The following is a 144,179-nucleotide window of genomic DNA, read 5'->3' as shown; positions in this document are numbered from 1 at the left end:
AGTTTTGTCAACTTTTTGTTTCTAACATCTTAACAGTATTCGTCCAAATGTAAACAATTTTTTACGTAGCTCTTCCTCTTACTAATTTTCCTCGTTGTTGAAAGCTTCACCTTAGAAGCTAATATATTTTTAAAAATTTTCTGAAACACCACTTCAGAAATAATTAATTCAAAGCTTACCTTGTTATTACTAAAAAAACTTATTGGGGGTTCTAAATTTGCAAAACATTCTGTACCAGTTCTTAAGGCTGGACATTTTCCTTAATTGGAGGATTCCTGCTGTCCGGAGATTCTGCCTCCTCATTACAGTAGCTTAATCGAGAATTGCTCACAGCGAAATTCGTGTCAGCGAACTACCACTCAAGTGGTTGCTCTCACGATCAGTTAGGTCGCGCTTGACAATTCTTGATGCTGATCCATATTGTTAGGCACTGTCCTCACTATCTTGTTCCCTTCTTAACTAATTTTATCTGGGTCAAAACACAGGGACCGCTCCCTCACCAAGCTCCCTGTTTCCATGCTTCCCTTTCTATGCAGGTCTGAAAAATAGTTTCAATCTTAATCCTTGGGATTAATTCCCTAGTTGTCAACACTTTTTATGTCATAGTCAAGGAAACGGTCGTATGTCTGTCCCAGCTAACAAAATATGGATAAGGACCCATGTTGGTCTTCTCATCCGTTGGTGAGAAGACGCTGATAAACGCTTCCTTGTTAAACATCGATTGATGTCGAAGCGAGACGCTCGTTCATAGCCGACATTAATTGAGGCTGAAGTCGCTTTCCTATCAGTAAACCCACACCGTTACTACGTCTTTTGCATTGTGGTAGATGCCCCAATGCTCGATTGCCTTCATGCTCAGTATCGTTCATCATTAAGCCTTAACATATAATAATATCGTGTGGCCATTCGCACAGGTACATACTTACGACGTAAGTGAGGACATATTGTAAATCAGGACATATGTACTTAAGTGAGTGTTAACGTGTAAGACTATAAATATAAGAAGTAAGGAAGGCTAAGTTCGCGTGTAACATTACATACTAAGTTGAGAGCTTTGGAGACAAAATAAGGGAAAATCACCATGTAGGAAAATGAACCTAGGGTACCCTGGAATGTGTTTGTATGACCTGGATATCAAATGGAAGGTATTAAAGAGTATTTTAAAAGGGAGTGGGCCATAGTTCTATAGGTGGACGCCATTTCGGGATATCGCCATAAAGGTGGACTAGGGGTGACTCAAGAATGTGCTTGTACGATATGGGTATCAAATTAAAGGTATTAATGAGGGTTTTAGAGTGGTGGTAGTTGTCGGATACCGCTAATTTATTTATAAATGTAATACCACGAATAGTATTCCTGCCAAGATTCCAAAGGATTTTGATTTCGCCCTGCAGAACTTTTTCATTTTATTCTACTTAATATGGAAGGTGTCACACCCTTTTTACAAAGTTTTTCGAAAGTTACATTTTGCGTCAATAAACCAATCCAATTACAATGTTTTATCCCTTTTTTCATATTGGGTATAGAATTATGGAATCTTTTTTAATTTTTCGTAATTCTCGATATCGAAAAAGTGGGCGTGGTCATAGTCGGATTTCGGGCATTTTTTGTACCAAAATTAAGTGAGTTCAGATAAGTGCGTGAACTAAGTTTAATAAAGATATATCGACTTTTGCTCAAGTTATCATGCTAGCGGCCGAGCGGAAGGACAGACGGTTGACTGTGTATAAAAACTGGGCGTGGCTTCAACCGATTTCGCCTATTTTCACAGGAAAAAGTTATCGTCATAGAATATATGCCCCTACCAAATCTCACAAGGATTGGTTAATTTTTGTTCGACTTATGGCATTAAAAATAATCTAGACAAATTAAATGAAAATGGGCGGAGCCACGCCCATTTTGAAAATTTCTTTTATTTTTGTATTTTGTTGCACCATATCATTACTGGAGTTGAATGTTGACATAATTTACTTATATGCTGTAAATATATTCAATTATTTGTTATAATTTGACTTAATATTTTTTTTTTTAAAGTGGCCGTGCTCGTCATTCGATTTTGGTAATTTTTATTTAGCACACATACAGGAATAGGAGTAACGCTCTTGACAAATTTCATCATGATATCTTCAACGACTGCCAAATTACGGCTTGCAACTTTCAAAATTGCCCTCTTTCAAAAGTGGGCGGTGCCACGCCCATTGTCCAAACTTTTACTAATTTTCTATTCTACGTTATAAGGTCAACCCATCTACCAAATTTTATCGCTTTATCCGTCTTTGGTAATAAATTATCGCACTTTTTCGTAAAGGCATAGCAATTCGAAAGACACCCAACACTGGCAATTAGCAAAATGCTGAATCAGTATTCGTTTAATTTCGTGAGTAAAATGGGATTAAGGGTGTTGAATGACGTTATTTCACCCCCACAGCGCTATTTAACTGAAGTTGTGCGTTGTGAAGGTTTGACGAATAATATAGTAGGGCGACTTTAGGGGTCACCAGAAGGAACGCTTGCTTTTCTATGCGGTTTTTCAAAAATACTTTCTTTTGTGTTGTTCCCCTCTTTTTAAAGCTTCATATACATTTATAAATTTATACAGAACTGCGTAAGCGTGTGCAGTACTTAACTGTATAAAAATATTGCGTATGTATTCTATGCACTTAGAACTTAATAAGTATTACGGTAATGTTCGTGTGGGACTATTTGGAAAGAAGCAAACAATTTTCAGCATTTATAAAAAAATATAACATTTTGTTTGAGTTGCAAGACTTTTGTTACTTAAATTCGAAGAAGTCTATGTATGTTGGTATTTTTAAATTAATTAAGTGCAAACAAATCCCGTTTAGTACATGCATTTTTATACTCAGCTGAGCAGAGCTCACAGAGTATATTGACTTTGTTCGCATAACGGTAATCCGTAATGGCATAAACTAATCGAGATAGATATAGACTTCTATATATCAAAATGATCTGGGCGAAAAAGAAATTTATTTAGGCATGTCCGTCCGTCCGTCCGTAAACACGATAACTTGAGTAAATTTTGAGGTATCTTAATGAAATTTGGTATGTAGGTTTCTGGGTACTCATCTCAGATCGCTATTTAAAATGAATGAAATCGGACTATAACGACGCCCACTTTTTCGATATCGAAAATTTCGAAAAACCCAAAAAGTGCGATAATTCATTACCAAAGACGTATAAAGCGATGAAACTTGGTACGTGGGTTGAACGTGACGTAGAATAGAAAATTAGTAAAATTTGGGACAATGGGCGCGACACCGCCCACTTTTGAAGAAGGTAATTTGCAAGTTTTGCAACCGGTAATTTGGCAGTCGTTGAAGATATCATGATGAAATTTGGCAAGAGCGTTACTCCTATTCCTGTATGTGTGCTAAATAAAAATTAGCAAAATCGAATGACGAGGACGCCCACTTTAAAAAAAAAAAAAATGTTTAAGTCAAATTATAACAAATAATTGAATATCTTTACAGTATATAAGTAAATTATTTCAGCATTCAACTCCAGTAATGATATGGTGCAACAAAATACAAAAATAAAAGAAAATTTCAAAATGGGCGTGGCTCCGCCCTTTTTCATTTAATTTGTCTAGAATACTTTTAATGCAATAAGTCGAGCAAAAATTAACCAATCCTTGTGAAATTTGGTAGGGGCATAGACTCTATGACGATAACTGTTTTCTGTGAAAACGGGCGAAATCGGTTGAAGCCACGTCCAGTTTTTATACACAGTCGACCGTCTGTCCTTTCGCTCGGCCGTTAACACGATAACTTGAGCAAAAATCGATATATCTTTACTAAACTTAGTTCACGTACTTTTCTGAACTCACTTTATCTTGGTATAAAAAACGGCCGAAATCCTACTACGATCACGCCCTCTTTTTCGATATCGAAAATTACGAAAAATGAAAAAAATGCTATAATTCTATACCAAATGTGAAAAAAGTAATGAAACAATGTAATTGGAATGGTTTATTGACGCAAAATATAACTTTAGAAAAAACTTTGTAAGTAGAAGAAAATGAAAAGTTCTGCAGGGCGAAATCAAAAGCCTTTGTTATCATGGCAGGAATACTGTTCGTGGTATTACATATATAAATAAATTAGCGGTACCCGACAGATAAGGTTCTGGGTCACCCTGGTCCACATTTTGGTCGATATCTCGAAAACGCCTTCACACACAACTAAGGGCCTCTCGCTTTTAAAACCCTCATTAATACCTTTAATTCGATATCCGTATGGTACAAACACATTATAGTCACCCCTGGTCCGCCTTTATGGCGATATCTCGAAAAGGCGTCCACCTATAGAACTAATGCCTATAGAACACTCCCTTTTAAAATACTCTTTAATACCTTCCATTTGATACACATGTCATACAAACACATTCCAGGGTTACCCTAGGTTAATTTTCCTACATGGTGATTTTCTCTTATATTGTCTCCAAAGCCCTCAGCTGAGTATGTAATGTTCGGTTACACCCGAACTTAGCCTTCCTTACTTGTTAATAATGTCTTGTGGGCTTGATATCAACGGTTTGCAGGTGGTCATTAATTTTTTATGAAGTTTTATCGGTATCTGTTACATAACAATCCGATAAGTCATCTATAATATGCCGGCAACAAACTGGTAGCACGTCAATGAGTTTTCGATAACTTTTTGATAACATAAAAGTTTCGATAAATAATCGATATATTTTCGATAATGAATCGAAAATTTTCCAACATCACATCGCTAAATGTTTGATAACAAATCGATAATATAGTAGGGTTATTTATGTATATACTTGTAATAAATATAATTTGTTATATTTTAAATTTGATATTATTAGATTGTTTATCGTTAAATATCAAAAAAATTAAAATATTTTCAGTTAATAAAATATCTTTTATAATTTAAGTTTAATAAAATAAATTTCAAGTGAATTAAATATGAAATATTTTTTTAAATAAAATAGTTTTAATTAAACTATAATGGCGATGCCGCTTCGAATCATGAAATTAATTCATTTTCTGCAAACTGGCCAGTTAGTCAATGTGGACAATTACTCCGTTTATACAATTACAAGTATACTCAAAAAACAATTTTCTACGTACAATACCTAATGCAATTTTTGGACGCTCTAATTATTTACATCACTGCCGAAATACACTCAACGTTTATTAGTTTTACTCTTTGGTACATTCCATTTTATTACCAGCAATGCAACACAAACCAATACCAAATTTACAACAACAGACATATACACTCAATTTCATATTTAACCAATCTCATTTCCAATTCAAAACAACAAACAACTTAAAATCTTTAAGATCGCGGGTTCGAATCGAGCTCAAGGCCTAACAATAATTTTTTATCAATATTATTGTTATGATAAATTTTTTCTTAATTGAAAAAATTTTTAAATTAGAATAGAAGAAAGGAAAAATTAGACAACTGCCAAAGCTCGTTGTATAGATCCATTTCGGGAACTGCTAAATTCCTTCATCGGCAACGTTTAGGCGCCGCTGCTATAACCATTCAGCCATCACAGCGGTTTTATGTTTGTCTTCATTAATCCCACTTCTATTCTGGTTCGTGCCAATTGATTAAGAAAAAATTTATCATAACAATAATAATGATAAAAAATTATTGTTAGGCCTTGAGCTCGATTCGAACCCGCGATCTTAAAATCAGTAGGCCGATATAACAACAAAAATTGTTAAAATCTTTAATATAAAAATAATTAGATAAGTTTGCCGGGGATTGCCCGTATCGCTTTAAATGTATGAAAACATTTATTTCAAGCAATTTTTAATTTTATAATTTATTTAATAATTTGGGAAAAATTTAAACAACGTGACATCAGTATGGACAAGGCGACAGCTGTTTCGATTATACCTTGTTAATCTCTTCAAAGCCTTTTCTCTCGGGAGTGGGAGTCGAACCCGCCCTCCTACGATAGTTGAAATGGTTATAAACGCATTCAGCTACGTCATGCCTTAGTTGTTGTAAAGTTTTTCCCAATTGCCTTCTATCGCATATATTATCTTCCACACATCACATAATTCGTATGTAGTTATGTGTTAAAGTTATGCATGTTTGTAAGGCGGTTTTCAGAGAACTTGGTATGTGTTGTTGTTTTTCTTCTATTTATAGAACTACAACGAATTAACCAAATGTTGTCTACTTATATGAGTTAACCGGGGATTGCCCGTATCGCTTTAAATGTATGAAAACATTTATTTCAAGCAATTTTTAATTTTATAATTTATTTAATAATTTGGGAAAAATTTAAACAACGTGACATCAGTATGGACAAGGCGACAGCTGTTTCGATTATACCTTGTTAATCTCTTCAAAGCCTTTTCTCTCGGGAGTGGGAGTCGAACCCGCACTCCTACGATAGTTGAAATGGTTATAAACGCATTCAGCTATGTCATGCCTTAGTTGTTGTAAGGTTTTTCCCAATTGCCTTCTATCGCATATATTATCTTCCACACATCACTTAATTCGTATGTAGTTATGTGTTAAAGTTATGCATGTTTGTAAGGCGGTTTTCAGAGAAACTTGGAATTTTGTTGTTGTTTTTGTTCTATTTATAGAACTACAACCAATTAACCAAATGTTGTCTACAATATTTCTACATTTCAACTATCGTAGGAGTGCGGGTTTGACTCCCACTCCCGGGAGAAGAGGTTTTGAAGAGATTTACAAGGTACAATCGAAACAGCTGTCGCCATGTCCGTCCTAATGTCACGTTGTTTAAATTTTTTCCAAATCATTAAATAAATTATAAAATTAATTAGTACAATCAATTTTAAAAAATACCAAAAGATTTCTTAAAATTATTTTTATTGACATATATCAATTACACTTGACCACGAATTTCAACTTTTTTTTCTTTACCAGAAACGCCGGTATGAAATTCGAATGTAAAATCACCCCCTCATTTCGAAAATTGAGTTCATTTTTGATTCTATGGTACCGTTTTTGAGATATTTGCAATTTACCGTTATTCGAAAAAACCAAAAAGATGGCTCCCTTTAATTACGTATATCTCACGAACGGGTTAAGCAATTGCAAATAAGTTTACAGAATCGGAAAGACAATAAAATTTGCTATAATCGCATTATACATTGTTTTTTGCTCAAGCATACAGTTTTCGAGATATTAGCTCATCATTTCAGATTTTTGTTTTTTTTTATGAAAAAATATGAAAAAAAATAATTTTTGCAAGGGCAGCATTTCAAAACCACAACTTTTTTCCAAATATTTTTTGTTTACGTAAAGCTCTGTTTAATTAGAAAAAAGATAAGCTATCAGCGAAGAAAATCGATGCAAAACTACGTAAGTTATAAGCGATCAAATAAAAATACCCAGGTTGCGCAATTTCAACGTATACCTCAAAACGTATGTATGGTATAAAGAAGACTGAAATATCTAGCTATGCTCTGTTTCTATTTAGTTAGAAGTTCAATTTATGAATGAAATTACCCATATTTTTTACTTTTTTTTTTTTAATTTATTTATGTTTGTACTATATTCTAACAATCTTTATCTTAATTTTATTTTACTATGTAGTCGAAATAATTATGTGTTCGACTTTGACGCTTATTCAGTTTAGGATCGGTTTCTCTTATGAGAAACCAGCAGTAATCACCCATCATTGCGACGTCCCAGAATCCTTGATATCGATTTTCAATTAATTTCATTTGCTGATGAAACCTTTCTCCATGTTCGTCACTTTCGTCGCCAAGATTTGCAGGAAAGAAGCTCAAATGTGAGTGCAGAAAGTGAATTTTTAACGACATATTTACGCCTGGAAAGAAAATATTAGTTAGGTAAACAAGTTATAGAATTTTGGGAAATTAATTTTAATAAGCCCTTAATATTTACCCATTTTCGCATAATTATTGATTAAGTCGTTCACTATCTGCTCGTAGTTAGGGCTTTTGTGTCTACCGAGAAAAGAAGCAACGACGTTTTCAAAGGATTCCCACGCTGCTGTCTCAACTGATGAGAGTAGTCCTTTGAATTGATTATTGTTGATCAACTTTTTTATTTGTGTCCGACAAAAATACCTTCCTTTATCTTGGCTTGAGAAATATCTGGAAAAATTGTTTTCAAATAGTCGAATGCTTCGCCTTCTTTGTCCAAAGCCTTAACAATGTTTTTAATGAGACCGAGCTTGATGTGTAAGGGTGGAAGTATGATTTTCTTTTTCTTGACAAGAGGGGTGTATTTGATGTTATCCACACCAACGGTAAACTCGACTCTTTCCGGCCAATCCTTTCTGACGTAGTGGTCCTTACGAGCTCGGCTATCCCACTTGCAGAGGAAGCAGCAGTGCTTGGTGTAGCCACTTTGTAGACCGCATAGCATTGCAACGACTTTGAGATCAGAACATATTTTCCAATCATGCTCTTCATATTTGATAAATTTGAGTAGTTTTTGCATTTCCTCGTAGGCTTCCTTTGTATTTACTGCATGTGCTAGCGGGATAGAAGGCTTTTTGTTACCAATATGCAATAATACAGCCTTTAAACTCAGTTTATTGCTGTCTATGAACAATCGCCACTCTTTTGAATCATATGTTTGACCAAACTCTTTGAATAAACCAGGAATGTCGTTGCAGTAGCATATACTGTCTTTCTTGGTATAGTGTTTGGAAAATGGTTCGTGACGAGTTCTACAATATATCACCTTAACATGGGATGATACAAATTTAAATTGTTGCATACGAGAAGTGTGCATCTCGGCCTTTTCCTTGGATAGTTCCAAATCTCTTATCCAATCATTAAGTTGTGCTTGTGATAGAACGTTTCTCTCCTTTCCCATGCGAAATTCAGTACAACTTGATTCCCCGCACTCAGATGTTACTGTTGACAATGGAACTGGATCCGCAACTGCCGTTGAATGTAGTACTGGTAATGTCACTGTAGGTACGCTGGCATAGGTTACTCTTCTTGATCTTCCAACGCCAAGTACTTTTGTTTGACAAATATAACACTCTATTGAATGGCAAGTAGGTTCTCTCCATATCATTGGTGTATCAAATTTTATTTGTTGTCCGGATTCCTACTGAATCAATTCTACTCGACATGATGTACACAAAGTGCTCGGTGTCCATGGTTTTTCAACATTTGTAGGCTCAATGCCAAAATACTTGGAGTATAAAGTTTTGATATGATCTGAGAACACTCGTCGTCGCCTTATGATAGTATATTGGCCACACATGAAACAGAACATATCTGGATCGTTATTACACTCAAATTCTCGCGTCCTTTTACTCATTTTATTTTTTTTACTTAATCACGGTTTTGAAATTTGACTTATGAACTGAACTATCTCCGGCGAGCCTTGCAGATATTATGAAGCTTCAAGGCGCATTAACTCATATTTATACTCGGAACAAGAATAAAATTAAAAAAATCAAATCTTACCTAGACAGAAAGGCTCCTTTTTATACGAAGCCGGGAAAAGAAAATACTACCTGCTTTAGATGTAGGCTTTAAAAATTTTCTGTGTCTTATAATTTTGAAAATCTACCTGCATACTTACCCATAAGTGACGGAAATACATGTTTATAACTACATACCTACAGCAGCTTTCGAACCCAACCACTCTTCCTTTTGATGCAACCACTCTACCTATTAAAAAACAATTCGAGTATTAAAAGTACTATTTGATTTATTTAAAGAAAAATTATTTTTATACCTTTAATATATGTATGTATACATACATTGAAGTTGCGCAACCTGGGTATTTTTATTTGATCGCTTATAACTTACGTAGTTTTGCATCGATTTTCTTCGATAATAGCTTATCTTTTTTCTAATTAAACAGAGCTTTACGTAAATAAAAAATATTTGGAAAAAAGTTGTGGTTTTGGAATGCTGCCCTCGCAAAATTTAATTTTTTTCATATTTTTTCATAAAAAAAAAAAACAAAAATCTGAAATGATGAGCTAATATCTCGAAAACTGTATGGTTGAGCAAAAAACAATGTATAATGCATTTATAGCAAATTTTATCGTGTTTCCGATTCTGTAAATTATTTGCAATTGCTTGACCCGTTCGTGAGATATACGTAATTAAAGGGAGCCATCTTTTTGGTTTTTTCGAATAACGGTAAATTGCAAATATCTCAAAAACGGTACCATAGAATCAAAAACGAACTCGATTTTCGAAATCAGGGGGTGGTTCTACATACGAATTTCATAACGGCGTCTCTGGTAAATTTTGGCCGTCGACCAGTGTTATTTTATATTGAAATTAAAATCATATTAAAAACTCAATATTATACTCATTAACATGATACGAATCAATAACAATTTCATATCACCCTCAAACGAATAAAAGAATCAACTTTTCATTCCTTATCAACAACTTGGACATAAATTATGCAGAGTACAATTATATATTGAACATATATTCTGCATAATACAAGTTTTTAATTTTTTAATGATTGTGCACACAAAGTTGCAATCTATCAACCTCATTCTAGGTTCTTCAATCGCATTATTATACATAACAACATATATATATATATTATATTATAATTAACTAATATTAATTCACATAAAACTACTGCAACAAATAAACACTAACAACAACAACAACTTATAGTAATCAACATATACTGTAAATTAACATTTAAAAAATACAATTTTCAGGTCACTGGAGGGGGAGTAGATGTAGGGTTATTTATGTATATACTTGTAATAAGTATACTCTGTTATATTTTAAATTTATTATTATTAGATTGTTTATTGTTAAGTATCAAAAAAATTAAAATATTGCCAGTTAATAAAATATCTTTTATAATTTAAGTTTATTAAAATAAATTTCAAGTGAATTAAATATAAAATATTTTTTTAAATGAAATAGTTTTAATTAAACTATACTATATAGATGAATTTTCGCTAATACATCGACAACTTTACAAAAACAAAAGCCAAATCGCGGATTGATATACCTCCGAAAAAACTTATGTCGAGCATATTTTCGAATATATGTACTTCCTGTTACTTTTCATGGCAGAAATACAATCGTAGTGTTTTCCAAACCTTTGTTGTTGATAGCAAATTTATAACACTTCCATAAAAAATCGATAACTCGCCCATAAGATTTGAATAACACAGCCATCGATAATAAATCATTAACTCATCGAGATCCAACCGTTAGCACTCTGATATCAAGCCATCCTGTTTCGGTTCCGTTTCGGTTTTGGCTTTGGTATTGACTTCTCATCTTTCCTTTTATCTCTCCTCCTTTTATATTTTCCTTTTCTTTTCTTACATTTCCTTTCCTTTCCTTTCCGTTTCTTTTTTTCATTTCCTTTCCTTTCTTTTCCATTTATTTCTTTTCTTCCTTTTCCTTTCCTTTCCTTTCATTTACTTTCCTTTCATTTCCTTTCTTTTCCTTTCCTTTCCTTTCCTTTCCTTTCCTTTCCTTTCCTTTCCTTTCCTTTCCTTTCCTTTTCTTTCCTTTCCTTTCCTTTCCTTTCCTTTCCTTTCCCTTCTTTTCAGTTCCTTTTATTCCCTTTCCTTTCCATTTCTTTTCTTTCTTCCCTTTCCTTTCCTTTCCTTTCCTTTCTTTTCTTTTCCATTTATTTCTTTTCTTCCCTTTCCTTTCCTTTCCTTTCCTTTCCTTTTCTTTACTTTCTTTTCTTTCGTTTCATTTCCTTTCCTTTCCTTTCTTTCCTTTCCTTTTTTTACTCTCCTTTCCTTTCCTCTCCTTTCCTTTCCTTTTCTTTCCTTTACTTTCCGTTACTTTTATTTCCTTTCCTTTCCTTTCCTTTCCTTTCCTTTCCTTTCCTTTCCTTTCCTTTCCTTTCCATTCCATTCCTTTCCTTTCCTTTCCTTTCCTTTCCTTTCCTTTCCTTTCCTTTCCTTTCCTTTCCTTTCCTTTCCTTTCCCTTCCTTTCCTTTCCTTTCCTTTCCATTCCTTTCCATTCCATTCCTTTCCTTTCATTCCTCTTCCTCTCGTTTTAGAGTGTATTGACTACACGCTTACACCTCCTATTCCCCATACGGTATACCATTTCCAAATACTATTTTCACAATATTTTATTCAATTTTGACCAGGGATACCATTTAGTTGAATAATTATTGGCGCCACTTCACACGTATTATTATGCTCTTTCGTCTGTATTCGTATTTAGTTGTCGCTGAACAAGCAGAGTAGCAACATCGGTTAAGGCTGTTGTTTATTTGCGCATTTGCGAAAAGATATTTTGCAAACAAGCGGTCATGCGCAGAATGTTGTCATGGTGTAATGTTAGCAATTTATTTTGTTTAAATTTTTCCTTAGACTCAAGCAATAAAGTGGTATTTATAAGGCATATTTACGAACTACTTTTTGTGTATTAACAAACATGCGCGCATACGTCCTACCTCATTGATTTTTCATCAACAACTAACCCCCCACCAATAATATAATTTTAGGTTTACTCACAGAGCCACACAAATTGAAATGGTTATCTCTGATTTAGACACTTAAATGGCATTCCTCCTATACCGTTATTTGAACATGGGTAGGTTTGCTCACCATTTGATTAAACATTTTTATACTCAGTTGAGCAGAGCTCACAGAGTATATTAACTTTGATTGGATAACGGTTGGTTGTACAGGTATAAAGGAATCGAGATAGATATAGACCATATATCAAAATCATCAGTATCGAAAAAAATTTGATTGAGCCATGTCCGTCCGTCCGTCCGTCTGTCCGTTAACACGATAACTTGAGTAAATTTTGAGGTATCTTGATGAAATTTAGTATGTAGATTCCTGGGCATTCATCTCAGATCGCTATTTAAAATTAACGATATCGGACTATAACTACGCCCACTTTTTCGATATCGAAAATTTCGAAAAACCGAAAAAATTCGATAATTCATTGCAAAAGGCGGTTAAAGCGATGAAACTTGGTAGATGGGTTGACGTTATGACGCAGAATAGAAAATTAGTAAGATTTTGGACAATGGGCGTGGTACCGCCCACTTTTACAAGAAGGTAATTTAAAAGTAGGTGGCCACCGTGGTGTGATGGTAGCGTACTCCGCCTATCACACCGTATGCCCTGGGTTCAACTCCCGGGCAAATCAACATCAAAATTTTAGAAATAAGATTTTTCAATTAAAAGAAAATTTTTCTAAACGGGGTCGCCCCTCGGCAGTGTCTGGCAAGCGCTCCGATTGTATTTCTGCCATGAAAAGCTCTCAGTGAAAACTCATCTGCCTTGCAGATGCCGTTCGGAGTCGGCATAAAACATGTAGGTCCCGTCCGGCCAATTTGTAGGGAAAAATCAAGAGGAGCACGACGCAAATTGGAAGAGAAGCTCGGCTTTAGATCTCTTCGGAGGTTATCGCGCCTTACATTTATTTATTTATAATTTAAAAGTTTTGCAAGCTGTAATTTGGCAGTCGTTGAAGATATCATGATGAAATTTGGCAGGAACGTTACAAATATTACTATACTATGTGCTAAATAAAAATTATCAAAATTGGATGAAAAACACGCCCACTTTTAAAAAAAACAATTTTTTTAATTCAAATTTTAACAAAAAATTTAATATCTTTACTGTATATAAGTAAATTAAGTCAAAATTCAACTCCAGTAATGATGTGATGCAACAAAATACAAAAATAAAAGAAAATTTCAAAATGGGCGTGGCTCCGCCCATTTTCATTTAGTTTGTCTAGAATACTTTTAATGCCATAAGTCGAACAAAAATTTACCAATCCTTCTCAAATTTGGTAGGGGCGTAGATTCTATGACGGTAACTGTTCTCTGTGAAAACGGGCGAAATCGGTGCAAGCCACGTCCAGTTTTTATACACAGTCCACCGTCTGTCCTTCCGCTCGGCCGTTAACACAATAACTTGAGCAAAAACCGATATATCTTTACTAAACTTAGCCCACGTACTTATCTGAACTCACTTAACGTGGTATAAAAAATGGCCGAAATCCGACCATAACCACGCCCACTTTATCAATATCGAAAATTACGAAAATTATGAAAAATGAAAAAAATGCCATAATTCTATACCAAATACAAAAAAAGGGATGAAACATGGTAACTGGATTGGTTTATTGATGCAAAATATAACTTTGGAAAAAACTTTGTAAAATGGGTGTGACACCTACCATATTAAGTAGAAGAAAATAAAAAAGTTCTATAAGGCGAAATCAACAGCCCTTGGAATCTCGGCAGGAATACTGTTAGTGGTATTGCATATATAAATAAATTAGCAGTACCCGACAGATGATTTTCTGGATCACTTGGTCCACATTTTGGTCGATATCGCGAGAACGCCGTCACATATACATCTAAGGGCCACTCGCTTTTAAACTCCTCATTAATACCTTTAATTTGATATCCATATCAAACAAACACATTCTAGAGTCCCCCCTGGCCCACCCTAATGGCGATATCTCGAAAAGGCGTCCACCTATAGACCTAATGACCACTCCCTCTTAAAATGCTTAGTAACACCTTTCGTTTGATACCCATATCGTACAAACATTCTAGAGTCAACCCTGGCCCACCCTAATGGCGATATCTCGAAAAGGCGTCCACCTATAGACCTAATGTCCACTCCCTCTTAAAATGCTCAGTAATACCTTTCGTTTGATACCCATATCGTACAAACATTCTAGAGTCACCCCTAGCCCACCCTAATGGCGATATCTCGAAAAGGCGTCCACCCATAGACCTAATGCCCACTCCCTCTTAAAATGCTCAGTAACACCTTTCGTTTGATACCAAATCGTACAAACATTCTAGAGTCACCCCTGGCCCACCCTAATGGCGATATCTCGAAAAGGCGTCCACCTATAGTCCTAATGCCCACTCCATCTTAAAATGCTCAGTAACACCTTTCGTTTGATGCCCATATCGTACAAATATTCTAGAGCCACCCTTGGTCCACCTTTATGGCGATATCTCGAAAAGGCGTCCACCTGTAGAACTAAGGATTACTCCCTTTTAAAATACTCATTACCACCTTTCATTTGATACCCATATCGTACAAACACATTCTAGAGTCACCCTGGCCCACCCTAATGGCGATATCTGCCCCAGCGGGTTAGGGGATCAGAATATACCCGCGGTAGGTATGCCTGTCGTAAGAGGCGACTAAAATACCAGATTCAAGGGGTTGTGTAACGCAACCCTTCAGGTTGCCAGCGCAATATATAGCTTCTCCGAACCCAATTGTCAACCTCGCCTATCCGCGGCGAATCCTGTTTCACTAACAGACTAGGCTCTGGCGACCACAAGCTCCTCATGGAACTTGGGGGTGGGGAGGGGGGAATGGCCTGAAGGTTTAATGTGACCACATAAATCGTTCCCGAGATGGTCGGGCTAGCACCTTAATGGTGCTGTGGTACCGGAGCGTACCGGATCTTTATCCGGCAAAGGACCATCACATCGATAACACTCCCCAAAGCCTTCGGGGGCAACCTTATCGCTACAACAACAACAACAACAACAAATGGCGATATCTCGAAAAAGCGTCCACCTATAGACCTAATGCCCACTCCCTCTTAAAATGCTCAGTAACACCTTTCGTTTGATACCCATATCGTACAAACACATTCTAGAGTCACCCCTGGCCCACCCTAATGACGATATCTCGAAAAGGCGTCCACCTATAGACCTCATGCCCACTCCCTCTTAAAATGCTCAGTCACACCTTTCGTTTGATACCCATATCGTACAAACATTTTAGAGTCACCCTTGGTCCACCTTTATGGCGATATCTCGAGAAGGCGTCCACCTATAGAACTAAGGATTACTCCCTTTTAAAATACTCATTACCATCTTTCATTTGATACCCATATCATACAAACACATTCTAGAGTCACCCCTGGCCCACCCTAATGGCGACATTTCGAAAAGGCGTCCACCTATAGACCTAATGCCCACTCCCTCTTAAAATGCTCAGTAACACTTTTCGTTTGATACCCATATCGTACAAACATTCTAGAGTCACCCCTGGCCCACCCTAATGGCGATATCTCGAAAAGGCGTCCACCTATAGACCTAATGCCCACTTCCTCTTAAAATGCTCAGTAACACCTTTCCCGTATCGTACGAACACATTATAGAGACACCCCTGGTCCACCTTTATGGCGATATCTCGAAACGGCGTCCACCTGTGGAACTAAGGATCACTCCTTTTCAAAATACTCATTAGCAGCTTTCATTTGATACCCATATCGAACAAACATATTCTAGAGTCACCCCTGGTCCACCTTTATGGCGATTTCTCGAAAAGGAGTTCACCTATAGAACTAAAGCCCATTCCCTTTTAAAATACTCATTACCACCTTTCATTTGATACCCATATCGTACAAACAAATTCTAGAGTCAGCCCTGGTCCACCTTTATGGCGATATCCCTAAATGGCGTCCATCCATAGAACTATGGCCTTCTCTCTCTTAAAATACTCTTCAATACCTTCCATTTGATACACATGTCATACAACCACATTCCAGGGTTACCCTAGGTTCATTTTCCTAAATGGTGATTTTCCTTATTTTGTCTCCATAGCTCTCAACTGAGTATGTAATGTTCGGTTACACCCGAACTTAGCCTTCCTTACTTGTTCAGGAATGCTTTTCACAGATGTTAACATATTTCCATTAAAATATCTCCATAATCGTTCGAGGTAGTTTCTGAATACTAATTGCTTAATTGGAATGCGAGGCTAACATTTCAATTTCCTGGAATATTGGTCAGAAATATATTTCTTAATTCTCTACCTCCATCAATTTGGTGCTGCAATATTATCATCATTACTAAGCTTATGTTCTTGAGAATTTCTAACATACGTTTTCATTGTGTTTTCTATGCATTCAGAAATATTAATGATTTCCTAGTATTTTATTAAATTCAAAACGGCTGCTAAGAGTTTTAAAACTTTACCCGCACCAATAACAGCAATAATGACACTTCCTGCTTAACAATACAAATAGGCAAATAGGCATCATTGGTTGTTTCTATGTATTTCTGTAAATAGAATAAAGCATAAGCAGTTCCAGTGAACGATCAATAAAGAGCATAGCTTTGGTACACACTTATGTACAAAGTATTTGCTGTGAAATTGGTAAAAGTTACACAACAACAAAGGCATGCCCTGAGCTGAACGTGCTTGTAACAGTTCAACCATCATAGAAGTGCGGGTTTGAATCCCCCTTCCGGGAGAGAAGTTAGTAAAGCTATTTTCAAGGTATACTCGAAACAGCTGTCACTTGGTACCGTTCTGATACCACATTGTTAAAATGTTTCCCAAATTATTAAAAAAAAATAAAAAAACTTAATAAAAATTAATTAAAAATAAGGTTAACATATACATATTTACTAAAAATTTATAAAAATTGTTTCCTTTCATCGGAGAAATCTTTTATACAAAGAACCCTGTAGGGAAGTCAGTAACTAGTGATACAAATTTTTTTTTCAGAACACGACCTGATGTACAGGTACCAAATAAGTACTATATCTTTTTTAGTTTTAGTGAGGGTAATTTAAACTGAAGTTCAAAAGTTTCATTGGAAATTCAGAAAATTACAATTGAAGTTCAGAAAAATAGAATTGTAGCTAGAAACAGTTTAATTGAAGTTCTATTGAAAATTCTGAACTTGAATTTTAATTTTCTGAACTTCAATTGAAAATTCTGAGCTTCAATTGCAAATTTTTGAACTTTAACTGAAAAAGGGCGTAGTTCGATAGTTTCTAGATTTAAATAAATTTAAGGCGCGATAACCTCCTCTTGATTTTCCCTACAAATCGGCCGGACGGGACCTACATGTTTTATGTCGACTCCGAACGGCATCTGCAAGGCAGATGAGTTTTCACTGAGAGCTTTTTATGGCAGAAATACGCCCGGAGCGCTTGCCAAACACTGCCGAGGGGCGACCCCGCTTAGAAAAATTGTCTTCTAATTGAAAAATTTTATTTCTAAAATATTGATGTTGCTTTGCCCGGGGTGTGAACCCAAGGCATACAGTGTGGTAGGCGGAGCACGCTACCATCACACTACCAAAAATTCGATGATGTGAGTTTTTGTATTGTACATATGATTGATAAAAGGGCTATCTACAAAAAAAAAATAAAAATGAAAAGGACGTGTGGCACTCGGGGAGCTACTGCATACTATCAACTTATGCAATTATAATATTTATGTAACATTTTATTTTCTTTGATATTAATTCAAGTTTTGTCTTTGATATTAATTCAAGTTAACCTTTTTAAGCGTGGTGACCGATAAGAAAACAAATTTTTTACTTTTATTGAGTAAATGAGAAGTTAATATTTAACTTTCACTTTAACTTTAACTTTATTTTTAACTTTAACCTTAACTTTCACTTTAACTTTAACATTCACTTTAACTTTAACTTTAATTTTAACTTTATTTTTAACTTTAACTTTAACTTTAACATTCACTTTAACTTTAACTTTAACCTTAACTTTAACTTTAACTTTAACTTTAACTTTAACTTTAACCTTAACTTTAATTTTAACTTTAACTTTGACTTTAACTTTAACTTTAACTTTAACTTTGTATAAGTTTAGCACTAACACAGCACTGTGCACTTTATCAAAAGAAAAAGGGATTTAAAATGTAAGGTAATGTATTTATTATTTTCACTTTGAAAACAATATCGTAAACGGAAATTACAAATTTTAGAAAGATATTAAATAAAAATATTAGATATTTGCGTGACGGCGGGCATGCGATGAAAAGGAAAAGAGCGATTGCGGTTCGGCGATGCATGCTATCGGGCACGAAAGATACGTGTTGGTGGACAGTTTTAGATAAACTAACATTTATGGTTGAGAGCGCGGTGAGTGTCGCACAATTGAAATGCCCTGTTTGCGCTTGGCCGCACTGACCGGGTGTTGCCAGACGGAGGGGGCGGGCTTAGTCCGAAAATTGGATCATGTCTTCAACATTAGAAAACTACGTTGGTGAGGATAGCTTAGATAACTTTCCAGATTGCAAGGGGCATGAAGCAGAGGGTACCAGAGGTAGGGTTGGCACTACTAGGCAGTTGGTAGCACGCACAGTTTGGCATCATTACGGGTTATTAGTCCATTTTGGGTTTTGAGTTCCACAACTCGAACATGGTTATCCGATCCAGGGTGTAAAGTGATTACCCGTCCCAAACGCCATTCGTTCGGGGGTAGTAAATCATCCTTTACAACCACTAAATCTCCAACTTGAATATTGCGTTGAGGGCATTTCCATTTGTACCGCTTATGCAGCTCCTTGAGATACTCGCTCTTCCATCGTGTGCTGAATTGGTGGTGAAGCACTTTCAGTTTCTGCCATTTGTTGACCAAGGGAGATGCTCTGCAGTTGGCTCCGGTAACGACAAGAGCGGCGCGCCATGTAGGAAATGCCCTGGGGTTAGGAATAGGGGATCTATTTGATCTTCGGACATAGGGGAGAACGGTCGGGAGTTGAGGACCGCCTCTATGCGTACTAAGAGGGTAGTAAGCTCTTCGAAGGAGAACTTATGGTTTCCTGCTACTTTCGTAAAGTGTATCTTGAAACTTTTCACGGCCGCTTCCCATAGACCACCCATGTGGGGAGCGTAAGGTGGGATGAATTTCCATGAGAATCAGTGAGTTGCATACTTTTCGGCGACGTCTGTAGCGACTTCCTTGAGAAATGTGGTGAATTCTCGATGTGCGCCGACGAACGTCTTTCCGTTGTCAGAATATATCTGGTGAGGTAGGCCACGGCGGACAGTGAATCGGGCAAAGGCTGCGTTGAAGGCGTTCGTGGTGAGATCAGAGCACACTTCTAAATGAACAGCCTTTGTGGAAAAACAGACGAACATACACACGTAAGCTTTCACATACGAAGCTCGGCGAAGGGAAGAAGTTTTTACCAAAAAAGGGCAAAGTCGACTCCTCTTGTATGGAAGGGTAGAGAATATGTTGACCTCGCAGGTGGCAAGAGTGCCATTATCTGCGTTTTCATCTGCTGTTTGTAGATGGTGCAGGTTTTGCAGTGGAGGATGAGCTTTTTGACATTTTGCTTCAAACGTGGAATGTAGTACTGTTGCTGTACCATTCGGATCATAAGCTGTTTGTCGGCGTGCAGCAGTTTCGAATGGAGAAAGTCCAACAGAAGAGAACAAAATCGAGAGTTTCCGGGTAGGATGATTGGGTGCCGCTCATTAAAGCTACCTGTGGCATAGGCTAATCTTCCGGAAACTCGCGTGATTCCTGAATCATCTAGCACAGGGTTTAATGTCCGAAGGGTGTTCTTCTTGGGTAAGGCTCCTGCTGTTTGAAGCAGCTCTATCGTATCTCCGTAATAATTTCGTTGAGTTTGAGTGATGATTTTGATTTTGGGGTCATTAACTTCGGCATGGGTGAGGTTGAGCGTGGCTGGAACTTCTAGTTTTCTTGATTTTCGGATAAACCGCAACATATAGGCCACGACTCTAAGCGCTCGAGAAAATGACGAAAAACGGTCGAGTATGTCTATATTTTCTTCCTGCAGGGTGTGGAATACTTCCACATGTCGTTGTTCGGGGGAGTTGGCTGGTGAGATATATCCTTTGGCCATGAAGTTGCTGGTCCTTCCCACCATAATGGACATTGGACTAAATCCTGAGGCTTGCAGCCTTGAGTGCCCAAATCCGCTGGGATATCCTTACTAAAAACGTGCCTCCTAGTGGCGTTGTCGATGTTCTTAAGAATTTCAGAGGTTCTGTTGGCGACATACGTTTTCCAGGGATGGGGTGGTTTTTCTAACCAGGCCAGTACGACGGCAGAATCGCACCAGAGAATGAGTTCGTGTGGAGGTAGATTTAGCTCATTTCGCAGCTGTTTCACTAACTTAGAGAGTAAAACTGCTCCACAGAGTTCCAACTATGGAAGACTCACGGTTTGGAGGGGTGCTACTTTGCTTTTATCAGCTAGCAAATGGGATGAAACATTATTTTCATGGGTTTGTACTCGTAAATATATACAGGCACAAAATGCTTTTTCTGAAGCATCTGAGAATTCATGCAGCTGGATTAGTTTATAGGGGGAATACTGTACCCACCTAGGGACTTTAATGTCTCTAATATGAGGTAAATTTTCATAAATTGAGGTTCATTTTTGGAGAGCTCCGGGCTTCACGTCTTCGTCCCAATCCGTTCCTTCCATCCAGAGTTGTTGCAGCAACATTTTTGCAAGAATCATTATTGGTGAAAGCCATCCTGCGGGGTCAAACAGTTTTGCAACTGCTGATAAAATCTGCCTTTTTGTAGTCGTGTTTTCTGCTGATGGTGGATCATACGTGTAGGTGAAGGTGTTGGTTAGCGCGTTCCACTGAATTCCAAGGGTTTTTGTGGAGCTCGTATCATGGAATTTAAGGAAGTCGGCGTCTAGCAAATCAGGGACGGGAACGGGTTTTAAAATTTCAGGTTGATTTGCCGGCATCTTCAAGGGGAACCCTGCCGATTTTAAGGCTTTGATAACTTGAGTCATAGAGTTCAAAGTGGACTGTATATTATGACCGCCGGACAAAATATAGTCAACATAAGTTTCATTCAATAAAATATTTTTAGCGAGCGGATATTCGTCTTGACAGTCGTGGGCGAGTTGGTGTAGGGTTCGAATCGCCAAATATGGCGCGCAATTTACACCAAGGTAACTGTTTTTAGTCGAAAATCTTGTATCGGCAGAGTTGGGTGTTTCCGAAAAACGATTCAATAAAAATCTTTATCTTCTTCATGGATGAGTATTTGGCTATACATTTTCTCAATATTGCCGTTGAAAACAAACTTATAAAGTCGCCATTTAAGTATGACGAGCATTAAGTCATTTTGTAGAATGGGGCCTGTATGTAGCACGTCGTTCAACGAGTTGCCAGAAAGCGACATTTTTGATGCGTTGAAGACGACTCGCACTTTTGTGGTTTTGCTGTCGGGTTTAATGACAGCATGATGGGGTAGATAAAATGATAGATATTTACCATTTCTAATTATCTCTTGTTGGGAGGCGGGTTCCATTTGATCCATGGTTAAATATTCATTAAGGACTTCAAAATATTTGTCTCTTAATTCTGGTTTTCTTTCGGGGGTGCGTTCGATGCTGATGTACTGCTGTTGTGTTGCGGGTCGTAAATGACCGAGTGCCATATTGGCTGGAAATTCCGATTTGAATGGTAGTTTGACTCTGTAGCGTCCATCTTCCTCACGAATTGTGGTTGCCCGGTAGAGTGCCTCGCAGTATTCATCATCTGCTGATCGTTGTTGGGTTTGGTGAACTTCTTCCTGTTCCCAAAATTATCTCAAAAGTTGATTGATGGGGTCGTCGGTGCATTCCGTGACATGAGTGCTGAAGGTTGATACCTTTTCAGCTACAGGGCCGCTTAATATCCATCCGTATATTGTGTTTTGGGCAAGTAATGTTCCACTCACATTTCGTAGAAGCCCTTCGGGGGCTGCGGGGTGATATCGCTGCCGATTACCACATCGATTTTCAATGGTATCGAATACTGTGGATCGGCCAACGGTAAATGGGACAGTTCTTCGAGATCGATGCTTGAAACTCTGACTGTGGGCAAGAACTTAGTTAGCTTCGGCAAAATTTTTGCTTGTGCGTCTATCATTTGGGTTAAGTCTGCTGAACAGAATGTTATCTGGCAGATATTATTGGCATTTTTCACAACCATTCCACCCATTCCAGATATCTGGTGGAGAGACTCTTTTGTGGGTAGACCAAGAACCTTTTGTATACGGGATGATACAAAAGTTTTTTGTGAACCTTGGTCTATTAGGGCACGGATTTTATGAAATTCGCCAGCAAAGTATACTGATACTACTGCTGTGGGTAGCAGGGTGGTTCCATGATTACTCGAAAAGAGTGTAGAAACCGGGGTTTTGTCCTGAGACTGTTGGGAGGAGGTGGCTCTTGCGGCGGCTTTCGATGTTGGGGCTCGCTCGTCGTCCGTTCTAGGGGTGCCGGCTTAGGCATTTTGAGCTCTGGGGTTTGGTTGTGATTGTTGGGGTTTGGGCTGCAAATGCAGTAGCGAATGATGACACTTTTGGCAATAAACGCACGTGAAACTACTTTTACATTCGTTCTTGGGGTGTGACATTGATAAACAGTTTTCACAGTAACTATTTTCTCTCACAAATTTTATTCGGTCTGGTACCGATAAATTCCTAAACCTGACGCAAGATTTGACTGCGTGGTATTGGTCGCATAATCTACACGAAGCTGTTTTATTGAACTCCGTATGATATGCATGGCTTCTATTATTGTTAGATTGGGTCGAGTTTTGACTCACCGTTCGTGGTGTAAAACTCGGAAAATTGGGTTTCGCCTTGCCTGGTCTTTAGGTACTTATTCTCTCTACTACCTCGTATCTGCTGGCCAAAAATTTATCCATATCATCCCAAAGTGGGAGTTCTTTTCGGGAGCTGAGGGGTTGTTCCCATAGTGAAAGGCTTTCACTTGGCAGCTTGGATGAGCAGAGATAAACGAGGATTGGGTCCCAGTCCGTTGTCGGGATTCCTTGGGTGTTAAGGGTTGATATGCAGCTGTTGATTGTTGTCTGCATCTTCTGTGAACATATCAATGAAGGATGGCCAGTCTTCGTATCCACCATGAAAGACTTCGGTGTCACATACTGGTACTTTCAAATAACAACCATTTGAGTTTGAGTCATTTATTGGGTGCGAGGGTATTTGTTGTTGGTTGGTGCTAGCAGTGTTGAAAGTTTGTAAGGCCTCCATAATTTCAGATTTGCATGTTTGATAGGTTTCCATTCATTTAGCGAATTTTTGCTCAACCGAGCCGCTAACATCTGTGTAATTATCTGAGAAACTTACTTCTCGATGGGACTCTAGCACCTTTGCCCATATTTTATCAAGGACTTCTAATTTGACTTTAAGCATACACTCTGATAAATCGGTAGCTTTGGAGGGTGACCATCTTGAGCAGTAAACCTCTAATTGGTTACCGTCATATATAAATTCCTGCAGGCATTGGTCTGCAGTTGTCAATTTTTGGGTTTCGTTTGTTTTTGGCTTTATAATTTAATGTAGTTTACCAAGAAATGGGAGCTTTTATTAGGCTGTGAAGGTCGAAAAAAATTTTGTCATAAGGGCAAAAAAAAATTTTTTTTGAAACCAGCCTAATGTACGCTTGGTTTTTAATACGGGCTTGTCTCAGCGCTTCTGAGTACAAGTAATGTGAGTATATAAATGGGTGGGGTTTTTTTTTTTGATACCCGCCTAATGTATGCTGGGTTTTTTGTTATATGTACTTGTCTCAGCACTCCTGAGTACAAGTAATATGGGTATATATGTATGTATATATATATATATATATGGGTAAAATATATTTGCCGGTTAACTGTGGTGTACCAACAATACTTTTAGGTTGCAAATGCCAATGTACTTCATCTGTATTGACAAAGAAAATGTATGCAAAATATTGTCACGGATATTAACATCACTAAGTTATACCATCACTAAGGCGATGCCAAGGCCACGATAAGCAGTATTTACGTCAATAATCAAATCATGTATACACATATATAAGGCAGCCGAAAGATGTCACACACAGATGCATTTACTTATACGCCTATGTATGCGCGAGAGACTGTAAACTACAAACATTCACATTAATAATTCAGTCATTATGTATCTACATAAACGAATAAATAATTGCGTCTACACATATGTACGTATACGAGCAGCGGAGCGGCAATGCACAAACACATGCATATAACTTATCTGAGTTGTCACAAGAGAGATCAATAATTTGTGCACGTTGTTGTGGCTGGCGATTTTGTAGCCGAAAATAACTAGTAAGTTCTGGAAATCGAAGAGCCTAGAAGTATGCAGCGTAAACTATAAAAGCGGGGCAGGCGAGTAAGAAGTAATTCAGTTTGAGTTGAGCAATCAATCAGTTATTGATTAAGCACGCGATCTGGCGGCCAATAGTAGAGTTCAATTTGAGTTATCAATCAGTTTGGTTATTAAGCCTGCGAGTAGCAAAGTATAAGTGTCATTGTGAAGTACTTTAATAAAGGCTATTTTTCCATTATTCAATATTGGAGTTATTTATTCAACAGTTTAGTGATTCGAACTTAGCAGAGGATTGCAAATAAGAGGATTTGCAAGCAAATTCGTTACAATTGGTGTCAGAAGAGGAATTGTTGAATAAATTCCAGAGGACAACAAGGACATGGCAAAGTTCAGTTAATTGAAGATCCAGCAACTAAAGAAGGAGTTGGAAGCCCGTGGATTGAATACAAGCGGCGTTAAACTCGAACTTCAGGCACGGCTAAGAGAGGCAATGGAAGCAGAAGGAATTGATGTGGACGAGTATGTTTTTTATCTTGATGAGGACGAGACAACAACAAAAATTGAAGAGAAAAATGAAACACCGCAGACAATGGCGAACACAGACCTGAACATGATATTGGTTGCAATATCGGCACAAATGTCCGAAATGTCATCACAAATATCTACCAACATGTCATCACAATTGGAAGAACAGAAAACGTATATGTCATCACAAATGGAAGCACAAGAAACGCGTATTTCAGAAATGTCGTCGCAAATGTCATCTCAACTGGAAGAACAGAAGACATATATGGCATCGCAACTGGAAGAACAGAAGACATATATGATATCTCAGTTGGCTCAGCAGTTGAAAGCGCAAGAGGATCGCATATCATCGCAGTTGGAGGGTTTTAGTGAACGACAAGATAAAATGGAAGCTGAGGTGGATGCTTTGAAAGATCGGATTCAGCAGTTACAATTAAATCGTCAAGAAGTTTCAGCGAGTAATCCAAAGGTAAAAACACCATCCTTTGACGGTTCTGTTCCTTTCCAGGTTTTTAAGCTACAGTCTGAGAAGACCGCAGCAGTGAACAACTGGAATGTGGAAGATAAAGTTGCCGCACTCTTAGTATCATTGAAAGGACCAGCTGCTGAAATCTTACAGACTATTCCAGAGTACGAACGGAACAGTTATGACGCTTTTATGGCTGCTTTAGAACGACGATACGGAAGCGAACACAGGAAACAGATATTTCAAATAGAATTGCAAAACCGCTACCAAAAAGCTAACGAGACTTTGCAGGAGTTTGCTTCGGACATTGAAAGATTGGCTCATCTTGCAAATGCGGATGCACCCGTGGAATACACGGAAAGAGTGAAGATTTAGAGCTTTATAAATGGCATACGGGACGTCGAAACGAAGCGAGCCACATACGCGAACCCAAAGCAAACATTTTCTGAAACGGTATCCCATGCATTGACTCAGGAAACGGCGTCATTATTGAGTAAACCAGCATACAAAGCTCATCGTGTGGAAGTAGAAAGGCCGGAGTGGGTAGATACAATTTTGGAAGCTCTGAAGGGATCACAACAGAAAAATGCCGGAGTTATGAAATGTTTCAAGTGCGGTAACCCAGGTCACATTGCATGTCATTGCAGTAGCAATTCCAATAGTTCCAACAATGTGGGTGGCCGTAAACGCAAAGCTGAAGGAGACGAGCAAATCTCCAAATCCACTCAATCGTTAAACTAAAGCGAGTCAGCCGCAAGGGGCGACAGCTGGCTCCCTCAATTGAATGCCCCATAATCTCTATCTCGCAAATTGGAAGAAGGTCAAGCAATCTTACTGTCGGAGGACATGTGGATGGAAAGGAACGTTTACTAACTGTAGATACGGGTGCATCCCTTTCTATCATTCGATCAGATTTAGTCAACAAGGAGATAAGATCATTGCTTGCAGCAAGATTACGTACAGCCACGGGAGAGGACACCCAGGTAATTGGAGAAGTAGAATGTGAAGTAGCAATTGGGAACGTCACGGTACTTCACAATTTTATAGTGGCAGGTATTGTTGATGAAATCATAATTGGAGTGGACTTCTTAATCAACCAAGGCATCAAGATCGATATGCAAAGCAAGACGATGCGATATAAGAACATGGATGTGCCACTTAATTTCGGCTACGAGAGAGGCTACAGCAGTAAACGAGTGCTGGTGGAAGAGAGTCAGCAAATACCACCAAAATCAGAAGCAGTCATCTGGGCGAAGGTAGATGGAGATTGTGGGACAAACAAATTGTGGGTTGTCGAAGCAGCAAATAAATCAGCACTGAACATACTTGTAGGAAAAACCCTGGCTATGACAAAACAAGATGGACGTATTCCGGTAAGAGTACTCAATGAGTTCAATTCACCATTCAATTTGACCAAAGGAGCTATTTTGGGAAGATGCCAAGAGCCCGAAGTAGTTATTAACTGTGAACAGCTCCAGGAATACGTTTCATCTAGTAATACTGATCTTTCAAATGATATCACGGCATGGACGCATGGGCTAGAGGAAGCCTATCAGAGTAAGGCAAAACAACTGCTCCTAAAGTACGCGAACATATTTGACCAGGATGATTCTAAACCAGGCCGCACCAACGTTGTCAAACACCAAATTGACACTGGAGATGCGAGGCCGATCTGTCAAGCTCCACGTAGTATTCCACTGGCGAAGCGGGAAGTTGTGAGTCAAATCATTCAAGAAATGAGCGACAGCGGCGTCATCGAACCATCAGCTAGTCCATGGAGCCTCGCCGGTAGTACTTGTAAAAAAGAAGGATGGAAAAATGAGGTTTTGGGTGGACTACCGGAAGTTGAATGACGTAACGAAAAAGGATAGCTACCCATTGCCAAGAATTGACGACACTCGGGACTAGCTATCTGGTACGAAATGGTTTTCCACGCTGGACTTGAAAAGCGGCTACTGGAAAGTGGAGGTGAAGGAGGAAGATAAAGAGAAAACAGCCTTCAGTGTCGGTGATGGTCTTTGGCAATTTACAGTGATGCCTTTTGGACTTTGTAATGCACCAGCTACTTTTGAGAGACTCATGGACCAGGTACTGAAAGGACTACATTGGAAAACATGCTTGGTGTACCTGGACGACATCATCGTATTGGGCAAGAACTTTGATGAACATCTTAAGAACTTGGAAGAAGTTTTCCAGAGAATAGCTGGCGCTGGTCTGAAGTTAAGTCCCAAAAAGTGTGCGCTGTTTAAAAAGGAAGTCAATTATTTGGGTCACAAGGTAATGACAGAGGGCATCTGCACTGCGAACGAAAAAATAGAGGCTGTAAAGGATTGGCCAAGACCACAGAACCTACATGAATTGAGAAGTTTTCTTGGGCTGTGCACATATTACCGCCGATTTGTACCAAATTTTTCCAGCGTAGCCCATAGCCTCCATGAGCTTACAAGAAAAAACAAAGCTTTTGAATGAAAGAAGGAGCAAGAAGTGGCTTTCCAAACATTGAAGGAGCGTTTGTGCACTGCCCCAATGTTGGCATATCCGATTCCAGGAGCAACATTTATTCTAGATACAGATGCGAGTGGATATGCTATAGGAGGCGTTTTATCACAACTGGTCGATGGACAGGAGAAGGTAGTTGCATAATACAGCCGTTCGATTGGAAAACCAGAGAGGAACTACTGTGTTACGCGGAGAGAGCTGTTGGCATTGGTAGAGTGCATTAAACATTTTCACAAATACCTCTACGGCCAGCGATTCCGTGTCAGGACAGATCACGCAGCGTTGAAATGGCTTCTGCAGTTCCGTAATCCGGAAGGACAATTGGCACGGTGGATCGAGCGACTACAAAGCTACGACTTTTCCATTGAGCATCGAAAAGGTAGTACCCATGGAAATGCTGATGCAATGTCACGAAGACCATGTAGTTTGGAATGCAAGCACTGTTTAAAAGCCGAGGCTAAAGAAGACATTATAGATGTCCGGCTAATGATTATAACATGTACAGATGAATGGGACAAGGAACAACTAAGAAAGTGTCAGCTATAAGATACAGATCTGTCACATGTTAAGCAAGGGCTCGAACGAAACGAAAGACCAAGCAGAGAGGAGATGTCAGCAGAGAGTCCCATTGCGAAGTCATATTGGGCACAATGGAACAGTTTAGAATTGATATCCGGTTGCTTGCATCGAGTATGGGAGAGTGAGGATAGTCAATGCAAGAAGAAACTGATAGTTGTTCCCAGAAAGAGGATTCCTGACGTGCTCAGCGAGCTGCACAATGGTCCAAGTGGAGGTCATCTTGGAATCACCAAGACACTCGAGAAAATTAAGCACAGATTCTATTGGGTTGGTTGCCGTCAGTCGGTCACCGAGTGGATTGCCAATTGCGAGGTATGCAACAGAGCGAAAGGGCCCAAAACCCGAAGTCATGGCCAGATGAAGCAGTATATTTCAGGTGCACCATTTGAAAGGATCGCCATGGATATCGCAGGTCCATTTCCTACTAGCAACCGCGGAAACAAATACGTACTGGTGGTTATGGATTATTTCAGTAAATGGCCAGAGGTATACCCAATCCCAAACCAAGAAGCAGAAACAGTAGCAGAAGTGGTTAAAAACGATTGTGTTGCAAGGTATGGTGTACCAATGGAGTTACATTCTGACCAAGGCAGGAATTTTGAATCAGCTGTGTTCCAAGGAATGTGCAAGAAGTTGGGCATTCGGAAAACACGGACAACTGCATTGCATCCTCAGTCCGATGGTATGGTGGAACGTTTCAATAGAACATTGGAGGAGCATTTAAGGAAAGTAGTAGACAAGTACCATAAGGACTGGGATACACACATATCATTATTCTTGATGACCTACCGATCGGCAGTACATGACACAACGGACCAAACTCCCGCAAAGGTAATTTTTGGCAATGACCTTCGACTGCCAGCTGATTTGAAGTATGGGATAGATGTCGATGCGGAGAGGATTGTCAAGAAATCCACTGGTGTCTTGGAAGAAGAGCTGAGAGAGATACACAATCAGCTAAGGCAACGAGCAAAGATTATGAGTGACAAGATGAAAGCAAGGTACGATAAAGCAATTAATTCGGAAGGGTTTCAGGAAGGAGATTTGGTGCTGCTATACAACCCACAACGAAAAAAAGGTTTGTCCCCAAAATTGCAGTGTTACTGGGAAGGTCCATACAAAGTTGTAAAACGGATCAACGATGTAGTGTACCGCATACAAACCACTACCAAACCACGAACCAAAATGAAAGTGGTTCATTTGGAGAGATTAGCAGCGTTTACATCGAGAGATTTGTCTGATCGGGACGATCAGACTTAGGTGGAGGGCAGTGTCACGGATATTAACATCACTAAGTTATACCATCACTAAGGCGATGCCAAGGCCACGATAAGCAGTATTTACGTCAATAATCAAATCATGTATACACATATATAAGGCAGCCGAAAGATGTCACACACAGATGCATTTACTTATACGCCTATGTATGCGCGAGAGACTGTAAACTACAAACAGTCATATCAATAATTCAGTCATTATGTATCTACATAAACGAATAAATAATTGCGTCTACAAATATGTACGTATACGAGCAGCGGAGCGGCAATGCACAAACACATGCATATATCTTATCTGAGTTGTCACAAAAAATAAAAAAAAAAAAAATGTAAGGCGCGATAACCTCCGAAGAGATCTAAGGCCGAGCTTCTCTTCCAATTTGCGTCGTGCTCCTCTTGATTTTCCTTACAAATTGGCCGGACGGGACCTACATGTTTTATGCCGACTCCGAACGGCATCTGCAAGGCAGATGAGTTTTCACTGAGAGCTTTTCATGGCAGAAATACACCCGGAGCGCTTGCCAAACACTGCCGAGGGGCGACCCCGCTTAGAAAAATTTTCTTCTAATTTAAAAGCCTTATTTCTAAAATTTTGATGTTGCTTTGCCCGGGGTGCGAACCCAGGGCATACGGTGTGGTAGGCGGAGCACGCTACCATCACACCACGGTGGCCGCCACAGTTGTCACAAGAGAGAGCAATAATTTGTGCACGTTGTTGTGGCTGGCGATTTTGTAGCCGAAAATAACTAGTAAGTTCTGGAAATCGAAGAGCCTAGAAGTATGCAGCGTAAACTATAAAAGCGGGGCAGGCGAGTAAGAAGTAATTCAGTTTGAGTTGAGCAATCAATCAGTTATTGATTAAGCACGCGATCTGGCGGCCAATAGTAGAGTTCAATTTGAGTTATCAATCAGTTTGGTTATTAAGCCTGCGAGTAGCAATTGATAAGTGTCATTGTGAAGTACTTTAATAAAGGCTATTTTTCCATTATTCAATATTGGAGTTATTTATTCAACAGTTTGGTGATTCGAACTTAGCAGAGGATTGCAAATAAGAGGATTTGCAAGCAAATTCGTTACAATATGTAACCGATGATCTTTTTTGTTGCTTCCTTCTATTATGGCGTTACATATGGTCATGCAATTACTTTGTTGAGGGTGGGTTTTTGGCTTATGCAGAAAGATATACAAGTGCGTGTGGGTATTATGGGTGCATATAGTTGTAGGTTTTTATGCAAAATTAATCTTGGGTGCACCGGTAAAATAAAATTTAGGAAAAGTGACAAAAATTTGGCAAAGTTTGTTGTTGAATTTCACGCCGGAAAAATATGTAGCTCGGGTGATATTACCGAACTAAGTGGGTATATACATATATTACATATATACGTATATATTTTTATAATTAAGTCGATAATTAGCGCAACGAACTTCTTGGGTATATAGAACCGGACAGTGGATTCTCCGTTGATACGGGAATGCAAATTTATTTGTTTAAAAATTTATGTGGGTTTTTTGAAGGGACTGTACCTGTTGGTAACAGTGAGTAAGCAAATGAAATATTTTGCCGTTTAGGCTTTTGATGTGGGTTGTATACCCAGGGGCCGGATCTTTAGATCGGAGGGGTATATAAATTTGGGGATTTTATATTTGGGGTCCGTACTTTAGACGGAGGGAATATATATGGGAATATATTGGGTAAACGGTGTACTCACTCTGACATTTTTCGTTGGTTTTATGTGTGACTTGTGATATGCTGTGTTGTTCCTCCTTGATGTTGTGTGTTTTTGGTGTAATGGTGATGTTCTTTTGATGTATGTATGTGTTTTTTCCAATTATGTTTTTTCAACTTTTATTTTATTTTAAAAATTTGCATTTTTCCTTAAATTTTTTTTTTTTTTTTTATAAAACGAGAATTTTTCTTTTTTTTCCTCAAAAAAAAAAACCCTTTTGTTCAAATACTTAAATTTTTTCTCAAATAATTTAAATTTTTCAACGTATTTTTCTTTTTCTTAAAAAAATTCTTTTCTGTTTCCACCAAACTCCTTTTTTTCACTTTACTCTCACTTTTTTTTTTTGTATTAATATTTTTATATTTTCCATGTTCTGTGTTTTTGTGCAAAATTTTTATATATTTTTCCGAAAATTTTATTTCTATCTTTTCTTTTGCTATTTTTTTTTTGAAACATCCCCACTTTTTCCTCCTTTGTGTTTTTGCAAGGGTTTTATTTTCTTTTCCTCAAAATTTTCTTTTCTTTTGCTATTTTTTTTGAAACATCCCCACTTTTTCCTCCTTTGTATTTTTGCAAGGATTTTATATTCTTTTCCTCAAAATTATGTATATATATATTTTTTTTTTTTCACCCTAATGTGTCTTTCTTCTCTTGTGATTGAATCATGTATGTGCGTATTTGTTTTTTATTTAAATAATTTTCGTTTTAATACTTTTGTTGCTTGTTCAAATTAAGTATTTTTTTTCACAAATTTCTTTCGTGTTTCAGATTTTGTTTTCACTTTTTTGTATATGTATATTTAAGTACATAGTTTTATGTTTAAATTTAAGCACTTTATTTTTTTTGTAGTTACGGTGTCCGTACCGGCCCGCGTTTTTATTTATTTTTATGTAAAATTTGTTATTTTTCTTTTTGTCTTATTAAATTTTTTGATTTCTCAGTTTATTTTATTTTTTTTTCTCACACCTTAATGTTTTTTTTTGCATGCACATATATGTACGTATATTTTGTCTAATTTATTTTAAATGATTTTTGTTTTTAGCATTTGTTTTTAGCATTTGTTCTCACTTTGTGTTTTTATTGCCGATCGCGTTTTTTTCGTTTTTATATACAAATTTGTGTTTGTTTGTTTTGAATTTTAATTAAATCTTTTCTTTTAACTTTTAATTTTTGGTCGCTGGTGAACTTTGGCCGCGAAAGGACCATGTATAAGTTTAGCACTAACACAGCACTGTGCACTTTGTCAAAAGAAAAAGGGATTTAAAATTTAAGGTAATGTATTTATTATTTTCACTTTGAAAACAATATCGTAAACGGAAATTGCAAATTTTAGAAAGATATTAAATAAAAATATTAGATATTTGCGCGACGACGGGCATGCGATGAAAAGAAAAAGAGCGATTGCGGTTCGGCGATGCATGCTATCGGGCACGAACGATACGTGTTGGTGGGCAGTTTTCGATAAACTAACATTTATGGTTGAGAGCGCGGTGAGTGTCGCACAGTTGAAATGCCCTGTTTGCGCTTGGCCGCACTGGCCGGGTGTTGCCAGACGGAGGGGGGCGGACTTAGTCCGAAAATTGGATCATGTCTTCAACAAACTTTAACTTTAGCTTTAACCTTAACTTTAACTTTAACTTTGAATTTAACTTTAACTTTCATTTTAACTTTAACTTTATCTTTATTTTTAACTTTAATTTTAACCTTAACTTTCACTTTAACTTTAAATTTAACTTTAACTTTACCTTAAACTTTCGCTTTAACTTTAACTTTAACTTTAATTTTAACTTTAACTTTAACTTTAACTTTAACTTTAACTTTAACTTCAACTTTAACTTTAATTTTAACCTTAACCTTAACTTTAACTTTTACTTTAACTTTAACTTTAACTTTCGCTTTAACTTTAACATTCACTTTAACTTTAACTTTAACCTTAACCTTAACTTTAACTTTAACTTTAACTTTGACTTTAAATTTAACTTTAACTTTAACTTTAACCTTAACCTTAACTTTAACTTTAACTTTAACTTTATTTTTAACTTTCACTTTATTTTTAACTTTAACTTTCGCTTTAACTTTAACTTTAACTTTAACTTCAACTTTAACTTTAACTTTAGCTTTAACCTAAACTTTAACTTTTACTTTAACTTATGCTTTAACTTTAACTTTAACTTTTACTTTAACTTTAACTTTAACTTAACTTTAACTTTAACTTTAACTTTCGCTTTAACTTTAACTTTAACTTTAACTTTTGCTTTAACTTTAACTTTTACTTTTACTTTAACTTTAACTTAACTTTAACTTTAACTTTAACTTTAACTTTAACTTTAACTTTCGCTTTAACTTTAACTTTAACTTTATTTTTAACTTTAACTTTAACTTTCGCTTTAACTTTTACATTCACTTTAACTTTAACTTTCACTTTAACTTTATTTTTAACTTTAACTTTAACTTTCGCTTTAACTTTTACATTCACTTTAACTTTAACTTTAACTTCAACTTTAACTTTAACTTTAACTTTAACTTTAACTTTAACTTTAACTTTAACTTTAACTTTAACTTTAACTTCAACTTCAACTTTAACTTTAATTTTAACCTTAACCTTAACTTTAACTTTTACTTTAACTTTAACTTTCGCTTTAACTTTGACATTCACTTTAACTTTAACTTTAACTTTAACTTTAACCTTAACCTTAACTTTAACTTTAACTTTGACTTTAAATTTAACTTTAACTTTAACTTTAACCTTAACCTTAACTTTAACTTTATTTTTAACTTTAACTTTAATTTTATTTTTAACTTTAACTTTAACTTTCGTTTTAACTTTAACATTCACTTTAACTTTAACTTTAACTTTAACATTCACTTTAACTTTAACTTTAACTTTAACTTTAACTTTAACTTTAACTTTAACTTTAACTTTAACTTGAACTTTAACTTTAACTTTAACCTTAACCTTAACTTTAACTTTAACTTTAACTTTAACTTTCACTTTAACTTTAACTTTATTTTTAACTTTAACTTTAACTTTCGCTTTAACTTTTACATTCACTTTAACTTTAACTTTAACTTTCACTTTAACTTTAACTTTATTTTTAACTTTATCTTTAACTTTCGCTTTAACTTTTACATTCACTTTAACTTTAACTTTAACTTTAACTTCAACTTTACCTTAACTTTAACCTTAACCTTAACCTTAATTTTAACTTTAATTTTAACTTTAACTTTAACTTTATTTTTAACTTTAACTTTCGCTTTAACTTTAACATTCACTTTAACTTTAACTTTAACTTTATGATCCGGGGTCGGCGTGAGCTTAGCACCTGCTAACAAGCCAACCTAATATAAACGCACGCAAATTATTTTCTGTCAAAAATGTCTCATGCACATACAACTTGTATGAGAGCAACTCAAATTGAATTTGCTGCGTGAAAACCTAACTCGATTTCCAATTCTGTTCTGCGTGACATTTAGATTTGACGTTTGCACACATGCTTTACATTGTCGCAACGCATGCTTAAGCTGGAGACATTGGTGCTTTATCGGTAACCGTATCGGTAACCTTTTAACAGCTGATTCGACCAACCTTATGAGAATCAATGCAATCGATTATTGGTGCCGCTAAGGTCGTAACCGTATCGTAGCCAACCAATTGGGTTTTGGTTAACCGTCGTAACGATAAACAGCTGATTACGTTAGGGATACGGATACAGCGATACGACATACGGCACCAATGACTCCGGCTTTATTTGGGTTAGGGCAAAAAACGCGGGTTGTTTTCGTGCGCTAAAAAAACGCAGTGCGGTTTTATTAGGTTGGTTTGTAAGCGACCATATATGTATACGATAAGCGATAGCACAATGGCTATTTCGTGAAAATCAACGACAGCTCTTTAATTTGATTTCGATGGTCGTACGGTGAGGAAGTGTCGCACGCGTACCAAAGAGTGCGTGTGACACTTGTTCACCGTTCAAGCATTGGAATCAAACTAAACATATAATTTTTAATTAAACGCACTGAAATTTGGAAGTGAAGTTTAAACGCATCAATTATATGAGCAGCATTCACGAAAAAAGCCACTTATGCAGATAACATTGCTAGCCCGTGTTAGCCAGCGCGAGTCAAGTAAATGTGCTGCTACAGCAACAACCACTAAGCCATTGCGTCAGCAATACAATTCAAAATTGGAATTTGAGTTGCAAAGCATGCTGTGATAATTTATAGCGGAATTCTAGCGAAATCTATTTTTTTGTGAAAGCTAAACCAAGTTAAATTGTAATTGCGGGTCGTAGAGAGTCATTGTGTTGCGATTTTATTTGCGTTATGGGTTTTGTACTGTGAAAATTAATTATTTAGGAACAATTCCTGTAAACAAAAGAGACTATAATGGTAAGTATAGTTTTTCGTATAAACTAATTTTTTTTTGAATATTCGCCGATATCTAATTGTGTGACTTTTGGCAATTGATTAAAATAATACTTAATTTATTGATACTTCCCATTTCTGTTACTGAGGAAGTTTAACAATTTCCCTAGAGAAAATTAAAAGTATTTAGTGCAAAAGCCCAGTTTGAATGTGAAGTGCTTCGTAATTTTGAGAAGAATATTTATTTTTCTTAAGAAAAGTAGAATAGTTTAAACTTATGCCAGAGATTAGTTGGGCAAAGCAGCTGAAAACAAACATGAACTTACAAGTTATAGTTTGAAATTCCATTTCCAAATGACATTCCCATTAAAATTTCCAATCATAAGAGCTTTATAAACCTATTTATTTTTTTTATGAATAAGGGGTTTAATTTTTGAAGAGGAGTAAAAATATTGTTAGTGCTTTGCCCACGCTTTGGCTGCAACAATTTATAAACTCTTCGTGATAAGCTGTGGAATACCCGAATGAAATTCTTATTTAAGTACATACATGCTTTACAGACAGACCGCCCGAAGTCCATTTTGTCGTACTCTCCAACTGCAAAAAAAGAGTAAGAAAGATGCCGATAACTCAAATGCTCAACTCGAATTGATGTCTCATGAGAAACCCGCAAGTTCTGTCACTGAAGCAGACAATTCTAGATGTGAAATGGAGAGTTCGCACGCTAGCATACCATATACCCCAAAAGCTGCACAACTTCAGCAAATTCTTTATGATCCAGTAAAAGTTTCGAACGACGTAGGTGATTATATAGGACAAAGAATCGACGATTACACAAAGAAATCTTTGCTTGAAAATCCTTGGGTTCCTCCAGAAAATTATACTTTTCCATTTTCAACGAGAATGGTTTCTGGTAAAGAGATTACAAATTATATAACCCATAAACATTTAAATGCTTACATAGAATGGCTTGTACTATCCAATGTGAAAAAGGGCCTCTTCTGCAAATATTGCCCATGGTTCACGCCCCTAGATGGTGGCAAAATTTCTTTGGGAGCTCTCGTAGCTAAGCCATTAACAAATTTCAAGAACATAGTTGGAACCAGAAACGATTTAGAAGTACACGCACAAAATATTTACCACAAAAATGCAATGGCTCGGGAAAGGACTTCTTGAGAAACCATCATAACCCTCAAAATGAAGTAATAAGTCTTCTCGACAATAATTATCTTAGAGCGAAACAAGAGAATAGAGAAAAACTTGTACGAATTACGAAGGCTATTATTTTTTTAGGAAGGCAGAACATTGCACTCCGTGGTCACAGAGATTATGGGCCGTTGCTATTGGATCAAACTTGTAAGCAGAATGAGTGAAACTTTAGGGCAGTGCTCAGGTTGTTAGTTTATTCAGGTGACAAACTTCTGGAATCTCATCTCAATAGCACGTCTTCGAGAGAAACATATATAAGTAAAGACATGCAAAATCAACTAATTGAGTGTTGCAGGGCTGAAATATTACAGACAATTTTGATGAGAGTGACTCGAGCTGAATACTACTGGCTTGTTTTTGATGAATCTCCAGATCTTTCAGGAAAAGCTCAGGTAATACATATTTTTACGTTATAATTAGAGAAAACCTGTGTCGTAATTTTGAAAAATAGTTTGCCGAAATGTATTTTTTAAACAAGTAATCGTCTTGCATACATTGCGGTTATTTCAAAACGCTTTTTAAATTTACTTTGTCATTAATTCGTTTCATATAGAGTTATTAGGAAGAAATATCCATTCCAATTTCACACTGCATTTTGCGTGATAATTTGAATAGTAGCATGTTTGGTTTCAGCTCAATTTTTGACATTCCGATGTCCAGTTTAATTTTCTTTTTGAATTTTAAAAAATACTTAATACTTATTAATATAATTTTTTTTGGTTTTGGGTGGTTACAGGTTAGTATAGTACTTCTATATATTGATTTTTCTGAAGAAAGACCCAGCATTACAGAGGACTTCTGCACGTTGTTGGATGCTTTTGATGAGCTATCCAAGAATACTACTGCATATGCTTATGACTCCGAAGTGGAAGATGAAAATTCATCGCCTACGACTGCTAAAGAAGACAACCAAACTGACAGATCATTATCTTTAACGGGAGTCGGTCTCGGGCAAATGGTTTTGAAGGAAATGAAGAAAATGGGACTTAACATTAAATTGTGTGCATCAATAGGAACCAATGCGTGTGCCGCCATGCTCTCAGATTGCGGAGCCGTCAACGAAATCCGAAAAGAAGCAGAAAATGCTGTAGTAAGTCCCTGTTTCTCTCATAAACTCAACAGCAGCATATCCAAATCTGTAAAAGTACGAGTAATCGAGATGGTTTGCAGTACCATACGAGAGGTCGACAAGTTCTTTAAAAAGTCGTATCCTAAGCGTGCCACAGCGTTATATAATTTACTTGAGGAACAACCTGTTCAATTATGTGAAACACGATGGGTGCAACGTCATGATGCAGTGATTCAGTTTGCTGCGAAAATCCCACTGATTGTGGATGCTTTGACAAAAATAAGTGAGTGGAGGAACAGAGAAACAGCTGGTAAAGGAACGGTTCTTATCGCAGCTGTGTGCAAATTTTAATTCATTGTCGGGCTCTTTTGACTGTGTGATGTATTGTCGCTCACTCATTCACTCAGCGTCATACTCAAAAGGAGGATATCGATTTGGTTAAAGCATCGATGATGATTGATATGCTGATTGTGTCGTTTCAAAATCGTAGAAAGACAGCAGATCAAACCTTCAAGGTTATTTATTCAGATGCAAACAAATTGGCGGAAGAACTAGATGTCAACGAGGGAAAACCAAAAACATCTAGCAGACAAACAGGACGCAACAATTACAGCATGCCAACTTGTGAAGATTACTACAGGGTCTCTGTGTATATTCCTCTGTTGGACAGTATCAGTGAAAATTTGAAAACTCGTTTTTCAAAAGAAGTTTTGGATGGATTCCAGTTATGTTCGCTGCTTCCTGAGAAAGTGTGTACTCTTAAGGCAAATGAAATTGAAAATCTGATCAGCTGCTTGATTACAAGATTCAACGGTCTTCTGAGTTATGACAACGTCGTTCAACGTTTAAGGCTAAAGGGCGACTTGAATCAGTGGCAAATTCAATGGCAGCTCCAGCAAAATTTGAAAACGAATAAGTTGCCGACCTCTGCATGGGAAACGTTAAAGTAATGCTATGTCGATATATATCCAATAATTAACGTTTTTCTTCGCATATTCTGCACATTTCCTGTGACAAACGCGAGCTCTGAACGCTCTTTTTCCGCCCTTCGCCGTTTGAAAACATGGCTCAGAACTACTATGCTACAAGAAAGATTGATTGGTTTGGCACTACTACATACGTATTTCGACATTGAAGTAACACCTGAGAATGTCATTGACAGATTTGCGAAAATAGGATCACGTCGATAACATACAGTGTAAATATTGACTAATGAAATATTAATCTACATAGTAGTTTCTTATCACAAAACGGTTTTTTACTAATTTCTAATTTTTCTTGCTTGGTCTACTATTTTACGTTATCACTATATATATTTAACCCCCCCCCCCCCCCCCCCCCCCCTCCCCCCCTTAACTTAAAGTTATTTATAAAATATAAAATTATTAAGTATAGCTTTAGGTATATCAAAATATTAAGAAATTATCTAAGATACTAAATTGTTCAGAGGCCAAACTGTCATAATACATATGTACATTAGGTTGAGAGGTTTTTTTTAATGTCATATATCAGTTATGGAGTGCTCGTATACATTTTTAATACTCCAAAGTACTTCCCAAATTATTCTCAAGGAATATACTAGTACTTACCAACTTATACCCATTAATATAAACATAACAAAATTTTCAACTCAAAAAATGTAAACACTGTACAAAATTATAGCGTTTTGCTATAAGAGATATTTTTCAGAATGTTCCAGAATGGCTTAAGTGGCTGCTTTTTACTTCTCATAAATATTATTACATCGATTTTAGAAAGTAAAGTTAAATCACATCGATAACTCAAAACAAATAAGAACGGTACTGTCTTCGGCTGTGCCGAAGACTTCATACCTTTCATGAATGGGGCTGAACAATAATCTTATCCCGTTCGTAATATCCAAATAATCGGCTTTATAAGATAAGAAATATATAGTGAATAGATACAATACCTAAGCAAATTTTAAGATAAATATAAAATAAAATAAAAAGAACTTCCTTTATATAAATGAACAAAAATCAGCGAAAAACGTCTCCTTATATAAACACATTTTTGCTAAGCTTCGATTTTTAAATTTTGACATAGAAATTGCAAAAATATTTATGAGAATTAAAAATATAAAAGTGGAGCGCACATTATTTGGATTGGAAAGTTGGTAGGAAAGGAGATATTATTAGTCAATCAATTGCGCTCCACCTTTATATTTTTACTTCTCATAAATATTTTTGCAATTTCTATGTCAAAATTTAAAAATCAAAGTTTAGCACGAATATGTCTTTATATAAGGAGACATTTTTCGCTGTTTTTGTCCATTTATATAAAGGAAGTCCTTAAAATTTTATTATTTTATTTTTATTTTCTCCCTTTCTTACATTTTCTCGTTGTCTTAATCAATCTCTTAATTTTTACGCTTGTAGCTCAATGAGAACTTACATAAAAATCAACCCCAAAATTCCCTCCGCACCGGTTTCAAATTTCCAAATTATTACCTAATTATTGCCATCCGTGCGCCACCTAATGGAATTTTTTTCTCCTTTTGTTCCTTTGCCTCGGTGTCTTAACCTGTCTCTGAGGTTTCATGTTTGTAGCTCAATGAGAAGTTACATTAAAATCGATCTCAAAAGATCAAATTTCCAAATTCTTATTTTGCTCACCCTTTCTTAAATTTTCTCAGCATCTTATCCTATCTGTGAAGTTTTACAGTCGTAGTTAAATGAGAAATTTCGTAAAAATCAATCCCAAAATTCCCTCAGTTTCGTACGATTTTTCTAAATATCTCATCCCGTGCGCCCCTAGCGAACCTTTTTGTATCGTGTCATCGGCTGTCATCGACCTCTGAATTAAGTTTGAAATTTGAAGTCTCTAGCTCATCGAGAAGTTACTTAAAAACTGGTTTTAAATTTCTCATCTAATTATTTCGATCCGTGCGTCACCTAACGGATTTTTTTATTTTGTTGCATTGTCACGGTGTTCTAACCTATGTGCAAAGTTTCACGTTTCTAACTCAATGAGAAGTTACTTAAAAATCGATTGAAAGATTTGTATGAAAAGCGGACAAACATTCAACCGACCTAATATAAAGGAAGTAATAACAATAGGTAGGTACTTTGTGTGAGGATGCAAAGTTTCACGTTTTTCATGGTCTTCATATAAAAACTATGACCACGAATCACTTATTTCAACAATATATGACGTAAGCGTAAGTAATTGATGAAATCTGATGAAATTTGATGTTTCTAGCCGTAAAAAAGGAGGCAGAAATGACAATTTATATGGGGTATATACTAGGCCGGGTCGATTTGTGGGGAGGCAACAAAATTGCCCATTGCTCTGCGAAAATCATATCCTAGGGATCAAAATAAGAAACTTTGCCGAAGGAACCATACCTCTAAAACGAATTCTGATGTCCCCCCTTTGGGTCGTAGGGGCAAATTTTGAAAAATCCCACTTTGAAATGCCTATGTTTTTTCTTTTTGGAGTTTATTTTTCTCTTTAGAAATTTATTTAGTCAGAACATATGTAAATGAAAAAATGAATTTAACTTAGTAATAGAAAAGAAATTAAAAAAATTATTAGAAATTAGCGTTTTTACAACCCCCTTTTAAAACCAAGGCATCACTGTGATGCATTTGCATGTCGTAAACATAGTTGTGTGGGTTTTTTGTTCAACCGTTTTAAAAAATGAAGGTATTACTGTGACACAATTGCAGATCGTAAAATTGCTTGTGTTGTTTTTTTTAAGCCACCACAAGACACAGCAGGTAGAATTGAAATTGCCCCTACCCAAAAGTTCGACCCAAAGAGGGGGACGTCAGAATTCGTTTTAGAGGTATGGTTCCTTCGGCAAAATTTCTTATTTTGATCCCTAGAATACGATTTTCACAGAGCAATGAGCGATTTTTAAATTGAACCGCCCTAGTATATACTATATAAACCGCCGATCTCTATAATTTTTTCAGTCAACAATATATGCTATATACGTAAGCATTTGGTGAAATTTGAAGCTTCTAGCTGTTAAAATGGTGCAGAAATAGCGAAAAGTGTCTTATCTGAACAATCGGTTGTATGAGATATACACTATTTATTTTACTGATCTATACAATTTTTTCAGAAAACAGTGAATGCTTTATACGTAAGAATTGGGTGAAAATTGAAGCCTCTAGCTATTAAACTGGGGCAGTAATTACGAAACGTTTCTTATCTGAACAATCGGTTGTGGGGGATATTTGCTATGTATACGACCGATCTCATCAATAGGAAAGAATTTTGTGAAGTTTGAATCTGGTAAATTGAGTAAGATATGACAAAAATCCTCTTTTCTGAAAAATCGGTTATATGGGGGATATATGCTATAGCGCTCCGATCCGACCGATTCCGACAAATGTCTGATCGGACACAAAAATATACCCACCCATAAAGTTTTATCAAGTAATATCTCAAAAACTGAGGGACTAGTGAACATACAAACAAACAGACGGACCGACGGTCATGGCTAAATCAACTCAGCTCTTCATCCTGAAGATTTCGGTATATTTAATGGTGGGCCTATCTATTTTCCTTTAAGGACTTACAATTTTAAGATTCGTGACGAAGTTAACATACATTTCGTTGGTTTGGAACTTCTCATGTAACCTGTACTATATATTTGAAGTAACTGAGAAAAAAATAAATAAATAAATAAAAATAAACAACAGCGCCTAAGTTTTCAAAAGCTACCAAATTATCAATTCTAAGTCAATTAAGTGCTCAGATCCTGTTAAAAAAACACCACCTGTCATAATTTTTCATTTGTTATTATTACTAGTCGACGGTGTATTGGCTTAGCCGAACTCCATAGCTGCCGACTATGTGGCTAAGAGCTTTAAGGTCAATCCAGCTAAGCCGTTCTGCCTCATAGGAGAGCGAGAGAGTGACCAATAACTTTATTTATCCGATAACTTGCAGCCTGAGGGTACACTCGGTTGTATTTATATTCAAAATTTCCGATATCTTGTATTGATAACAAAGCGAACAGAGGTAGAATAGCGTCAAAAACGAGAGAATTCAAAAGCGCTACAAGGTATGCGTCGGACTTGGAAATAAAAATTAGGAGAAATTCAACGAGCTCCGTGATAGAACGGCAATCAGAGAAGAAGAATGGAGCACTATACGGATCATAGGAAGGAAAAGAGCCCTCACATAGTACCGTGCAGCATTAAGAATTGTGTAGCGCTTAGAAGCAGTGGTCGATCCAAAATACATTGAGAGTGAATGCTTGGCATTCGCTACGAGGCAGTGAAGTACGCCGAAGGCAGCTCAGGAATATTGCTGCGAGAAACCCTCAGTACACCAATCAGTACGAGAAGAAAGAAAGGTTTAAAATAGCGCTTAATCAATCCATTTCTGTGACTTCTGGTGTTTCCAACAAGAAACAACCAACTCATCCTGTACGTTGTTCCTTGTGTGAGCTGTTTGAGTTAACTCGAGCTGAACTCAATTTGGGTGCTTTTGCTAAGAGGAGAAGTAAGAAAGCTCAGTAGCTAAAATGGCGAGGTTAATTTAGAGCTCACCTTTGTCTGTAGTTTAAACTCGCACGGAAAACTATGCCCTCAATTTTTAAATAAAAACGTTAGTTTTATACATCCAGAAATAAAACTATTTACGTACAAGTATTTTTTTCTCGAACAGCATCTTAAGGGCTTAAAATTTTTCAAATCTAAAACTTCTCAGTTTCGAATTCGAGCTTAAGGTCTATTTTTTATGGTAATTAAAGTTTTTTTATTTTATCTGTACTTGAACATTTTTTTTAAATTTGGAATAGAAGATGGATAAATTTTCAGACACCTGCCATAGCTGCGCAGATGAAACCATTTCGAAGGTTGCTAAGCCTACTGCGCTAAGTATATACGTATTAAGCTTTATAGCGCTGGTAAAAAAAAAAATCTTGTTATAGGCTTTGAGCTCGAATTAGAACCTGAACTTCTTAGGCCAATAGGCGGATAGAACAAAAACCATTACATAAACTTTTCGATAAAAACTGATAACTCGTCGATGGAAAATCGATAACTCGTCAACAAATCAATGAATCGTCTACACTTCGTCGTTCTGAAGTGGATAACACCCCCGCATCTCTTCAATAACAAACCGATAACTCACTGATTCGACACTTGGGAAACAAAAACATAACACGATTTCTAACATTTGAAATAATACTTGGCGAGGTTTACCTCCGAGGTGATTTAGGTTGAGCTTCTCTCAATGTTTGGGATATCTTAACAAAATATGGCGTCCGAAGATACATTTGTTGGAACGGACCGGAGAGGACTATTAAAACATATATTCCCCATATATATATGGCGCATATTATTGTATTGATATATGTATATAGAAAACTTCCCTCAAATATGTACATCTATATATTACATATCTTGTACCTTATACCGGATTTCCTCGAGATGGCCGCGCTTGTACCTTAATGGTGCCTGTTACCAGAAGGTATCGAATCTATATCCGACGAAGGACCAGCATTGATAACATTCTCCAAAACCTTCGGGAAGTATTTTTATAGCTACAACAACATTTCTTCCGATTATTCGGATATTACGAATGGTATAAGATTATTGCTTAGCTCCATTCATGAAAGGTATGAGATCCCGTACTTGCGACAATAACCATAAGTATCATAACTACACTCAAAAAAAAAAGTTATCATCAAGGCGATGCAATTTTTGCTTATCTTTTTTCGTCATCAATGATCTTGTGTTATTGACATTTTCGAAATATTAGTTTGATACTTGTATTTGTCAAGTTAATAAACTACATACAAATGTAATGCGTTTTATAATCAATCTAGTGTTAAATGTTATCATAATGAAACTAGGAAATTTATACAGTTATCATTTTGATACATTTTAAGGGCGAAACAAATATTTTCCATGAGCAAATCAATAGTCAAGATACATACTTGACACTTTTAATTATACTTTTTATAATATTTATCGTTGCATTGATACCACGAAAATGATACCGTTTATAGTTTCATTTTTGCACATCGTGTATTAAAATGATAGCGATACATTTTTTTGAGTTTATCATCTACATTATTATCTATGTTGTTATTACACTGCCCATTTTCTTCCCCTTCTTCTTCTTCTTTTTCTTCATCTTCTCGTTCTGTATCATTGATCTCGCATTACGTGTTAATATGTATTGCCCCATACAGCATACCAATACCACTTACTACGACTACGCTTACATTATATATTTCCTCATGTGCTATACCACTTTCAAATACTACGCTTATATTTATCTTATGTTTACAGTATGGATCCCCTTGTACCGTGAGCAAAGCTGTTTACACATCGAAACAATTTTATTTTATTTTTTTTCAAATTGTCTCACCCTAATGGATATACTGGCTCACACTCCTTTTTAAACTTATGACAGGTGTTGTGTTTCTTTTTCATATCTCAACATAGAGTTTAGAGAGAGATATTTAAAATATTTGCTTATCTCTTTCGTTGGTGTATCAAGTTACTGAAAGTGATTGAAGTACTTCATTAAAACTCTGGCACTTACATAAATACCTAGTTCAAAGTGAGAATGCAAAGTTGATTGTAAATTTTTGTGAAAATTGCGCGTCACCCGTAGAGAGATATATTTTTTAGATTTTTTTATGAAGAAAAAAAATGTTGTATTGATTTACCTAGAACGAATTACAGCGCATAATGCAATATGTACTAAATACCCTCCAAAAGGGTATCGAAAATATGCTCGTCTATTACTAGCATTGTTAATTCTATATGCCTTTAAGGCATCTAAGCTAACATCAAATTAATATAGAATTTTTAGTTTGAAATTGTTCTTCATAGAAAATATTGTTTTAGCAGCTTAAATAGATTTTTAGTTTTATTTAACAATAAAATCCCAGATTAAAAAAACTTTACTGTTGCAAACAAGCAAATCTTTTGCTTCGTTCGCATTCATTTATAGAATTATATTCTAAATATTTATGGGCACACCCCCCTTCAACTAATGGTATGTGTAAATCCATGGACCACTTTTTTCGCCTTAATCATCTGTAATACTGTTTGGTTGAGTTTTGTTGCTGTTGTTATTTTTGTTGCTTAAACGACTTTGTTTTTGGGAATTGAATGCCATTGAACTTAAATTGACCTTAGCATTTTTAAACCGGCTACTACTATTTGTAGTGGTCACAGCATTATATTGATTGTTGGTGTTTTGTGTGCTATTTGCATTCGGAATTGTATTTGTTATACAAACAGCTTTCATTGCTATCGCCTCACCACAAGAAACCACTCCACATGTAGAGTTATTAAAATTATTATTACGTATACGTATAGATGAATTGGGACCACTACTGGAACGTATCGAACTGACGCGTGTATGCATAGAAAATGTACGTTCTGTAGCATCGAGTAGCGTATGAGTTTTACAAAAGCAAAATGCAAAACGTTTATTGAATTCTCGTTTGAATTTTTCCTGCAAAGGGAAATAGAAATAATAAATTATGCATGTGGGTAGGTAAATATAGCATTTCGATTATATATTGATGGTTTCAAGCTAACAATTGTATTATAGACGCATGTACATCATATGTGTTATGTTATGATTGTACGTGAGAGCATCGTGTTTGTTTTTCATTGTGTTATTGATTTGAGGATGGGCGGATACACAGAAATTCACATTAAATTTAAATATATTAAATGCGGAACAAAGGCCTTTGTCATTTCCATATATCCTAAAATTTTGTGAATTGATATATTTAGTTGTGTGGCAGAAAGGGGAGGGGCAGCGTGAAAAAAAATTTATGTGGCTGTCATTTCATGTCATATTTACCCTTTATTTGATTTTATGCCATGTAGTGATATTTTCCCAGCGTGTACTTGTAAACAAGGGATTGCAATTTAATGGGATAACGGTTGTTTGTAATGGTGTGAGGAGATCAAGATAAATTTAGCCTTGCTTGGTTCAAAGCTATCAGTATCGAAAAGGATTTTGATTGGGCCATGTTCATCATTCGGTCCTTTAAGACAATATAGGGCGATGGTCTAAGCGATTTTGGCCATTTCGTAACAAGTTACGCCAGCTATACCTGTTTCGCACAACTGATACCACGAATAACTTGGAGTGTTTTCGTGAGATGAAACAAGTAAGGAAGGCTAAGTTCGGGTGTAACCGAACATTGCATACTCAGCTACCAAATTACAGCTTGCAAACAAAAGGTATTTTACCTTCTTTCAAAAGTGGCCGGTGCCATGCCCATTGTCCAAAATTTTATTAGTTTTCCATTCTGCGTCATAAGGGCAACCCACCTACCAAGTTTTATCGCTTATCCGTCTTTGGTAATGAATTTTCGCACTTTTTCGATTTTTCGATATCGAAAAAGTGGGCGTGGTTATAGTCCGATTTCGTTCATTTTAAACGAAGATCTGAGATTAGTGCCCAGGAACCTACATACCAAATTTCATCAAGATACTTCAAAATTTACTCAAGTTATCGTGTTTAAGGACAGACGGACGGACGGAATTAGCTAAATGAATTTATTTTTTCGTCCAAATCATTTTGATATATAGAAGTCTATATCTATATCGATTAGTTTATGACGTTAGGGGGTACCGTTTTGCTAACAAAATGAATATAGTCTGTGAGCTCTGCTCAGCCAAATATAAAAGAAGAAATGCCTATTTAGAAGAAAAAAAAAACGTGAGTTCCATGGGGCGGCGTAAGTGCGAGGAGTCTTAGATGCCGCATCAAAAAAAATTATGCCCGAAAGCTCTACCAGAAAATAAACTTCCTAAACAGGGATTGTTTCCTGCAGAAATTATAATGGCGACTTGATAAGTGACGTACAGATTCTGCGGAACACTTCTCATCAACGCGACCCGATACTCTAGTTGCCGATGATAGAAAACACGTTCCGCCACCCGATTTTGACGAAATAAGAAAAAAAATATCCCAGTTGAAAAATCACAAGGCGGCAGAGAATATCGGGTTAACCAATGAGCTATGTAAATACCGAAGGGAAGAATTGGTAAATAGCAGGCAGCACCTCCTATGCAATATATGGTCGGATGGGTTGCAGGCCTCCAGCGTGGAATTTAAGCTTCTCAGCACAGTCCACAAGAAAGCTTATCTCTCAAACCGCGCTAGTTACAGTGGAGTTATTATTATCCATATTTTATCGAAAAGTTATTGTGTTTTTTTATTACTAAGCGGCAAGTACCTTTTATTTCTTTGAAAGTATGATAATACAAATAAACATTAATTGGTCAAATCTGTGTATTTCTATATAGAGAACACTCTAAAACAAGCTCATAAACCGAACTTGCCAACAGCAAAGCATAGTTTTGGTACAAGCAAACTTACAAAAGTATGTATTGTCCAAAGCGAAAAAAGCTATTAGGAAAAGTTGCACAGCAACAAAAATATAGCTTTGGATGAAAGAGTTTTTTACAACAACAAAGGCAACCCTTTAGATGAGTGAGTAGGTTACATCTCACTCCCGGGAGAAAAAACTTTGAAGAGGTTAACAAAGTATTGTCGAAACAGCTGTCACCTTGTCGATCCTGGTGTCACGTTTTTTATAATTTTTCCAAATTTATTTTATAAAAGAAAAGTTATCGATTTGATATAAGAAATGTATCAGTTTGTTATCAAAAAGTGATCGATGTTTTATCGAAAAGATATCCAATTACTCCCGAAAAGTTATCGATATATTAACAAAAAAATCGATAATATTTTCTAATTGAAAAACTTTTTCTTAATTTAATTACTTTGCCCGGGATTTGAGCCCAGGACCCTCGGTGTCGTAGGCGGAGCACGCTACCATCACATCACGGCGGCCGCTTGATAGTGAAAAGTTAACGATTGGTTGCAGAGAGAAATGGATTGTTCGTCAAGAACTTATTGAATTTATAGGAGAAAGTTATGTTTTTTTATGGAGGTGTGACTATTTTGTTATCGACATGTTATCGATTTGTTATCGACGACTCATCGGTTTTTTATAAAACAGACACCAATTCAACTCTACTATAGGCTCGATATGCTATTGTTTATAAATTTATATAAAAGTAAAAGCAATAACGAACATTTCAAAGAAAAAATCAAGAGAATCGGTTAATTTTTGACAAGGTTATTGACAGTTGAAAAAATAGGTGAATAAAATATCGATTGCATTTTATCGAAATCAATTACCGATAAATCCGAAAAAAAAATTTTGTTTGAGGCAAAAAAAAAAACACGTGTTTCATTATTTTGACCAAAGAACAACATACTAAAATTTGATCGAAATCAAAAATCATTACCTGCGCGGACCGAGTGTCTTGAAATGGAATGAGCCTATATAAAATCGATGATATATCTGTAACATCGAAAGAATTATTTTAAAGGTTACCATTTTTATACTCAGTTGAGCAGAGCTCACAGAGTATATTATTTTTGATTGGATAACGGTTGGTTGTACAGGTATAAAGGAATCGAGATAGATATAGACTTCCATATATCAAAATCATCAGTATCGAAAAAAAATTTGATTGAGCCATGTCCGTCCGTCTGTCCGTTAACACGATAACTTGGGTAAATTTCGAGGTATCTTGATGAAATTTGGTACGTAGATTCCTGGGCACTCATCTCAGATCGCTATTTAAAATGACCGATATCGGAATATAACCACGCCCACTTTTTCGATATCGAAAATTTCGAAAAACCGAAAAAATGCGATAATTCATTGCCAAAGGCCGATAAAGCGATGAAACTTGATAGATGGGTTGACGTTATGACACAGAATGGAAAATTAGTAAGATTTTGGACAATGGGCGTGGCACCGCCCACTTTTACAAGAAGGTAATTTAAAAGTTTTGCAAGCTATAATTTGGCAGTCGTTGAAGATATCATGATGAAGTTTGGCAGGAACGTTACTACTATTACTATATATGTGCTAAATAAAAATTAGCAAAATTGGATGAAGAACACGCCCAGTTTTTTAAAAAAAAATTTAAAATCCAAATTTTAACAAAAAATTTAATATCTTTACTGTATATAAGTAAATTAAGTCAAAATTTAACTCCAGTAATGACATGATGCAACAAAATACAAAAATAAAAGAAAATTTCAAAATGGGCGTGGCTCCACCCATTTTCATTTAGTTTGTCTAGAATACTTTTAATGCCAAAAGTCGAACAAAAATTTACCAATCCTTCTCAAATTTGGTAGGGGCATAGACTCTATGACGGTAACTGTTCTCTGTGAAAACGGGCGAAATCGGTGCAAGCCACGCCCAGTTTTTATACACAGTCCACCGTCTGTCCTTCCGCTCGGCCGTTAACACAATAACTTGAGCAAAAACCGATATATCTTTACTAAACTTAGCCCACGTACTTATCTGAACTCACTTTATCTTGGTATAAAAAATGGCCGAAATCCGACCATAACCACGCCCACTTTATCGATATCGAAAATTACGACAAATGAAAAAAAAATGCCATAATTCTATACCAAATACGAAAAAAGGGATGAAACATGGTAACTGGATTGGTTTATTGACGCCAAATACAACTTTGGAAAAAACTTTGTAAAATGGGTGTGACACCTACCATATTAAGTAGAAGAAAATGAAAAAGTTCTACAAGGCGAAATCAACAGCCCTTGGAATCTTGGCAGGAATACTGTTAGTGGTATTGCATATATAAATAAATTAGCAGTACCCGACAGATGATTTTCTGGATCACCTGGTCCACATTGTGGTCGATATCGCGAGAACGCCTTCACATATACATCTAAGGGCCACTCGCTTTTAAAACCCTCATTAATACCTTTAATTTGATATCCATATCGTACAAACACATTCTAGAGTCACCCCTGGCCCACCCTAATGGCGATATCTCGAAAAGGCGTCTACCTATATACCTAATGTCCACTCCCTCTTAAAATGCTCAGTAACACCTTTCGTTTGATACCCATATCGTACAAACATTCTAGAGTCACCCCTGGCCCACCCTAATGGCGATATCTCGAAAAGGCGTCCACCTATAGACCTAATGCACACTCCCTCTTAAAATGCTCAGTAACACCTTTCGTTTGATACCCATATCGTACAAACATTCTAGAGTCACCCCTGGCCCGCCCTAATGGCGATATCTCGAAAAGGGATCCACCTATAGACCTAATGCCCACTCCCTCTTAAAATGCTCAGTAACACCTTTCGTTTGATACCCATATCGTACAAACATTCTAGAGTCACCCTTGGTCCACCTTTATGGCGATATCTCGAAAAGGCGTCCATCTATAGAAATAAGGATTACTCCCTTTTAAAATACTCATTACCACCTTTCATTTGATACCCATACCGTACAAACACATTCTAGAGTCACCCCTGGCCCACCCTAATGGCGATATCTCGAAAAGGCGTCCACCTATAGACCTAATGCCCACTCCCTCTTAAAATGCTCAGTAACACCTTTCATTTGATTCCCATATCGTACAAACACATTCTAGAGACACCCCTGGTCCACCTTTATGGCGATATCTCGAAACGGCGTCCACCTATGGAACTAAGGATCACTCCTTTTCAAAATACTCATTAACAGCTTTCATTTGATACCCATATCGTACAAACATATTCTAGAGTCACCCTGGTCCACCTTTATGGCGATTTCTCGAAAAGGCGTTCACCTATAGAACTAAAGCCCATTCCCTTTTAAAATAATCATTACCACCATTCATTTCATACCCATATCGTACAAACACATTCCAGAGTCACCCCTGGTCCACCTTAATGGCGATATCTCGAAAAGGCGTCCACCGATACACCTAAGGCCCACTCCCTCTAAAAATGCTCAGTAACACCTTTCATTTGATACCCTATCGTACAAACAAATTCTAGAGTCAGCCCTGGTCCACCTTTATGGCGATATCCCTAAATGGCGTCCATCCATAGAACTATGGCCTACTCTCTCTTAAAATACTCTTTAATACCTTCCATTTGATACACATGTCATACAACCACGTTCCAGGGTTACCCTAGGTTCATTTTCCTACATGGTGATTTTCCTTATTTTGTCTCCATAGCTCTCAACTGAGTATGTTATGTTCGGTTACACCCGAACTTAGCCTTCCTTACTTCTTTGTATTAAAAAAAGTATTAGTCACCGCTATAGGGGTGTCACAGGAAATATCAAATGTCTGCCAAAATTAAAGAATTATAGGTGGGACAAACATGAACTTGTGATCGTTTCCGTGTTTCGTTTGGAGAAGTTCCTTTCGGGATTGTTGTAGTAATTAGTTTCGTTAAAGCCTTAGTGGTATTTTTTTTAATTATTGCGAAGCTTTTTCGGGATTACTCCTGTACCATTTAGGGACTTTTTTATGATTTTTGTTTGTTAACACGAAATCATTCACAACAATTTTGTGATTGTTTCAAGATATTTAAAAATAGTTTCAGAATATTTGATAATAATTTGGTATTGTTTTCGGGATCAGTTTGGCACTATTTCAGAATGATTTACGAATTATTTTCGGAACTATTTGTTGACCATTTCACAGCCATTACGTGGGGAGCATATTGGGAGTGTTTGGACTATATTTCGGAAATTTTTCGACATAATTTGGAAATATTTTCGATACCATTTTTATATTTTGATTATTACTTTCAGGATTCCACTTTTTCTAGCTCTCCTATATTAGTATACAAGATTGTCTATTTACATTTTATAAAATTCACAAAAATATTTCAAAATCCGATTCATTTTATTCGGAATTATTTTGAGTTAACACGAGATATTTCAAGACTATTTTGAGATTGTAGCACGATCTTTTGTTAATAATTTCAGCATATTTAGAAAGAATTTAGAATTATTTTCGCGTTCGATTCGGGACTATTACAAAATAATTCTGGGATTGATTTTGGAACAATTTAATGATCATTTGATGACCGTGATGTTGGGAACATATTGCGACTGTTGCGAGCACATGTTGTCGTAGTATTTTCGGCATGATTTCGGAGCATTTTCGCTAACAATTATATATTTAAATTATTTCCTTAAGAATAATCTTTTCAAGCTCCTATTTCTTTCTTGAACATGAAACTATTTATTGAACATTTCGTGATTGTTATGTTGAGAATATATTGGGATTGGTTTTAAAGGTCCTGGATTCGCGTCCCAGGTAAAGCTACATGAACATTTTAGAAAACTAGTTTTTTCAATTAGAAGAATATTTTTCTAAGCGGGGTCACCCCTCACGAGTGTTTGGCAAGCGCTACGAATGTATTCCTGCCATGAAAAGCGTTTCAGTGAAAACTCATCTGCTTTGAAGATGCAGCCCGGTGTCGGCATTAAACAAGTCCCCCAATTTATAGAAAAAAATAAAAGGAGCACGTAGTAAAATTTTTAATTGTATCCTGGGAGTGCTTTCGGTATAATTTCAGGACATTTTTGGTACCACTTACATATTATTATCATTTTTTGCAATGCATTGGGACACCTTGTGCGCAGATCATACGGCCATAATAGTAAAGCATCATCAAATATTGGACGAACATACTACATAATTCCGTACCTAACCTTCGATGGGTCTCCTAGAGCAACGATAGAGGTAAAAGTATTGTGCAAGGGCATTGAAATTACAGACGTGACAATACCGTGTACGTATCGGTTCAGTGTATACAGAAACTAACATCTATATTGGGTTCTTGAAACAATGAGAATAGATGGAAATGAAAAAGCGGATGATCCAGCTAAACAGGGCTGATCCCTCAAAACTTGTAACGTAGTTGTTCAATTTTATAAAATTCAAAATGACATTCCAAAACCTGACTTCATTTTTATAACACCAACATGATACAACGTTCTGTTTATAAAGTGATAAATAGGTTTTAAGCAAAATAAGAGACTTATATCCGTTTTAAAAAAGTACACAGGAAAATTGATGGAAAAACAAAACGAATGTTCTCTGTTATTACAAAAAACATGTACACAATTCTGTATATAAATTTAAATATACTTATTTATTTTTTATACATCTGTAATTGAAGCTTAATACATCGATTTTTCTACTTACATTGTAAATGCCGTAAATGAATGGATTATAACAGCTATTACTCATAGCTAACCAATCACAGCTAAACCATATAATATTTATGAAATGATATTCATTAATTTCTGGAAATGTTACATATAAAATATTATATAACTGCAAAGGTAACCAGCAGAAACCAAATACGACCACAACAATAATAAGCATTTTGATTACCTGTCAAAATCAATTAAAAAGAAAATGCAACTGAAATCAAAAAAATAATTTTAGACCATGATTCAATCAAAAGAGATTTGCTCGGCTGACACATTTTTTGACAATTGCAGCCATTTCACTCCCAAATCGAATTGACATTCATTAACTGTGTTGTTTCTCTGCGATTTTTCGAAAAATAGTAGTAGTACAAATAGGAAGCAATCAGTTTATAAATACCCTATAAGTACTGAACTGCATAACTCCTTAGAGCATTTTTTTAAATTTTGTGATGAATTTATTAACTATGCCATGATCTATTAGTGTGGCTGAAAATCGGTAATTTTATGAAAAGTACGCAAGGAATCCTGCATTATCCTAAACCTATGAACATGCGAAACCCAAACCAATTCAAAATTCATCGTTCAACGTCAAAAACTCGACTTTTATGTATTCATTGAGCATGTTAACTTATTCATTCCGTATGTTCAGAACATTCGTCTCCATTTAAGAATTTGGAGAATCGGTTTATATTTGGAATATTCGGGCCTGTTCTGGATTTCGATTGCGACCAACTTATTCGGAATCGAAATGGATTGGCGTTCTGAATATCGATTCCGACTAGATTTGGTCGATTTGAAAAGTTTTGGCTCTGAGCAGACGGAATCGAAATTAATTAGCCTAATAAGCCCAGATAATTACATTATTTTTCCCACAATACGTTTTATTAAATTGTTCATTTTATTTGGATGATTTATAACAACTTTTTGCTGGACTATTTGTTTATTTAATATAACAAATCTTAATTTGAAAATTCCTATCAACAATTTTCCAAGCTAAACAAAGCGATTCTGGTCGAAAGAAAACCGACGTGTTCTCAATTTCGATCGATCGATTTTTGCGATTTTTATGCACAATTGCACGCCTGCTTGCGTCTGCATTTCCGAAAACCATTGGTGCTGGCATTTTTTCAAATTTTTGCGCAATTTTAATTTAACTAAAACCAAAATAAATAAAAACAGCTGTTTCGTTTCATTATCGACTCCAAATGAAAACGATTCGAAATCGACATCGAATGGATTTGTTTCAATCGGAATTGAGAACACCAAAAAGAAATCGACTCGGAATCAGCCTCGTTTCAGAACAGGCCTGATTATGTATATACTTATTAGATATATTCGGACCTCGTGAGGTAGTATCAATGGGACGTATTCCGAACATTCTAAATCAACGGTTTATCTATTAACGGAAAATAGCTTTCCGAAATTTCAGAATAAAAAGGTGAATACACCCTGTGTCCCCTACACCGCAAAAAAGCTTAACTCTTCTGTCAAAGTCGAGGGCGGATTATAAAGTTCTAAAACAATAAGCCATTTTCTTTTATTTTTTTGTCAGTTCAATGCGGCTTCTGAGTAGAATATCACCCCACGTCGGCTTCCTGTACAAAATTGTCCTATCTCAAAATATTTTTCAAAAATGTCCTATTTGATGGTTTGTCACAAAAACTCCCTATGTGAGAATTATATTGAAGAACGCCTTATCTCAGAATGCTTTTCATTAACTCCCTCTTATGTCAAAATGCATTGAACTTATGCTCAGATAGGGAGTTTTTGAAACAAATTTTGAGATAATCTATTTTTGAATAAAATTCTAACGTACTTCATTCTTCAAACAAATTCTGAAAGAATGACGAAACCAAAATAACTCTTCATAAATTCACGAAATATTTAGTAGAAAATTAATTAAATATAAATAAATGAAAGGTGCGATAACCTCCGAAGAGATTTAAGACCGGGCTTCCTTTCCAATTTGCGTCGTGCTCCTTTTAATTTTTCCTACAAATTGGCGGGACTGAACCTACTTGTTTTATGCCGACTCCGAACGGCATCTGCAAGGCCGATGAGTTTTCACTGAAATGAATTATTTCCCCCAAAACCTGTTGGCATTTACAAATTTATTATATCTACTAATATACTACTAAAGGTACTTTTTATACTCAGTTGAGCAGAGCTCACAGAGTATATTAAGTTTGATTGGATAACGGTTGGTTGTACATATATAAAGGAATCGAGATAGATATAGACTTCCATATATCAAAATAATCAGGATCGAAAAAAAATTTGATTGAGCCATGTCCGTCCGTCCGTCCGTTAACACGATAACTTGAGTAAATTTTGAGGTATCTTGATGAAATTTGGTATGTAGGTTCCTGAGCACTCATCTCAGATCGCTATTTAAAGTGAACGATATCAGACTATAACCACGCCCACTTTTTCGATATCGAAAATTTCGAAAAACAGAAAAAGTGCGATAATTCATTACAAAAGACCGATAAAGCGACGAAACTTGGTAGATGAGTTGAACTTATAACGCGAATAGAAAAGTAGTAAAATTTTGGACAATGGGCGTGGCACCGCCCACTTTTAAAAGAAGGTAATTTAAAATTTTGCAAGCTGTAATTTGGCAGTCGTTGAAGATATCATGATGAAATTTGGCAGGAACGTTACTCTTATTACTATATGTACGCTTAATAAAAATTAGTAAAATCGGAGAAGGACCACGCCCACTTTAAAAAAAAATTTTTTTTAAAAGTAAAATTTTAACAAAAAATTTAATATCTTTACAGTATATAAGTAAATTATGTCAAGATTCAACTCCAGTAATGATATGGTGCAACAAAATACAAAAATAAAAGAAAATTTAAAAATGGGCGTGGCTCCGCCCTTTTTAATTTAATTTGTCTAGGATACTTTTAACGCCATAAGTCGAACAAAAATTAATCAATCCTTTTGAAATTTGGTAGTAGCATAGATTTTATGGCGTTAACTGTTTTCTGTGAAAATGGGCGAAATCGGTAGATGCCACGCCCAGTTTTATACGCAGTCGTCCGTCTGTCCTTCCGCATGGCCGTTAACACGATAACTTGAGCAAAAATCGATATATCTTTACTAAACTCAGTTCACGTACTTATCTGAACTCACTTTATCTTGGTATGAAAAATGAACGAAATCCGACTATGACCACGCCCACTTTTTCCATATCGAAAATTACGAAAAATGAAAAAAATGCCATAATTCTATACCAAATACGAAAAAAGGGATGAAATATGGTAAGGTAATTAGATTGTTTTATTGACGCGAAATATAACTTTAGAAAAAACTTTATAAAATGGTTGTGACACCTACCATATTAAGTAGAAGAAAATGAAAAAGTTCTGCAGGGCGAAATAAAAAACCCTTAAAATCTTGGCAGATATTACATATATAAATAAATTAGCGGTATCCAACAGATGATGTTCTGAGTCACCCTGGTCCACATTTTGGTCGATATCTGGAAAACGCCTTCACATATACAACTACCACCACTCCCTTTTAACACTCTCATTAATACCTTTAATTTGATACCCATATCGTACAAACAAAGTCTAGAGTCACCCCTGGTCCAGAAAGGCCCACTCCCTCTTAAAATACTCATTAACTCCTTTCGTTTGATACCCATATTGCACAAACGAATTCTAGGGTAACCCCTGGTCCACCTTTATGGCGATATCTCGAAACGGCGTCCACCTATGGAATTAAGGATTACTCCCTTTTAAAATACTCATTAACACCTTTCATTTGTTACCCGTATCGTACAAACGCATTCTAGAGTCACACCTGGTCCATCTTTATGGCGATATCTCGAAAAGGCGTCCACCTATAGAACTAAGGCCCACTCCCTCTTAAAATACTCATTAACTCCTTTCGTTTGATACCCATATTGCACAAACGAATTCTAGAGTCTCCCCTGGTCCACCTTTATGGCGATATCTCGAAAAGGGGTCCACCTATAGAACTAAGCCCCACGCCCTTTTAAAATAATCATTAACACCTTTCATTTGATACCCATATCGTACAAACAAATTCTAAAGTCACCCCTGGTCCACCTTTATGGCGATATCTCGAAAAGGTGAACACCTATAAAACGAAGGCCCACTCCCTTTTAAAAATACTCATTAACACTTTTCATTTGATACCCATATCGTACAAACAAAGTCTAGAGTCACCCCTGGTCCACCTTTATTGCGATACCTCGAAAATGCGTCCACCTGTAGAACTAAGGCCCACTCCCTCTTAAAATACTCATTAACTCCTTTCGTTTGATACCCATATTGCACAAACGAATTCTAGAGTCACCCCTGGCCCACCTTTATGGCGATATCTCGAAACGGCGTCCACCTATAGAACTAAGGCCCACTCCCTTTTAAAATACTCATTAAGACCTTTCGTTTGATGCCCATATTGTGCAAACAAATTCTAGGGTCACCCCTGGTCCACCTTTATGGCGATATCTCGAAACGGCGTCCACCTATGGAACTAAGGATTACACCCTTTTAAAATGCTCATTAACACCTTTCATTTGATACCCATATCATACAAACGCATTCTAGAGTCACCCCTTGTCCATCTTTACGGCGATATCTCGAAAAGGCGTCCATCTATAGTACTTAGGTCCACGCCCTTTTAAAATACTCATTAATACCTTTCATTTGATACCCATACCGTACAAACGCATTCTAGAGTCAACCCTGATCCACCTTTATGGCTATATCCCTAAATGGCGTCTACCTATAGAACTATGGCCCACTCCCTCATAAAATACTCTTTAATGCCTTTAATTTGATACACATGTCATACAAACACATTCCAGGGTTTCCCTCGGTTCATTTTCCTACATGGTTATTTTCCCTTATGTTGTCACCATAGCTCTCAACTGAGTATGTAATGTTCGGTTACACCCGAACTTAACCTTCCTTACTTGTTAACACTATTCTCGCTGAAGGGGATGGAATTACTCCCCGTTTTCCCTACTCCGTAAAAGTAACCCGTCCACATTTTTCAACTTGGGAGAGTCAAAGCTCTGTTATCATTGGAGAACAAACCTCTAATAATTGAATCATAATTTAAGGCTAAATTTGATAATAAATTTGCTGTCATAAGAAAAGAACTGTACGTATGTTACATCCTCGCTAAGGTGAGAAAAGCTACATGTATCTCTATGTAAAAATATTCTGTTTTGTTAAAAAATATTGCTAAAGGTTTAAAGAGCTAATGTTCGTTTCACACAAATTCAGTAAGTATGAGGCCAACCAGTTTGATCTTATGTTTGTTTAATGGTTCCTGAGAAATAGTCACGAATGTGATTCGACATTTCTTGACTCTGTGATAATGGCAGATATTCGCGTTTAAGATGGAGATGATTGGTTTTTTTTGTTGCGTTCCCACTTCTGCCTGATCGAAATCAAATCGAACCATCAAAGAATTGCCATGAGAATCTCCCCATTGAACTTTAAGTAAACAAGCAGTTTCAAAAAGCTATGCTTTGTATCATATGGAGTCAGCTTACAGACAAGCACTGCATTGGGTACGTCGCTGTTTGGTAAAGAAAAATGTCAATTTAAAATTTAATTGTGTCCAGATCGAAGCTATGCAAAATTCACACACGCTTGCCTTATAAGACTGATGTCTTTTCTTTTTTGAAATATTCGGGAGTTTGGTTGCAGTAACGAAGTTCAGCAAGCATGTTTTGACAAAGAAATTTATTGATGTGATATGAATGTGGTTACGAGCCTACTCACGTTCTTCCGCCATGTAGACACTTTCCGAAGAAGTAAAGTAGTTTTTTCGATGATGGTGGCCTTTTTAATCCAATTTGTTCCGAAAATAAGCACCATCAAGGTATTAAGCCGACCATATCGGGAACGAAGACCACCTCGAACATTCTATCCTATTCATGTTAGTCGCCTCTCACGACAGGCATTCTTACCGAGAAAATATCACTTGGGCCAAAAGTCATTATATGTTCTGAGTTCGGTGCTGGTAAATAATCTCTCGATGACGGTGATCCCTTGCCGAATATTTTTCCGAGAAGAAAAGAGAGTAGAAAAAAGGCAACAAAAAAGAAAAAGCAAAGCAAAAATAAGAAAAAGAAATATAAGAGAAAGAAAAAAAAGAGAATTTATAACAGGAAGAAAAAGTATAGGAAAAATAAAAAGAAAAAAGAAAATATAAGGAAGAGAAATAAGAAGGCAAGAGAAAGGTAAAATAAGAACAGGAAAAGGTAGCAGTAAAAAAAGAAAAACGACAAGAAGAGGAAGGGTATGAATGAGATATTAGAAAAATAGTAAAATTATTGAAGGAAGATGTTGTTGTTGTTGTTGTAGCGATAAAGATACTCCCCGAAGGCCTTGGGGAATGTTATCGATGTTGATGGTCCTTGCCGGATGCAGATGGGGTCCGTCCCGGTAACAAGCACCATTAAGGCACCAGCCCGATCACCTCGGGACGATTTAGTATGACCACATGAAACGTTCAAAGCCATACCGCCCTCCCTCGACAGAGCCTCGACTGTGAAAGTAACAGGATTCGCCACGGGTAGGTGAGGTTGACAATTGTATTGGAGAAGCTATATTAAAAAGAAAAACAAAGCGACGGAGAGGAAGAAAAAGATTAAAAAGCAGTGGAGAAAGGAGATCTATAAAAAATAAGAAACTTTAAGATTATGAAAGAGGAAGAAGAAAAAGACGGAGTAGGAGGAGAATAAGAAGTGGAAGAAGGAGAAGATGAAGAAGAAGAAGAATAATAACAACAACAAGAAAATGAACACAAAGAAAACGAACCCGAAGGTTTAAATAAGCAAAAGGAAGAAGAAAAAAGAAGAAAATGACAAAAAAAAGAAGACGAGAGCAAAGGAAAAATTAAAAATAGGAAGAGGAAGAAAGAGAAGAAGAAAGGAGAATGGCGACGGAGTTCACAATATAAATTGATTGCCCTGAGCTAGGCTACATGCAAAAGTCCAGGAACATGTTAAAGGTAACCGACCAAACCGTTTCTTGCTATTTCTGCTGAAAACATGACTCACCACCATGGTAAAATAGAACGGGTTCATAGCGTGGAGGCATAAATCCCCTGCTTTTATGACTTCCTTCATAGAGAGGAACTATTTAAGTTAAGAAAGTCTTCTGGAAGTTCAAGCTGAAGGAAAGGGCTGGAAAATGTCGGTTCCTTTGTATTATTGTAAATAAATCTTCTCATCTTCATCATTTTTGTCTATTACATATTCTTACCCGATAACTTCCTCCTATGCAAGTTCCAAGTCACCTGGAGCAGTGTACTAGTTAGCTGTATCATGCACAGTTTTAAGCTGGAATGTAGGGTTAATGTAAGTTTTTTTTGACAAGAGAACGATGTAAGCTGCAATTTCAAAAATGGAATGTAATCCTGTACTACTATGGTCATGTTGACTTTAAAGCCAACATTGAAATAATTGAAAATAATGTAGAGTGCTGTAAAGCATTCAGAGCACAGCTAGTCACGTGTGCTCTGACTCTGTACAGATATGCCTCGAGTCAGCTAAGAAAAAGCTGCGCGGACATACTTATTGCAGAACAGAGAGATCTTTAGGACAAAAAAATGGATGGAAGGTGGAAGTTATAGAACTCACTAAGATTTATCAATCACAAATGATTTTGCCATAACTATCAGAAATTATTTCGTTCACAGCTCCCATATGTGTCAATGAATGATAAAAAAAATATCTAACATACTACACTAAGCACTTAGTGAAATGAAATACAATATTCAAATAGCTGAAAAAAAAAAAACAAAATATATTAAATTTTTCTTAAAAGCGAACATACTTACTTTCTTTTTATTGCGCATCAATGTGATATCACGCGTACTTTGTGCATTGCCTGGGGCATGAGTGCCCCACAATTTAACAGCCATTTGTATGTAAACAAAACTTATGACGCAAAACGGTACAAAATACTGCATAAACACCAACATATAACGGTATGTTTGTAATTGTTGCTCAGTGAGATTTTTATTCATGCAAAATGGTCGTGTTACATTGAAAATTGTATCATTTTCTGGAGAAAAGAGTGAACAAATCAAGAAATATACGAGTAGAAAAGTGTAAATTTAAAATAATTAAAACGGTTAGTTGGAAATCTGAACGTAAATAAACAAATGGTGTTATTATTCATGTACCTCTGTAACGTTCATACTGCACTTCAACACGAAAAGCGATGGCGCATGGTGTTGCAAAAATGAATGCCACGAACCAAATACCAATTAGTATTAATTTGGACATTAATTTTGTTGGGCGCGCTCTTAAAATGATGGAAAATAAATTAATGTGGAAATGGTAGAGAGAAAATTAAAGCAAACATAATTTCAACTCAGCGCATTGGTTGTATAAAACCCGAATTCTTTTGTCAATCACGTTGCAAAAAATCAACGGAAGTGAACAGTTTTTCTCTCTTTAAGAACCTAGGCTTGCATATTCTACTCAACTACTGGCCTACATTTAGCATTTTCAGAAATTGTTCAAATTCGGTGGCGAATGACATAATATCAAATACCAAAAGGTCAGTTGACGTTATACCGACTTTGAGTTGTCATATGATCAATTGGACTTAAGTCCTTTTCCAATATTCATAAGGTTAATTGACTTTATGGCCTTTCCTAGTTCGCCTTTATAGGCATTCATAAAATTTCCATTTGATCTTATGAACATTTCGAGATAAATGGCCATAATCATTGCAACAATTTAAGATCAGCACAAAAGCAAAAGACTTTTTTTTCGTTCGACTGAACAATAAAACGTAATTGCAATTCAACACTTGTTAGCATATTAAGGCTCGGTTTGTCAGTAGTTGGTAAAGCTAAGCTTAAACTAAGTTCGCTTACTATGAAACAAAAAACAACTGAAATGATTTCTTGAATGATTTAAAACTTATATCAAAAACATGCCGTGATGATAAGAAGACAGTTTCGAAATGATCCCAGACCAGTTTCGATATGAGTAAATCCAATTTCGAAATTGTCCAGAACTAGTCACAATGTCATCCCGCTTACAATCCCGAAAAATTGCGGATATAATACCATACATAATTCTAAATAATCTCAAAAATATGCGAAAAGCAGTTCCTGTCTGGTACACAGACAGTCCATAATAATCCCGAAAGGGTGCCGAAGGCAATCCCGATATGCTCCAAAGATGGCACAGAAAAAATAAAAAAAGTACAGAAAAAATCCCAAACTTCTTCAAATAATTTCGAAAGTACGCTGGTATAAATCCGAAATAATCACGAAAATGATAACCTTACCTGAGTGGATTAATAATGGCACGATGTCTATCTATTGCAATGGCAGTTAGCGTGAATACGGACACATTTACCGTTAAAGCTTGCACAAAAGGGCAAAAGCCACACATAAACCATGGCAAATTCCAACGTTGCAGAAGGGCAGCCTGAAACTGAAACACAAATTAAATGACAATAAGATGCATTAAGTCAAGAAATCGATTAATGGAAACAACTATGTTATGCATTCTTGGGTCCTAAGTAAAAATAAAAAGAAGTAAGGACGGGACATACCTTCATACCTTTCATGAATGGGGATGAACAATAAACTTATCCCATTCCTAACCTCCAAATAATCAGCTGTATAAGATAAAAGATATACAGTGAACAGATGTGCATACCTAAGCGATTTTTAAGATAAATATAAAATAAACAAAATAGGTAGGTACTTTGTGTGAGGATGCAAAGTTTCACGTTTTTTGTGGTCTGCATGTCAAAACTAAGACTACGAATTGCGCACTTTAACAATGTATGTCGTAAGCGTAAGTATTTGATGAAATTTGTTGAAATTTGAAGCTTCTAGACGTAAAAAAGGGGCAAAAATTACAGTTTATATGGGGTATATAATATATATACCACCGATCTCTATGATTTTTGTAGACAAAAATACATGCTATATACGTAAGCATTTGGTAAAATTTGAAGCTTCTAGATGTTAAAATGGGGTTAAAATTGCGAAAATATATATATATACTAGCAGACCCGCAGTCATTGTTCTGCCCTAAATTTGGTCTATCTGCATACATTTTAATAAGCTTTTTCCTTCTAACTCTGCCCTACCCCTCTTCACTTTTTCGTAATCCTTTTATCCACTCAACCCTCCGTCTTTTTCGTTTCATATATCTCTATCTTCGTCTCACTCTATCTTTTTCTCAGTCTCCTTCTCCTTCCCTCTTTTCTCTTCTCTCAAGTTCTTCTCATTCTTTTTCATCCCTTATTCCCAGTCCTAGAGGGTGGTATCTATTTTGTTCCAGTCCCATTCCGAGTCCCAGTACCACTCCGAGTCTCAGTCCCAGTCCTAGTCCTAATTCCAGTCCCAGTCCGTCTCTGGTCTACTTCCCAGACAGACGGACAGACGGCCATGGCTAAATCAACTCAGCTCTTCATCCTGATTATTTCGGTTTACATAATGGTGGGTCTATCCATTTTCCTTTAAGGAATTATAATTTTGAGATTCGTGCCAAAGTTAATATACCAATTAATTTTCATGAATGGCATAATAAATGTAAGGCGGGATAACCTCCGACGAGGTTTTAGGCCGAGCTTCTCTTCCAATTTTTAGTTTTTCCTACAAATTGGCGGGACGGGACCTACTTGTTTAATGCCGACTCCGAAGGGCATATGCAAAGCAGATAAGTTGTTACTGAAAAGCTTTTCATACCAGAAACATACTCGAAGTGCTTGCCAAACACTGCCGAGGGGTGCCCCGCTTAGAAAAATGTTATTCTAATTGAAAAATTTGTTTCTAAAATTTTGATGTTGCTTTGCCCGGGGCGTGAACCGAGGATCTTCGGTGTGGTAGGTGGAGCACGCTACCGCCTCGGCTCGCTTCATTCCCGCCGGTGGAATTGCCAAAATTTGGCCTCACTTTCCGGCGGAGGTACCAAATTTAGCGAAAGAACGTGAGCTTATAAGGCAGCTCTATCCCGGCGACCCCCAAATAAGGGATATAAACCAACGCATCAGATTGCTTGTGGATGAACACAAGCGGGCGAAATGGGACAAGTGCCTAAGCGGTTGTAACCACTCTGCCGGTGTAGGTCAGCTTTGGTCCACCGTAAAGCCCCTATCGAATCCGTCTAAGCACAATGACAAAATTTCCATCGCCTTTGGCGATAAAGTGCTGTCGGATACGAAAAAATGCGAGAGCGCTTTCTGCCGACAATATATAATGCATTCCACGGTCGACAAAAATAGCCGGAGGGTCAACAGATACGCATATAAATACAAATTCAGCGCGCCTCCAATTACCATAACCGCCAAAGAGGATGCCATCGGATGCCATCGGCCATGCTAAACCATTCAAAGAGGTGGGCCCAGACGGCATAGCCATACCGATGCTTAAACGGAAAGAGGGTTTCAAATATTTATAGCATGTCCTCAGCCTGTCTCTTTCCACCTTTGTTATTCCCGAAATATAGAAAATGGCCAAGGTTGTCCCGCCTGAAGCCCGGGAAACCAGCTAACATAGGAGAGTCATATCGCCCGCTATCTCTCCTATCGCCAGTAGTCAAGACGCCTGAAGCAATTTTGCTCCCCTACTTCAAAGCAAATTTGCAGCTAGCCTGTCATCAGCATGCCTTTAGAAGACTCCATAGCACCATCACCGCGCTAAACGCCATTAGCACTCAGATAAAGTGAGGTTGAAATCAAAACCCCCACCATAGAACAGCACTCGTTGAGCTAGACCTACCAAAAGCCTTTGATACGGTCAATCATGGAAGACCTGTAAGAGTCTACCCTTCCCCCATGTCTTAAAAGGTGGACCGCTAATTATCTTGGTGGTCGGCAGGCATCGGTGCAATTTAGAAACGAACCTTCAAAACCAAGAAGAATTAAACAAGGTGTGTCACAGGATGGTTTCCTATGCCCACTCTTCTTTAGCTTCTACATATCAAAGCTACCTTCGCCACCAGAAGGAGTTACTATCGTTTTCTACGCCAATGACTGCACAATAACGGCCACAGGCCCAGACCCACAGATGAATGGGCTTTGCAACAGAATAAACGGCTACCTCCCTGATCTCTCCAGATTTTTTGACTCGCGAAACCTGGCATTATCACCGACTAAATCCTCCGCGACCTTTTTTACAAGATGGACGCCCCAAATGTCCACCCTTTTGAACGTCCACGTCGATGGCCCTTCGCTGCCGACACCCCAAAATGTTGGGTGTGACGTTTGATCAGGATTACATTTTGGTGAGCCTGCAGCAGCAATTGTGCCGAAAATCCAGAGCCGTAAAAAATCCTCAAATCTCTTGCTGGCAGTACTTAGGGAAAAGACAAAGAAACCCTCATTACCACTTACAAAGCAATTGGCCAGCCGACTGCATGTTACGCGTCCCCTATATGGTCGCCAAGCCTAAAAACTACTCACTGGAAGAAACTACAGGCGTGCCAAAATACTGCTCACAGAACCGCCACCTGCTGTCTTCTTGTGTCCCCAGAACACCATCTTTATAATGAGGCGAGAATACTCCCCATCAGGGAGAGAAATGAGATGCTAACCAAACAGTTCCTGTTGAATACCCAGAAACCTGTGCATCCCAACAGACATCTGATTGATGAGCCAGCACCGCCCAGGGGCTTAAGGAGTCATCCCCGTAAGCATTATGAGGAAATACAGCACCTAACAACTCAGCCGTATGAAGCAAAAAACACACAAGCAGGTCCTCAGTGAACTCCACAAACAGGGGTCGGACCTTTATGCCAGGACTTTCCCGGTGAATCCAGTACTTAAAGAACAGTTCCCAAAACTTGTGGAAGGGGAAAGCATACTCCCCGTGGAAACGCAAGTCACTCTAGCGCAACTTCGATCTGGAAACTATAACAGGTTAAACTCTTACGTATCCAGAATCAACCCCGATATACAAAATGTATGCCCTGCTTGCAATGTTTCCCCACATGACATCAACCATCTCTTCGATTGTAATGTGGAACCAACGCCTGTACCACCCCTCACATTATGGTCCACCCCTGTTGAAACAGCAAGTTTCCTTGGACTTCCGTTAGAGGATATTGATGAAAATTTGTGATGGGTCGCACCTATTGGACGTGGCGAAGCACTGCTACAACAACAACAACAACAAAAACAACAACCACCACACCACGGCGGCTGCCAAGTCCTAAGTGCTGACAGATTACTCGTTGGCTTATTGGTGTAAAAAAGAATAGTCTGCAATAAATCTAAATAAATTTGTTTGGTGATTGGCGAACATTTTTTTGATAACTTTCGTCGTTTTGCAAGCAATGAGGACCTACATTTTTTATTGCAATAATTAATTCCGATAAGGAATTCAAAATAAATTCAAGTCCCAAATCGTCTCTTTTCTCTTGGCTCGAGCATTTCCTTACTCTGTCAAACGAATAATCACATACGTTAACTGATGTGCTTAACCCTTCGATTAGCGGTGAATAAATTCAACACATCTTAGCGTTGTCGTCTGACCAAACGAAATTTTACACTTTGAACTTTATCCAGAAATATTTAAATTTTTATTTTAATTTTGAAGAAAGCTCGGCGCACACTGTGATATGTTTGAATTTTTATTGATAAATTTTGCAATGAATTCGATCTATGAGGTTTTATAGGCATAAAAATATGTTCGTCTATCCAGACGACAACGCTAAAATGTGGCATAATCTACTTTGGTACAAAGAAACAGAAAAAATAAAAAGAAACAAATATCGATTTCGGAATTATTATAAAGACTTAACCTAAATAAAATTAAAGAAAAAAAACTTTTTTAAAAATAAGCTTTTATTATTGGTTAATAAAATTAACTAAAAAGTAAACAATAAATTGACTCTAAAGAAATATAACACTTTATAAGTTCATTGTAAGCTTTAACGATAATTAGGCTTTTTCGTCTGCGACAAAAGAATTCTATATTGTACATAATTATATATTTTTAACATTAAAACGTTACACCTAAATTATTAAAAACGTGTTGAATTTTGATGGTATAATTAAGAACATTTAGGATCTCCTTTTCTTGCTATCGCAATGTAACACGCTTTTATTAGAACAATTAGGACTGTGATATAAACTGTAAGGTTTAATAATTTAGGTGTAAAGTTTTAATGTTAAAAATATATAATTATGTACAATATAGAATTCTTTTGTCGCAGACGAAAAAGCCTAATTATCGTTAAAGCTTACAATGAACTTGTAAAGTGTTATATTTCTTTAGAGTCAATTTATTGTTTACTTTTTAGTTAATTTTATTAGCCAATAATAAAAGCTTATTTTTAAAAAAGTTTTTTTTCTTTAATTTTATTTTTTTCTTTAATTTTATTATATCATAATCCGAATATATTGGGGCATATTCATAATCGAAATAAAATGTGACTTAGTTAGTTGAAGCATTTTTGACAGAGAGCACATATAAAATTATGTCAAACAGTGTTAAATAACTTAACTTTGCCTATGCCGCGTTCAGTTTACAACTACTTATTGCAGATCTCTCATCTGTGGGTTAAATCTGTTTTAAAATAAAATTCTACTTTCGCTTAGCTAAAATTCCATCGCCAAAAATCTGTAAAACAAAATCAAGTGCGCAGAAAAGTATGCAACACTTACCGATAACAGCCTAACAGCGTTAGCGTATGTTGTATCACAGAATTTTTACACTTTGAAAATGGCGGCTGTTGTTTGCAAGGTTGCATTCCTTTGAGTCTTCGTTTTCACCATCTGGATTAACAAAGTCATGAGCCTGGACATTCGTGCAATTTTAGTGATGTAAATTGCATGGCGCCAGCGCCAATGCGGTGCCAGCTCAATGGTAGCTCATTGACGAAATGACTCCAATCGAATATTTGACGTTACTTAGTAGTGAGTGCGTAGTACATTTCACTTGCGCTATTGAGTGAAACGACTTTTGTGTGTCAGGCACGTGTTTGGTGTTATTGGCGCTACTGGCAATGATGACACTGAGCTAATGGCGGTAGCGCTGGTAGTTCAGCTTTTGAATCAGAGAAAGAATTGATGACCCGTGCAAATTATTATGGCTTTGGCCGTGTAAATTATTATGTTGTATTTGCACCAAATAAATGCTGCGGACATAACAACCGGAGTCATTTTTGAGTTGTATATTTTAAATTTAATGCACAATTAATATGGGTGTGTTTGAGGGGCCAAATAATAACAGTAGTATTGCTAAAGTGCTGCTAAGTTGATGGAATGTCGCTAATTTCCTAGCGATTATCAATAGATTGTCAATATTTCGTTCAACGTGCACGTGTAATTGCCACATCTGCTCAAATTTTCCAAGTTTTTTCATTCTTGATTTAACTTAAGCTGTTATGCCAATATTTTTCTGCCAGTTTTTTTCAAATAGGTAATTTTTCCAAAAGCAAAATAAATTACAGAAAAGATTACAGAGTTAAACAGCCTTAAAAATTCAGCTATGTTGGTTATACACAGAAATACAACAGAGGGTTGTGTCTCCGTTTTTCGCAAGCGTTGAGATTCGCCACGCGTGATACGCGTGATTCACCACGTCCAAATATCACAATCCACGGATAGGTACCGGCGGGTTTGTATGGGACTTAGGCTGTTATGCCAAAGTAAACACAAATCTTTACCGATAACTCTGTTATCGATTAATTTATCGAATTCTAACAAAGTGATATTGCATTGTCATCGGAGTTGTACATGTGTGCAAAATTTCAGCTCAATCGGACACCGGGAAGTGTATCAAATTTAACTTGCAAGATTCCATTACAGACAACAAAAGTGAAACTAAATAAAAGCTTATAAAAAAGACTAAGCTTAAAAAGTCACTAAAGCTTTTCATGATCGGGTGGTTCAAGAAAATAAAGCCTTCCCGTCTGGCCAGACGCCACAACCTATCGGAGGGTTAATCGTAACCCCATCTACAAAAATCTTACAACGCTCAGCATTGAATTACCTTCAGTATGCTCCGTTGGTGTAAGAAAAGACCCAGAAATCCGGCAGGGATATATTCTATCAAATGTTTCAAGTATAGTTTCAACCGAAAAGATGGACGAGGTAAAATGAATAAGGAGAAGAAAAATAAAATATTTATAGAGAGCGAGTTTTTTATCTTGAAGAGTTTTTTACTTATCAACTGTAAGCAAGGGCCTCCCAAATAAAGAACTTAGTGCTTTTCGCAAGTGCATTGATAGCACACCTGCTAGATTAAATGCGGAGTACATATGACAGTGTACACCAAAATTGAAGCTGTGTCTGCACTTGTTAGAGTATAGTCATCGTTGAGATAGTGAGCTAGTCGTTTCTTAACAAGCAACGGGGCAAGACGTGTACATGCATATTTGCATATACTCTAAAAGTAATGCGCAGATAGATTAGGTCAGGTTAGGTAAGGTTGAACTGGTTGAAAAAGCCTATCAAAAACCATGACCTTATAAAATAACTACGTTCTCTTGGAAAATACTAAAAACTTTCTAGGACCTATGCCACTTGTAACAGGCTCGATTGTTTCCTTCTGCAAACCGCAATTCCTACATCTGCTATCACAAGCTTTATTTAAAGGCGTGTGACGCTAGAAGGCAGTGTCCAAACAGAAAAACCATCATTAGTCTAAATTTCTTTCTTTGTAATAATAGAAGCAACTTTTTTTGCAAGACCTTTACAGCCCTTGCTTGTGCCCACGCCTTCCTGTTTGGTCGATCATGTGGAACTCTCAGCTTTTCTTAATCTCAGTCAATCTAACTGCGACGTCTATGGAACAAGCTTTGAGGGATCCGCCCTTTTTAGTTAGTTCATCCGCTTTTTCACTCCCATGTATTCCCATATGTGTTGGCACCCAATATAGTTGTATGTTTCTCGCTATCTCGATTTTTTTCATGGACTGTTTATACTATGTTATGCGATGTTATGTTACTTCGTGAAAATGCTTCCATGACAAACAAGAATGTATGTATCTACATGTTTACTGAAACTGACATAGTGAACTGTTTGTAATATTCCAATATATAATGTTTTTTTTTGTTACTTAAGATAAGTATTTTGGACTCATTTGGATTTGATCTTAACGAATTTAACGCCATTTTAAGTGACTTAGGGTACAGTACTGCTTTGACTGCTGCTTGGTTGTCAATTAAAAAGCTGACGCCGTTGCAGTTTAAGCCATTTAAATCATCCAGTTCCATTGTGGCTCCATGAGATCCTTTGAAGCGCAGATGCGAAATCAGGTGGTCTGTTCGTCCTATAATTGATGACACTATACTACTATGGCCATACACTCAGCGCTCAAGGTGACCCGAGGCATTGAACCTCGTTTCAGCTGTTAACGCTATGCACCAGGTCTATATGTGGAATGTGCAGAATCGCCTACAGTGTCGGCAAAAGCGACTCTCCAATTGATAAAGAGCAAAACTCAAATTTAAGAGCGCTATATTGACCACCAACTATCGTTATCGAAAATGTATCGATTTGTTTTCGGAGTATTACCAATTAGTTATCGACAAGTTAAAGATGTGTTATCAACCACCAAGCATTGTTATCGAAAAGTTATCGATTTGTTATCAGAGTGTGACCGATTTGTTAGCGACAAGGTATCGGCATGTTATCGGCCACCAGCTCTCTAAAATCTTTCGATTTGATATTGGAGTGTTGCTGATTTGTTATCGAAGAGTTAGTGGCTGGTTTGTAATCAACACCTTATTGACTTGTTATCGATTCAATATCGACGAGTTATCGGTTTGTCGATTTGTTATCGGTGAGTTATCGAAACATTTTCTGTTATTGAAGTGTTATAGGTGTGTTATCTACAAGTTATAAATTATTTTGCCTGGATGTACACTTTAATATTGTTTATATTTTTCAGGATTTAACTTTAACTAATGAGCGAGTTATAGTTAATTGCAAAATGTAATTTTTCATACTTAGATCGGCATGTTTATACATCGAACTTCAAGGGTAATTGGTTCTTATACCTTTCTTGTTTAAAAATGTTACTTGAAAAGTGAAACTATAAGCGAGAGTGAAAGAGATAGGGATAACGATTATTGTTTTATATGAGCCTTCTTTTATCTTTTTCGAATATTCGAAAATTTCGATTATTTATTACTGGCCTGGAAGATAATCTTTAAATACACAATTGGGGAGTTTAGGATTTTGTGCAAATGGTCTAGCATCATTGCATTGAAAATTGTACGGCATCCCTGCAGTCAAAAGCCAAAGTCAGCAAATAATCTAGTTCATTGAAATTTTTGGTGCTATTCATAATAGTTAGTATTTAAATAATTTATTCGAGTAGAATTTCGTCTGTTGGACTCGAGAAAATGCGCGAGGGCTTCCTGTAGCCAACTTGCAATGCATACTTCAGTTCACAATGCTAGATATCGTCCAAATTAACGGGCACATAAGCACAAGCATTTCGCGTCGCACCTCATCGTTACTCCAACAGAGGTTAAAAAAGCCATTGAAAAGGCCAAGCCTTCAATATCAATAGTTCCAGGTGGAAAATCTATCCGATGCCAAAACACCTTGGCCATGAGGGCATCAACAGCCTAGCACATTTTTTGTACTTGTAGTTAAAAGCCTTTGCGATTTCAGAATAACAAAGAAAGACCGGAAACCCAGCCATTTTTCATTTTTGAATAGAAAATCAATAACTGTCAAAACAAAACAAAATATGCAGAGAGAAAATTAAAAATGAAATAAAATTAAAGAAAAAAAACTTTTTTAAAAATAAGCTTTTATTATTGGTTAATAAAATTAACTAAAAAGTAAACAATAAATTGACTCTAAAGAAATATAACACTTTATAAGTTCATTGTAAGCTTTAACGATAATTAGGCTTTTTCGTCTGCGACAAAAGAATTCTATATTGTACATAATTATATATTTTTAACATTAAAACGTTACACCTAAATTATTAAAAACGTGTTGAATTTTGATGGTATAATTAAGAACATTTAGGATCTCCTTTTCTTGCTATCGCAATGTAACACGCTTTTATTAGAACAATTAGGACTGTGATATAAACTGTAAGGTTTAATAATTTAGGTGTAAAGTTTTAATGTTAAAAATATATAATTATGTACAATATAGAATTATTTTGTCGCAGACGAAAAAGCCTAATTATCGTTAAAGCTTACAATGAACTTGTAAAGTGTTATATTTCTTTAGAGTCAATTTATTGTTTACTTTTTAGTTAATTTTATTAACCAATAATAAAAGCTTATTTTTAAAAAAGTTTTTTTTCTTTAATTTTATTTTTTACTTTTTAGTTCGTTTTATTAACAAGTAATAGAAGTTTGTTCTTAGAAAAGCCTTTTTCTTAAATTTAATTTAAATAGGAATTTTTTTAAATTTTTAGTAGGGTAAAATATTGTTTAAATTAGTTACGTAATCTTTACTTAGTTATTTTTAACGTTTCTCATTCTATCCATTTCTTTTAATGCACCAACTTACTTTTTAGTTAATTTTATTAGCCAATAATAAAAGCTTATTTTTAAAAAAGTTTTTTTTCTTTAATTTTATTTTTTTCTTTAATTTTATTATATCATAATCCGAATATATTGGGGCATATTCATAATCGAAATAAAATGTGACTTAGTTAGTTGAAGCATTTTTGACAGAGAGCACATATAAAATTATGTCAAACAGTGTTAAATAACTTAACTTTGCCTATGCCGCGTTCAGTTTACAACTACTTATTGCAGATCTCTCATCTGTGGGTTAAATCTGTTTTAAAATAAAATTCCACTTTCGCTTAGCTAAAATTCCATCGCCAAAAATCTGTAAAACAAAATCAAGTGCGCAGAAAAGTATGCAACACTTACCGATGACAGCCTAACAACGTTAGCGTATGTTGTATCACAGAATTTTTACACTTTGAAAATGGCGGCTGTTGTTTGCAAGGTTGCATTCCTTTGAGTCTTCGTTTTCACCATCTGGATTAAAAAAGTCATGAGCCTGGACATTCGTGCAATTTTAGTGATGTAAATTGCATGGCGCCAGCGCCAATGCGGTGCCAGCTCAATGGTAGCTCATTGACGAAATGACTCCAATCGAATATTTGACGTTACTTAGTAGTGAGTGCGTAGTACATTTCACTTGCGCTATTGAGTGAAACGACTTTTGTGTGTCAGGCACGAGTTTGGTGTTATTGGAGCTACTGGCAATGATGACACTGAGCTAATGGCGGTAGCGCTGGTAGTTCAGCTTTTGAATCAGAGAAAGAATTGATGACCCGTGCAAATTATTATGGCTTTGGCCGTGTAAATTATTATGTTGTATTTGCACCAAATAAATGCTGCGGACATAACAACCGGAGTCATTTTTGAGTTGTATATTTTAAATTTAATGCACAATTAATATGGGTGTGTTTGAGCGGCCAAATAATAACAGTAGTATTGCTAAAGTGCTGCTAAGTTGATGAAATGTCGCTAATTTCCTAGCGATTATCAACAGATTGTCAATATTTCGTTCAACGGGCACGCGTAATTGCCACATCTGCTCAAATTTTCCAAGTTTTTCCATTCTTGATTTAACTTAAGCTGTTATGCCAATATTTTTCTGCCAGTTTTTTTCAAATAGGTAATTTTTCCAAAAGCAAAATAAATTACAGAAAAGATTACAGAGTTAAACAGCCTTAAAAATTCAGCTATGTTGGTTATACACAGAAATACAACAGAGGTTTGTGTCTCCGTTTTTCGTAAGCGTTGAGATTCACCACGCGTGATACGCGTGATTTACCACGTCCAAATATCACAATCCACGGATAGGTACCAGCGGGTTTGTATGGGACTTAGGCTGTTATGCCAAAGTAAATACAAATCTTTACCGATAACTCTGTTATCGATTAATTTATCGAATTCTAACAAAGTTATATTGCATTGTCATCGGAGTTATACATGTGTGCAAAATTTCAGCTCAATCGGACACCGGAAAGTGTATCAAATTTAACTTGCAAGATTCCATTACAGACAACAAAAGTGAAACTAAATAAAAGCTTATAAAAAGTTGTTCACGATGCATAGCTTTCATTTGCTATAATAATGTTTCCAACATAACATACACAAAATTCTGAACTCACTAATGTTAAATGAACCAAATTTGGTTACCGAAATTTCGTTTGGTTACGTGGTTACCGCTCGTCTATTTTGGTTACCGTTTAAACTGTCCACTTTGATACTTATAAATTATATTTTCGAGCTTTATTTTGCAACAAGTAACATGTAGGATGATTTTGATATATTAAGGGAAATTTGATTTAAAATTCAATGGTGTAGCCTCTATGTAAAGCGGCGACACTGCCATCTATAGATATTCGTTATCGCAAATATTTAAATATCTATTTTGACGAATTCTTGTCATCGCTAGTTATTATAGGTTTGTTTGGGAAAAAGTTGCATGTTAAAAGAACGGGATTGGGAGAGACCTGTTTAATCTTACGCAATTTTTAATGAAGTTATTGTCATCGCCACATAGTTCAGCGGTGGCAGAAAGAAAGTTTTCCGACTTAGCTTTAATTAAAACGAAGCTAAGAAACAATTTAGATTTTAAAACTATAAACAGCATAATGCCAACAAAAGAGTTGTGTTCAAAAGGAAATGAAAAGGATTACGTATGGTCGGCTTAAAATTATTTTTAATCGAATGTATTTTTTATACTCAGTTGAGCAGAGCTCACAGAGTATATTAACTTTGATTAGATAACGGTTGGTTGTACAGGTGTAAAGAAATCGAGATAGATATAGACTTCCATATATCAAAATCATCAGTATCGAAAAAAAATTCGATTGAGCCATGTCCGTCGGTCCGGTCCGGACGGTCCGTCCGTTAACACGATAACTTGAGTAAATTTTGAGGTATCTTGATGAAATTTGGTATGTAGGTTCCCGGGCGCTCATCTCAGATCGCTATTTAAAATGAACGATATCGGACAATAACCACGCCCACTTTTTCGATTTCGAAAATTTCGAAAAATTGAAAAAGTGCGATAATTCATTACCAGATACGGATTGAGGGATGAAACTTGGTAGGTGAGTTTAACTTATGACGCAGAATAGAAAACTAGTAAAATTTTGGACAATGGGCGTGGCACCTCCCCCTTTTAAAAGAAGGTAATTTAGAAGTTTTGCAAGCTGTAATTTGGCAGGCGTTGAAGATATCATGATGAAATTTGGCAGGAACGTTACTCTTATTACTATATATCTGCTTAATAAAAATTAGCAAAATCGGAGAACGATCACGCCCACTTTTTAAAAAAAATTTTTTTAATTCAAATTTTAAAAGAAAAGTTAATATCTTTACAGTATATAAGTAAATTATGTCAACATTCAACTCCAGTAATGACATGTTGCAACAAAATACAAAAATAAAAGAAAATTTCAAAATGGGCGTGGCTCCGCCCTTTTTCATTTAATTTGTCTAGGATACTTTTAATGCCATAAGTCGAACAAAAATTTACCAATCCTTGTGAAATTTGGTAGAGGCTTAGATTCTAGGACGATAACTGTTTTCTGTGAAAATGGGCGAAATCGGTTGAAGCCACGACCAGTTTTTATACACAGTCGGCCGTCTGTCCTACCGCTCTGCCGTTAACACGATAACTTGAGCAAAAATCGATATATCTTTACTAAATTCAGTTCACGTACTTATCTGAACTCACTTTGTATTGGTGTAAAAAATGGTCGAAATCCGACTATGACCACGCCCACTTTTTAGATATCGAAAATTAGGAAAAATGAAAAAAATGCTATAATTATATACCAAATACGAAAAAGGGATAAAACATGGTAATTGTATTGGTCTATTGACGCAAAATATAACTTTAGAAAAAAACTTGGTAAAATGGGTGTGACACCTATCATATTAAGTAGAAGAAAATGAAAAACTTTTGCAGGGTGAAATCAAAAGCCCTTGGAATCTTGAAAGGAATACTGTTCGTGGTATTACATATATAAATAAATTAGCGGTACCCGACAGATGATGTTCTGGATCACCCTGGTCCACATTTTGGTCGATATCTCGAAAACGCCTTCACATTTACAACTACCACCACTACCTTTTAAAACAAATTCTAGAGTCACCCCTGATCCACCTTTATGGCGATATCTTGAAAAGGCGTCCACCTATAGAACTAAGGCCCACTCCCTTTTAAAATACTCATTAACCCATTAAGCCCGGCACGTTGCGTCTGCGCAACGTTTGCGGCTTCGCATATATTACACAGATTTTGAGAAAATTTTACGAAAAAACGACTAAAATTTAATAAAATTGAACTTATGTAAAATGTGTTATACTTATATTTGAATCTAGTAAATATTTATACACATTTATTTTCGTTTGAATTCCCGCAATTTTTTGGGTGCTTTTTGTTAAATTATTAAAAAATACTTTCGATTTAAAAGTAAAAAAAATCGCCTTGTTAACAGTATTTTGGCTAAGCAAATTACGTGAAAATTAATTTTGCAAAATTTTATATTGCAAAAGTTTACGTTGCGCAAATGCAACGTTAGGACTTAACGCTATGCATTTTTCAACCGGCAGCACTCAGCCTTGTGAGCAGCTGATATTGTTTATTTACATTTTCTGTTAAGAAAAATTTGACGTTCTTTCTTTGCAAAATGTTTTCTAGAAAATATTTATCTAAAAGAGATATAGAAAATATTGTTAATGAATGGGACGAGGAGGATGAAGTCGTAAATAATATAAAAAACGCGGTTTCGGTTCATATGATTTTATTGCCGCCTGAGACTGTAGATGCAGTTAGTGACACAGAAGATGTGGATGAGAAGCTCGGCCCTCTTCCAATTTCGTCGTGCTCTTTTTTAACCTTTTTTTTTACCTGTTTTATGCCGACTCCGAACGGAATCTGCAAGGCAGATGAGTTTTCACTGCTTGCTAAACACTGCCGAAGGACGACCTCGCTTAGTAAACTTTTCTCCTAATTGAAGTAACTTGTTCCTAAGATTTTGATATTGCTTTTCCAGGGGTGTGAACCCAGGATCTTAGGCGAATCACGCTACCATCACACCACTACGGTGGTGGTGCAATATGTAACCGCTTAAATTTTAGAAACACTAAACCCTTACGAGCTTAGATGAACAAATGATAGCATAATTCGCCAGGCATTCATGTAAAATGTTTTTGAAATCCAAACCAAATATTTGTCTATGTTTTGCTTTTATACCCTATTCCAGGGCTTAATTTATCAGAGATACAAACTTATGTCTTGGCCAATCTATTGTGTTACAATTTCTTGAAAACATTGACACGTGTAAGCGAAACCAAACCTTTTTTACATCTTTTAAGTTTATGTCTCAACTAACTACAATGGGTTACTGGAATTGAAAATCGAGCGGTTGGTGCAGAACTTACAGATATTAAAAAGTTCAAGAAAATTCGTCGCGGATGCATTCGATAAAAATAATAAAATAAGTGCGGTATGATGGAATGATAATTCTGTGGTGTCTATTCTTTCCAATCATTTGGAGAAAAGCGCTACTAATAATGTATATCGATATGATAGAATGGTGAAAAAACACGGCAATATCGATCCCATTTCCCATACATGAGTGTAATAGAAACATGTGTGGTGTGGACCTTTTTGACAACGCAATGAGCAATTACAGAATTCGTATTCGTGGAAAAAAAAAAACGGTATTGGCCACTTATAACAAATGCACTAAACTCAGCTATGGTGAATGCCAGGAAAATACACTGTCTGTTGAAAAAACTGGAAAACGCTCCTATTATGGGACAGCTATGTTTCGAGTTTTTGTTGCCGAAACTTTGCTTGAAGCTCCTGTAAGGAAGCTTAAACACAAACAAGCTGACAGCACTGCTCCAAAAAACCTCGCTTGGTTCACCTACCTGTTTTTACAGATCTTGCACAAATCAAACCAAATATGTATGCAATATATGCGAAATCGGGCTACATCCAAAATTTTTTGAGAAATATCACAATTAAAACATATTTTTATGAATTAAATAGGGACTGACCTCATTGCTTTTAAATGTATGAAAACATTTATTTGAAGCAATTTTTAATTTATAATTTTTATTTAATAATTTGGGAAAAATTTAAACAACGGGACTTCAGGATGGACAAGGCGACAGCTGTTTCGATTATAACTTGTAAATCTCTTCAAAGTGTTACAAACGCATTCAGGCACGTCATGCTTTAGTTGTTGTAAACTTTATCCCAAAACGTAGCTGAATGCGTTTGTAACAATTCAACCATCGTAGGAGTGCGGATTCAAATCCCACTCCCGGGAGAAAAGGCTGTGAAGATATTTACAAGGTTTAATCGAAACAGCTGTCGCCTTGTCCGTTCTGATGTCACGTTGTTTAAAATTTTCCCAAATTTTTAAAACATATTTTATTTACTTTCAACATAAACATATTTTATTTACTTACAATTAAAAATTTGTATATCATTAAGGCCTAACGTTGCGTGTACGCAACGTGCTCCACCACCCCAATGGGTTAGGACCGCAAATTGTTTTGATTTTTTATTCTTAATTGGACCAATTTATATGACCACTGAAAATTTCATTGAAATTGCTCCAGCCTTTCTATGCTCAGGACTTGATGGGTTAACACATTTCACTTGATACCCATATTGTACAAACAAATTCTAGAGTCACCCCTGATCCACCTTTATGGCGATATCTTGAAAAGGCGTCCACCTATAGAACTAAGGCCCACGCCCTTTTAAAATACTCATTAACACCTTTCATTTGATACCCATATCGTACAAACAAATTCTAGAGTCACCCCTGGTCCACCTTTATGGCGATATCTCGAAAAGGCGTTCACCTATAGAACTAAGGCCCACGCCCTTTTAAAATACTCATTAACACCTTTCATTTGATACCCATATCGTACAATATAAATTCTAGAATCACCCCTGGTCCCCCTTTATGCCGATATCTCGAAAAGGCTTCCATATATAGAACTAAAGCCCACGCTCTCTTAAAATACTCATCAACACCTTTCATTTGATACTCATATCGTACAAACAAATTCTAGAGTCTCCCCTGGCCCTTCTTTATGGCGATATCTTGAAAAGGCGTCCATCTATAGAACTTAGGCCCACGCCCTTTTAAAATACTCATTAACACCTTTCATTTGATACCCATATCGTACAATATAAATTCTAGAATCACCCCTGGTCCACCTTTATGGCGATATCTAGAAAAAGCGTCCACATATAGAACTAAGGCCCACGCTCTCTTAAAATACTCATCAACACCTTTCATTTGATACTCATATCGTACAAACAAATTCTAGAGTCTCCCCTGGTCCTTCTTTATGGCGATATCATGAAAAGGCGTCCATCTATAGAACTTAGGCCCACGCCCTTTTAAAATACTCATTAACACCTTTCATTTGATACCCATATCGTGCAATATAAATTCTAGAATCACCCCTGGTCCACCTTTATGGCGATATCTCGAAAAGGCGTCCACATATAGAACTAAGGCCCACGCTCTCTTAAAATACTCATCAACACCTTTCATTTGATACTCATATCGTACAAACAAATTCTAGAGTCTCCCCTGGTCCTTCTTTATGGCGATATCTTGAAAAGGCGTCCATCTGTAGAACTTAGGCCCATACCCTCTTAAAATACTCATTAACACCTTTCGTTTGATAGCCATATCGTACAATATAAATTCTAGAATCACCCCTGGTCCACCTTTATGGCGATATCTCGAAAAGGCGTCCACATATAGAACTAAGGCCCACGCTCTCTTAAAACACTCATCAACACCTTTCATTTGATACTCATATCGTACAAACAAATTCTAGAGTCTCCCCTGGTCCTGCTTTATGGCGATATCTTGAAAAGGCGTCCATCTATAGAACTTAGGCCCACGCCCTCTTAAAATACTCATTAACACCTTTCATTTGATAGCCATATCGTACAATATAAATTCTAGAATCACTCCTGGTCCACCTTTATGGCGATATCTCGAAAAGGCGTCCACATATAGAACTAAGGCCCACGCTCTCTTAAAACACTCATCAACACCTTTCATTTGATACTCATATCGTACAAACAAATTCTAGAGTCTCCCCTGGTCCTTCTTTATGGCGATATCTTGAAAAGGCGTCCATCTATAGAACTTAGGCCCACACCCTCTTAAAATACTCATTAACACCTTTCGTTTGATAGCCATATCGTACAATATAAATTCTAGAATCACCCCTGGTCCACCTTCATCGCGATATCTCGAAAAGGCGTCCACCTATAGAACTTAGGCCCACGCCCTTTTAAAATACTCATTAACACCTTTCATTTGATAGCCATATCGTACAATATAAATTCTAGAATCACCCCTGGTCCACCTTTATGGCGATATCTCGAAAAGGAGTCCACATATAGAACTAAGGCCCACGCTCTCTTAAAATACTCATCAACACCTTTCATTTGATACTCATATCGTACAAACAAATTCTAGAGTCTCCCCTGGCCCTTCTTTATGGCGATATCTTGAAAAGGCGTCCATCTATAGAACTTAGGCCCACGCCCTTTTAAAATACTCATTAACACCTTTCATTTGATACCCATATCGTACAATATAAATTCTAGAACCACCCCTGGTCCACCTTCATCGCGATATCTCGAAAAGGCGTCCACCTATAGAACTTAGGCCCACGCCCTTTTAAAATACTCATTAACACCTTTCATTTGATAGCCATATCGTACAATATAAATTCTAGAATCACCCCTGGTCCACCTTTATGGCGATATCTCGAAAAGGAGTCTACATATAGAACTAAGGCCCACGCTCTCTTAAAACACTCATCAACACCTTTCATTTGATACTCATATCGTACAAACAAATTCTAGAGTCTCCCCTGGCCCTTCTTTATGGCGATATCTTGAAAAGGCGTCCATCTATAGAACTTAGGCCCACGCCCTTTTAAAATACTCATCAACACCTTTCATTTGATACTCATATCGTACAAACAAATTCTAGAGTCTCCCCTGGCCCTTCTTTATGGCGATATCTTGAAAAGGCGTCCATCTATAGAACTTAGGCCCACGCCCTTTTAAAATACTCATTAACACCTTTCATTTGATACCCACATCGTACAATATAAATTCTAGAATCACCCCTGGTCCACCTTTATGGCGATATCTAGAAAAAGCGTCCACATATAGAACTAAGGCCCACGCTCTCTTAAAATACTCATCAACACCTTTCATTTGATACTCATATCGTACAAACAAATTCTAGAGTCTCCCCTGGTCCTTCTTTATGGCGATATCATGAAAAGGCGTCCATCTATAGAACTTAGGCCCACGCCCTTTTAAAATACTCATTAACACCTTTCATTTGATACCCATATCGTGCAATATAAATTCTAGAATCACCCCTGGTCCACCTTTATGGCGATATCTCGAAAAGGCGTCCACATATAGAACTAAGGCCGACGCTCTCTTAAAATACTCATCAACACCTTTCATTTGATACTCATATCGTACAAACAAATTCTAGAGTCTCCCCTGGTCCTTCTTTATGGCGATATCTTGAAAAGGCGTCCATCTATAGAACTTAGGCCCACACCCTCTTAAAATACTCATTAACACCTTTCGTTTGATAGCCATATCGTACAATATAAATTCTAGAATCACCCCTGGTCCACCTTTATGGCGATATCTCGAAAAGGCGTCCACATATAGAACTAAGGCCCACGCTCTCTTAAAACACTCATCAACACCTTTCATTTGATACTCATATCGTACAAACAAATTCTAGAGTCTCCCCTGGTCCTTCTTTATGGCGATATCTTGAAAAGGCGTCCATCTATAGAACTTAGGCCCACACCCTCTTAAAATACTCATTAACACCTTTCGTTTGATAGCCATATCGTACAATATAAATTCTAGAATCACCCCTGGTCCACCTTCATCGCGATATCTCGAAAAGGCGTCCACCTATAGAACTTAGGCCCACGCCCTTTTAAAATACTCATTAACACCTTTCATTTGATAGCCATATCGTACAATATAAATTCTAGAATCACCCCTGGTCCACCTTTATGGCGATATCTCGAAAAGGAGTCCACATATAGAACTAAGGCCCACGCTCTCTTAAAACACTCATCAACACCTTTCATTTGATACTCATATCGTACAAACAAATTCTAGAGTCTCCCCTGGTCCTTCTTTATGGCGATATCTTGAAAAGGCGTCCATCTGTAGAACTTAGGCCCACGCCCTCTTAAAATACTCATTAATACCTTTCATTTGATAGCCATATCGTACAATATAAATTCTAGAATCACCCCTGGTCCACCTTTATGGCGATATCTCGAAAAGGCGTCCACATATAGAACTAAGGCCCACGCTCTCTTAAAATACTCATCAACACCTTTCATTTGATACTCATATCGTACAAACAAATTCTAGAGTCTCCCCTGGTCCTTCTTTATGGCGATATCTTGAAAAGGCGTCCATCTATAGAACTTAGGCCCACACCCTCTTAAAATACTCATTAACACCTTTCGTTTGATAGCCATATCGTACAATATAAATTCTAGAATCACCCCTGGTCCACCTTTATGGCGATATCTCGAAAAGGCGTCCACATATAGAACTAAGGCCCACGCTCTCTTAAAACACTCATCAACACCTTTCATTTGATACTCATATCGTACAAACAAATTCTAGAGTCTCCCCTGGTCCTTCTTTATGGCGATATCTTGAAAAGGCGTCCATCCGTAGAACTTAGGCCCACGCCCTCTTAAAATACTCATTAACACCTTTCATTTGATAGCCATATCGTACAATATAAATTCTAGAATCACTCCTGGTCCACCTTCATCGCGATATCTCGAAAAGGCGTCCACCTATAGAACTTAGGCCCACGCCCTTTTAAAATACTCATTAACACCTTTCATTTGATAGCCATATCGTACAATATAAATTCTAGAATCACCCCTGGTCCACCTTTATGGCGATATCTCGAAAAGGAGTCCACATATAGAACTAAGGCCCACGCTCTCTTAAAACACTCATCAACACCTTTCATTTGATACTCATATCGTACAAACAAATTCTAGAGTCTCCCCTGGTCCTTCTTTATGGCGATATCTTGAAAAGGCGTCCATCTGTAGAACTTAGGCCCACGCCCTCTTAAAATACTCATTAACACCTTTCATTTGATAGCCATATCGTACAATATAAATTCTAGAATCACCCCTGGCCCACCTTTATGGCGACATCTCGAAAAGGCGTCCACATATAGAACTAAGGCCCACGCTCTCTTAAAATACTCATCAACACCTTTTATTTGATACTCATATCGTACAAACAAATTCTAGAGTCTCCCCTGGTCCTTCTTTATGGTGATATCTTGAAAAGGCGTCCATCTATAGAATTTAGGCCCACGCCCTCTTAAAATACTCATTAATACCTTCCATTTGATATACATGTCATACAAACACATTCCAGGGTTACCCTAGGTTCTTTTTACAAAATTGTGATTTTTCCATACTTTGTCTCCGCAGCTCTCAACTGAGTAAGTAGTGTTCGGTTACACCCGAACTTAGCCTTCCTTACTTGCTATTATTATACTCAGTTGAGCAGAGCTCACAGAGTATATTAACTTTGATTGGGTAACGGGTGGTTGTACAGGTATAAAGGAATCGAGATAGATATAGACTTCCATATATCAAAATCATCAGGATCGAAAAATAATTTGATTGAGCTATGTCCGTCCGTCCGTCCGTCTATCCGTTAACACGATAACTTGAGTAAATTTTGAGGTATCTTGATGAAACTTGGTATGTAGGTTCCTGGGCACTCATCTCAGATCGCTATTTAAAATGAACGGCATGGGACTATAACCACGCCTACTTATTCGATATCGAAAATTTCGAAAAACCAAAAAAATGCGATAATTCATTGTCAAAGACGGATAAAGCGACGAAACTTGGTAGATGAGTTGAACTTATGAGGCAGAATAGAAAAGTAGTAAGTTTTTGGACAATGGGCGTGGCACCGTCCACTTTTAAAAGAAGGTAATTTAAAAGTTTTGCAAGCTGTAATTGGCAGTCGTTGAAGATATCATGATGAAATTTGGCAGGAACGTTACTCCTATTACTATATAAGTGCTAAATAAAAATGAGCAAAATTGGATGAAGAACGCGCCCACTTTTTAAAAAAAATTTTTTTAAAGTCAAATTTTAACAAAAAATTTAATATATTTACTTTATATAAGTGAATTATATCAACATTCAACTCCAGTAATGATGTGGTGCAACAAAATACAAAAATAAAAGAAAATTTCAAAATGGGCGTGGCTCCGCCCATTTTCATTTAGTTTGTCTAGAATAGTTTTAATGCCATAAGTCGAACAAAAATTCACCAATCCTTCTGAAATTTGGTAGGGGCAATGATTCTATGACGGTAACTGTTTTCTGTGAAAATGGGCGAAATCGGTTCAAGCCACGCACAGTTTTTAAACACAGTCCACCGTCTGTCCTTCCGCTCGGCCGTTAACACGATAACTTGAACAAAAATCGATATATCTTTACTAAAAAAATGGCCGAAATCCAAATATGACCACGCCCAATTTTTCGATATCGAAAATTACGAAAAATTAAAAAATGCCATAATTCTATACGAAATACGAAAAAAGGGATGAAACATGGCAATGGGATTGGTTTATTGACGTAAAATATAACTTTAGAAAAAAACTTTGTAAAATGGGTGTGACACCTACCATATTAAGTAGAAGTAAATGGAAAAGTTCTGCGGGGCGAAATCAAAAGCCTTTGGAATCATGGCAGGAATACTGTTCGTGGAATTGCATATATAAATAAATTAGCAGTACCTGACAGATGATTTTCTGGATCACCCTGGTCCACATTTTGGTCGATATCTGGAAAACGCCTTCACACCACTCGCTTTTAAAACCTTCATAAATACCTTTAATTTGATACCCATATCGCACAAACACATTATAGAGCCATCCCTGGTCCACCTATATGGCGTTATATGGAAAAGGCGTCCACATATAGAACTAAGGTCCACTACCTTTTAAAATACTCATTAACACCATTCATTTCATACCCATATCGTACAAACACATTTTAGAGTCACCCCTGGCCCACCTTTATGGCGATATCTCGAAAAAGCGTCCACCTATAGAACTAAGGATCACTTCCTTTTAAAATACGCATTACCACCTTTCATTTGATACCCATATCGTATAAACATATTCTAGAGTCCACCTTTATGGCGATATCTCGAAAAGGCGTTCACCTATAGAACTAAGGCCCATTCCCTTTTAAAATATTCATTAACACCTTTCATTTGATGCCCATATCGTACAAACACATTCTAGAGTCACCCCTGTTCCACCTTTAAGGCGATATCTCGAAAAGGCGTACACCTATAGAACTAAAGCCCATTCCCTTTTAAAATACTCATTACCGCCTTTCATTTGATGCTCATATCGTACAAACACATTCTAGAGTCACCCCTGTTCCACCTTTAAGGCGATATCTCGAAAAGGCGTTAACCTATAGAACTAAGGCCCATTCCCTTTTAAAATACTCATTAACACCTTTCATTTGATACCCATATCGTACAAACAAATCCTAGAGTCAGCCCTGGTCCACCTTTACGGCGATGTATGGAAAAGGCGTCCACATATAGAACTAAGGTCCACTCCCTTTTAAAATACTCATTAACACCTTTCTTTTGATACCCATATTGTACAAACACATTCTAGGGTCAGCCCTGGTCCACCTTTATGGCGGTATCTGGAAATGGCATCCACCTATGGAACTAAGGATCACTACCTTTTAAAATACTCATTAACACCTTTCATTCGATGCCCATATCGTACAAACACATTCTAGAGTCACCCCTGTTCCACCTTTATGGCGATATCTCGAAAAGGCGTTCACCTATAGAACTAAAGCCCATTCCCTTTTAAAATACTCACTAACACGTTTCATTTTATGCCCATATCGTACAAACACATTCTAGAGTCACCCCTGTTCCACCTTTAAAGCGATATCTCGAAAAGGCATTCACCTGTAGAACTAAGGCCCATTCCCTTTTAAAATACTCATTAACACATTTCATTTGATACCCATATCGTACAAACAAATTCTAGAGTCAGCCGTGGGTCACCTTTACGGCGATATCCCTAAATGGCGTCCATCCATAGAACTATGGCCCACTCCCTCTTAAAATACACTTTAATACCTTCCATTTGATACACATGTCATACAAACATATTCCAGGGTGTCCCTAGGTTCATTTTCCTACATGGTGATTTTCCCTTATTTTGTCTCCATAGCTCTCAACTGAGTATGTAATGTTCGGTTACACCCGAACTTAGCCTTCCTTACTTGTTTTAATTGCATTTACTTTTGATCTCATTACACATTTAGGTATGTAATTACTTATAATGTTAAACAAATGTTTTTTCATACTCATACACACAGCATGTGTAATAACATGATTTTATGTTTTTGTTTTATCAAATGTTATGTAAAAAAAAATGTATTCTTAATTTTCTTTCTAAATGTTTTTACGTTACATATATGCTAAAATAAAATAAATATCAATGCTGCCAGCAAAAACACAAACTTTTTCTGTTTGGTTACCATTTTCCACTTTTGGTTATTTTTGGGAATATTCTGTTTACTAAAAATTTAAATTAGCGGCAACTCTGTTCACAATCCGTTGCCATTGCAACGTTTCTAGTATCATATGCATATGTGGGGTATGATATGTTTATAATATCAAATACACAAAAAAAAAAAAAAAAAACGCTCACCTGAAATGGTATACAAAATAATCCAATAACAACATCAGCGAATGCCAAATTGGCAATGTACATATTTGTAACGGTACGCATTTGACGAGTTGTTACTACCACCCATATAACGAATGCATTACCCACAACTGCCAAACCACTTATTGTGCCATAGAAAAGGGAAAGTAATACAACGATACCAGTCGGTGCTGAATAAAGCTTCTCTAAAATTTAGCATAAAAGTAATTAGATATAAGAAAATATAACGTAATGCTGGTACTCTTGAATAACTTCAACGAATTCCAACCAATTACTTACCGAATTCTTCTTCTTTCAGTATCTCATTTGCTGTTGTTGAAATTACTGGGAACTCATCCATGTTGTGCTGGCAGATGTAATGGAATGTAGAAATGTGCTTAAGTTTATGTGCATGAACGCAAATGGTTTTACATTGAAAAGTATGTTCTTTTTGCTCTTAAAAAAGTTTGCAACATTTTTTGTTTTTCTTTTCTGGAAGTATCAAAGTAAAAAAATTATTGGTCTGGTTTTCTAGAAAATAAGGATTTGATAAGATTTATGATGAGGAAAATAGGACAAGCTCTCCCCTTATCTGTGTTGGTGTGGTGTATGTTTGTTTTTAATATATATATATATATTTTTTTTAATAAAAAAAGCATGTTTAAGAGTTTAATTCAATGTGGCGCATGAAGTACGTAATGTTTTTGCTATTAAAACAACATCAACATCTTTTCGATATTGAGATTAATAGAGAAAAATCGCAGAACTTCCGCTGTTAACTATTATAGCAATATTATCATCTGTATTTAATTAGCGAGTCATGCTCATAAAAAAGCAAGACTGTAAAAATCTATGGTTACTAAGCTCTATTGATATTAGAGAAAAATTGCACAGTTTACAAACAGCGATGGTTACTAGGACATATTTCTGAATTTTACTTCTTCATCAGCTAGCTTCTCGGGAGCTGAGTATTGAACTCGAAATCTCCAACAAACATACTTTATACTAGCGTAAAGGTAGATGCCTTTAACCACTCAGTTATATGAATGCCCCGCTGCTCCCTTTGCAATTGGTCCTAAGTATTGCCTTTTTGTTGCAATTCCTTTTATTTACCATTTAGGTACATACTAATTCTATATGCATTTTAGTCCTAATTGTGTGGAATAATTATAGGCGCGCAAAGAGTTTAGTAACTTTGGATTTTTATACTCAGCTGAGCTAACTTTGTTCGCATAACGGTAATCCGTAAAGGCATAAACTAATCGAGATAGATATAGACTTCTATATATCAAAATGGTCTGGGCGAAAAAATAAATTCATTTAGCCATGTCCGTCCGTCCGTCCGTCCGTAAACACGATAACTGGAGTAAATTTTGAGGTATCTTGATGAAATTTGGTACGTAGATTCCTGGGCGCTCATCTTAGATCGCTATTTAAAATGAACGAAATCGGACTACAACCACGCCCACTTTTTCGATATCGAAAATTTCGAAAAACCGAAAAAGTGCGATAATTCATTACCAAAGACGGATGCAGCTTGGTAGGTGCGTTGACCTTATGACGCAAAACTGAAAATTAGTAAAATTTTGGACAATGGACGTGGCACCGCACACTTTTAAAAGAAGTTAATTTAAAAGTTTTGCAAGCTTTAATTTGGCAGTAGTTGAAGATATCATGATGAAATTGGGCAGGCACGTTACTCCTATTACTATATCTGTGCTAAATAAAAATTAGCAAAATGGGATGACGAACACGCCCACTTTTAAAAAAATTTTTTTTAAGTCAAATTTTAACAAAAAATTTAATATCTTTATAGTAGTTTAAGTAAATTACGTCAACATTCAACTCCAGAATGATATGGTACAACAAAATACAAAAATAAAAGAAAATTTCAAAATGGGCGTGGCTCCGCCCTTCTTAATTTAATTCGTCTAGAATACTTTTAATGCCATAAGTCGAACAAAAATTTACCAAGCCTTGTGAAATTCGGTAGGGGCATAGATTCTATGACGATAACTGTTTTCTGTGAAAATGGGCGAAATCAGTTGAAGCCACGCCCAGTTTTTATACACGGTCGACCTTCTGTGCTTCCGCTCGGCCGTTAATACGATAACTTGAGCAAAAATCTATATATCTTTACTAAACTTAGTTCACGTACTTATCTGAGCTCACTTTATCTTGGTATAAAAAATGACCGAAATCAGACTATAACCACGCCCACTCTTTCGCTTTCTAAAATTACGAAAAATGAAAAAAATGCCATAATTCTATATCAAATATGAAAAAAGGGATGAAACATGGCAATTGGATTGGTTTATTGACGCAAAATATAACTTTAGAAAAAACTTTGTAAAATGGGTGTGATATATATAAATAAATTAGCGGTACCCGACAGATGATGCTCTGGGTCACCCTGGTCCACATTTTGGTCGATAAAATGGGTGTGATATATATAAATAAATTAGCGGTACCCGACAGATGATGCTCTGGGTCACCCTGGTCCACATTTTGGTCGATATCTCTAAAACGCCTTCACATATACAACTAAGGATCACTCCCTTCTAAAACCCTCATTAATAACTTTAATTTGATACCCATATCGTACAAACACATTCTAGAGTCACCCGTGGTCCACCTTTATGGCGATATCTCGAAAAGGCGTCCACCTATAGAACTAAGGTCCACTCCCTTTTAAAATACTCATTAACACCTTTAATTTGATACCCATATCGTACAAACATATTCTAGAGTGACTTCTGGTCCACCTTTATGGCGATAACCCGAAATGGCGTCCACCTTAGAACTCCCTTTTAAAATACTCTTTAATACGTTCCATTTGAAACTCATGTCATACAAACACATTCCAGGGTTACTCTAGGTTCATTTTGCTAAATGGTGATTTTCCCTTATTTTGTCTCCAAAGCTCTCAGCTGAGTATGTAATATTCGGCTACACCCGAACTTAGCCTTCCTTACTTGTTATAATAGTGCTTTTATAACCAGTACTTCCGCTGTTCACAATTTTTTTAATAATATTATCTGTATTTAATTAATTAATTAATTAATCAAATTGTTTTCGTTATTGATATTATTGTTACATGAGAAACTTTGTGTTGGATTTATAACCATTACAGAAGAGCAGAATGGTCTAATGTCAATGTCGTTGACGTTGTAGTCACTTATAATTTGACGTTATGACCATTTCATTAGGTCAGTTGATGTTACGGCCGTGGACCATATAACACCCCTCCACACATTTTTTGCTTATACTCCCCTCAGATTTTCTTAATGGTTAAATAAACGAAAATTTTGAGAAAAAAAGCTTTAGGGTTCGCTGCTTCTTTATAAACACGAAGTTTGCACAAAAGTCTCACACCGGTTAGAAAGGTAAATTTTTTTAATGTAAATATGGTGACAGGGTCGTGCCCAAGGGGGGATTTTGAGGGTTCAAACGAGGTTGGGGGTTCATTATCGGTAAATATCATAAATTCTACACAAAGAGCAAGTCTTGTGAATAACTAATGTTTTCTGCAATTAAAGCTCATCTTTAGTGTAAATTTTGCATACATCAATCAACCACTCTTTCAATATAGTTTCTGTTTTTAATTTAAAATATATATGTACTTATACATATATGAATTTCAAATCTGCACGTGAATATACATCGGGATGTCAAGATTGATGTCCAAAATGTTGTAGAAGAATTTTTTTCGGTATCTAGAAGAGTGCATTTGTTGACTGCTAGCAAATAAATATGGTAAATTTTTCTCTTTACTCAACAGTGAATAAATACGCAATTTTTTACTTCATCTACTTTTTTTATTATTTTATGTGTATATGTTTTTCGCTTTATATTGTATATTTTTAAATGAACTTTATGTAATTATTACTTTGTATTGTTGTACTATACAAGATTGCATTGTAATAATGCTTTGTCAATGAAATACGAAATAAATAAAAAAATCGTTCATTATTGGATTGCTTCCCGTTTCTATTAATTTTTATCGCAAAATTAGTCTTGACAATAACGGATGCTTACTATGAGCTTCCATATGTTCAAAATCCCCCTAGACAATTCCTGCGCACGCTCCTGTATGGTGAGTGCACGATTTTGAAATCTGTTTATATAAAATCTACACATGCGTTCATACATACATACATATTGAGACTGTATAATGCGGCAATTACCCACCGACGTGTGCCGTACGTACGGCCGTTTGTCGTACGAAGCACGTTTGACCGAACTCTCAAGCCCGTAGGAATCATTGTGTGCGTCTGTGTACATGTACATAATATATTTGTGTGTGTATTGTTTACAGATAAGCACTGTTGCCATTGACCATTTTGCATGCATGTTTATGGAACTTTTTCCAATTTAATTTTTATACTCAGTTGAGCAGAGCTCACAGAGTATATTAAGTTTGATTGGATAACGGTTGGTTGTACATATATAAAGGAATCGAGATAGATATAGACTTCCATATATCAAAATAATCAGGATCGAAAAAAAATTTGATTGAGCCATGTCCGTCCGTCCGTTAACACGATAACTTGAGTAAATTTTGAGGTATCTTGATGAAATTTGGTACGTAGGTTCCTGAGCACTCATCTCAGATCGCTATTTAAAATGAACGATATCGGACTATAACCACGCCAACTTTTTCGATATCGAAAATTTCGAAAAACTGAAAAAATGCGATAATTCATTGCCAAAGGCGGTTAAAGCGATGAAACTTGGTAGATGGGTTGACGTTATGACGCAGAATAGAAAACTAGTAAGATTTTGGACAATGGGCGTGGCACCGCCCACTTTTACAAGAAGGTAATTTAAAAGTTTTGCAAGCTGTAATTTGGCAGTCGTTGAAGATATCATGATGAAATTTGGCAGGAACGTTGCTACTATTACTACATATGTACTAAATAAAAATTAGCAAAATTGGATGAAGAACACGCCCACTTTTTAAAAAAAAATTTTTTTAAATTCAAATTTTAACAAAAAAGTTAATATCTTTACTGTATATAAGTAAGTTAAGTCAGAATTCAACTCCAGTAATGATATGATGCAACAAAATCCAAAAATAAAAGAAAATTTCAAAATGGGCATGGCTCCGCCCATTTTCATTTAGTTTGTCTAGAATACTTTTAATGCCATAAGTCGAACAAAAATTTACCAATCCTTCTCAAATTTGGTAGGAGCATAGACTCTATGACGGTAACTGTTCTCTATGAAAATGGGCGAAATCGGCGGAAGCCACGCCCAGTTTTTATACACAGTCCACCGTCTGTCCTTCCGCTCGGCCGTTAACACAATAACTTGAGCAAAAATCGATATATCTTTACTAAACTTAGCCCACGTACTTATCTGAACTCACTTTATCTTGGTATAAAAAATGGCCGAAATCCGACCATAACCACGCCCACTTTATCGATATCGAAAATTACGAAAAATGAAAAAAATGCCATAATTCTATACCAACTACGAAAAAAGGGATGAAACATGGTAACTGGATTGGTTTATTGACGCAAAATATAACTTTGGAAAAAACTTTGTAAAATGGGTGTGACACCTACCATATTAAGTAGAAGAAAATGAAAAAGTTCTACAAGGCGAAATCAACAGCCCTTGGAATCTTGGCAGGAATACTGTTAGTGGTATTGCATATATAAATAAATTAGCAGTACCCGACAGATGATTTTCTGGATCACCTGGTCCACATTTTGGTCGATATCGCGAGAAAGCCTTCACATATACATCTAAGGCCACTCGCTTTTAAAACCCTCATTAATACTTTTAATTTGATATCCATATCGTACAAACACATTCTAGAATCACCCTGGCCCACCCTAATGGCGATATCTCGAAAAGGCGTCCACCTATATACCTAATGCCCACTCCCTCTTAAAATGCTCAGTAACACCTTTCGTTTTATACCCATATCGTACAAACATTCTAGAGTCACCCCTGGCCCACCCTAATGGCGATATATCGAAAAGGCGTCCACCTATATACCTAATGTCCACTCCCTCTTAAAATGCTCAGTAACACCTTTCGTTTGATACCCATATCGTACAAACATTCTAGAGTCACCCCTGGCCCACCCTAATGGCGATATCTCGAAAAGGCGTCCACCTATAGACCTAATGCCCACTCCCTCTTAAAATGCTCAGTAACACCTTTCGTTTGATACCCATATCGTACAAACATTCTAGAGTCACCCCTGGCCCACCCTAATGGCAATATCTCGAAAAGGCGTCCACATATAGACCTAATGCCCACTCCCTCTTAAAATGCTCAGTAACACCTTTCGTTTGATACCCATATCGTACAAACATTCTAGAGTCACCCCTGGCCCACCCTAATGGCGATATCTCGAAAAGGCGTCCACCTATAGACCTAATGCCCACTCCCTCTTAAAATGCTCAGTAACACCTTTCGTTTGATACCCATATCGTACAAACATTCTAGAGTCACCCCTGGCCCACCCTAATGGCAATATCTCGAAAAGGCGTCCACATATAGACCTAATGCCCACTCCCTCTTAAAATGCTTAGTAACACCTTTCGTTTGATACCCATATCGTACAAACATTCTAGAGTCACCCCTGGCCCACCCTAATGGCGATATCTCGAAAAGGCGTCCACCTATAGACCTAATGCCCACTCCCTCTTATATTGATCAGTAACACCTTTCGTTTGATACCCATATCGTACAAACACATTCTAGAGTCACCCCTGGCCCACCCTAATGACGATACCTCGAAAAGGCGTCCACCTATAGACCTCATGCCCACTTCCTCTTAAAATGCTCAGTAGCACCTTTCGTTTGATACCCATATCGTACAAACTTTCTAGAGTCACCCTTGGTCCACCTTTATGACGATATCTCGAAAAGGGGTCCACCTATAGAACTAAGGATTACTCCCTTTTAAAATACTCATTACCATCTTTCATTTGATACCCATATCATACAAACACATTCTAGAGTCACCCCTGGCCCACCCTAATGGCGACATTTCGAAAAGGCGTGCACCTATAGACCTAATGCCCACTCCCTCTTAAAATGCTCAGTAACACCTTTCATTTGATTCCCATATCGTACAACTAGAGACACCCCTGGTCCACCTTTATGGCGATATCTCGAAACGGCGTCCACCTATGGAACTAAGGATCACTGCTTTTCAAAATACTCATTAACAGCTTTCATTTGATACCCATATCGTACAAACATATTCTAGAGTCACCCCTGGTCCACCTTTATGGCGATTTCTTGAAAAGGCTTTCACCTATAGAACTAAAGCCCATTCCCTTTTAAAATACTCATTATCACCTTTCATTTGATACCCATATCGTACAAACACATTCTAGAGTCAGCCCTGGTCCACCTTTATGGCGATATCCCTAAATGGCGTCCATCCATAGAACTATGGCCTACTCTCTCTTAAAATACTCTTTAATAACTTCCATTTGATACACATGTCATACAACCACATTCCAGGGTTACCCTAGGTTCATTTTCCTACATGGTGATTTTCCTTATTTTGTCTCCATAGCTCTCAACTGAGTATGTAATGTTCGGTTACACCCGAACTTAGCCTTCCTTACTTGTTGATGTTGTAAAAGGCTGGAACTAATATTAATTAAATATATATAGATTACATATTTCTAATCTGCACTTTTACATAATTATTTCGAATTATTTTCACAATTTTTCAAACTTTAATTAGGTGTTTTTGTATAAGACTGCAAACGGTCAAAAGTTAGCGCACAAAAGTTTACTGGGCAACTCTGTCTAGTGAGAGAGCGATCAGCTGACACGTTCTTACGGAAAAAATCAAAATTGTTTTGATTTCTACGGTCCGGGCTACGTACGTACTGGCGTTGCACGTCGGTGAGTTTTCGTTTACATTGCACACTCATAAGATAGGTCGTGTCAGCTGACACGTTTTTTCTACGTACGTTCGTGAGTAACCACGGCTTAAATGTAGATGTTTGTATTATCGTAAATATCTGTTAAATTTCGATAATTTCCATAGCAGATTTAGGAATTGTGTGCAGTTGATATTAACAAATGTACACACAATTTTCGATATAATAGCAGAAACTCAATTGGTAGATATACATGTAGATAGCATATATATATGTGTTTTAGGGTGGTCCTTATAAACCGGTGAACGATTTTTCCAATCTTATCCCTTTGACGGGTAATACTTTTGAATATAATATCGCCAACTACAGTGTTGTTGGTTTTTGTTAAAAGAAATCAAAAAATTTTAGTTTAAATTTGTTTTTGCCCCCATACACAAATCATAATTTACACCTTTAGGCGACACCCCTCAACAGTCTCTAATCGGCACCAGTATTCATACTATGTGATATTTTCTAACCTAGAAGTTATGTATAAAGTGGAGCGCCTGCAAAAACCCGTTTTGTTGTTTTTTAAGGACCACCCCAATGTGCATATTTTAGTGCTAAGTAAATTGTTATAGCCAGTATCTATGAAATTTTGTGTAGCATATTCCGCACTCTAAATTTTACCTTCCTAATTTCGAAAGAAAATGCGGTCCTTTAACAAAAAAAAAAAAAAAATTACCAAAATACCACAATAAGTAGGAGTGAAGAATCCACCATCTGTTCGACTGTCGAAAAACCGCGGCCAGAAATTTGTACCGTCTTTTGTTTTGTCCTGGACAGCGGCAGTGAAAGTTTTTAATCGCTACCGATTCCTCCTCATCCTGATAGCTTCTGCAGAGATTTTGTTTGTATACGCCACCGTCTGAGCATTAGTGCAATAACTCATTGTACTGTGATGACAACCATAAGTAATCTCTCTGCAGATTTCCTATCCACATATGGCCATAAGCACCTTGAGACCTCGCAGTCATTCCGGTTGTTCCATGGCGAGTCCGTTGCTCTAGTCTCATATTCTTTGATTTTTCTCAGGAGATAACCCAGTTGTGGTCAAACGGAGGGCCCCCTTCGCTTATTTACATTTCAGAACCTTTCCTGGCAATCTCCTTAAAAATGCATACCCTTCAATAACGCTGTGCCTTGGGACCCAGCAAGGGGAGACATTTATGATCTTTGCTTGATCGACGGTAGCGAAGCTCGACGCATCCGCACGATATCCGAATTTATCACGTGGGATCCTAGTACTTTTAAAGCGGCCTGATTGTCGAAAAATATCGTTACTTTGATGGCTGGGGCCATACTGTACTTGAGCAGTCTGGCTGCTTTCTATTTGGCATATACCTCCACTTTATTAGCCTGCAGATGCATTGAGTTCATTTCAGCTCCAGTTCCCTTTTCCATGTTTGAGCCATCTGTGTAGATAGTAATTCCCCTTACACTGTCAAGTCTGTCTCCCATTCAATTATTGAAAGATATCTTATGTTCTGCACTTGGAAGTCAAAAAACCGCTATGGTGTGGTTGTTTTCGGATGTTAGGTCAGTGGTGATTCCGTTAGTCATCCCCTTATCATGTAATCTAATGCGTCGGACAAATACAAGCATGCCAACCTTTGCACCTTCCCAACCCATATTGATTGTTCATCTCATGTAGCTCCTTCCACCAGACTATGCCATATACTTTTTTTTCGAAAAAATTAGCTCCACCCCAAACTACATATATATGACTCACAAAAAGCTGTATCCAATTGTTTGGTTTACTTACCTTAACGACAAAATAAATATCAAAATTATGTTGACTTAGAAATTATTACAAATCTTGTTTAAACATTAATTTAATCAAAGAGGAAGTAGGTAATGTTTGCACAAATTCGGTTGTGTGTGTTGGTTTACCGTAAAAGGCAGATCCTTTATTGTTTATTTAATTTTATATTATTGTTTTTTGCAATTAAGGTACCAAAAATTTTAAATTATTTTAAAGGTATTAGATGTGTATATAGCACCAGTAAAGCATAATTTACTTTATATAAATAAATAAATATTTCGAAAGAAATTCGAAGATTCGAGAAAATTTTACAAAAAATATTTCAAGTTAAATAATTATTTCTCTTTCTTCGATAATTTAGGCAAAAACTACCATAAATATTGTGACTTAAAATATTCAATCCAATCTCAAAAATATTCTCGAAAAAGTTCAAAAATTCTTGAAAGTTTTACGAAAAATATTTTAAATTAAATTCTTTTTCATAAACTTTACAACAACTAAGGCATGACGTAGTTGAATGCGTTTATAACTATTTCAACTATCGTAGGGGTGCGGGTTCGACTCCCACTCCCGGGAGAAAAGGCTTTGAAGAGATTTACAAGGTATAATCGAAACAGCTGTCGCCTTGTCCGTCCTGATGTCACGTTGTTTAAAATTTTCCCAAATTATTAAATAAATTATAAAATTAAAAAATTGCTTCAAATAAATATTTTCATACAGTTAAAAAAAAAAAAGCAATACGGGCAATCCCCGATTAAATCATATAAATTCTTTTTCTTATTTCGAAAATTTAAGAAAAAACTTCCGTGAATTTTGTAACTGAAACTGATTTCAAAAACGTTTTCGAAATAGAAAATTCGATAAACTCTTACGAAAATTTCTTGAGGTAAATAATTTTTTTTATTCGATAGTACAAGAATGAAATTTTTAAGTAAAACTATGCACCCAAAATTCAAAAGTGTTTTGGAAAAAAATCGAAGATTCGAGAAAATTTTATTAAGTTTTTAACTAAAGTTTTCTATATTCGGTAACTAGGAAAAAAATGCATGAATTTTGTAACGTAAACTATGTAAAATAATGTGAAAAACGTTTTTGAAAATATACCAAGATTCGAGAAAGTTTAACTATAAAAAAATATTTCGAATAAATTCGAAGATAAGAGACAATTTTACATAAAATGTTTTAAGTTATATAACTTTTTCTCTTTCCTGGATAAATTAGGCAGAAACTGCCATGAATATTGTGAATTAAACTATCTGAACGAATCTCACAATTGTTGTCGATAAAGTTCGAAAATTCGTGAAAGCTTTACGAAAAATATTTGTAATAAATTAGACTTTTTTTTGCTTTTTTCGATAGTTTAAGAAAAAACTTGCGTGAATTTTATAACTGAAAGTATGCAAGCCAATTTAAAAAACGTTTTCAAAATAGTTCGAAAAATCGAAAACTATTACGAAACTTTCTTATTGTAAATAATTTTTATATTCGATAGATGCACACAAATCTCAAAAGGGTTTTTGCAAAAAATCGAAAATTCGAGAAAACTTTATGAAAAAAAAAATTCAATAAAAGTTTTCTATATTTGATAACTATAAAAAACTGCTTGAATTTTTTAAAAGTTGATTTTTAATAAGAGTTTTCTATATTTGATTGATAACTATAAAAAAAATCTATGAATTTTGTTACTGAAACTATGTAAACTGACGTGAAAGAAGTTTTCGAAAATACTATAATATTCCTTATTTTTCTAAAAATGAAAATAAATGTAAGGCGCGATAACCTCCGAAGAGATCTAAGGCCGAGCTTCTCCTCCAATTTGCGTCGTGTTCCTCTTGATTTTCCCTACAAATTGGCCGGACGGGACCTGCCAACTCCGAACGGCATCTGCAAGGCAGATGAGTTTTCACTGAGAACTTTTCATGGCAGAAATATACTCGGGGCGCTTGCCAAACACTGCCGAGGGACGATACCGCTTAGAAAAATTTTCTTCTAGTTGAAAAACCTTATTTCTAAAATTTTGGTGTTATTTGCCCGGGGTGCGAACCCAGGGCATATGGTGTGGCAGGCGGGGCACGCTACCATCACACCACGGTGCCGGCATTTCTATTTTAGAAAATTTAAGAAAAAACTTCTGTGAATTTTTTAGCCGAAATTATGCAAACCAATTTCAAAACCGTTTACGAAATAGTCGAATTAGAGAAACTATTACGAAAATGATTTTTAATAATCGGGGATTGCCCATATTGCTTTTTTTTTTTTTAAATGTATGAAAACATTTATTTGAAGCAATTTTTTTAATTTTATAATTTATTTAATAATTTGGGAAAATTTTAAACAACGTGACATCAGGACGGACAAGGCGACAGCTGTTTCGATTATACCTTGTAAATCTCTTCAAAGCCTTTTCTCCCGGGAGTGGGAGTCGAACTCGCACCCCTACGATAGTTGAAATGGTTGTAAACGCATTCAGCTACGTCATGCCTGTTGTGAAGTCTTTCCCAATTGCCTTCTTTTTTGCATATTTTAATCTTTTACACATTGCATACTTCGTATGCAATTATGTGTTAAAGCTATGCTTGGTACGGCGGTTTTCAAAGAAACTTTGGTTTTGTTGCTGTTTTCGTTCTATTTATAGAACTACAACGGATTAACCAATTTTGTCTGTTTGTATGATTTTTAATAATCGGGGATTGCCCATATTGCTTTTTTTTTTTTTTAAATGTATGAAAACATTTATTTGAAGCAATTTTTTTAATTTTATAATTTATTTAATAATTTGGGAAAATTTTAAACAACGTGACATCAGGACGGACAAGGCGACAGCTGTTTCGATTATACCTTGTAAATCTCTTCAAAGCCAAATATCCTAAAGTAAATAGTTTTATTTTTTCGATAGTATAAGAATTAGTTCTATGAGTGAAACTATGCACACAAATTACAAAAATGTTTTTGAAAAAATTCGAAGATTCTAGAAAATTGTATTAAAATTTTTTAACTCAAGTTTTCTATATTCGATAACTATGGAAAAAAAAAAAAATCCATGAGTTTTGTAAAGTAAACTATAAACTGATGTGTAAGCAGTTTTCGAAAATGATCCTAGATTCGAGAAAGTTTTATGAAAGTTTTTTTTAAATTGAATGGAGTATTTGTCAATTTTAGATAATTAAAGAAAAAATTTCCATGAATTTCGTAGATTAAACTATTCAAACCAAATTCCAAAAAGCTTTACGAAAATATTCCAAGGTTCGAGAAAATCTCACAAAAAATTCTTTATTATACTCACAGAGCATATAAACTTTGATTGGATAACGGTTGGTTGTACAGGTATAAATGAATCGAGATAGATATAGACTTCCATATATCAAAATCATCAGCATCGAAAAAAAAATTGATTAAGCCATGTCCATCCGTCCGTCCGTTAATACGATAACTTGAGTAAATATTGAGGTATCTTGATAAAATTTGGTATGTAGGTTCATGGGCACTCATCTCAGATCGCTAATTAAAACGATATCGGACTATAACCCAGCCCACTTTTTTGATATGGAAAATTTTGAAAAATCGAAAAAGTGCGATAATTCATTACCAAAGACGGATAAGGCGATGCAACTTGGAAGGTGAGTTGAACTTATGACGCAGAATAGAAAATTAGTAAAATTTTGGACAATGGGCGTGGCGCCGCCCACTTTTAAAAGAAGGTAATTTAGAAGTTTTGCAAGCTGCAATTTGGCAGGCGTTGAAGATATCATGATGAACTTTTGCAGGAACGTTACTACTATTACTATAAGTATTCCAAACAAAATAACAAAATCGGAGAACGACCACGCCCACTTTTAAAAACAATTTTTTTTTGTCAAAAAAAAAAAAGTTAATATCTTTACAGTATATAAGTAAATTATTCAACATTCAACTCCAGTAATGATATGGTGCAACAAAATACAAAAATAAAAGAAAATTGCAAAATGGGCGTGGCTCCGCCCTTTTTCATTTAATTTGTCTAGGATACTTTTAGTGCCATAAGTCGAACAAAAATTGACCAATCCTTTTGAAATTTGGTAGGGGCTTAGATTCTGGGACAATAACTTATTTCTGTGAAAAAGGGCAAAATCGGTTGAAGCCACGCCCAGTTTTTATACACAGCCGGCTGTCTGTCCTTCCGCTCTGCCGTTAACACAATAACTTGAGCAAAAATCGGTATATCTGTATTAAACTAAGTTCCCGTACTTATCTGAACTCACTTTGAATTGGTATAAAAAATGGCTGAAATTCGACTATGACGACGCCCACTTTTTCGATATCAAAAATTACGAAAAATGAAAAAAATGCCATAATTCTATACCAAATACGAAAAAGGGGATGAAACATGGTAATTGGATTGGTTTATTGACGCAAACTATAACTTTAGAAAAAAACTTTGTAAATTGAGTGAGACCTTATCATATTAAGTAGAAGAAAATGAAGAAGTTCTGCAGATCGAAATAAAAAGCCCTTGCAATCTTGGCAGGAATACTGTTCGTGGTATTACATATATAAATAAATTTGCGCTACCCGACAGATGATGGTCTGGGTCACCCTGGTCCACATTTTGGTCGATATCTCGAAAACGCCTCACCATATACAACTACCACCACTCCCTTTTAAAACCCGCATTAATCCTTTAATTTGATACCCATATCGTACAAACAAATTATAGAGTCACCCCTGGTCCTCCTTTATGGTGATATCTCGAAAAGGCGTCCACCTATAGAACTAAGGCCCACTCCCTTTTCAAATACTCATTATCACATTTCGTTTGATACCCATATCGTACAAACAAATTCTAGAGTCACCCCTGGTCCACCTTTATGGCGATATCTCGAAAAGGCGTCCACCTATAGAACTAAGGCCCACTCCCTTTTAAAATATTCATTAACACCTTTCATTTTATACCCGTATCGTACAAACAAGTTCTAGAGTCAGTCTTGTTCCACCTTTATGGCGATATCTCTAAATGGCGCCCACCTATAGAACTATGGCCCACTCCCTCTTAAAATACTCTTTAGTAACTTCCATTTGATACAAATGTTATACGAACACATTCCAGGGTTACCTTAGGTTCATTTTCCTACATGGTGATTTCCCCTTATTTTGATTCCATAGCTCTCAACTGTGTATGTAATATCCGGTTACACCCGAACTTAGGCTTTATTACTTGTTTTTTTTATTTTTACTTGGAAATTACCTTTCAAAATAATCAAATAAAATTGTTTGGTGTTCGTAATGTTTTTTTTTTTACCAAACCACTTTTTTTAAATTTCGTTTGTGGTGTTGGGAATGGGAGAAGAGAAAACTCTTTTAAAAAATTTATGTTCTGAATTTGGTAGAATTCGAGTATATCTAATATTTGTGATGTCATTCTTGTAAAAGCTGACTTTTGTTTATAAAGATGGTCTTTGCTTTTCAATTGCATTGTATGTTTAAAAAAGAAGTTATTGGCAAGGAGATCTTCTATTCGACTTATGGGTTAACATTGTTGCAGCAGTTTTGTGAATGCATTAATTGTTTCTTCGGTTATTGTGGGAAATTCGCGTGGCCTTCGTTAGTTGCAACAGCCATTCTTTCTCCCTTTCGACCCGAAAAGAGAAGACAGAGTTTGAAGAAAGGGACCTTGTCAACGGATGCACGAAAATGGCTCAATTATGTATGAAACTCTACTTCGTCGATTTTGAATGAAAAATATAAAGGGGATAACAATTTTTTAAGCACATTCTCTTTATAAATAGATCAGAAGAAACGAAGAATGTATCTTTAAACATGAGTAGTTACTTAAAAATGGATAGCAAGATTCCAAAATTCCTAATAGACTTTTTAATTACTCTAAACATATGGATCCCTGTTCGTCTAATAAACTCCTTTATCCTTAATATTACAACCCAATAGATCCAAAAGTTTTGTGAAATGTAGCAGGTCTCTAAGTTGTCGAAAATTTCATTAAAACTCCAAAGCAAAATTTAAAGTTTCGGACGATTTTTTAAATTTTCACGATCGCTGGCGACTAGCAGAAATTTGTTTCACTGATGCTGCATTGTCTGAAGTATGTTCTTAATTGCAAGCATCTAGCTTTACGGGAAGTAGCTCAAATAGCGGTCGCAAGATTCCGCGTGTTCATATTCATATTTATTGGGTCAATGGCAGAAACCTTACTGACTAGATTTACATGTTTGCAAATTAACTTAAAGCTAAGCAACTAAAATTAATTAATTCAAGGATGAGATAAATTTTCTCGATAGTAAGACTCAATCCGTAACTTAAACAAAGGCCTGGGCATTGCAAAGTCAAGATTTAGCATTCTGGAAATTTTATTAAACTCTTCGTGACCTCTTGTGAGAGGGGCAAAGCTAAGGTAATTGGTTCTCAGAACTTCACCGTAGAATATATTATGAGAGCGTAGAGATCTACTAGGAACTAGAAAATTTAACTGCTCCAACAGAGCTGAGCAATCAATAGTACCAGAGATAATATCGTAAATAAACATTAAATGTTGTACTGAGCGTCTGACATGCAGTGGCATAACATTTATAAGCATGCACCTGTTTATATAAGGTGGTAGGGGATTAACAAAATGAAGGGGTAGGAAGGCGAATCGAATGAATTTACGTTGAACCCTTTCAATTCTAGCAGAGTATGTAAATGGACTTTCTAGGTATTGCTAATAGAGCCTAAAGTTTCATTTAGAGTTTCAGGTTTCTGGGTTATCGAAAAGTTTCTTAAAACTCGAAAGCAAATTTCAAAGCTCGGACGACTTTTTGAATTTTCGCGATGCCTTGACCACCAAGCGAGCATTTTTTCTTACACTATGTTGCATTTTCATGGGCCTCTGAAGCACGTTCTCTATTTGAAAAATCTTGTTATACGGGAAGTTACTCAAATAGCGGTGATAAGATTCCATATGTTGTAAATGAACTTTCTAAATATCTCTTAATATCTCGACCTCTGTTCAAAGAAGAAAACTTTTTTATCCTAAATATTTAAACGAACTGAAATATTAAGTTCAAAGTTTCAGGTCACTGGGTTACCGGAAAGTTCCTTAAAACTCGATAGCAAAATTTTCATCTGCGGACGGTTTTTTGAATTTTCAAGATCCCTGGACCATCCAGCAAAGTCTGTTACATGGCGGTAGCGTGCTCCGCCAACAATACCAAAGACCCTGGGCTCACACACCGGGTAAAGCTACATCAAAATTTAGAGACAAGGTTTTTCAATTAGAAGAAAATATCTCTAAGCGGGATCGACGCTCGGCAGTGTTTTGCAAACACTCCGAGTGTATATCTGCCATGAAAAGCTCTCAGTGAAAACTCATCTGCTTTTCAGATGCCATACAGAGTCGGCATAAAACAAGTAGATCCCGTCCCGCCAATTTGTAGGAAAGATTAAAAAGGGCGCGAAGCAAATTGGAAGAGAAGCTCGGCCTAAAATTTCTTCAGAGATTATCGCGCCTTACATTTATTTAGTTTATTAATTCAAAAATATATTCCAAGAATTTTTAACCGAATTGGCCTCATTGGCTTGGTGAAAGCCCTGCGGCACAACTGAAGCCAAACCTTTTTTTCTACCTTTAGCATCCAAAACATTTCCAATAAATTTTCATTTAAATTGCTCTCAAAACCGAAATGGTACGCTAATTGACCAGACGTTTACCAACAAATATTCGCTGAATGTGTTAATTCAAAATTTAAATAAATTTTTTAATAATACAAATTCCATACGAAATCAGTGTTAATTCTTAGTTAACCCCGAATGCTTTACATTAGCATATTTGATGAGATAACAAGTTTGTAATAGAGTAGATGACAGCAATTAACTGCATTGCCATACATTTGATTTTTAAAATTTTCACTCTTTTGTTTTTCGCATGAATGTCACTGAATTTACAAAGCTAATTTTTTCCAGGTATTGAAACAAAAATTTTTTTTATTATCTGTTCATGTTGAGCGACACCGATATAACAAATTAAAAGCAATGACACCCCGATCTACATAATTACTTTTTTTGTGTCAACTATTCTTTTTGTTGTTGTGAATAGTTACTCATACGCCACGGCATGACATTATCACAGCACATCACTGAAATTTCTTTTCATTGCGTTCCTTTCCGATCTTACTTGTGCATCAGTTACTGACGAACAAAAAAGTTCACATTCCATCAGTTGTGCGTGAAAGCGCGTTAAATACTGAACTTGGCATAGCTAAATGGATTTTTTCGGAGCATTTTTTTTGTTTGCGAAAATTTTCTAGATAAGCGTATCACGAAATCGATTTGCCAGTGTATACTGACCTAATTGGTACATAGCAGCATATCCGTCGGAAAGGCGATTTCACGCATTGGCGCCTTTGGACTTCAAAGTTGTTGTTTAGACTTTTTTGTTTACTAATAAACATATATCGCTCGTTTACTTCAATAGTGTCATAACTCAAAAAGTACAATTTTCGAGGAGAGCCATTCAAAGATTTTAACTGCCATATGGTGCGCATATAAAGACATATTTTCATTTGTATAGCACGTGGTAAATTTTTAGGGGATCACAAAGATTTTTTTATACAACATAGATAATGTTATTGGGTAAGTTTATATGTTATTAACTCAAAAGTCATGTTTTTTGAGTTATGACACTATTGAAGTAAATGAGCGATATGAATGTATGAGTATATTAAGGTGATGAAAAGTAACGATATTTTTAAACGGTTTTAATTAGCTTGACTTTGTGTAGCGAACAGAATTTTGTAATTGAAATTTAAGTAACTTCCCGATAAACTACAAACTTTAAACTTGGAATATAGTTCAGAACCCGATGACAATGCAGTAATAAGAAAAAAACTCCGATAGGTGGCGCATAGACCGAAGTATTTCAAAAAAACGCATTTGTGGTACGATTTGGCACATATTTGGCACAAATATTACATACAGTCCGGTAGAAGTGACATCAATTTACTTTGGCGTTCGAGAGGTAAAGTCTTTGGAAGGATTACGTATTGAGGACTTAGAGTGAAACAAATTGTTAGAGAAGAGTCCTTGTAATAATGAGTCACTAAATGAACGAAATATAATGAGAAATAATAGGCAATTAAATAAACAAATGCTAACTGAACTCTGCCTTCTAGAGGATGCATGAAGAGCGAGCTGCAAGAAAACACGGTTGTACATGTTCTGTGTTTATGTACTGCCCTCGACAGGTCAAGGCCTCAATTACTAGCGGCGGCAGAATGGCCAGATCTTAGTATCTACATGCCAGGCTTTATTCAAGATTCAGTCGACCGGCTGCCAGGTCATTGCATATGTTGATGACATAGTCCTGATGGTTAGTGGTAAACATCTTCCGGTGCTTAGCGACCTCTTGAAAAAAGCAATGAATCTAACAAAAACTTGGTCTGATTTTGGACTCAGCATCAGCAGTAAAAAAAAACTGAGATGGTGCTCTTCATGCGCAGATGCAAAATACCAGAACTTCCCCCTGTAGGTGGGCAATTGGGAAAAGTTGAGGTCTTCAGCCTCACTTTGTACATTGGATCTACATGCCAGTGGTATGACCCATACTCTTCTACGCAGTCGTCGAATGGTGGACGGCTATCGATATCGAGGCTAACAAGAACAAAGCAACAAAGGTGCAGCGGATGGTGGCTATGCTAACTTGCGGTACCCTCCTACCCACTCCCAACAAAGCTCCTGAAACCATGTTATTTATTTTCATTACTGACATTTATTGAAAATATTCTGCCACCTGTGACGCTGAATGCAATTGAACCTTGAATGGACTGCCGGTTTGGACATGCACAGATCCTGAAACAAGTCCTCTATATATTTTGCAAGCTAGATCATACAATACCGTCCCCTCGCTGGAACAACATATTTTCAAAGAAGATCCCAGAGAGGAGCGAGTGGGAAAATTACGTGGAACCGCGAAGCCAAGAAATCTCCGCCTTCACGATGGCCAAGCTGCTATAAAATCATAGCTGCAGGGACGAGGAAGAAAAATAAAGCGTTGCGCATTATCTATGCCATTGTCCCGCACTGTCGAAGACCAGGTATCGATGTCTCCACAGACACTTATTTGGGTGCATTTGGAGTTAAATCCGCAAATATAAACAAAATTCTGCGCTATCTTAGGCAAACGCACTGGATAGACTTTATGGACGTATGAACCACATTCACAGAAAAGAAACTTGGGCTCCTTCGTGGTATTACAACGGGCCACAACGGCCTACATGAGTCTCCGAAAAGTTTGCAATTACTCTATGATATTTAACTACATTTGACACATATTCATCAGTAATTGTATGGTTGAGCTTAAGTGCACAGCTGGGTATGTAATGTTCGGTTTCACTCGAACTTAGATTTCTTACTTGGTTTTCCTACAAATTGGCAGGACGGGATCTAAATATTTTATGCCGACTCCACACGGCATCTCCAAAGCAGATTAATTTTCACTGAGAAGCTTTTCATGCCAGAAGTACACTCGGGGTGCTTGTCAAACCAGTGCCGGAGAGCGACTCCGCTTAGAAAAAATTACTTCTAATTACAAACAAGTAAGGAAGGTTAAGTTCGGGTGTAACCGAACATTACATACTCAGTTGAGAGCTTTGGTGACAACATAAGGGAAAATAACCATGTAGGAAAATGAACCTAGGGAAACCCTGGAATGCGTTTGTATGACACGTGTATCAAATGAAAGGCATTAAAGAGTATTTTATGAGGGAGTGGGCCATGGTTCTATAGGTGGACGCCATTTAGGGATATAGCCATAAAGGTGGATCAGGGTTGACTCTAGAATGCGTTTGTACTATATGGGTATCAAATTAAAGGTGTTAATGAGTATTTTAAAAGGGAGTAATCCTTAGTTCCATAGGTGGACGCCGTTTCGAGATATCGCCACAAAGGTGGAACAGGGGTGACCCTAGAATTTGTTTGTACAATATGGGCATCAAACGAATGGTGTTAATGAGTATTTTAAAAGGGAGTGGGCCTTAGTTCTATAGGTGGATGCCCTTTCGAAATATCGCCATAAAGGTGGACCAGGGTTGACTCTAGAATGCGTTTGTACGATATGGGTATCAAATGAAAGGTATTAATGAGGGTTTTAAAATGGAGTGGTGGTTGTTGTATAGGTGGTCGCCTTTTCGAGATATCGCCATAAAGGTGAACTAGGGGTGACTCTAGAATGCGTTTGTACTATATGGGTATCAAATGAAAGGTGTTAATGAGTATTTTAAAAGGGAGTAATCCTTAGTTCCATAGGTGAACGCCGTTTCGAGATATCGCCATAAAGGTGGACCAGGGGTGACCCTAGAATTTGTTAGTACGATATGGGTATCAAATGAAAGGTGTTAATAAGTATTTTTAAAATGGAGTGGGCCTTCATTCTATAGGTGTTCGCCTTTTCGAGATATCGCCATAAAGGTGGACCAGGGGTGACTTTAGAATATGTATGTACGATATGGGTATCAAATGAAAGGTGTTAATGAGTATTTTAAAAGGGAGTGGGCCTTAGTTCTATAGGTGGACGCCGTTTCGAAATATCGCCATAAAGGTGGACCAGGGGTGAATCTAGAATGTGTTTGTACGATATGGGTATCAAATTAAAGGTATGAATGAGTATTTTCTTCAACTTAATATGGTAGGTGTCACAACCATTTTATAAAGTTTTCTCAAAAGTTATATTTTGCTTCAAAAAACCAATCCAATTACCATGTTTCATCCCTTTTTTCGTATTTGGTATAGAATTATGGCATTTGTTTCATTTTTCGTAATTTTCGATATCGAAAAGTGGGCGTGGTCATAGTCGAATTTCGTTCATTTTTCATACCAAGATAAAGTGAGTTCAAGTAAGCACGTGAACTAAGTTCATTAAAGATATGTCGATTTTTGCTCAAGTTATCGTGTTAAAGGCCATGCGGAAGGACAGACGGACGATTGTGTATAAAAACTGGGCGTGGCATTAACCGATTTCGCCCATTTTCACAGAATAGAGTTAACGTCATAAAATCTATGCCCTACCGAATTTTAAAAGGATTTATTAATTTCTGTTCGACTTATGGCGTTAGAAGTATCCTAGACAAATTTAATGAAAAAGGGCGGAGCCACGCCCATTTTGAAATTTTCTTTTATTTTTGTATTTTGTTGCACTATATCATTACTGCAGTTGGATGTTGACATAATTTACTTATATACTGTAAAGATATTAAATTTTTTGTTAAAATTTTACTTAAAAAAAAATTATTTTTTAAAGTGGGCGTGGTCCTTCTCCGATTTTGCTAATTTTTATTAAGCGTGCATATAGTAATAGGAGTAACGTTCCTGCCAAATTTCATCATGATATCTTCAACGACTGCCAAATTACAGCTTGCAAAACTTTTAAATTACCTTCTTTTAAAAGTGGGCGGTGCCACGCCCATTGTCCAAAATTTTACTAATTTTCTATTCTGCGTCATAAGTTATTTTGTAATGAATTATAGCGATTTTTCGGTTTTTCGAAATTTTCGATATCGAAAAAGTGGGCGTGGTTATAGTCCGATATCGTTCATTTTAAATAGCGATCTGAGATGAGTGCTCAGGAACCTACATACCAAATTTCATCAAGATACCTCAAAATTTACTCAAGTTATCGTTTAAACGTACGGACGGACGGACGGACGGACGGACGGACATTGCTCAATCAAATTTTTTTTCGATCCTGATTATTTTGATATATGGAAGTCTATATCTATCTCGATTCCTTTATATATGTACAACCAACCGTTATCCAATCAAACTTAATATACTCTGTGAGCTCTGCTCAACTGAGTATAAAAAATTTCTTCTTAAATTTTTATGTTGCTGCGCCAGGGGCGTGAACCCACGATCTTCCGTGTGAAAGGCGGCCGGCTTTTAGTTTTGTTTAAAAGAACCAAACTGTGTAAATATAAAAAGCAATATCAACAAAATCAGTATCGGGAAATAAAAATTTTAATTCATAAAACAAATATGAAATATAACGTAATTAAATTTGCAAACGTTGTTGTAACAACTACGCATATACATATATGTATGTATGTATTTGCTTATTTTGTGCATACATATCTATTTCAAATTCTACACATACTTACATCTGCACATCTAAGCATTCGAATAGGTAATTATTTAAGCTATAGAAACCTAAGACCGATACTCTCAATAAAGTCAGGTTATAATTGGTAGATTAATCCAATTACCTGCACGAACGTATTGTCATTTATTACGAAACGTGCTACATCCTATTTTGTCTATCACAGGGGCGGATCCGGAAAGACATTTTAATGGGGGTAGGAGGAACTTCAGGAAAAAATCTGATTTTTTCCGTAGCGTCTTTCAATTTGATTGGTGGTAGTGTCTAGCGTTTTTTTTTCGAAACATAGAAAATTGGTTGGTCATAAAAGGGGCGGTGCTACGCCCATTTTCAAAAATTTCTTATATCTTGTTATAATTTCACTTGGGTAAAGAAATGGCATTGATATAAAGCGGTATGATGCAAATATATAGCTAATTTTGTTTGTAAATGACCCCTTTAAAAATCTTTAATATAAAAGTGGGCGTGGTCCTTGACCGATTTAAAAAATTTATCTTCGAAGCGTCTCTTATAGTAAAGGCAAACTCTCTGCCGAATCAAGTTATGACAGGTTTAACGGTTTTTGATTTATGATTAATAATATTTGTAAAATTGATGTTATCACAAGGGGCGGTGCACACCGATATTCCAAAATTTGTTTGAATTGAAGTTTTGCGTCATAAAGCCAATCCACCTACCAAATTCCATTATCTTTACGGTATTCCTTTTTTAATTATCTCAGTTTTTTCATTATTCTAACTATTCGATATCAAAAAAGTGGGCGTGGTTATCGTCTGATTTCGTTCATTTTCAATACTAATCTATTCTGTATCCAGATGAGACGTATACCGAATGAGGTGAAGATACCTCAATATTTGCTGAAGTGGTTAACGGACGCATAGACGGACGGACACAGCTTAATAATTTTATTTTTTTTCGATACTGATGGTTTTAATATATGGAAGTCTATATCTATCTCGATTTCTTTATACCTGTACAACCAACCGTTAGGTTACCGAAGTTGTGTGTATTGTATAAAAAAAATTGGCATTACTTATCCGTTAATCGGTCCGTCCGTCAGCCTTTCCTTCCGAGTAGTCATTCTCAAATATTTTTTGTAATTATTTTAATTCTAGGAAATATATTGTGATTGAATTCAACGTACTACTCAATCTGACAACGACGAAAACTCCTGCTAAAAATGGCAATTCTTGCTATTTCTTTAAATCAAATAATATTTTAAAAGAAAATATAACTGTGTGATAATTCAATACTTTTTTAACCTTTATGACCACATTTGTAGAAAATTTGGATTGAAATCAAATAAAATAAAAAGTTCCAAAAAAAGAGGACCCGAAGTCTTTAGTAGCTTCATATTCCCCCCGTTGATCCGCCACTGGTCTGTCAAAAATTATTTGCTTTATGTTTATATTTGAAGATAATAAGCAATCTAGTTATCTAGTTATTTATCCCGAAACAAGAAAATTTAATTCCAAAAAGATGCTTCCGGAAATATGTACTTAGTAAATAAAAAACACAAAAAAAAATTTCTTAATATAAATTGAAATGTGTTGCTGTATATGGAACGTAATATAAATTTAAAACCAATTAGACAGCTCAAATTATGCAAAATTCTGTTAAATAGCACTACATTCCTGCAACCGGAGAGTAACCAAGTATAAATTTCTCAGGGACCGAAACAGCTAAGGTTTTTATTTAAAAATATAACAAAACATACACTCAAAATATTTTGTTGATGTCAACATCTTTGCTAACGTATGGGGGAATCTTAGCAAGGTGTGAAGTGTAAGCTTAAGCGTATTCCTTGCAAGTAATATGGTATATGTCGGGGTAAGGTAAAACTGGGATAGATGCCCAAACGGGATAAATGCCTCATATTCAAAAAACCTAATTTAACCCTCAAGCAGGCGAATTTTTATTACGGGGGGCTACGATGTTGAAAACATTCACCTAGACTAATTTTACGTAGAGGAAAACGGAAACAGAACCATTTTCGGCTCTTAGTGCATATTTCATCGAGAAAAGTGGAAAAACCGTTACACCGCTTATAAGCGGTCTTGCCTGATGAAGGCATAAATTGGGTAATACTATGATATACTATGAGGAAAACTATCTAAATAAAAACACGAATAGATCAATAAGAGGAACATTTATTTTGTATGAAATTGTACAAAACAGTTTCTGTCTTTGACCAAGCAAAGGTTTATATTGCATATTACTTATGTTTCATATTTACAGCCAGGAACTTTTAATTTTCGTTTTCTTTTTACGTCCTTTACCTCCGGCCAGTGTCCAAATTGATCAAATCGTATTTCTGGAGGTGGTAATTATGTCTTATTTCCATGAGTGCAACTACGAACAGCTTCTTTCGGCGGACGGTCAACGGTATTTCTTTGCGGCGTCACCTGGAAACTGGTAAGGACATCAGCGACGCGAAGCCTGAAATTAGGAAGCTCAACGTGTTCATTATCTGCGCCATCCTTGTGTATTCGGCGATAAAGCAAGTACGAATTAACTACAGTCATATCGATGAAATGGTAAAACAAGCGATGAGAATAACTAGATGTCTTTAGCCGAATCCTGTACCGTCCAAATAGTCCATCCATAGTGTCAACTCCACACATATGCGCATTATATTTATTATTGAATGTAGTGTCTATGTCCATAGCATTGCTAGGAAAATCTAGATTATTTGATTGAACTGCTGGACCTTCTACGTCATACTGTGGTAGGGGAGATCTTAGCCGTTTAGGAGATTTTTGGACAAACGAACTACTGTTGCTGTTACTATTTCTCGTTCAATCCCTGCTGCTGATGTCGATGGGTGCACGACTGGTGTAGATGACGAAGTTACTGACAACAAAACCTCAGTCGGGGTGGTTCGCACTGCATGGGTAGAGTTATCGAGATCACTTACGTTGCTCGTATTCAACATCTGGTTCAATGGTGGAGCAAGGAACTCAGAGGAACTCCATCGTCTTAAATCGGAAACACATCGTCCAATTTGTGCTTCGTCTTCTTGGGATATGTCTTCCAATAAAAGACTAACATTTCCTTGTTCATTTTCTGGATGATAATCTTCATCACTATCATCAATGTCTTCAAAGAAGCCTTTACAATTAGACTCAGCATCCTACTGAATTCCTTCCGGATCTCCAGCCATCAAATCATTAATTTCTTCATCAGTTAAATCACTGATTTCTTCAAAAGTCTACCCGTTCCGCCCCAAAACTCGATTACGTCTCATGGATATTTCTCTGCAAGAAAATCACCAATCACCATACTAACATGATTGTTTGAATAATTCAACCGCTAAAATTTGCCTGTAAACGGCAAGACCGCTTAGAAGCGGTCTTTGTAAAATGGAATCTGTGAGTCTTCCATTAACATATCACAGTAAAAAAAATCACATATTTTCATAAGAACAATATTTACTTACCGTTAATAATTTTTTCAAGTTCCACAAATGAATTATTTTTCTGTATTTAGGTAAATAAATTGTAAAATATTTCACTCTGGATTTTACATGCACATGCACTGACTTCACAAGTTCAACTGACTATGGAACAATAAGTAAATTACCGAGAGAACTTTTTTTTGGAAAAGCTTAAAAACGGCTGCATTATTTCAACTTTCTTTAAATAGTAAAAATCTATGACGTGTTACATGAATTTCGCTTACTCACTCTTGACCCCTTAAAAGCGTTATTGCCCGCTTGAGGGTTAACGAATTCGTGACTAAGAATCAATTACATAGGTATGAACCACAGTCCACCCGAGTTTTAGTTACCGGAGGACATTCGTGAAATGACGACGCGTTTAGTTGCTGTGTGGTATTATTTTTCGCGGCGAAGTTAAAAAACACGTAAAAGTTTTAAAGGTTGGTATTTTGCGCCGTATAACTTTATAATTAGTAATAAATTCCAATATATTTTTTATTACCTCAATATATTGGTTCATTGACGTTGCACATAGGTGTAAATATATGTGTTTTTGTTCATAATTTATTTTAAAAATACGTGGGCATCTATCCCTATTAAAAAGGATAGTTGCCCTGATTTTTCGAGGTATAGATGCCTCTAAGGTACGTGGTAGAGTTGATATGAGCAAAATCGAACAGCAAATCAAGGAAAAAGAGGAAGGCGGAAAAGGAAAGGAGAGTAGAGAAAAAACAAGAAGTCAAAAGCGATGCAGGAATAAAAATCGAGGGCTTGTTATCAATTTGCTAGCGAGGTGTTAATGACAGAAAAAGAATGCACAGGGAAGGGGAGCAAAGGAGAGGAGAGAAAAGGAAAAAAAATTAAAACAACTCAAAAAAGAAAAGGAGGGGAGAGGAAAGGAAAGAAAAGAGGCCAAAATCGAAGCCGGAATTAAAGTAGGGGGGCGTGCTATCAATTTTTAAGCGAAGTCTCCATGGTTTGTTATCGATGAGTTATCATTATTTGATTTATTAGTGTATGAACGAGTTAAGGATTTGCCGTGGAGGTGTTATCAAAAATGATCGATTTGTTGTTGCAGTGTTCTCTATCGAAGAGATACCGATTTTTTTCCAAAAGTTATCGATTTGTTATCAAACAGTTATCGATATTTTACTATCTGCATTTCATCGATATAACATAAAAAGTGTAAAATTTTTATCGAAATGTTATCGGGTTTAGCAAACTTGTTGTCAATTTGTTATTGGCGCGTTATTGATTTGTTCTCGAAAAGATATCGATAATATCAAAACAAATTCCACTAATTATCGAAAGAATATCGAATTTTTATCGAAAAGTTATCGGTATGTTATTAAACAGTTTTCGAGTTGTTATCGAAAAGCTAATGATTTTTTTTAGAAAGTTATTAACTACTTATCGGAGTGTGACACTATGCACAACTTCCATCTATATGAGCTCTTTATTTACTGGCCAGTTCAACCTTATCGGAGTATTCCAAATATGTTATCGGTGGGTATCGATGACTGAGCGGTTGTTTTGAAACAGATTCCGAAAAAATTTCGATACATAATCGATGACACATCGCTCACCTAAGAAGCCGATGACAACTAACCAGTGTAATAAAAGCCGCCGTGGTATCGTACTCCGCCGAGAATCGAGCGTTTTTAATTAGAACAAAATCTTGCCCCTCGGAAGTGATTTGACCAACACTTGGAGTGTGTTTCTACTATGAAAAGCTTCTCAGTGGAAACTCCTTTACTCGTGCCGCCAATTTGTAGGAAAAACTTTGAAGGTCGGTACGCAAAATCGGAGGTAACCCCGACCTAAAATGTTTTATCACGCTATTTAATTATTTATTTATAAGTTTCTGGTAAAGCTAAACCCTTGGGCGAGCTCAGGCCAATTTAAAAAAATTTATTTTTCAGATGCACGTTGTATATTTACGCATCGAATTTCACGAGTACTTGGCACGCACGTAATACCATCGACGTGGACGTACAATATTTGCGTAATTTGTACCTTCAACAACGTAAACAAAGTGTCCCTGAACTTGATTAATGATATTACAAGATCAAGGGAGGTGAAGAAGGTAGAAAGACATGAGGAGCTAAATCTACAGCTGCGGTTTTTGGCGAGGTAAAGAGAGGAGAGAGCGTTTTGCAACCACGCCACGGTTGGCAGCCATAACTTTGAAAAAGTAAAAGACTCTGATTAATTGAGAGCAAGAATAAACACAAACAACAGCATCAGATGTGAAATGCAGCCAAAAATCTCTCTTGTTAGTAAAATCTACTTTAGATTAGGTAGGCAATTGAAAATCAAAGTCATCTCTCGGTAAACAAAAATAATGCTTTACAAGTCACTTTTCTTACCCGTACTGCTGGTGCAAAAGCATGGATTATGGCAACACCAGATAAAGGGGTTCTGGGAGTGTTCGAAAGAAAAGTTCTTCGAAAGATCTACAGACCTCTACGCATTGGCAACGGTGAGTATCGAAGAAGATTTAATGATGAGCTGTACGAATTTTACGCAGCGACTACGCTGGCAAGGTTATGTTATGCGAATGAAAGATGACGCTCCGGCTAAGAAAGTATCTCAATCAGAACCCGCCCATGGAAGCAGAGGAATAGGCTGGCCCCAATTCGGTGGAAGGACTAGGTGGAAAACGATTTAAATTTGCTTGGTGTTACCAATCGGCATCAGTTAACTCAAAGAAGATATCACTGGTGCGCCTTGTTGGATGGCCATATCCGGGTGAGCGCCAATAAAGTAACTAAGTAAAGAGAGGACACTACCTTATTCCGAAAAACAGACGAAAAATGCTTTGGATCTTCCTGGTGTTTGCAATTTTCCACTTAACGCAAGAACAACAAGGAAGACGTGATTGCCAAAGTTTGTTTTAAGTTATTTCTGTATGACTTTTTGAATATAAATTTCCAAAGTAATTTTCATATGCGGTCCCTGGTGCCTTGGTCATAAAGTCTATTATTACAGTCAATATGCATGATTGTTGCTTTTCTGTTTAGATGTGAAAATGCCAAGGCATTCTAACATACAAACAAAATATACACGTGTCGTGGATGAAATCTTGCGAATTTTTTAAAGACGAATATAAAGAAAATAATTGAAGCGAAAAACTAAAACTATCAAAAGTTTTGTTTATTTATCTTTTCTGTAAACAGTTACAATAAGTAATTTACTAATCCAAATTTTTTAATTGATATAAGTACTAGGAATCGTAATATTCAAATAGAATTATTCGAATGTACTTATGTTCGGTTTTCAGAATTCGTTTAGTGAAAATCGAATAATCGTACATCTTTAATTATTCGAATAAATGCTTGTTGTAGATTATTGGAATAATCGTTGATGAGTGATTATTCGAACGTTATATTAAAATATAATAAATGATGGTAGGGCATTGCTTTCTATCGCCAGCTCAGGGTCATTTCGGTCATTCTCGGCACGTTTTAGAGAATATTTCCTTGTAGTTTCGGGATCGGTATACAAACCATTCGGGATTATATCGAGATAGTTGTAGAGGCTGTTTCCGGATCAGTTCAGATCCGCACGGACATTGTTTTCTGGACTATATCCGGTTTCTTTGGAATATTTTTGGAACTATTTCGGGATAATTTGGGGAATTTTTCATGGTTTTTCGGGTGGTGATTATTTTTTTGATGGTTTTGGGAAATATTTCGGAGTTTTCTCAGGGTAGGTAGTAAGCATTTCAGGTCCATTTGGGGGCTATTTTGACCAATTTGTGGTACAAATTTTTTAAGAATTCGATGATGAGAATTCTCATGTCAGCCGATTTTTATATCGGCCGACTTCGAGAGTAATTTGCATCGTTGAAAGATCAGATATGGCACGTTCGGAAATACAAACCTCCTCTTATTTCTTAAGTTAAAGTTATTGCGATAACAAAGAAGACAGACATTGCGAATACATATTTTTTTTTATGAACACTTAAAGGGCCAATTAAACTTATTTAACCTAACGCCATAGTCATAACCGTATTTTTACTTATGCAATCAAATAGGCATCAGTTATTGGTGCCTTAACCTAAGAATCGTGAAAATTTCATAAAAATGCAGAAAACGCAAACAATTACAAATATATACCACAAAAAATAAGTCTCTTAGTCAAAACGTATCCAAAACAATAAATAAAATCTACGAAAAGTTAAAAAATTCTCCAACTCAAATATTTTTAGGTTATGGATATGGCGACAAAACCAAAAACCAATTGGTTGGCTATGATATGTTTATGGATTTAGCGTTATGGTATGGCACCATTAATCGATTACATTGATTTCCATAAGGTTGGTTCGATAAGCTGTTTTATCTGGTTATGGATAAGTCACCATTAATTGGCCCTTAACCCTTCTATTACATTAAGAAAAACTTACACATCTGTTATTAAGTTCACGAAATGAGCGTTCCTATGTTTTCTATATATATTGGCTTAAAAGTTTATAATCTCAAATGCAGTTTTCAACATTTCCAAATTTTATTGATTATTCTTAGGTTCATAGAAAAATTTTTGGTTTACATACGTATTTCTTGTTATACTCAGTTGAGCAGAGCTCACAGAGTATATTAAGTTTGACTGGATAACGTTTGGTTTTACATATATAAAGGAATCGAGATAGATATAGACTTCCATATATCAAAATAATCAGGATCGAAAAAAAATTTGATTGAGCCATGTCCGTCCGTCCGTCCGTTAACACGATAACTTGAGTAAATTTTGAGGTATCTTGATGAAATTTGGTACGTAGGTTCCTAAGCACTCATCTCAGATCGCTATTTAAAATGAACGATATCGGACTATAACCACGCCCACTTTTTCTATATCGAAAATTTCGAAAAACCGAAAAAGTGCGATAATTCATTACAAAAGACCGATAAAGCGACGAAACTTGGTAGATGAGTTGAACTTATGACGCAAAATAGAAAATTTGTAAAATTTTGGACAATGGGCGTGGCACCGCCCACTTTTAAAAGGAGGTAATTTAAAATTTTGCAAGCTGTAGTTTGGCAGTTGTTGAAGATATCATGATGAAATTTGGCAGGAACGTTACTCTTATTACTATATGTACGCTCAATAAAAATTAGCAAAATCGGAGAAGGTCCACGCCCACTTTAAAAAAAAATTTTTTTAAAGTCAAATTTTAACAAAAAATTTAATATCTTTACAGTATATAAGTAAATTATGTCAAGATTCAACTCCAGTAATGATATGGTGCAACAAAATACAAAAATAAAAGGAAATTTAAAAATGGGCGTGGCTCCGCCCTTTTTCATTTAATTTGTCTAGGATACATTTAACGCCATAAGTCGAACAAAAATTAACCAATCCTTTTGAAATTTGGTAGGGGCATAGATTTTATGGCGTTAACTGTTTTCTGTGAAAATGGGCGAAATCGGTTGATGTCACGCCCAGTTTTTATACACAGTCGTCCGTCTGTCCTTCCGCATGGCCGTTAACACGAAAACTTGAGCAAACATCGATATATCTTTACTAAACTCAGTTCACATACTTATCTGGACTCACTTTATCTTGGTATGAAAAATGAACGAAATCCGACTATGACCCCGCCCAATTTTTCGATATCGAAAATTACGAAAAATGAAAAAAATGCCATAATTCTATACCAAATACGAAAAAAGGGATGAAATATGGAATGGTAATTGGATTGTTTTATTGACGCGAAATATAACTTTAGAAAAAACTTTATAAAATGGTTGTGACACCTACCATATTAAGTAGAAGAAAATGAAAAAGTTCTGCAGGGCGAAATAAAAAACCCTTAAAATCTTGGCAGGTATTACATATATAAATAAATTAGCGGTATCCAACAGATGATGTTCTGGGTCACCCTGGTCCACATTTTGGCCGATATCTGGAAAACGCCTTCACGTATACAACTACCACCACTCCCTTTTAAAACTCTCATTAATACCTTTAATTTGATACCCATATCGTAAAAACTCATTCTAGAGTCACCCCTGGTCCACCTTTATGGCGATATTTCGAAAAGGCGAACACCTATAGAACGAAGGCCCACTCCCTTTTAAAAATACTCATTAACACCTTTCATTTGATACCCATATCGTACAAACAAAGTCTAGAGTCACCCCTGGTCCAGAAAGGCCCAATCCCTCTTAAAATACTCATTAACTCCTTTCGTTTGATACCCATATTGCACAAACGAATTCTAGAGTCACCCCTGGCCCACCTTTATGGCGATATCTCGAAACGGCGTCCACCTATGGAACTAAGGATTACTCCCTTTTAAAATACTCATTAACACCTTTCATTTGATACCCATATCGTACAAACGCATTCTAGAGTCACACCTGGTCCATCGTTATGGCGATATCTAGAAAAGGCGTCCACCTATAGAACTAAGGCCCACTCCCTCTTAAAATACTCATTAACTCCTTTCGTTTGATACACATATTGCACAAACGAATTCTAGAGTCACCTCTGGCCCACCTTTATGGCGATATCTCGAAATGGCGTCCACCTATAGAACTAAGGCCCACGCCCTCTTAAAATACTCATTAACACCTTTCATTTGATACCCATATAGTACAAACACATTCTAGAGTCACCCCTGGTCCCCTTTATGGCGATATCACGAAACGGCGTCCACCTATGGAAATAAGGATCACTCCCTTTTGAAATACTCATTAACACCTTTCATTTGATACCCATATCGTACAAACGCATTCTAGAGTCAACCCTGATCCACCTTTATGGCTATATCCCTAAATGGCGTCCACCTATAGAACTATGGCCCACTCCCTCATAAAATACTCTTTAATGCCTTTCATTTGATACCAATGTCATACAAACACATTCCAGGGTTTCCCTCGGTTCATTTTCCTACATGGTTATTTTCCCTTATGTTTTCACCATAGCTCTCAACTGAGTATGTAATGTTCGGTTACACCCGAACTTAACCTTCCTTACTTGTTTTTATTTGTAATGCTTATCGGTAAAGACTTTGATAATTTCTAATGCAGCTGGTAAGATTTATTGGTTAAGTTGCTTATATTTTGGTATTTTTTCGATATGGTGGACGTGGCATGTATGTAGATACCGGAGGTCCTTAGTTCATATGATGGAACAAATATTATCAAAACACTTTCAGAAAAGTTTTTTAAGAGGGATCGACTCTCGGATATGATCGGACATACCATCCGAGTGTATTCTGCAATGAAGAGCGATAATACAACTCTTTAAGCAGTTATTATTTGAAATTGGCAAAGAAAATTTAGATCTCCATAGGTATTTCGGAAAAGAATAACCCTGTGTCACTAATTAGAAAAAAAACTTCGCTTAAATGTTCTTAAAGACCTCTAGTATTCAATTATTAACATTTTTATTATATTTTATATGGTGAATATCTTTTTATGATCAGAACAACAGCCCTGGCCATGGAATGACCACGTAAGTTTTTATTATCAGTTTTTAGAAGGAATTTTACTTAATACACAAAGTCATGAGAGGAAATTGCAACATATTTCCCCTATCTAGAGATATCATAAAAACAAAGCAGAAAAGGTTACGAAATGATCTTAACGTAACAGATGGGTTAATACAAAACCAAAGTTTGATTTTTAAAATCGAATAAACGTTGAGTTGCTGTTATCTTAATTAATCAACTTTTCGAAAAGTGAAAAACAATTCGTAAACGTACGCAAATTTAAAATCTAAGGATCGAAAAATCAATAAATCGAGTTATTCGACTATTTTTAAGAGCCCTAATAAATACAAGATATCGCTCCTGAAATAAAATTTTGATCATGCATATTGTTCAAATAACCTCAGATTGTATATAAATAAATTTATAGACAGAAATTTTTTAAGAAATGTCTATACTAAAAATCAAAATTTTTTTCCAATGTAAGCAAACATACATACACACATATGTATTTCAGGTCATTAGCCAAAAAGATGCTAAATAATAAACAAACAATTTTTTATTTAAATTGTTTATTAAATTTCTACAAATGTTAGGCAAAGAACCAAAGTTGTGAAAATTTATTAATCAAATAAATTTAGGTGTTAGTATTTTGTGTTTGAATTTGCCAAGTATTGTTCATTAATAAATTTTCCATTACGTTCAACATACAAATTTACATAGATACTGACGTATGATTGTTATTTGTAAATTTTAAAAGGTTTACGTTCAGTTGTGATAAACTTTTGTTGTAAAGGGTCTAATAATATCGTCTGGCGTTCTTTGATTTTATCTAATAATTTTGATATGATGTTATATTTGTTTCTTTTGAAAGGAGTTCGGGGATGGGGAAAGTATTGGAATGCACAGTGGGCCACGAAGGCGTCAAAAGTGGCCATAATTCAAAATCTTATCGAAATAGCTTACAAATTGCTAACTAAAGATTTTTCATTTTTTGGTTTAATTTTCTAAAATTTTGAAAAAAAACTTTTTTTCGTAATTTTTTTTAATAACAATTTTTTTAATTTTAAATTTTTAATTTTTTGATTTAAATTTTTTTAAATTTTGAGTAAAAAAATTTTATTTGTTTGTAATTTTTTTTTAATTATATATATTTTTTTTGTGTTTGTTTTTGCTTTATTTTTTTAAATTTTGAGTAAAAAAACTTCGTTTGTTTGTAATTTGTTTTAATTATATTTTTTTTTTTGTTTTTTGCTAACTTCAGACTTATTTTGTAACTTTTTTTAAATTATTTATTTTTTTTTTTGTTTTTTAAATCTATAATTTTTAATTTTAAGTGAGTTTTATTTAAAGTTTGAGTTAAAAAAAATGTCTTTCCTATAAAAAAAAAGATTATCTCTGATGTTTTATTCGAGTTCATCATCTGACAGTACATCATCCAACATGCTTAAAGTTTGAAATAGTCCACTTTCGTCTACTTCTTCCTCATTTTCTTCCACAAATACAGCAGCTGATTTGGATTCAACTTTTGGCATACTGAGCAAATTGCGCACTTCTGTTGGAATTGAAAAACATTGCTTATGTTTTAAACGAATTTTGAGACCAATACTTGATATTATTATAACAGATGTGCCCATTGCTCTGTTAAAAACATCCTCAATATTCGATTCTCTGTTATGCTTCCTGCTATGAGCTCGTCTGAAATTCTTGTAGTCCTTATTTCGGGCTTCAGAAGCTTCTTCCCCTAAAACACCAACAGGTAGTATACTTGTACTAATAATATTGTTGTGGAATGAGCGTAGTTGCAAACCAATTTTGGTCAGTTGGCTTTGAAAGGTTTTCATCAGGAATTGATTTATAATGTTGTTTATAAGCTGAATGACCAGAACTGCCATCAAATCCCCATGAACATATTAAAACAGCAGTCGATTCCATAGCACCGTTTGCAATCATATCATGTATAATAACATCCTTCTGCAATTCAACAATTCTCTTTGCTGTGTGGTTTAACAAAGCTTGTAGTGACACCTCAATTCTGTTCTCAGAAATAGAGATGTATTCTTTAGATGGTCTACATTGAGACTTCATTTCCCTTACATCATTGTATGGTGGCCAGATATCGGCACCACTTGATTTGGATTCTAAACGCATATTTGTGTATACGCTCTTAGTAAGATTATTGTTCAACAAAAAAAAATTTTTTTTAATTAAGAAAAAATGTATCATAACAATAATAATGATAAAAAATTATTGTTAGGGCTTGAGCTCGATTCGAACCCGCGATCTTAAAAAGGCTAAAGCTTCTTCAGTGGTTTTTGCTTGGATTGAACTTTCAAACAATTTTCGAACTTTTCTTGGTTGCTCAATATTTTTTAAAACAAAACTTATGACTGCATAAAAATCTTTGTTTCCATTTCTACTTGTTGACTGGCGACATGCTATTAACAACGATTCTGGGCTATGTTTTTGATGCGAGTTAATTTTTGAAACTTCACCTCGTTTAGATCGAGAAGATTTGTCTTAAAATTTAAGACTCGGACGGCCAGGGCGAGGGCGAGAACCTTGCTCTTGTATTACACAATCTTCAATTTCCAGTTCAGGGATATTAAAATTGGAATTCAACCATTCTGCATGCTTTTGTTCGAATCGATATTTTATTCTACATTCAGCGCTATATTTCACATTCCGCTTACCATTTAAGGAGTTAATTGATAGTTTCAGTCTTGAAAGAAACTTATTGTCCACTTTGGAAATATCTATATTTTTTTCTGAAAAATATAGTTCATGGCTAAATTAATATCTTTTAAATCATCTAACTGCTGAAGAATTTCCCTTTTAGTAAATTCTGCCATATTTACTTAAATGTACTTAATCGAAAGAAATAAAATCACGAATATTTAAAAAAAAATATGCTAAAAAAGCTGAGTTCAATGAAATGTTTAATTGATATTAATTTAATTGTTACTGCAATTCAGTAAACTAAAAGTTGACCATTAATTTTCGACAAACCCACGGCAATAATGTATTTCAAGGAAATAATGAACGGGAGAAGCGCCAGATAAAAAAAAAAAAATGAACAAAAGTGAGCAAAAACGAGCAAGATCTTCGGAAAGTATATTAAATGTAGAATATATTTTATGTTAAGCGTTTGTGATAGGAGGTGGTACGTAGGAGTACAGGCAAACCATATGGAGCACGCCTCAAAAAAAATGAACATTTTAATCAATAAAATACGATAAACTTTATAAATAGGGACTTCTTTAACCCTAGGACTTATACCCAACTTTTATTACAACTTCTTATACCCGGGTACAGGTGTGACCAGTAGCATGTTTTACCCGTTTTTTCTCATTTTTTCTGAGAAACATGTTATTTTTTTTAATGCAATGTTGTATCTGACTGTCTTACGAACATTTTAAGTAGTTATAAACATATATTTGTAGCCTGCTTCTAAGAATTGCGCGCATTCTAAATTATTTCTAAGAAGTCAATAATTTCTATTGTTGTTAGAATTTTTAGAATACAACCTTTTTCGCGCACTCTTAATTGTTTAGAAGAAGACATTATATTGTACCCTTGCTAGAATTTGCTGACAAACAACATTTGATATAATCCAACTACCTGGCAGGAAAGAAATGCTACCAGAAACTTAAGGGTTGCAGCTATATAAACGGCAGTTTTGCGAGTTTATATTCATTGTAAAGCGTTCTTTTGAAGTGTTAAGTTGATTTATATTTGAGAAAATAACAAGTCAGAAAAAATTTAAAATATTAGCAGAAGGAACATGGAATATTTGTCTTCGAATCAATATATGAGGTAAATACAAATAACTCAAATATAATTTCATAAATGGAATAAAAATTAATTATTTTTATATAGATTATCTGACGCTGAAAAAGAGCAGTACATACAAAACCTGTTTGACGAAATCTCAGATGATGAATTATTTTCCGACCCTGAAGGGGATGAAAGCGAACAAGTAGCAGTAGCAGATGGCGTGGTTGAATCGGATGTAGAAGACCCTGATTACACAATTGACAATACCCAGGTAGATGAGGCTGATTACGAAGAATATGACAATGAAACCGATCCTGCAGATGATTCTGAGGAGATTAATTTGCCTACATACCAAAGGAGATGTTGGCACACAAAGATCGTGCAGAGAGGTCAAGTACATTCGGTTTTAGGCCCAACATATCCATTTGCTCCTATGTGCCGAAAAAAAACAAGGCAGTTATATTACTATCATCAATGCATGACGATGATCACATTGGCGAAAGCGGCAAACCAGAAATGATCGAGTTTTATAACAAGATAAAAGGAGGAGTGGACGTAATGGACCAATTGCTTGGAGAATATACTTGCCAAAGGATGACAAAGCGTTGGCCGTTGTCCCTATTCTTCGATATGATTGATTTGACGGCATTGGCAGCGTACATCATATATTATGACAACATCAGATGCACCAATGCGAAGCGTAAGAGATTTCTTCGCCAGCTCGCCAAGGAACTGTCTATGCCCATAATTGAAGAGCGGTCGGTGAACAGCAAGTGATGCGGAACTTCAACACAAAAATTGCAGTCGCGAGTTTCATAAGTTCGGCCTTGCAAAGAAGTGCTGACAATAGGCCATCAATGTCTGCAGCTGCTGGTGCAAAACCAACAGCAGGTTGGAAGCTGTTTTCTCTGCTACATCCATGACCAACACAGAAGACGAACGCGTAACATATGCAGAATATGTCAGCGCTCAATATGCATACAGCATTCTTCAAATACATTTACATGTAATATTTGTGGAAATAATGAAGACCATTGAATAATTTAAATTTGTTTGCTATTTTGTTATAAGAAATAATCAATAAAATAATATTTTATAAAGAAAATAATAGATAAAAATTTTTTTCCTTAAAAAAATGAGAAAAAACGAGAAAAAAGGCTACTGGCCATACCTGTACCCGGGTATAAGAAGTCGTATGTGTCAACTTTGAAAGCTTATATCTCATCAATGCATGGACCTAGCATGACAAATAAGACACCATTCGACGTAGATTTACTTCCTAGATCAAAAATTTCAAGTCAATATCTTTAGCGATTTAGGAGCTACATCACTCCAAAGTAGCTACTGGCCACACCTTTAATTGGGTATAAGTCCTAGGGTTAAATCGCTTTTTACTATTTTTTATCGTAATGCACAGTGTTAATAAGAAAAAGAAGAGAAATGTTAAACATTTATTATTTTAGGCAATGAAAATTTCAGTTTCAATATACACCCCACCTGTAAATTTTAAATCCAACGCTCTTAATCAGATTGAAATTGTGACATTAATAATTAAGCAATTGCTATAATATTTTACGAACAGTTGCCTTAGTTATTAATTATTTTGGCTAATAACACGAAAAATTAAAATTCCAACATGGACTTTTGGCCGTTTTTGACCCCTTCCTGGCCCACTGTGGAATGGATTATCGTTGCTGTTAGATGTTCCGTGGCTTTTATTTGTGGCTTTTCAACTCATATGTACCCAACCCACCACGGCCGCTGGACACATTGGCTTATGACAGGTAGACATTTTGCTGATAGCTACCATAAAATTTAAAAATATCTACTGAATATCTTGTACATTTCTAATACTATGTTCAAACAGAAAAATAAATTGAGGAAATTTCGATTTGAATTGAGTGCTGTTCATACAACTCGATTTAGCTTACACAATAGTAATTTGATAGCTGGTTGGCTCATCTCTACAGCAAGAACATACCTTTGTTCAGACTGTCAAAATGTGCGTGTTGGTATAGGCGAATGAAATGGAATGAAAACATAAAACTTTGAAATTTTTGTGTGTTGTAAGAAAATGTGTTCAATGTTTTGGTTTCATTTTGAGTTTGCCATCTTCTTTTGACAATCTCTACTCCAGTGAAATGAAAGACATAAAATCAGCTGATGAGATGAGCCAACCATATAGTTCAGCTGTGCGTAGCTGACGTTTAAATATACTCAATAAACACACTTTACAATGTTGCATTTGCAGTTTGAAACAATTTATTACGCAATTTTTTTTAAATTGGCAATTTATTATTACAATTTATTATATGACAAATTGCGTAATAAATTGCCCAAATAGTATAAATTGCCAATTTGGTGTGTGTCTGAACCTAGTATAAACGATTCATGAAAACGAAATTGTATATTCAGCTTTCTCCGAATCTCTTCATTGAAATCTGATAGAGAAAAAGAGAGAGACCCATTAATAGGTATACTAGAGTGATGAGGGTGTTGCGCTGAATAGATTTAACCATGTTCGTCTGTCTGTCTTTCTATTTAAACGCAAATTATAATAATTTTTGTCAGCTCTGTCCCATTTTAGCAGCTACAAGATTGGATTTCACAGGATGCTTATATATAAGACGTACGTTGTTGTCTGAGAAGATTTTGAATATCGGTCGCATATGTAACACATATCAAACAAAACTACTTGTGCAGATTAACTCGGTCACCTTGGCAAATACTAGAAGTTTTTTAGGACCTAGCTTAGTTGCTGCCTCGAGATATGACAACTCTGCTGCCCCATATAGCTGGAGCCTTGAACTGATGAGCACACGAGATGAACACAGAACGTGCTCAATAAATTTCTTCATGCAGCTTGAACTTTCTACATCTGCCGTTATAGATGGGGCCTAATTTATAAGTCTTCTCTCTTCAAAGATGTGAGCCACTTTGTGAGTCTAATGTCATACAAAAATCTTAGAAATTTTGTAGCCCCGCGCTTCCGCTCACGCCTTTCCTAGGTGATGGATCATATGCAACACATGTCTCCTTTTAATATCTCCCAAATGGATTGGGACGTCCATTGTCGATTCAGCAAGTGATTCACCCTCCTTTGCCAACTCATTGCCTTTTTGTTAGTTTCTATCCCTTTATTAGCAGGAAACCAAATTAGGTATACGATTCAGCCTGATGGAAGCCTTTACAAAGCTTCTATGCATTACAGGAAATTTCTTGATAAAGTACTATATGAGATTATTGCCTTAATCGCCACTTGAATATAAATATATTATTTATGCTACTGCAGCTTGACCACACTTCCTCTAGAATTTCTTTCTTGGCGGCTATAATTTCCGCATGAAGGACACTACAGTAACCTGGTAGCTTTTAGGATCTACTTATTTATAAATCGACTAGTAAACAGCAAACATGACCTCTTCCGCAAACTTGGAGCCGTGAAGTGTATGTTCTGCCACTTATGCACCCTGGTACCAACCCTCTAGCTTCACTTTGGCCCCAATACCTCTTTCGAAGCACGGGCACGGGCTTCTATATTCCGTTTGCCCAATCACAGATGGCGCTTTACTGCTATGGCCAAACGGCCTGCACTCAAGTTGTCCCGATGCCTTGCTTGTTGCAGTTGCTAATCCGATATTTTTGTGATTGTCAATATTAACGGATATAAACTCCTGACTGTGAAGGAATTCGTCTCCATCTAGGAGCCAGCATTAATAGCAAAAAAAAAAAACAATTTCAGCCTACACACAAGTGGCTAATTATACCTCTTTTTTGGAGTGCTCAAGGAAAGAACTTTATGGGAGAATTATGTTTCTGTCCATGATCTCAATGACGTTTATCGGAGAAGGTATAGCGATAAGCCATACGTGTTTGGAAGCAGGGGAAGATACTTATCTCCAATGAATTAGTTGAGATAATTGAAGGAAGAAGGCGGCCACCGTGGTGTGATGGTAGCGTGCTCCGTGTACCACACCGTAAGCTCTGGGTTCACACCCCGGGCAAAGCAACATCAAAATTTTAGAAAAAAGGTTTTTCAATTGGAACACAATTTTTCTAAGCGAGGTCGCCCCTCGGCAGTGTTTGGTAAGTGCTCCGGGTGTATTTCTGCCATGAAAAGCTCTCAGTGAAAACTCATCTGCCTTGCAGATGCCGTTCGGGAAAATCAATAGGAGCACGACGCAAATTGGAAGAGAAGCTCGGCCTTAGAATATTTCACAAGGTTGCCACCTATTCGAAATTTAAAAAAATTGCATGAGATATGCCTATATAGGTATCAAACGAAAGGTATTTCACTCCGCATTACAATAGGGACAATTTGAGCAAGGTTGCCATCTATTAGAAATTAAAAAAATTGCATGAGATATGCCGATATGGGTATCAAACGAAGTTACTTCCCTCCACATTACAATAGGGACATTTTTGATTAGGGTTGCCAATTATGGTTGCCACCTATTCAAAATAAAAAAAAATTGCATGAGATATGCAGATATGGGTATCAAACGAAAGGCATTTCACTCCGCATTACAATAGGGACATTTTTTGGTAGTGTTGCCGTTTAGGGTTGCCACCCATTCGAAATTAAAATAAATTGCATGAGATATGCCGATGTGGGTATCAAACGAAAGGCATTTCACTTCGAATTACAATTGGGACATTTTTTGAGTAGGGTTGCCATTTAGGGGTGGGGGAGTTTGACCAAATAGTACTCTACTTACTCATATTCTATTAAAGTTTTAAAGGAGAACATTAAGGTTAAAAATTTTGCACATGATTCGCCTTAATTTTCTTAATTTCGCACAAGCTAATAAAATTGAAATGCAATATCAAGGCACCGTGGCAAATTCTACCAAAATATATTTAAATGCATATTTTTGGCTAATATGAAATGAATAATTGCAATTTCTCACAGATTTCTATTAGAAAGATTTCCCACCATAGCAAAAATATATCTCACCATGATAATTTGCTACCGTTGAACACTAGAGGCATATGTTCAATTTTAAAACGACATCTAACCATTTAACTATTTACCAAATGTTGGCGCTTAGGGAAGTAAGTTGGCATTTAATTAAACTAACTGATTGTTGTCATTCGTGAAATTTACAAGTTTTTGGAATGTAATAAAATTGTGAGACTTTCATAGTGCATAACTTAAAAAATGTTTGAAATTAATAATTCGGCGCATGAAGATACTCTACCTAAATAACTTAGTTCTCGATTTCACTAATTGTCATAACAATCCCTTACACTATAGGCTGGAATTACCCATTTAAAATTTTTCATTCCAGTTCATTTTGCGGTTAGTGTTTGATATGTTTTTAAAATCTATTTTTAAGGAAACCAAATATTGGTAAGTAAAAATATATAATATATGTACATAAAAAAGTAGAGTTTGATTAATGATGACATGTAGAACAAAGTATGTTATGCGGCATACTCGAAGCTCGGTCGCCCAGGTACTGTAGATAAACTAAGCTAACACGTAACAGTAAAAGCACATGATACGAAGCTTTCTATACTCTTGTAACATAAAGCTTTAATAGCCATTTAATGCTGTACGTGGTGTAGTGCCATAAAAAGTTGCATTGTCAAGCTTCATTTTCTTTCCGGTTCTTGTCTGTCCTCAAAAATAAAATTGGTTCAACGCAAAGTTAACATGTATGAGCAATAAATAAATAAAGGCAGATATATGAAGGATGTAAATGCAGGCGTTGTGTGTAATAATGGTATATGTACTTTACGCAGTACTAGAGAATGAGAGGGTAAGAATAGCCACTACACTGTATTGTAATATGGAAGCAGGCTACGTGGAAGAATTGATTTGAGCGAAATCACAGAGCAACTCAAGGCAAACGGGTCACCTGCATATAAAATTTTTGTGCATTAAGTTCTCGAACAGATAAATGTTTACAAAAGCAAAAAAATTGGTTAGGTGTTCAAGAAATTCGTTTCTTTTCGTGGTTTTGTTGATTGTAACATCTTCAAAGATTATTTAATAAGATTTATATGAAGTAGTAAAGTGAAAACAAAGAAAACAAGTAAGGACGGGACTGTCTTCGGCTGACTTCATACCTTTCATGAATTGGGCTGAACAATAATCTTATCCCGTTCGTAATCTCCAAATAATCGGATGTATAAGATAAGAAATATATAGTGAATATATGTACATAACTAAACGATTTTTAAGATCAATATAAAATAAAAAAATGGCAAAAAACCCCCTTATCTGAAAGATCGGTTGTATGGGATATATATTATATATAGCTCCGATCGAAATGACTTTTACGGGAAATATTCTATGATATATTGGAATATATATCACCAAGTAACACGTTTTTAAAATGGAAACTAAGGGAGAAATGGCCAAAAATCTTTCTATCTGAAGGATCGATTGTATGGGATAGGTATATACTATATACATATAGCTTCGATAAAAGTGATTTTTTTAGGAAATCTTCTACGATATATTAGAACAAAAAATGGCAAAAAACCCCCTTATCTGAAAGATCGGTTGTATGGGATATATATTATATATAGCTCCGATCGAAATGACTTTTACGGGAAATATTCTATGATATATTGGAATATATATCACCAAGTAACACGTTTTTAAAATGGAAACTAAGGGAGAAATGGCCAAAAATCTTTCTATCTGAAGGATCGATTGTATGGGATAGGTATATACTATATACATATAGCTTCGATAAAAGTGATTTTTTCAGGAAATCTTCTACGATATATTAGAATAAATATCACCAAGTTTAACGTTTTTATATTGGAAATTAAGGGAGAGACGGCCAAAAATCTTTCTATCTGAACGATCGGTTGTATGGGATATATACTATATATAGCCCCGATAACAGTGATATTTTCAGGATATCTTCTATGATATATTATAATATATCACCGAGTTTCAGGTTTATACTTTCTAAATTGCGGCAGGAATGGCCAAAATCGTCTGATCTGAACGATGGGAGATATATGTTATAGTGGTCCGATCCTACCGGATCCGACAAATGTCTAATATAATGTAAAAATACATCCTTGTGCCAAATTTCATTGAGATATCTCAAAATTTGATGGATTAGTTTGCGTTCAAACAGACAGACGGACGGACAGACGGACATGGCTATATCAACTCAGCTCGTCGCCCTGATCAATTCGGTATACTTAATGGTGAGTCTATCTTCTATATTTCTCAACGTTACAAACATCGGAACAAAGTTAATATACCATTTCATGTTCATGAAAGGTATAAAAATAAAATAATTAAAATAAAATAATATTGAAAAAAATTTAAAAAACTAAATAAAATTAAATAAGATGAAAAAAAAATGAAACAATATAAAATAAAGTTATACAAAATAAAATAAAATACAATAAAAAAAATTTAAAAAAATAAAATTAAAAAAATGTAATGAAAGGAAATAAAAAAAATATATATAATAAAATTAAATGAGGTGAAATAAAATAGATGTAAATAAAATGGAATAAAATAAAATAATAAATAACATAAAAAAAGGTAATTCTATACGACAGCATAACTCTGTTAGAACACCTCCAAAAATATAAAGGGGAGAATGAAAACACGCGTTCTGGATTCAGGATCGCGAATCGGAAAACGGAGGTCAAAAGTTTTGAGTCTGTCAAGAGATATTTGCAAAAGAAATTGGAAATTTTCAGTTGTTGTTGTAATTTTGATGATTTTGTCATACCCACAAAAAAATTGTGAATATATGTGTTTTGCGCGTATAGAGTATTGGTCTTCAAACCGGTGTTGGACCACCCAGAGTAATTTTTTGTAAGCGCGGCCAGAGGTCGCCAATGCAGAAAGTTATTCTGCGCAAAAATACTGTGGATTCCACTCACCGACACACCGTCGTCATTTTTCGGTTTTTCATTCGGATTCGCGATCCTGGATTTAAAACCCTTCTTTTCATATCCCTATTGGTATTTGTAGACATATATTAAGAGTGTCATGTTTTCGTATAGAATTATTTAAAATAAAAAAAAAAAACAATTTAAAATAAAATTAAATTAAATAATATAAAATAAAATGAAATAAGATAAAATAAAATAAAATGAAATAAAATAAAATGGAATAAAATAAAAAAAAGTAAAATATGAAATAAACTTTTATTAAATCAATGTGTATTTGGGTATTTGCGACCTATTGATTTTTCTAGAAGATTTTGCTTAAGCTACCTCGTGGTGAGATGTAATAAAACACATTACACAATTTTTTGGGAAAATAAAAAGCGTTTAATGTGTTTTATTACATCTGACCTCTGGCCAGCTTAAACAATAAGCTTCTGAATTAAAATAAATAACCTTAACTTAAACGAATCTAAATGAAATCATTTTTAAGCGATGAGTTTTCAGTTTCTTATCCAACAGCTTTAAATCTTTCATCAAAAAATTATCGAAATATTATCAATATATTATCGAATTTTTATCGAAGTTCTATAGAAAAATTATCGATTCGTTATCAAATAATTATCGACAATTATGACCAATCAGCAGGGAATATAAACAAACATCTTCGATACAAATTATGTCCTATTTTCTGCAAGCTATGCTATGCTCACTGCTTGCTCTGGTAAATAATTAAATATATCCACGAGTAAAAACAGTTGGTTGCATTAAATATTGAAAAAATTTGTATAGTCAGCGGCGAATCCAGGGGGGAGGCGATGGGGGCGATCGCCCCTCCCCCCTCTTTGATCTGGAACTTATTAAAATTATAAAAGTTTGTTTTAATTACATATAAAATTTCAAAATTTTTAGCTTTTATGTATGTATAATCTATAAGATCGTCCTAATCGCCCCCCTCCCAAGATCTGCAATTTATAATACTTCGGTTGAAATATTTTATGAAATGAGTAGTTTAGCTATATATTCATTTCCAATTTTCATTTGTTTCGCTGCGGGTAAAATCAGCAGAAAAAATATACCATTCTGGTATTTGAAGAAATAATTGCGTACTTTTCGCTGCAATTTGGCAGCCTTAGTCACTATTTCATGATCACGGTTGCCGCACCACATCTTATTTCTGGACGAAAATTCCTTTTGAAAGAACAAAAGAAGGACCAATACTTTTAAAATGTCACAAAAAAAAAATATTTATATAGGCCTTCGCGAATTTCAGTCCCTACATCGCGTTAATGTGTTAATATTTGGCAGCAGTAATACATTCACACCAGGAAGTCTCCATTATTTTGGGAACTGTGGCACGCTCTGACTTATAGTATACATAATGCTACATAAAGATAAAAAATATTTAAATTAAGTCAAACTATGGTTCTTTGGGCAGCTCTGAGTAGTTGATGGAACCTACCTTCCTCCGGTCTGAAATTCGGTTAATGCAGCAGAAATTCTTTGAAAGTCGAAGGCTCGTACTTTATGAACAATGTGGAGAGTTGCTTAAATGTGGATAAACTTTTAGTATTTTTCAGCTAAGATAACTAATAAAAATAGTCATAAATTAGCCCAATTGATAGTGTTTCAAAACCTGTATAAAAGCTTTCAATACACGACCCGAAAAAACGGAGCAATAAGATATCATTCTCAGCAGGTTTTTAGGGTTCACAATAAGCGTAAATTTTTCATGATACATAAACCTTCTCATCAAGATCAATAAAAAATTAGGGTTTTCCCAAAAAAAGGTTACCACTTGATATTTTCATATTATAATTATTTAACGGGAATTTAAGCTTAACTTATTTCTTTTGCTGGTTCAAGACTCTGGCGGCGCCGTGGTATAGTGGTAGCGTACTCCGCCTGCCACACCGAGGGTGCTGCGTTCAAGACCCGCGCAAAAGCAACATCAAAATTTAAGAAAAATGTTCATTCAATTACAAAAAAGCATTTCTAATCGGGGTCGCCCCTCGACAGTGGTTTGGCAAACACTCCGAAAAGTTTCTGCCATTAAAAGCCTTCTCAGTGAAAATTCATCTGCCTTCCAGGTCCCGTTCGGAGTCGGCATAAAAAATTAAAGCCCCTTCCCGTATATTTGTAGGCAAAACTAAAAAGAGGCAAGATGCAAATTTGAAGAACAGCTCAGCCTAAATATTTTCTGAGATAAATTGCGCCAAGTATATATTTGTTTTTATTTATTTTTTATCATGGTTCAGGCCTGCTTATTCAATCGTTTATTTGTCAATTTAGCAATGTCTGGCTCTGTCTTGAAATGCTGTGATAATTATTTCTCTACGCAAAAAAATCCGAGAACGTGTGTTAAGTGATCCTATTGCCCTACTATGAAAAAAGGTACACACACATAAAAATAAATCTCTTATGTCATAGTGATATCGGCTAACACTTCGGCAAAAAACCCGCCTGAATATGCATTGCAATGTGATATCTTGGAGAACACAAAAGCGTGCCACAAACTTTGTGTAGCAAGGCCGCACCAAAATTATACATTGAACTGATCCGTTAAAATCAAGCTCTTGGAAATGCACATTTTAACTGAAATTTTTAGCAGCTATCAGCAGTAAATCAATTTAAAAGGACTAATAAAAATCGATCTCTACATTAAAATACCCGAAAAACTATGGTCATATTCACAATCAATGTTATGTAGGTAGGCTTTTTAAAATAATTTGCTATGGACAATATGTCAAAAAAGCTATAACCAAATTTGAAGTATAGGTAACTATATTTCGACTTTGAATACACACCTTTATTTTTAAGTTATGGATTTCTTATAAATTCGAATGGATATAATTTCTGAATCATATTTCTATAGATACTTCTTAAGATAATCAAGTGCATTTTTAATTTTGATGTTTATTAAAGAGTAAAATATTGAGCCCCAAAATAGTTCTAAATATTTGAAATAGTTTTCAAAGGAGCAAGATGATCTAAAAAGGATAAAATATCCGCAAAGCGACACAAGGGCAACACTGTATATATGTATATATGTATTTCCAAAAATCTCTCTTTGATTGCCTGGAAACGTTCATACAAAACCGCATCATATGCCATAAAAACTGGAAAAATGTGAGTGATGATGACTTTTGTAGATGAGTGCAGATATGTGTGTATGTTTGTATGAAAAAATTTAAGATCACTTTATCTTACTTATAAAGTTGACTTTAATCGCTCCCCCTCCCAAATCGTGCGGGATCCGCCCATGTGTATAGTTTATACACACTTACCCTAATATGATACTTCGGTAGTACATAGTTACACACCCTGTAGAGAAAATGTTCAGAAATGAAATGTTACTCTTTTAATATATTTCGAATCCCTACTACTTTATCAACTTTTTCTTATTCATACTCCACCAACTGAACCCACCAGCTACAATACCATGTTTGACCATGTTATAGGAAGTATATATTGTCCCTATTATCAGTGCTTTTTCTTTTCTTTCCCATTACTTTTTGCTATACATATCAAGTGGTGTGAACCAGAAAAAATCAGTCAGTAAAAGATCCAGAACAAAATTCTGCATAATATTTAACTTTTTTTTTTACAGTTTTTAACAGAGATCGTAGCAGCTATGACTTTTAAAATAAAAGTCAAAATACAATAAGTATTTTTGACTTCTGTTTTAAAAGTAACATTTTTTATTATAGAAGTCAAAAATTTACTTTTTTTATGGTTTTAAACAGAGATCGTAATAGCTATGACTTTTAAAATAAAAGTCAAAATACAATAAATATTTTATTTTATATTAGAAGTTGGCTTTTATTGAACAAATAATAAATAATTATTAAAATTTGACTTTTTTTTATAAAAGTCAAAGATGACAGTCACATTTGGTTTCTCGGTTTTTTTATAACAAGTGGTAACTCGGAAATGAACGAACAACATTCAGCACACACATAGCGAATGGGCAGTATTACATTCTCTCAGTTAGTTAGTTGTCAGCTATAAAATTACTCAGCTGTAACTACAGATGCATGATTTTGTAGGTTCTCTCATACTTCATACGCGTGTATATGTGAGTGATATTTGCACAATTACTGTATACTTTCGGGAGTATCTAAGATATGCGCACGTGGTTGTGCGTTGCTCCTTCGCTGCGTGTACGTATATATGTGTAGACAAAATGATTGATTTATTTATGTTCATAAAAGTCACTGCTTAGCATCGGCTTAGAGATGATAGTATCCCTTAGTGTTTCTAATATTCGTCACAGTATTAAACAAATATTTTATTGCTTCTTGTCTATTTAAGATTATTTTCGTGAATTAGTCGGAATTGACTTTGGGACAATGACCCCGACCCCAGTCGAAGTTATTTCGGAATAACTTCAGGGCTTTTTTGGCATAATCTCCAAATGGTATTTTTTTTATCATACTGAAATAATTTTCGGACTTTTTCGGTGTTCGTTTGGGACTTTTATAGGCCCATGCTTCTGGATAATTTCGGGGTACATATGAAAATATTTCAGTACTGGACGATCCCGGAATCATTTTAGAACAATTTCGGATCATGATCATTTTGGAATGGATTTGCGAGTTCTTTTGGATTACTTCAGCATTGCTAAGGGCGGTCGCAAGATATTTAAAGCTCAAATTTTAAAACATTGAGTATCAACAGAATAATTTAAACTTGAATCCCTTCCAATAAGCTGGGACATCTGAAGCAAAACAAAAAATATCCCAAAAAGTACTAAGTCCATTATCGCTTCTATGCCCAACTTAACGAAAACATTTCCACAACCCATGGGTATGTATGTCTGTCTTCTAAAAAATTGTCAATGTACTTTAGCATGTGACCCATGTGACCCAGCTCGAATAGATCCCGCCAACCATACTTAAATCATCCTGGAAATGGTCCTACACTGATTCTCAAAGAGTACTGGAATGGTCTGGAAATAGTCCTGAAAGCAATCTGGAAAGGGTCATGGAATGATCATGAAATAGTTCCAAACACAACTCCGAAATAGCTCTGGCATAATCCCGATATATTTCCAAAATGATACCGAAAGCAATCATGAAACGGGTTTGAAATAACACCGGAAAAGTTCCGGAACTAATACCGGAATGATCTTGAAGTAGCCTCGAATCGCTGTAGAAAACAATAAAAAAAATATTTCGAAGTGATCTGAAAATAATCCCGAAATAACCTGAAAAATATTCTCGAATTGACTCAAACCAGATATCAAAAATAATTTGGAAACTGTCCCGATATAACGCTAGTGCAAAAACGGAAAAGTTCCGGAAGGATTTTGAAACAGCATCGAGATAACACCAAACTGCTCCTAAAAACTATCGCAAAATGATACCGAAAATGTTACAAAAACAATCACAAATAGCCAAGAAGCAAAAAAATTCCACGCTTCATATGGCCGTATCACTTTGGCTTTAAAATGTTAGCTTTGTTAACGAGGGTTGGTAAAAAGTAAGTTCCTACACATCAAATTACTATTTTATAATTGTGGGAAAATATTGAAAACGAATCTGTTGTCAGTTATTGATTTAAAATAGTAAATGAAATGCTTTTCGCTTGAGTCAGGCTAGTGTGTTTAATTTTAAATATCGCCAGTTCTTAAATTGATATAGAAAGAGCATGAACAATGCTGGAAATATAAGAAACCCTATTTTTGTAAAAAGAAATATTTAAATAATTAATTTTGTGCCAGTGTTGTTTGATTAAAAAAAAATATAGTTATTGTATATAACTATTTTTGTGTATAAGATAAGTTAACACTTTGTATGGAGGAGAACTTGCTGGAATAATTCAGTGACTTTATGTTCAGCGGTGCAGCCGTTGCGAGGAGAAAGTAGAATACCCAGAATCGTTGTAACTCTGCGATAAGCTAAATAACTGAAAGCTAGTATAACCGTTAGAGATTCAAATGCAGTTATTCTTTAATCGGATAGCTGCCACCTAACCTAACCTTATCTAAGTACCGCGTGACACTAGATCCAAATCAGATCATATATAAAAAATTCAGATATTGATTAATCCAGAGCCCTCTATTGGATAATAATTTAGTATTTTTCTAGCTCACTTTGATAAAAACATACATTGCAATTGTCATTGTAAACAAACATTCACAAAAGCAACCATAAATGCTCATATATTTGCTTCATTTATCACAAACCTGAAACTGGACAACAACTGGAGCAGTCCTCCACTTTTTCGTTCACTGAAAACACATTAAGAAAGTATTATTTTCCAAAAATATATTTGATTGTCAACAAAAATTCACCATAAACACCATTTATGTTCCTAAATTTGCTAAAGATATCAAGAAACTTGGACATGTGCCAGACCTGGCACAGTCCTCCAATTGTTTGTTCAGTGGAGAAAATAAATTTGGTTGTTAATATCAGAAAAGGGGTTATTTAAAGTTATTGCCAAAAGTTTGTTTGGTTGTCAACAAACATTCAACATAAACACCATTAATGCTCATACAGAAACCTGACACTGGACAATAAGTAGAACAGTCTTCCACTTTTTTGTTCACTGAAGAAAACAAATTTGGATGCTACTATTAGAAATCTAGTGATCCGTCGAATCCGTAATAATCGCTGGCAATACCATTTATAGATAATTTTATTCAAGAACTTTTCCATGCAATAATTTTAAGAAGTCACCCTTAAACAAAAACAAGTAAGGAAGATTAAGTTCGGGTGTAACCGAACATTACATACTCAGTTGAGAGCTATGGTGACAACATAAGGGAAAATAACCATGTAGGAAAATGAACCGAGGGAAACCCTGGAATATGTTTATATGACATGTGTATCAAATGAAAGGCATTAAAGAGTATTTTATGAGGGAGTGGGCCATAGTTCTATAGGTGGACGCCATTTAGGGATATAGCCATAAAGGTGGATCAGGGTTGACTCTAGAATGCGTTTGTACGATATGGGTATCAAAAGAAAGGTGTTAATGAGTATTTTAAAAGGGAGTAATCCTTAGTTCCATATGTGGACGCCGTTTCGAGATATCGCCATAAAGGTGGACCAGGGGTGACCCTAGAATTTGTTTGTACAATATGGGTATCAAAAGAAAGGTGTTAATGAATATTTTAAAAGGGAGAAATCCTTAGTTCCATAGGTGGACGCCGTTTCGAGATATCGCCATAAAGGTGGACCAGGGGTGACCCTAGAATTTGTTTGTACAATATGGGCATCAAACGAAAGGTGTTAATGAGTATTTTAAAAGGGAGTGGGCCTTAGTTCTATAGGTGGACGCCGTTTCGAAATATCGCCATAAAGGTGGACCAGGGGTGACTCTAGAATGTGTTTGTACGATATGGGTATCAAATTAAAGGTATTAATGAGGGTTTTAAAAGGGAGTGGTGGTTATTGTATAGGTGGTCGCATTTTCGAGATATCGCCATAAAGGTGGACCAGGGGTGACCCTAAAATTTGTTTGTACAATATGGGTATCAAAAGAAAGGTGTTAATGAGTATTTTAAAAGGGAGCAATCCTTAGTTCCATAGGTGGACGCAGTTTCGAGATATCGCCATAAAGGTGGAGCAGGGGTGACCCTAGAATTTGTTTGTACAATATGGGTATCAAAAGAAAGGTGTTAATGAGTATTTTAAAAGGGAGTAATCCTTAGTTCCATAGGTGGACGCCATTTCGAGATATCGCCATAAAGGTGGGCCAGGGGTGACTCTAGAATTCGTTTGTGCAATATGGGTATCAAACGAAAGAAGTTAATGAGTATTTTAAAAGGGAGTGGGCCTTAGTTCTATAGGTGGACGCCTTTTCGAGGTATCGCAATAACGGTGGACCAGGGGTGACTCTAGACTTTGTTTGTACGATATGGGTATCAAATGAAAGGTGTTAATGAGTATTTTTAAAAGGGAGTGGGCCTTCGTTTTATAGGTGTTCGCCTTTTCCAGATATCGCCATAAAGGTGGACCAGAGGTGACTCTAGAATGAGGTTGAACGATATGGGTATCAAATTAAAGGTATTAATGAGAGTTTTAAAAGGGAGTGGTGGTAGTTGTATATATGAAAGCGTTTTCCAGATATCGAACAAAATGTGGACCAGGGTGACCCAGAACATCATCTGCTGGATACCGCTAATTTATTTATATATGTAATACCTGCCAAGATTTAAGGGTTTTTATTTCGCCCTGCAGAACTTTTTCATTTTCTTCTACTTAATATGTTAGGTGTCACAACCATTTTATAAAGTTTTTTCTAAAGTTATATTTCGCGTCAATAAAAAAATACAATTACCTTACCATGTTTCATCCCTTTTTTCGTATTTGGTATAGAATTATGGCATTTTTTCATTTTTCGTAATTTTCGATATCGAAAAAGTGGGCGTGGTCATATTCGGATTTCGTTCATTTTTCATACCAAGATAAAGTGAGTTCAAGTAAGCACGTGAACTAAGTTTATTAAAGATATGTCGATTTTTGCTCAAGTTATCGTGTTAACGGACGAGCGGAAGGACAGACGGTCAACTGTGTATAAAAAATGGGCGTGGCTTCAACCGATTTCGCCCTTTTTCACAGAAATAAGTTATCGTCATAAAATCTATGCCCCTACCAAATTTCAAAAGGATTGGTTAATTTTTGTTCGACTTATGGCGTTAAATGTATCCTAGACAAATTAAATGAAAACGGGCGGAGCCACACCCATTTTGAAATTTTCTTTTATTTTTGTATTTTGTTGCACCATATAATTACTGGAGTTGAATGTTGACATAATTTACTTATATACTGTAAAGATATTAAGTTTTTTGTTAAAATTTTACTTTAAAAAAATTTTTTTTTAAAAGTGGGCGTGGTCCTTCTCCGATTTTGTTAATTTTTACTAAGCGTGCATATAGTAATAGGAGTAACGTTCCTGCCAAATTTCATCATGATATATTCAACGACTGCCAAATTACAGCTTGCAAAAGTTTTAAATTACCTTCTTTTAAAAGTGGGCGGTTCCACGCCCATTGTCCAAAATTTTACTAATTTTCTATTCTGCGTCCTAAGTTCAACTCATCTACCATGTTTCGTTGCTTTATCTGTCTTTTGTAATAAATTATCGCACTTTTTCGGTTTTTCGAAATTTTCGATGTCGAAAAAGTGGGCGTGGTTATAGTCCGATATCGTTCATTTTAAATAGCGATATGAGATGAGTGCTCAGGAACCTACACACCAAATTTCATCAACATACCTCAAAATTTACTCAAGTTATCGTGTTAACGGACGGACGGACGGACAGACGGACGGACGGACATGGCTCAAACAAATTTTTTTTCGATCCTGATTATATTGATATATGGAAGTCTATATCTATCTCGATTCCTTTATTTATGTACAACCAACCGTTATCCAATCAAACTTAATATACTCTGTGAGCTCTGCTCAACTGAGTATAAAGATAGAGTACTTGAGAAAGGCTAACTTTTTTAGATGATATTGCATTTTAGTTTTAAAAACTATGGCAAGTACCGGCACCAGTAGTTCTGAGACCCGGTAGAATGATACAAAACTAATATCAATAAATTTAAAAGAGAGTTCCAATGTCAGTCTGTGAAGTGAGCTTTATAAGGCAAAAGATTGCTTAAAAAATGAGAAATGTGTTCTAAAGCATTTTAATAAAAAAAATTTATTAGAGACTCTCGGTGTCGAAAAAGATCATGATGGGATGATAGACACGTTGCGCCGCTCTACATAAAAAGTGGGCATGAGTACCTAGTACTCGTGAAGTTTGATATGTAAACATAAAAATTTACATATATCTAGAAATCTAGAAATTTTTTAAAGTAACTAGAGCTCGCCCAGGGGTTCGAGTTGAACCATAACAACCGTACCGAGCTTAACCTGTTACAAATAGTATCTGGCTTCTTGGCAGTAAAAATTGATACCGCCAAGTTATAACTTTACTATCGCCTTAACATTGAAAGCGAAATCATTGTCGAATAATCAGTTTGTTCTTGGCTTGTTATCGCCGATTCGGGGGCGGATGTTATCGACGGGTAACAGATGTGTTAACGATTTTATATTGAAGTTTTATCGTTATCTGTTTCATAACAAACCTGTGATTCGTCGTCAAAAATCGATAAAAATTTTCGAAAGCATGCCGATAAAATATCGATAACAAGCCAAAACTTAAAAAAAATTGATAAATTTTCTAAGTATAACCGACAATCTTTCCATAAAAAATAGGTTAATCGCTGATCGTAGGTATATGCTTCTAAAAAAATCGATACTTTTTCGATGGCAAAGCGATATGCGTTTGATAACTTATTGATAAATTTTCGATAAGAAATCGATAAATTTTCTTTAGCAAATTGATAAGCTCTCGTTAACAGTTAAAAAATATTTATAACAATCCAATTACAAACCGACGAATTTTCGATAACAAATATATAAAATTTTGATAACACATT

The 144,179-nt window shown here is 35.9% G+C and overlaps 1 protein-coding gene across 5 annotated transcripts; it reads right to left on the bottom strand.

Annotated features, from left to right (window-relative positions):
• Positions 1–45,354: 45,354 nt before the first annotated feature.
• Positions 45,355–106,281, bottom strand: LOC137251613 (RYamide receptor-like). 5 transcript variants are annotated; one of them, XM_067786300.1, is made up of 8 exons: positions 106,230–106,281; positions 88,721–88,912; positions 88,424–88,626; positions 63,907–64,055; positions 62,786–62,907; positions 62,438–62,664; positions 54,588–54,779; positions 45,355–47,012 (listed from the first exon to the last, which is right to left on the bottom strand). In XM_067786300.1, the coding sequence occupies exons 2-8, from the start codon at positions 88,779–88,781 to the stop codon at positions 46,581–46,583; spliced, it is 1,386 nt and encodes a 461-aa protein (XP_067642401.1). In that variant the 5' UTR covers positions 88,782–88,912; positions 106,230–106,281; the 3' UTR covers positions 45,355–46,580. The 5 variants fall into 5 exon arrangements, with proteins under 5 accessions (XP_067642401.1, XP_067642399.1, XP_067642403.1 ...); XM_067786298.1 differs by having other exon boundaries at positions 106,113–106,275; XM_067786302.1 differs by having other exon boundaries at positions 106,156–106,262.
• Between the last annotated feature and the right edge of the window lie 37,898 nt (positions 106,282–144,179).

Source organism: Eurosta solidaginis, chromosome 5, assembly GCF_040869045.1.
Source record: "Eurosta solidaginis isolate ZX-2024a chromosome 5, ASM4086904v1, whole genome shotgun sequence".
In the NCBI taxonomy this organism is placed as follows: Eukaryota; Metazoa; Arthropoda; class Insecta; order Diptera; family Tephritidae; genus Eurosta; species Eurosta solidaginis.
This window is presented reverse-complemented; position numbering and strand designations above follow the sequence as displayed.

Coding starts and splice junctions, on each gene's coding strand:
- LOC137251613 (XM_067786300.1), bottom strand. CDS start 88,781: ATGGATGAGTTCCCAGTAATTTCAACAACAGCAAATGAGATACTGAAA. Junction 88,627..88,720: donor ACTGAAAGAAGAAGAATTCG/GTAAGTAATTGG, acceptor GCTAAATTTTAG/AGAAGCTTTATTCAGCACCG. Junction 62,665..62,785: donor GCAGTATGAACGTTACAGAG/GTACATGAATAA, acceptor TCTTTTCTCCAG/AAAATGATACAATTTTCAAT.